The following is a 121,411-nucleotide window of genomic DNA, read 5'->3' as shown; positions in this document are numbered from 1 at the left end:
TACTGATTAAAATGCTATACTGAAGCAATCAGTGCACCCTACAAATACCCCCACACAAGTTTTTTTTATTTTATAATCTAAAATTGGTGGAAAATAAGAGGATAGAGTAGTCAACATGCAGAAAGGAAAATAAAAAGGTTGAGAAAAGAGAATATGACGCCTTAGTGGCAATCCACTTGAGAGGGGTTGGAAACTGATCCTAACCAAAAAAATGCAGATTGCTTGTACTCTGATGCCACTATAGACACACACAAGTTAGAAGTAAAGTGACTCTATGCAAATAACAGTGGATCTAAGAAAACTGTGCAAAGAATCAGTATGTGGTGAGATGATACCGGCAAAGCAAGATTTACAGCACAAGACGTCACTCAAGTGCAACTTTAACAGGGCACAGTAAACCTATCTTCGACCAGTACTAGCAATAATGCCATCCGTTTGCACCCCCAGGCTGTGAAAGAGAGGAGGGAGGGACGAAGGCGGAAACTGATCTCAGGAGACACACAGACCTTGAGTCTTCACTGATATACAGAATAGACAAAGAAAACAGATCCAGTCCAAGCAAAGCAAGATAGCTTTTGTTTCTTCACCAATTAAGAACATAAAACGGTTTCAAGGAAGTGAATACATGCATGGATGTAACTGAAAACAGCCATGACTCTTGCATGAGTGTGATCAGTAGAGTGCACTGCTCAAACAGCCGTAATGAACAGGACTGGAAATATATACAACTTTGTGATTAAGGATTAAATGATGCCACATGTTGACTAGCACTGCTATGACCTACCACAGCTGAAAAGAAGCGTGTTCCATTCAAAACACTGTACAACATCCTCAATTTCAACAATTTAATACAAAAACCAAACATTTCTTTCTCTGGTTTAACATTTCATATACAGTATATATTTGTGTTTCTATGAGAAAAACAACCTGGATACAGAGCAACCAATAAAGACAACATTGTAACCAACATACCATCTTCTTGAAGATGGACAATTATCAACATTGGTTTACATTACATTATTTTTCATAAGTGTGCAACTGTTTCACACAATAAAGATCTGTAATAAAAAGGGTCAACTTTAAACTAATTCCACATATTAAAAATCTAAATATTTGAGAAACATTATCTTTCATACTACAACATTCCTCTACAATACAAACTTATCAAAAATGATTGTATAACACAGGTGGTTGGACCTTGTTGACAAAGACCTAAATGTTTGTCACAAACGAGGGGGCGCTCTTTTTTTGGGGCATTCTCGCTTGAAGATCATATTGTTTTAAGATCTGTTTATTCCATTTTAATCCTGAATACCCTGCTCTTACCATTAATTAAATACAGACTAGGGCAATGAAGAGCTCAGGAGATCATCAAAAGTTTCACAAATAATCAAATACTTGGGAAACCTTTCAATTAAATCAAACATTACTATCAAACCTCTCCATTTCAAAACAACATTAATCAAGGAAAACATTTATGACAACAAATAAAGAATGGCTTTAAAAAAGTACACAATTCCTGCTTGTTAATTATTGCTGTATGATATCTTTTACAAAAGGAGTACAAAAAGCCCATACTTGGTACAGGGTAATGCGGGCAGACAGAAAGAAGAATATCAAGCGAGTCAGAAACCCTACGACTGTGTAACAGCTGACAATGATACTGTATGCATCCATTTTACATACATACACACATGCATACTGTATATATGTTTATGTAGGCAAAGCAAAATAGATTGTATACATTTACAATGGGTACATAGACCAACACTATGTAGCCATTGTAACATTGTGCGTCTGTTGTTGCTAAAGGACATCATTCAATGAAGAAAAAACCTCAAATGATCCTTAAGAGGACACAACATAATTACATGTATAAGTGAAGCCATCAATGTACATAGAAAATTGTATTCAGTAAGTATAAATCTACACACTGTGAAAGCGATGCTGACATGCAGAGACATCCTGTGGATTTTAAACTGTGAGTGAGGTTAGCACAGACAGCGCTGGTTTGCTTGCAACAGCGGAGAATAAAAAATGAAATCATCAAAGCTGTATATCCCTGCAATTTCCTGAGAGTTTAAATCAACGACTGGAGTGATTAGTCTACATGCTAAAAGGGTAAACAGCAAAATACACTTTCCATTAAAGGCCATGGTGTGAATGTGAAAGAGTGTTTTTTTGACACACACACACACACACACACACACACACACACACACACACACACACACACACACACACACACACACACACACACACACCACACACACACACACACACACACACACACACACACACACACCACACACACACACACACACACACCACACACACACACACACACACACACACACACTTTGGGCAGGTCTAGTAGCAGAATTCTCTTACAATGGCTTGAATATTAAATAATTATCTTTTAGTCAGTAGCAAATCCTTGATTTTCCTCCCCTTTATATCTGCAGTCAGATATATCCCTCCAACTTTAACTGGCTTGTGGCAGTGCAATTTAAGCCATGCAAAGCAAGGGAAGAGTGCTACTCTCAGGAGCAGGAAGAAAAGAGGAGCAGAAGAGCTATATAAAATAAGAGAGTGAGGGCAAAAACACTCAAGACAAAGGGGTAGACCAGCTCAGAAGTATTGACCAGGTCACTGGTCAAACGAAGGGTAGATGGGAATCTCAAAGTCATTGCCGTTAAAGTTGGCAGGCTGGTCCAACATTGACAACACATCCTGAATAAAAATAAAAGAGACAACGAGATATATTTTAAGTGACAAAAAGAGGGATAATAAATTGTTTGAGAGATAAGGCTTGTGTCACTCACAGGAAACATGTCTTGCTGGTTGCCCTGAGTATGGGGATGCTGCTCTGCATTACTCTGCGAGTGCTGCTGGCCTTGCCACTGGGGCCACACTGCTTCCGCTGCTCGAGACGGGAACTGTGCCCCAGACTGAGAGCCATCTGAGAAAAAGTACAGAAGGATGAGAGGATGCACCAGTATAACACAGAGACACAGATTCACACAAATGCACATAACCTACCATAACCATTGGTGTTGAGGCTGGCACGTGCATTAATGGGTGGGTAGTTTGTGTTGTTGGTTGGGGTGGGAGCAGCACCTGTAGGCATCTGGCCAAAGGAGTTGGAAGAACCACCACCAAATCCTCCCATGGGAGCAAACTGTGGAGACATGGTCTTTGCCGCCTGGGGAGCCACCTGCTGGTTAGAATAGGAAGAGTGACTTTAGTCTGAATAGAAGGTAGGTGTGGTCGATGTTAAATAAGTAACGTGTGATTGATAACTAGGGCTGGGTATCGTTTGAAAATGTTCACTCCTTTACAAATAGGGTATGTGAAGCACACTGTAGTGCAGCCTCTCAAAATACACGACACATGTGAGGCCCGTCTTTGCAGCCTGGATGGCAGCCGAACTTACCCTCGCCCATGACATTTGAAATCTGGAAGTACGGTCCGGTCAATAGCACATTTAAAAACAACAACAGTTGACCAAAGTGCTGAACAGGGTCGATGTCAAATACATAAATAACAAGTATAAAAAAAATGACTACAACCAAAGTGAATCACAGGGAGACAAACAACACTTTAATCATCAGAATCCAGGTTAACGAGGGTTAAAAGCTACAGCAAAAAGGTGCGTCTTAAGCAGCGATTTCAACGTTTGTAGGGTCTGTGCAGCTTTAATATGCACGGGGAGATTGTTCCATATAGTGGGGGCGCCCTCTGCAAAGGCTCTATCGCCCTTATTTTTTAGCTTTCATCTAGGGACGTCCAAGAGCAGCTGATTGGTTGACCTCAGCGTTCTGACTGGAGAATGGTTGCATAAAAGATCGGCCAGATTAGGTGGCGCCAGACCATTTAAGGCCTTAAAAACAAGCAATAAAATCTTAAAATCTATCCTATAACGGACAGGTAGCCAGTGGGGGGAGGCAAAGACTGGCGTTATGTGTTCACGTTTTTTTGTTTTAGTCAAATGGGGAGCAGCTGCGTTTTGGACTAACTGGAAGCGATTTAAAGATTTCTGATGTAGACCCATGTATAAAGAATTACAATAATCCAGCCGAGCAGTGATAAAAGCATGGATGACTTTTTCAAGGTCTTTGGAAGAAAGATACAGTGAGGAAAATAAGTATTTGAAAACCCTGCTATTTTGCAAGTTCTCCCACTTAGAAATCATGGAGGGGTCTGAAATTGTCATCGTAGGTGCATGTCCACTGTGAGAGACATAATATAAAAAAAAATAAAAATATTCCAGAAATCACAATGTATAATTTTTTAACTATTTATTTGTATGATACAGCTGCAAATAAATATTTGAACACCTGTCTATCAGCTAAAATTGTGACCCTCAAAGACCTGTTAGTCTTCCTTCAAAATGTCCACCTCCACTCTATTTATTATCCTAAATTAGATGCACTTGTTTGAGGTCGTTAGCTGCATAAAGACACCTGTCCACCCCATACAATCAGTAAGAATCAAACTACTAACATGGCCAAGACCAAAGAGCTGTCCAAAGACACTAGAGACAAAATTGTACACCTCCACAAGGCTGGAAAGGGCTACGGAGAAATTGCCAAGCAGCTTGGTGAAAAAAACGTTCCACTATTGGAGCAATCATTAGAAAATGGAAGAAGCTAAACATAATTGTCAATCTCCCTTGGACTGGGGCTCCATGCAAGATCTCACCTCGTGGGGTCTCAATGATCCTAAGAAAGGTGAGAAATCAGCCCAGAACTACACAGGAGGAGCTGGTCAATGACCTGAAAAGAGCTGGGACCACCGTTTCCAAGGTTACTGTTGGTAATACACTAAAACGTCATGGTTTGAAATCATGCAAGGAAGGTTCCCCTGCTTAAACCAGCACATGTCAAGGCCCGTCCTAAGTTTTTTATTATTTGCGCAAATAATGTTTTATAATTTGTGCAATTATTTTAACTGCCATTTGTCTGATATAAAGACTTATTCTGTACAGAACACACGTTGTGTGGCTAATAGTGACGTTTAGAAGTCGGAGAGCCTAAATCCATTCAGATCACTGATCATCTACAGTTTGTTAATTAAAATCAGCAACAGATTGCATGTAGAACATTTGAGTTACTGTCATAATTAAAACAACTAGAGACTGTGTACCAGCTGATATGTGGGTCTGATTATATTTTATTAAATCCGAATCGCACTAAAAGTGTTTTTGTCACTTCCTGATCAGCATGAAGGCGGCTGAAATCGGCTAAAAACTGTCCGGCTTTACCGCAGCTTTTTGTCCCCGCTGCCGCCTGCTCTCGTCCACTTTACAGGCGAGGCGCAGTTCATCTCGAACGAGCCCATTTTCTTTCCTGGTTTGGTTGAAACGCCCCTTAATCACAGCCCAATGGAGCAGTATCAGACTCATATTCTGACTAGAATCGGAGTATGACGACGGCAGTCTACCGCCTCGGTGTAACGTAGTGTTTTCCTGCATGCCTCCACAAAGTGTATTGTACGACAACCAATCAAAAACATCATTAAGTCTTGGTAAAAGCATGCAGCTTTTTTTTTTTTTTCTCTTTTTTTTTTTTAAAGATTATGTTTGGGCTTTTTTGCCTTTATTTAATAGGACAGCTAGGAGAGAAAGGGGAAAGAGAAGGGGAAGACATGCAGGAAATCGGCACAGGTCAGATTGAAACCCTAGACCTCTGCATCGAGGAATAATCCTAAAAGTATGTGCGCCTGCTCTACCCACTGAGCCAACCCAGCTACAGAAGCTGCATGCTTATCTGCTCACTGATGCTCATGAGATATTCTCCTCAGGTATTGAAGATTGGTATTGAATGACCAGGCACTTTTTGATACTCAATATTAAGGAGGCGATTCAGTCTGTGCTTAAAAAGTATTGAATTCGGTACTCAGCCCTATTAATAACTGGGATAGACAGACAAAAGTATAATTTGTGAATGAAGATTGACTAAAACATACCAATAAAGACAAAACAAAGTCAGATAATAAATCTTGTTGTACTGGCTTACCTGGTTATTAAACTGTGGTCTAACTCCAGCTGCAGGCCATCCTCCTGCTGGTCCTCCATGGAGGGGGCTGCCAGTACTGGAGGGGGGAACTGACTGAGGGGCTCCATTCTGCCGAGACATTTGAGCAAGCATCTGCCCTGCCGAGTGGGCTGGCTGTGCCATCTGTGCAGTCATGTTGACTGACCTGCCGACAAAAGTTAAAGCAGTGATCATATATTGGGCAAAATGCAACATAAAAAAACTGTTCCCCCATATACCAATGTAAGGAAATGCCAAAAGCTATTGTGAATTCAAGTTTAGCAGCAAATAAAGAAAGATACTACTAATGTGTATAACTTTCCTTTTTTAAAGGAAAAGAAGAGTGTACGGTTTGTGTAGGGTGTGCAAAAATATTAATCAGGGGACGTATTAAAGTTAGCAGTATATACAACATATGAAATGGTCAGGGATAATGGTCCATGACGTGTGTTAATGTAATGTGTAGTGACTGTGGGTAGGGGGTTAAGAGTGTCAGTGGGGGGTCCAGGGCCAACAACTGCTGTTGGAAAGAAAACCTTTTATGGCGGGAGGATTTGATGGACAGAAGCCTCCTGCCAGAGGGGAGTGTTTCAACCAATCAGGTGTGCATGTACAGTCATTAGGCGTACATCTACACCTAATTACATGTCTCCCACCCACTCCATGGCTTACAGCTCAAACACAGGAGCCCTTTCAGTGCAAGACTTACTCCCCCAAAATTATAACTCCTCCCTCAAAGTGTCTGACACACAGACAATTAGTTAGTTTTAAACTGGACAATTTTATCTGTTTTGTGCAATAACACAGGCTTAAATTGTCACGTACAATACTTTGCTGCTACTACTTATTCATAATTGCTGTTCACCATTACATTCCTTAATTGTGTAAATACTGTATCATAACATTCCTTTAACTAGGTAAATACCGTACATATCCACACTCGTCATATTTCTATTATTTACTCTGATATTTATATACTACTTGCAACTTTAACACAAAATTTCCCTTCGGGAATCAACAAAGTATTTCTGATTCTGAAGTAAACACATGAACAGACATGTATACATAAAGAAGACTTCCTACCTGTATGCATCATTTGAACGACCAGCAGGGAAGTTATTGGCTGGAGGGTAGATCTGTGTGGTGGCAATGGAGGTGGAGGGCAGGCCCTTGGTCTGATCTGGGCCTTGGAAAAGAGAGGGGTAGAGCTCTTGCTTCTCAAGGCTCTTGCTGTGGTCTGACACTGCCGCCGTCACTGGCTGCACCGACATCTGGGGACCACCAATCTGTGCGGAGTTTAGCAACACCCACGACAATTCTGATTGGTTTAAAGAAATGCCAATAAACCAGAGCATGTTTCCCTCCCATCCCTGAATTCTATGTGGAGTAGCCAGACCCTCCTTCAGCGCACTTTGGAGAAGGGTCTGGTAAAGCGAGACTAGTTTCAGCTTAGAGCCCAAAAGGACGCAGAGTTGGTTAATTTCCTCCTGAACAGGTAAGAATTAGCTTCAGGCTTATTTACCGAGCAATGGAAAGGCACGTTATGTCATTTCAACATTTGTGTACTCACTTTTAATTATATAGCTAGAGTACCCGAGTTGGTTACTTGCAAAAACAATTGAGACACCGCCAGTAAAGTGATCCCGAGACCTGGCTAATGCCGCCATGGTATCCCTGCTAACTGCTAATGTTACCGGAGGACCAGACAAGCGGGCCACGTCTGTTTACAACGTGTATTCTGTTTAGCGTCAATATGGTTATTTTTAGCGGTTCCTACTGTAACTCTAAGCAGAAAAAGTGTGTCTGTCAGTTGGGTCTGCATAAGCACAGGCTTTTATGACTGTCTACATAGCCTGCATCTAATGTTAGCAACTCCGCTGTGCTGTAAAGCAATGTCTGGCTATGTTAGACTCTTCAGTATTTTGAATGTTTACTGCAGTAACTATTTTAAACACTAGCTGTCTAACTAGCAGTATTTCATATTGCACCTTTAAGCATGAACAGCAGCCAGTTGAGTTGTGATAATGGGTCCCTCCCAACATCCGGTTCTTTTTTCTTGCTTAGCAATAAAAATAAAATAAAAAAATCAACATCCTGACACTTTTTCCATAAAATAGGCCTGGCCAATTATTACAGCAAGGGACCCAGGAGAAACAAAAATTAATCTATGCTTCAATCAAACATATAAGTCTGTCTTGAGAATGAGACCCTGTGTCACAATGAAATTACCTATAAAATTTTTTTTTTTTTTAATGTTTCCCATACATGCATGTTCTAACCTGTGAGTGGGTGATTGGTCCTGCCTCATATAGACCATCTCTGGCTCCACTTCCCTCAAGCTCGGCCTGCTGCTGCTGTAACTGCCTGCAAATGGAAACAGAAAAAGAGAGTGTGTCTAAAAAAAGTCTCATTCCCATTTCAATGCCCATTCACTGTTGAGTGAAAAAGCCCAAACACCTGCTGACAAAACAGCACTTAACCCGTCACCGGTCACTATGGCAACATAAAAGAGAAATAAAGATAAAGGAGGAAGACAGTGACAAAAGGTCATTTGTACAAACACATACCGCTAACATGCTACTCCAACTGTGGTAAAAGTCCATATTCACTACTAACTACTAGACATGCTTCGTATTAGAAAACAGCACTATTTTTCTAATGCTACAGGAGAACAGAGACAAATACATTGGAGAGAAGAATCACCCAGAGTAGGAAATATCAAAACAAAAACAGAAGGACTGTAGTTTGCTAGAAACAGCAGTAGTGTCTCCCATGAAGAAGCAGCCCCTGTTCTCCCATGCAGGGGGAGGATAGTCAGGCCAGGCCTTGTCTCACCTGGCGGCCACCTGTCCAGGGCTGAGCATTACAGCAGGGCAGTTTGGGCTGCTCTGACCCAGGGAGGGGGGCAGCGAACCCCCTGGGGAGGAGATGGGAGTGAGGGGGTCCTGAGTCGAGTTTCTACTGCCCCACAATCAGAGATGGGTTCAGAGGAGAGGTGTAGGGAGAGATTGATCAGTGTGTGGATTATTAAAAGGAGGTTGTTGTAAGGGTGTAAGAGGAACTGGGGATTGTGGGCAATAGGTAAGCATTCAGACAGAGGGATCTTTCACAACAGTTTTCAAGAAATCAATAGTTTCATTATGTGCTGTGTTTGATTTTGTAATTATGTTACATAATCATGGGAATTGGTAAAGTCAGTGTATGACTCACTTAACATTGACATTGGTACAGATGATATACTCAATGTCCTCTGAGAATGGGTTCTGGAAGGTGAAGGAGCTGGTTCTCATCCAGATCCATTCTCTCGATTTGGAGCGAAACCGAAACATCACTGACAGAACCTGACCCTTCAGCTTCACCACCTGTGGAGAATAATCCAACATGCCAAAGTTAAAATGAGGTGTTTTCATAATCAATAAGCTGTAGGTTTACATGCACACAAGAAACACAGAGGTAGATATAAGCTAACTAGGGTTGTAACAATACACCAAAACCCATGATTCAGTTCGTAGCACAATTTTTGACCCACAATTTGATACAAACCTTGATTCTTTTTTCTTTTTTGGAGGGGGGGTGTTATACTCAGTAAACGTAGTACACCTTTTTTTCTGCTTTATGGCATCGTTTTGTCATTGATTACATGCCACGTTGCAACACAGTAATGCAACAGAGACCTTATTTATTGATACTGATTGATTACAATATCAATCAATCCAACGCCAAAGATTCTTTTGTACCTTAAAATGATGTTACCAAAATTGTTTCAGTGGTTCATTTACTTGTTTAAATGGAGACATAAGAATAATGGTAACAGTAACAGTAATGGACAATTCATCTTCCAACCTGTAGGGGGACCGAAGAGAAAAAGTGCTTTGGAGCCTACTGTAAATGTGCTGGTTGACAAGCAAGTAGCTGCTAATGCTGGGTCTATAACACTATCTTATTCTCCTTGGTGGGTAACATAAGATTACAACATTGTTCAACACGCTCAGTTATTTTTAGTATGATTGTTTTGACCACGGTTCACAACTCTGGGCTACCACTTTACCAATAGTTAACTTTTAATCTGTAGAAAGTGGCTGATTTAGACTTATAGGAGGTTACTTTCTGTCTGATTTATTCTGATTAAAAAGTTGCTACATGTAGTAATCTATTTTTTTATTCTTTTAAGTGCATGTTAACACATTCACATGGTTTTCAAACACAAGAAAAAAACAGAAATCTTTTTTGGACAATCCTACCTGTTGGAAGCTGTCTCTCAGTAAGCCCTGGTCTTCAGGGTGGGCAAACTCGAGAATATTTTTCCCCAATAATTCCTGCAACACAGCAGATAGTACTGTAAAAGCACTACCATTAGCTCAGAAGACATTAAGACCAACTTCTGACGCAAAGTTTTTTAGAGGATGCTGTCTGTCCCTGACATTTCCGCCACCTGGGAGTCTTACCTGGGGCTGGTAGTCGACAGCGGTCATGCAACGGTGGTCTACGAAGGTGAACATGCCCTGGCAGTTATGGCGTGAGATGAACTCCACTGGAACACTGATACTGTTAATGTCTGTGTCACCTGGGCAGCAAGTCACCTAAAGACAGAAGAAAACAAAAAACAAAAAAATGAAACACAATTTTAGCATAAGCATAATAAGCTACAATCATGATGTTTAATTGATGAAAACAAGTGAGATACTTTCAAAGTGAGTGGCTACTGCCACCCCATATGCTAACAGACAAAAATAATTTCAACTGTAACCATAATCCACTTCCGATAATACTGCAGATTGTGACCATGAAATACTGCCTTGAGATAGATATGCGTTTTCCAAATACATGTCTCCCCCAACAAAAGTAAAGGTGAGTTTATTCTTAGATTGTTAATATAAGGGTGAAATATCACTGCTGTTTGTTAGATCTAAATACAAATTTGTAGTTAAGAAAGACCCAAACAAAGGTTACATTTACACAATTACACAACTTTGTTTTCTTGTATCAAACATATACTACTCAATAATGAACTTAAATGATTAGTTAAAAATTGTCATTTCTCAACTAGCTTTCAGTGCATATCTCTACACACAAGGCATCCATCATACCTGTAATCTCCCAATTGCAACCAGACAGTAGCGATTCCCCAGAGTGTTTTCTGATTCATCGTCTGTTAAAGATACTCCTGAAAAAGACGTGCAAAAAAATGTGTTAACACAGGCCACAGAGTAACTCATGTAAAAGATTCAGCATCATTCACAGGTACTGGCCATATTATGACGCAAATTTAACAGATAGCTGTAAATGGCCAACCCTTGGAAAATGACTAGTTTTACCTGAAGGGGGCCAGGACTTGATGTATCCTGTACAGTGGACCACAACATACTGGGGTTCCCCTTCCTTGGCTGTACCCAAACCATTCCTAAGGTGAAGGAAAAAATGATAGCATATATTACAAAATCAGTCTATGCCAGAAATATTTTTGTAATTACGTGCATCTTATTGCTACTTGGTTACTCCAGGTATGCTTATCTTCTGCATAGTAATGAAAAAATTAAAAAGAAAATAAAAGCAAAGGGAAAAAAGTTTTGGTTTTGGTCACCTGTTTCTATTCCTAAGGAAGTTTAGTCTGTTCATTGACAACGGTTCCACGGGACAAGAACCACACCTGCAAATACACACAGACCACCACATGGAAAATGTATGCATTGAGACATACATCAATATAAATAATGAAGTAGATAATTAACTGTAGTAGGAGTCTCACCTCATTCTGCAAATGAATGACCGACGGGCTCCCATACTCATTCTGGCTGACGACTGCTGGCCTTCCTTTTTCACTGTTCCCGTCTTCAAGTCCAACATCCTCCCTTTAAATGTTAAGAGACACAATTGACTTATTAAATGTCTTTTGATGGGATCATTTGTCATAATTTTTTTATACAGACTGAAGAGACGCTTTTGAGATTAATAGTAATACCACTGTCAGCATATTTAGTATATGTGTTGCATTTTACCAGTGTTGTTATTCTCTGCAGTAGAGAGCTGCTCTCTTAGCTTTTCTGTGTCATCTGGGTGAAGCTGATCATAAAGGGAGGAGCCGAGCCATTCAGACTGCGCCTGATTGAGGACGGGTGTCAGGGAGTCAGAGACGTAAACAATGCGGCCAGTCTCACATGACACCACAAACAGGAAGCCGTCAGCTGCTTCCAGGATGAGGTGCTTCAGTTCCTATAGACAGATGGCAGTAAGGACAAATAATCTATCATTAAGCAGTCTAAAAGTCTGTTTTTAAATCTTTTAAAAAACAAATATGTATATTTTTTAAAACCTTCAGGTGCTTGTTCTGTATGTTATTAGGGGTGTCCCGATTTTTATTTTATGATCTTTTGATTTTGACTTTTAAAATCAAAAGCAGAATTGGTGATTCCCCAAGTATTTTCTTCTCCCTCCACCCCCACCTACTTGCACTGCATGTCTGTAGAAAACAACAACTGACAGAGTAGTTTACCGTCTGGTAGCATGAGAGTTGACTGAGAAACAACAGAACCCAGAAAGTCATCCTGATTTCTTGAAGTCAACGGTGGGACACCATTTTGCCTTCCCCCGTGAGTAAGTTATGTAAACAAACAAAGCATGTGGGCCCCAACAGGATACAATGGTGCCATCAGGTGAACCTCCTTAAACTATGGTACTTTCAATTGCACCTTGTAAACTCTGAGAAACTCAAACTGTTGTTCCAAAGCACTAGGGCTGCACAATTATGGCAAAAATGATAATCCCAATTATTTTGATCAATATTGAGATCACGATTAATTATCACGATTATTTGTTGAATTTAACCAAAACAAATTTTAAAGTCACATAGGCTATTTATACTCGCTTTCACATCCATATTGTGCTACATTGCTATTATGTTGAAATTGTATGTTGTACATACATACAGCTGCAACACATGTAAATGAAAATTATCTGAAATAAATAGCCTAGGATAAATTTATATTTAAAAAAAAAAAAACGCCTTCACTTGTTTTCAACAATAACTGATGAAAAGAGCTAGGGAAAGAGCAATGGACTGAAGCGTATGCGCTACTCACAGAGTGACGGTTGACTCATTATGAATGGGTCCAGCACGGGTCGAATGGCGGGTCAGCAGAGTTATACACGTCGTGGGTATGAAATGTCTGTATTGTCACTGCGCTGCATTTTTATGAACTATAATATTCTGGCCATGGGTCACATCTCTCTTCCAGGTCCAGCAGGCTCCGTCGCACACGCTATTACTCAACAACCTGAAGTTAGTTGCATTCAATAACTTCTTCTGTGTTTTATTTGCCATGGCCGCCGCAATAGCAGAAATGTAGACCAGCGCTGTCGCCACTGTGTCTCTCCATGTTATGCAATGTTGCGTTTACTAGTAAACTGGTAAACCTTGTGACCGACGTATAACTGACTGCTACCTGTTGTGGAATTTTCCTCACGTTACTCTGTCCTCTGTGGCTGTCTACATCTAGAAACTAAGATGTGCGGTGCAGGGAACAACTCTGACTGGCATCTGATCAGACAGTGGTTTACGGCGCGGTAGATTGGCTTTGCAAAAACCTGGAGCGTTCTATGAATGGAATGACACATTTAAAATATTGCTCAATCACGCAAATTCGTGATTGTGATTAAAATTGTATTAATTGTGCAGCCCTACAAAGCACCCTTCAACCATCTAGTAGCAGTTTTTGTGGCATTGCCACCCTGTTAAAAAAACACCCACAATTTTTATCAAAAATTTAACAGGATCGTGTCCTTAAAATCACAAGTCAAATTGAATTGTTGATTTGGAGAATCTTGAAAGCCCTAATGTCTGCTGTCAGCATTACTTACTAAAATATTGTTGTATACTGCCATGTTCAAAGTTGCTGCCTACTTTGAACATGCCTTCAGCAAGTTCTAAGATTTCTCCAGAATTAAGTAGAAAAAAAATGTATATTACACATCTCATTTCTCAACTTCTCAGTTGCTCATACCTGGTCAGTGAGAAAGGAAGGTTTGTACGACCCATCTGAGTTGGTATTGCCACTTCCTCTCAGAGACTTCATATGGGACACGGCCATTCGCAGAATGGTTAGTTTGTCTGGTTTCCGTGCTAGTGCACTGCAGGTGGGCACCATGTCTGACAATTCTGTTATGTAGGCAGTCATCTTGTTCCGTCTCCGCCTTTCAATCTCACTGTGGTTCTCCCTGAAGCAAGGAAAACGAGGGAGGGAGGGTGGCAGAGGTGGACAGAATAGGAGGGATCGAGATGGGGGAAACAGACGGGCAGGTGGACAACATGGAGTAGAGTTTAGAGTTAATGCTGCAATGTAAGTATGCCAACCAGGATGAAGAGGTGGGAATGAGAGAAGGTGAGAGAAATAATAGACACACAAAACTATAAATCAATTATCTATGAAAAATGATAGTGAGAAAGAAAGAGTCTGGTCTTTCGAGGCCAGTTGGTGTGACAAAAGAGAGCAAATGCAGAAAGAGAAAGATCACTCAGATGTCCTGAGTGGGGGGAGAGAAACGAGAGAGGACAGTTGCTCAAAAGGAAAGGATTACCAGAGTGTAAAAAGTCCCTGAGTCACACACAGCGTAGCAGTTAGTTAAACATAAACAGTGGTGGGCTGAGAAATACAACCAGCTGACTTGGGCAAAGAAGCATAACATTCTGACAGGCACCAAAACAGATGCATACAGCTGCGAAATATACCAGTAATTGTGTGCTGGCAAAATGACAATGAGCTGGGGTCCTAGCAGGACAAGATAGTATTTGATCACTGCATTCAATATTAATATGGATACAAGCAGGAGAGGGAGCCTTCCACAGTGGTACAGGCCATACCTGGCTTGTTTTTCCTTATCTGCACAACTCTGATCTTCTTCCAAAAACCTGGAAATGAAACCAACCCACTAAAACACAGGCCCAAAATCACAACCAAATAAAAAACGTGTAAGAGGAAAAACAAAACTTTGAAAGGAAAGGGAGAGCAGCATTGGGGGGAAACCGGTGTATCAAAAGTGTTGCTCCCCAACACCCCCTCCACACACATCTATTTCTCATAATTCGTCCTCCCACCTGGCAAAGCGCTCTTTGTCATTCCCGCCTCCTGTTTCATCGTCACACCTGAGAAAAAAACAGAAAACATTGCTACAACATTGTATACCACCTCATCTTGCTTTATGACATAACAGACAGACAAATGTACCTGAACAACTTGTTTCCTTCATCATCATCATCATCATCATCATCAAAGTCCGGCCTGTAATAAGGAGAAGAGAGACACATCAGTAGTTTCACACAAATGTTCTCATAAGAATTTTGACCACAAGTTTCAAAAACAAATCCAGTCAGCAAATTTGCACAACACAAGACTGACATATCAGCACAAAGGTGACCACCACACACTTACGCAGCTCTTTTATTGGTCCGTTTTGGTACAACAGCACTGCCACTTCCTTGGGTCCCACTTGCACCCATACCCAGATTTGGGTCTGGTAACTCTATTAATAACAGAGGCATAGAGAGACAAAATGTATCAGGGATGGCAGGAGATTTCCTATTGAGCCTGAAGCACTCAAAATAAAACTAAACCAAATCAGGCCATAAAACTAGGCCAAAAAGCTTTAACGCACACAACTGACATTGGTTTTATTTCACAATCTGTGTATTCAACATCTTCAAAATGTTGTTTCTGTTATAGTGTGTATATATTGTTTGTTTTTGTTGTTTGTTTTGTATGAGTAAGCACACTGTGAGCAATGTATAATCCAAAGCAGTATGTGTATCGTATGTGTCCTCATACCTGGCAAATAAAACTGATTCTGAAATATTCTTAATTCGTGTTTGATACTAAAAGAACCACGGCACTAAGCTACTGTTACACACAGATATCAATCTTGTGAGCCACATTACCTAAAAACAAATAAAGCGAGCTAGCCAACCGCAGCATGGTAACGTAACTGTTAAGTTAGCTAGCTAATTTAGATGTGGTTACCCTATTTGACCATGCACAAATATCACAATTTAACAGTGAGTTATCCGCTAATGTAGCTGGCTAGCATTTTGACAAGCTAACACTACGCTAAATTATGCAATAACCAGCTAGCCATGCTGTGGCATTTGCTTGGCTACTAAGCTAACTTAGCTGATGCTGTCACGCTATCTTTAGGAAATTGTCCGCTTTCGCTCTGCGTGAGAAAATGCCCAAAACCGATGAACAGTTGCGCAGTAACGTACTATGTGACTAGCTAAATTGTCACTTGTGACTTTTATTGAAATTTACCTGGGTTTGAAGAGGACATGTCCGTTTGGAATAACATAAACAACTTCGGCTACGGAAAAAATAAGCCTCAAGTCCCCTGTCCTCCCCTTGCTAGCTGGGTAGAGGCTAACAAGTGCCTTGCTGATTTCCTCACGTATGCGCCTTTATTTTTTTATAAACGCCCAAAGACATAACTAGAACTGTTCAAGAGAAACCCGGGAGGATTTAGACACAGACAAAAATAACAGTTTATCTCAGCCAATGCCCCCTTTTTAGGTTATCTCCTGGTTTAAACCCCCTTTATATTCAAGATGGCGTTTCGTTTCAGTGTAGAGCAAGCATAGACAGTTAAAGAAAGGAAGCTGTCTGGTCTACAGGTCTAACGTTGGCTGTCTCCTCTTTCTATTGGACCTCACAGGCCAGATACAAATGACGTGAAATGTTCATAGGAAATGTTTGGAAATCGTGGGAAATCTTTTTTTTTTATGCTCCGCCCCGCTGGCAGCGGGCAATCTCAAAGCTCAAAATACACCGAAGTCGAAAGAACGATCTTTCAACTCTGGGACCTGAGTTGGGAGCATGCAGCATTAATACACCCTTGGTGGTTCAATGATTAAAGTTAACAATTTAAAATAGTCTAACAAGGTGGTCTGAAAACATGTCATAAGGTTAAGACATACAATATTTGGCATTACATGCTTCTAACAGATGTTGTATTTCTGCACTTTGTTTGTATTGGTAGTTTTAATAACATAGTAAAGTATTTGAGAACTTCTTCCAAACAGATGGCATTGTTATTATATCGCAGCACCTTTGGAAGAAGTATTAAGATCTTTATCTTTAAGTTAAACTAGCAATGTATCAACGTAAAAACACTGTATTTTCAGATAAAAGCCCTGCATTCACAACTTCACCTAAGTGCGGTGGTAAATAAGTGTTGTTTCTTTACTGAAGTTTAAGTAACACCACACTATAAAAACACTTGTAACAGTAGTAAAAGTATTCATTTATTAAGTTTCTACTGAAGTAACTAGGTACATACGTATGTATTATCAGGAAAAATCAAAGTATCAAATGATTTTTTTGTGCAAAAAATAGTAAAAAGGTCAATATTTCTAGCTGAAATGTAGTAGAAAGTTGAAGGAAAAGCACAACTACCTCAACATTGTACTTAAGAACAGTAATTGAGTATTTACTCAATTACTGTTTTTGGAGTTCTGGGTTTCCATTTCAAGTAGAAGTAGGTAAGTAATTACAATAAAATGTGAGGTGGGATTTTATGTGGTAATCTTCTTAAATGATTCAACAGTATGACCTATTTTCTGCTAAAGGACCGAGTTCATGCTACTGTATTTAACATTATGCCAGATAGTTTCAAGGACAAAATGTTTTATGGTCTCATGTCTTTTTTACTGGAATTTATAAAGTTAAAGATGTACTGTGTGAGAATGTTGCAGACATGATGTACAAAAAAGGAAAACAAAAATGCTTTTATTGTGATTCATGATCTTTGTTTTTATTATTAATAATACTTAGGCATCATTGAACAAAAAAATACAAAATGAGAAAAAAAATTAACACTGTAATTAGGACACAGCTGTTTCTTCTGTATCACCGGGGAAAAGAGGTTGCCGGTTGGTCTGGATTAGTAAAAAAGAATGTGGTGGTGGAATGAGGGTGAGTTTGAAAGGAAGGTAATTTATAAAGAGGAGCAGTGATGGATGAGACAGTGAAGGTAGGATATACTAGTCTTAGGATTAGATCTGTGATGTGGAGACAGGAAAGAAAACAAGTGGACATTATGACAGGACAGAGCTTCCAATACATTACTTATAAGGCACTTGACGTACAAACAACTCTAAAGCATAACAACAAAACTGTAACACTTATTTCTTGAATTCCTCATAAGTCTCAAGCACTAAACTGCTAAAAATTGATTTCAATATTTTTACGTCCTTAACATCAAAACCTGTTTCATACACGCAATCATACCTAAAATCATTCACGTCGATCAACACATAAAATTCTAACCCAGGTTAACAAACATAACCCAGGCTACAAGGCAGTGAATTGAAGAAATCTGGCCCATGTTTGCAAAATCCGGAATTGGTAAATCTGTCCCATTCCATTAGAAATAGTAAAACTACTGTATTTCAACAAAGCAACCCAACTTCGCAATGATTTTGTTGAGTCACTGGTTTTCAGCGGGTGGCAACATCAGCGTGATTCAAGACTCAACTGTATCAAACAGCTTTAGCCAAACCAGAAAGGAAAAACATTCAGCTTTGTCAAAACTAGCAGGAAGCAGTGATTTATATTGCAGTGTTTGTGCTAAGCACTTGGGTATTTCTGCCTGCTCAAACAGCAAAGAACTGATTATGTTGACCTTGGCAGGTCAGACATCTCTTTTGGAACAATGAATTGTACAATACTGAATTAAGAATTGAACCAAAATTAAAACAAGAAAAGCAAGATTTACTCTTTAAACTTTAAATAAGGCAAGTGTATAAATAGCATGGGCTGCGTTGGAGAGCAGAGGCCATAGTCCTACTGCAAGTTATTACAGTATATAAGAGACACTGTATGTTTGTGCAAAGACATTGCAATATCTGAACACTTACATACTTGCATAGACAAGGAAAACATTAGGGCATGAAATGCCCTATTGTCTCACTTTCACTCTCTTTTGTTCTTTTATGAGAAAACAAAAAGGTGCAACCAAATAAAGCAACACAAGATTAAAACAGAAAGCTTTTTAAAAATGGCATTTTACCAGCCTTTAGCTGGCTCTAAGGCACAAAGAACAAGGAAAGCTAAAGTAGAAGCAGCATCACCCCCATACTCCATTCATTTTCTTCCCTGTCTTATTGAAATTCTGGGACTGACAAATTGCCAATGATACATTTTTCTCTAATGACAAAGCAAAAAAGCCATGCCACCTAATGTAGTGTACAGTTTATTATCTGCTAGATCTGTGTCCAATGAACATGTATGAGTGTTTGTGGTGTGCAAAAGTAACTGTCAAATTTCCTCAGGATACCTGCTCTTCTTGGTTTAAATGGGATGACTTGCCGCTTCCCTAAACCACAATCCCCTTTTCCTTCTCTCTTTTCATCCCTCCCTCCAGCTCCCCTACAGAGGGATATGAGTCCTTCACACAATCTTTTCTCCTGACGCTTGTTTGCTTTTACTCTGTCTTGCTGTGGTTGTTGTTGTGGACTGTGTGACCGTTCTGCACTGGTCCATTTTTTGTCATGTCCTTTTTATCGTCCTCCTCTTCTGATTCATCTGTTTCATCTTTGTCACTCCTTTCATCGTCAACTTTTTCCTAAAAAGAAAAATGAAATAAAATAAAAATTGTACTGGAGCTCTAGCCAGTGTGAGAACAAACCATCTAGTTCCATGCATGAAAATGTGTGTGTGGTGACGGCGCAGTGGATATGACAAATGCCGTTACACACACACGCCAAAATTTTGGAACCACCTTCTCATTCAATGCGTTTTTATTTTCATGACTATTTACATTGTAGAATATCACTGAAGGCATCAAAACTATGAATGAACACGTGGAATTATTTACTTAACAAAAAAGTGTGAAATAACTGAAAACATGTCTTATATTCTAGTTACTTCAAAGTAGCCACCCTTTGCTTTTTTGATAGCGCTGCAAACCCTTGGTGTTCTCTCAATGAGTGTCATGAGGTAGTCACCAGAAATGGTTTTCACTTCACAGGTGGGCCTTGTCAGGGTTAATTAGTGGAATTTCTTGCCTTATTAATGGGGTTGGGACCATCAGTTGTGGTGTGCAGAAATCAGGTTGATACACAGCCAACAGCCCTATTGGACAACTGTTAGAATTCATACTATGGCAAGAACCAATCAGCTAAGTAAAGAGAAACAAGTGGCCATCATTACTTTAAGAAATGAAGGTCAGTCAGTCCAGAAAATTGCGAAAACTTTGAATGTGTCCCCAAGCGCAGTCACAAAAACCATCAAGCGCTGCAACGAAACTGGCTCAGATGAGGACCGCCCCAGGAAAGGAAAACCAAGAGTCACCTCTGCTGCTGAGGAGAGAGACCAGATGAATACCACACAGAGTTCTAGCAGCAGACACATCTCTAGAACAACTGTTAAGAGGAGACTGCGCAAATCAGGCCTTCATGGTCCAATAGCAGCTAGGAAACCACTGCTAAGGAGAGGCAACAAGCAGAAGAGATTTGTTTGGGCCAAGAAACACAAGGAATGGACATTAGACCAGTGGACATCTGGGCTTTGGTCTGATGAGTCCAAGTTTGAGATCTTTGGTTCCAACCACCGTGTCTTTGCACGACGGAGAAAAGGTGACCGGATGGATTCTAAATGCCTGGTTCCCACTGTGAAGCATGGAGGAGGAGGTGTGATGGTGTGGGGGTGCTTTACTGGTGACACTGTTGGGGATTTATTAAAAATTGAAGGCATACTGAACCAGCATGGCTACCACAGCATCCTGCAGTGGCATCACATCCGGTTTGCATTTAGTTGGACCATCATTATTTATTTTTCAACAAGACAATGACCCCAAACACACCTCCAGGCTGTGTAAAAGGGCTATTCGACCAAGAAGGAGAGTGATGGAGTGTTGCACCTCCACAGTCACCGGACCTGAACCCAATCGAGATGGTTTGGGGAGAGCTTGACTGCAGAGTGAAGGCAAAAGGGCCAACAAGTGCTAAGCATAACTGGGAACTCCTTCAAGACTGTTGGGAAACCATTTGAGGTGACTACCTCTTGAAGCTCATCAAGAGAATGCTAAGAGTGTGCAAAGCAGTAATCAGAGCAAAGCGTGGCTAGTTTGAAGAAACTAGAATATAAGACATGTTTTCAGTTATTTCACACTTTTTTGTTAAGTACATAATTCCACATGTGTTCATTCATAGTTTTGATGCCTTCAACCAGTCAGCACTTTCACTTCAACTTTACACTGGAACTTTAATTTCTTTGAGGTCCTTCATTTTAACTTTAACTTCTCAATGTCTCAACTGCAGATTTTCAGTGTCAAATTTCAAATGTTTATTTCTTTTGCATTTTCTAGTATTTTATCTTGTTTATCTTTATTTATTGCTATTTGTCTAATGTTAATCAGTGCTGGATGATGAAGATGTGAGCGGAGATGTTTCCATGATTTAATTTGAATTTTAAATTAGATTTCTTTCTTTACGTTGTTTACGTTACTTACGTTGTTTGTAAGGAACCGGATTGCTATGCGTATGATGAGGACAGCCCAGAAGATATGTAGACACTGCAAAGTCATCAAAAGTCCGTTGAAAAAGTAGTAGCCAAAGAAGGGTTCATAGATGGTCACTGGGTAAACCCACGTACAGTAAATAATCCTGGAATAGAGATAGTGAGGATGAAGGACATTGTCATTTAACATAGAGGTGTATATTGCGATAAGACATTAAAACAATTGCTTAAAACGTGTGCGTGTGTGTGTGTGTGTGTGTGTGTGTGTGTGCGTGTGCGTGTGTGTGTGTGCGTGTGTCTCTGTGTGTGTACCAGAAGGGGAAGATGACCAGCCGAGTGATAATGAAGATTGCAGCAAATACAATGAAGATGTAGTTACAGGCATTTCGCCACCCTGCATAGTTGAACATCTTTGCAGACTGTCAGAGGGACAAAGAAAGAATAAAGGAAGAAACAATAAAGTAAAAAGTATTTGTTTTAATAATAATAAAAATGGTAGCCCGTTTGCCTCTATTCAACTAAAGATGTTTAGTTAGTTTAGTTTTATCCACAAGGTGGCAGTGTGTCAGAATTTGTGGGTGTTAGAAGTTTCATTGTAAACAGTGAATCACGTGTGAACAAAACTTAAAACTCAGTAGGTATACAGCATGTTAACACCATTTATTTATACTGACCCCATCTATATGTTTGCTTGTCAGAGTGCACTAATCACAATAACTGTATGAATGACATTTACCTCAAGGAAGTAATCAGATGAGTCGTGAACCAGCATGATGAGAGTTCCGGCACGGATGTAATTAACACACCAGGAGAAGCTGATCAGGAGGATGGTCGCTACATGGTGAACGATCTGTTCCTTGAAGTCCTAAAGAGAAGGCGGAAAGAAGACTTAAAAGTTAAGCTGAAAAAATTAAACTGTTTGGAATATATACAGTGGGGCTCGAATGTTTGGGCACCCTAGGTAAAAACTTGTATTAATGTTAATAAAGAAGCCAAAAAAAGATGGAAAAATCTCCAAAAGGCATCAAATGACAGATTAGACATTTGTATAATATGTCACACAAAGTTGGATTTTATTTCCATCACTTACACTTTCAAAATAACAGAAAACAAAAAAATGACGTCCGCAAAAGTTTGGGCACCCTGCAGAGTTAATACCTTGTACTGCCCCCTTTGGCAAGTATCACAGCGTGGAAAAGCTTCTTGTAGCCAGCCAAGAGTCTTTCAATTCTTGTTAAAGGTATCTTCGCCCATTCTTCCTTACAAAAGTCTTCCACTTCTTTGAGATTTCTGAGCTGTCTGTCATGCACTGCTCTTTTAAGGTCTATCCATAGATTTTCAATTATGTTGAGGTCAGGAAATTGTGAAGGCCATGGCAAAACCTTCAGTTTACGCCTCTTGATGTAATCCACCGTGGATTTTGAGGTGTGTTTAGGATCATTATCCTTTTGTAGAAGCCATCCTCTCTTTAACTTCAGCTTTTTCACAGATGGAAATTTTATTAAATCCATTTTTCCTTCTACTCATGAAATGTTTCCTGTGCCACTGGCTACAATACAACCCCAAAGCATCATTGATTCCCCCCCCCATGCTTAACAATTGGACAGAGGTTCTTTTCATTAAATTCTGTGCCCTGTCTTCTCCAAATGTACCTTTGCTCATTTCAAAAAAATTCTATTTTAACCTCATCAGTCCACAGAACTTGTTTCCACGATGGATCAGGGTTGTCTATATGTTTATTTGCAAACTTCAAACGCTAATTTTTGTGGGGAGGACGTAGAAGAGGTTTTCTTCTGACGACTCTTCCATGAAGACCATATTTGTACAAGTATCTCTTTACAGTGGAATGGTGTACCACAACTCCAGTGTCTGCCAGGTCTTTCTGGATGGGTCGTGCAGCCAAACGTGGGTTTTGACTTGCTTTTCTCACAATCCTGCGAGCTGTTTTGTCGGCTAATTTTCTTGGTCTTTCTTAATTACATTCCAAACAGAGGATATTGGCATCTGAAAACGCTTTGCTATCTTCTTATAGTGTCAACTTTTTTTCAGTTTCAGTTTTCTAGACAACTGCTTAGAAGAAGCCATGGTGCTGATTGTTGGGGCGAGGTCAGATGAGTCTGGGCATTTAAAACCTTAAGATTGACATCACCTGGTCTTTCCAGACGAAGATTGAGAACGTTCCATGACACTGTCAGGTCTCAGCTTTCCAAATGCTATAAACTCTGCAGGGTAAACAAACTTTTGCAGATGGGATTTTTTTCTTTTCTGTTATTTTGAAAGTGTAAATGATGGAAATAAAATCTAACTTTTTGTGACATATTAGACATATGTCATTTGAGGCCTTTTGAGATTTTTTCATCTTTTCTTGCCTTCTTTATGCACATCAATACAAATTTTTACCTGGGGTGCCCAAACTTTCGAGCCCCACTGTATTTGTTTGTAGCATGTTTTTGTGTGTGTGTGTGTGAAATAAATCCCGCTTAAGAGACATCTAGGTTAGAATAACTTGTTGGAGGAACACATTATGCCCCTTTGGCAAGATTTTCCCCCACTGTGCTTAGCTTTTCCCGGCTGAGCAAAGTCCACACACACACGCGCGCGCGCGCACACACACACGTGTAACAACAGTCTAATGTCCAGCCCATAGTCAATTCTAGATGTCAAACTGATTAGTCAGTAACAGTAAACAGACTTTGTCTTACTTGTGCATACAGTTAATCATCATATATTAATCATAAAAGTGGTAAACCAAATAATGTTTGTATAAATGATATGTGTTTTCCATTAACATCAATTGTTGGGTATATTTTAATTCTGTTCCCGTGAGTCTTGTTGTTTACACAATACCACCTGAACAAAGGAGGTGAAGAGATGAATTCACTCACTTTGCGTTTGACGTCAGATGCCACACTGAAGAGCAGAGCGCTGTAGAAACCTAGCTCAATCATGTAGTACCAATACTGAGATGGCAGGAGAGTCTGAAGCAGAGGAAACAGCTTTACTTTCAAAATCCATACACCAATGTGAGCAAATCTATATTCTGAGCTAGGGCTGCAACTCACCATTTTCATCACTACATACAGAGTTAATCGTATTATACTTTACTTTTACTTTTGATTAATTGATTAATTGTTTGGTATGAAAATGTCAGAAAATAGTGAAGAATGTCCATTACAAGCCCATGCTGAGTCCAAAAACCTACAGATATTTTGTTGATTATTACACAAGACATAGACCAACCAGTTAATTTTTACTTAAAAACGTACTTAAACGACAAACTGATTATCTAAATTAATGACATAACTACTAATTTCAGCTCTATTTGGAACTCTGTATAAGGAGGGTGTCATGTGATGTGTGTATCGGATTTTCTGGAGTGTTCACCAAATTAAATTTAAGACCTTTTAAATACAACAAAAAATGCAATTTAATACCCTTTTTACGGCCATAACGGTCAAACAATGACAATAAGGCCTATTTATATTTATTAAGTACTTCTTGTACATCTTGACAGAACTTCCTGGCTGTATAGAACAAGTAATATATAATCAATAACATGGCCTGGAACCAGAGACGGGGCAGAAAACTGAGGGATGGATTAACAAACTAGGTTTTTGCTAAAACTGACACTAGCAGTAGTAACAGTGTTTGCAACAAAAGCCTACATTCAAAAAAACGTTTGGTAGGCAAGAGAAAATATTCATTGAAGAAGACTTTTAAATAGCTTTGAAGGCATTTATGTGATTGAACGAATTAAATGGTTTTAAAGACTTTTATGCAGATACCATGGTGTGTTTAGTGTACCTAGCCATCCCAGAGACTTACCAGCACAGGGAAGCCTTGCCACATCTCTTTCAGGTCATACAGCCAAGGTTTCTGTAAGGAGAAATGCATTGTGAATGAGACAGCAGAGCTTGACAGAAGTATTTCTATCAACGGACTCAGCATGGCAATGAGTCAACGCTGCACCTCGGACAGTGCGATAGGTGAAGTCATTCACAGCAAATAAGACAGACAACTGTGAAAACTGCCATGTTATGATGGCAGGGCAGGTGATGAATGAGCATGTAAACATAAAGAGACGAGAGGAGGAGGAGTCGAGGTTAACATGGCAGTACTCACATCGATGAGGGCGGCCAGGCCAGCAATGAAAGCAAGAAGGTAAAATGTAAATCTCCAACTGAAAGAGAACACACACACACACATTCTCCTCAGTTAATGAGGCATGAGACAAGAGACACATTTTATACCAGCAAGCAAACACACACACACACATACTCCCTCTTAATATCTTGTGACAGAGCCAGTGAGAGCCTCTCTTACAGGTGTAAAGAGGGGATTTCACAGCAGCAGAGAGACATGGACACACACACAAGAACACAACAGTGAACACAGAGAAAGAAGAGAGAGATATACCAATGGGAAAAATAAGGGAGAGTAACAGAAGTCTGCTGTGTGCACACAAACAACAGATTAATTCAGAACACACACAGTGAAAGACACCATAACCAGGGAACAACAAACATGCAGTCACATGTACGTCTGCTCACATCCACACTAGCATCATATGCAGAACATCAATCTGATTACATGTAATTATCATCTTTCACACATATACCGCAGACACAGATTAGGAAGGCTCAGTTGACCAAAATTACAAAAAGGTTTTATTTTGGTCATGCAGATAGTTTTGAGTTATTCTCTAAGATGCCTGTGTCCTTCACAACACAATGAAAGCAGGTAAAACTTCATTTGTTGTCCTCATGTCGTTTAAAAATGTTTACAATATTCCATAGCAAGAGTGTCACCATTAATGTGGATAATACAGAACAAACTGTTTAAAAAAAATAATTTCAGCTGATGGAGTTGTTAGTGTTTCAGAGCACTTTAAGGTTGCATTTCTCCAAAAATTGAATTGGTCTCAACTTTTTGCTGCAGGCCGTTGAAAGGCCGTTGGTTGAAATGGGTTTGAAATTCATGATGTCTCTCTCTCATGGGTGAGGCAAATGCTCTGGGCGGGCAATGCAGAGAAAGGGGAGGTAACCTTGCCCTTTAGGACCTCATAAGAAGCAGATTGGCCCATCTGAGCTTTCATTCTTTCAAAGACAGAGCAGGAAACCCAGGGCTCAGTTTACAACTATCGCCATTTCTAGCCGTTGGGGGACCATAGGCAGGCTGGGGGAACTCATATTAATGTTAAAAAACATCATAAAGTGAAATTTTCATGCCATGGGACATTTAAGAAAACATGCAAAAAGACAACACACAAGCAAATTAAGAAAACAACTTCATTAATTTGACAACACATGCGCAGCATTCAGCAAACACGCTGCAAATACACACAACTCAACCAAATACATAAACGCGCTGCAAATATAGTAACAATGCAAAAAGAAAAGCACACAATCACTGAAAAAAGAAGCATTGCAAAAAAAAAGCGGATACAAACAGAAAGCGCTGCATCCAGATTACACAACGGAATCTCTCCAGGCCTCTAGAGGGAGCGTTAAGTGGAACAGCTTGATTTTCAAGGAGCCTTTTTGTTAGAGTTGGGTATGGCTGCAGCCATGCAGAACCTCCCATCTCATGCCTCCCGTCCATAGACTGTATATTAAATTATTATTATTATTATTATTATTACTATACAGTCTATGCTCCTCTCTCATGCCCTCCCTCAAATCAGAGCCATGAGGTGTAGAAGTCTAGTTTTCTCTCAGACCACTTGAAATGCAATATGCAGAAAGGTTATTATATATTTTTTTGCCCAACGACCTCAAAAATATACTGCATACCCAAGCTTTAATGTCCAATAATAACAGAAGAAATTATTACAGCAAGCTTATGGGCCTTTAAGGGCACATGACTATTTTATTAAAACAGACTGGAGGAAACTTATCCTTTAAAATGTTTAGGTGCTCAGAAAAACATTTACAAGCAAATGAGTAATCTGCTCCAGAACAGCAACTGGGTAGACCTTGCGATAAGATTATTTTTTGTCAACTTCTGTTTCCAAAGTCTATAAAGTTTTTTATAGGGACTATTTCATTAGTCCCAGCTCACAATTAGGTTGGTGTCTTCTCGTAATTTGGGTGAACTGACCCTTCCAGTCACGTAATAAAAAGCCTTTATGGATCTGTCAACACACATGTACAGTGACTACGACAATGAAGCTAATGGTACCGTCCCTACACAGAAGTTATACATTGAACACAACACATGGTGTGGAATAATCCATTAACAGATCATCTAAGAAAATATTTGTCTACATGAATACGACTGAGCATGTGTCAGTGCTAGTGATGCCAGCAGTGGTGCTGCTGTTTATGACACTCTTATAGATATGGTTATCTGTAGTACTGTACATTGAGTCATCTGCCAGCTGACACTAGCTAGCTTCAGTAGCCTTGTATTATAAGGTGATCATGCTATTGGTTTGACTCAGTTAATGCTCGCACATAAAAATAGCCAACAGTGGTGAGAAAACCCCTGTTGCTGAGTCCCTGTGCTAATGAGTGTGGATGGTTAAATCCAACCATCCACACTCATTAGCACAGGGACTCAGCAACAGTCCGTGCATGTGTAAGAAGAGTCAGGGCAACGCTACAGGCATGCTAGCAGCAGAGTGGCATTATAATAAGTGCATGTTAAAAATAGAGGGCTACTTTTGCCCTTAGAAATGTGCTCATATAGCCGAGGGAACGCAAAGTTAGGCAGCTGTTCCAACCTGCTCCATAGCTCCATAGACATGTGTGCATATGTGTGTGTGTGTGTGTGTGTGTGCGCGCATGTGTGTGTATGTGTGTGCGTACCTGGCCTCTTGAAACTTTTTGAGCAAACTGGGTCTGTCCTGGTTCCTTCGTCTCCTGAACCATCGCTGCACTTGTCTTTCTGAATAGCCAGTCTGCTTGCAAAGACTTGCTATTGAAGTCTGAGAACAGCACAAAAGTCAGATTTAAGTTTTTAAATTTCTGGCAACACACACAAGTTTAAGTGTGTATGGGTGTGTGCAGACATGTACCTGTGTGGGACTTTTGGTAATGTTACAGTAGTAGGACTCCAGTGTAGGGTTGTGAGGGACTTTGAGCCGTACTGTTTCTTTCACCCCGAGCAGAGAAGCCAGGGGTGTAGCCACCGTCCTGCAATCACAAAAACATTGTCGAGATTAAAAAGAGATGAAATGTAAGGAAGTTAAAGACAGCAAAGGGTGCAATCAAGGAAATTCTTTTAATGTGTTTGAAATAGTCTACTCAAGTGTAAGATAAACAAAATTAATAAACATAAAGTAAATAAAAATCATTAGAGGTTAATTTAATGACGAGAAAGCCTCAGCTATTTGTAGAGCAACAATTAACCTTCATGTTGTAAATATGTGTTTGTCTTATCATATTCATAACGTTTTCAGCTAGCCCACTAGAATTTATAACTCTATGATTCAAATGGGATTTAGGAATAAAAAATAAATTCTGTCTTATTTCCAAAAGACTAGCAACTACAAACAGGAACACTGTACTTGTGTGATAAACAATGTGAATCCCTTAAAAGAACTGGTCTGTACTTATTATAAACTAGGGCACAGCATAGTGAACATTAAATCATTGCCGGAATAAAAACTGCTTTCTGGAGAAAAATGTAATTAGAGGTCAGAGTATGAGATAACTGATGGCCAGACAAGAGGAGAAAGAAAAGGAACAGAGGGAAGCTATCAAGGGAAAAACAAGTTAGACTGGGCAGAAGGACAGAAAAGAAGAGTAAATATAGAGGAAGCAAATGATTGAATTAATAATCAAAGACATACAGCGGGGGAAATAAGTATTGAACGCGTCAACATTTTTCTCAGTAAAGATATTTCTGATGGGGCTATTGGCATGACATTTTCACCAGATGTCAGTAAAGAATAACAGTAAAGATATCACAACAAGTCAGTCCATCAATAAAGTTGTGTGTGATGACCGACGGAAAAAGTATTGAACCCACTAGCTGAAATGTATTTAATACTTTGTAGAAAAGCCTTTGTTGGTAATGACAGCTTCAAGACCCCTCCTGTATGAAGGAATTTTTTGCACCCATTGCCCCGCTGTGATTTTTGCCTTCTTCCCCCCAAAAATGGTTTTGGGGCATTCTATGAACCGCTCCGTTTGTCAGAGGTTTTCAAGGGATTCAACGGGGATAACTGGCCCTTTTTAACAGCTTTATTTTTTTTTCTGAAACCCAAAATTGAGAGTTCCTTGAGTGTGTTTGGGACACTTTCTTGTGAAAAGCCACCCCCGTTTAACTTTACTCCCGGGGGAAGGCAGCAGATTTTTTGCCAAAAGGACAAACACACCTTTAAAAAAAAAAGGGCCCCGGCCCAAAACGAAAAAAAAGCCCAAAAAACCCGAGCCCACCCAAACCCCGTTGGGAAGGGAGGGTTTCCCAAACAGGGAGAAAACAAAAAGAGGAGGCCAAGACCCAAAAAAATTTAAAAAAACCCCAATGCAGGGGGCCCGCAAACAAAAGCCGCGGCCAAGCAGGGGCGGGGAAAGAGGCAGGGGGGGAAGGGGGAACAAAGCAAGAACAAAACCGCCGGAAAGACCCCGAGGGGGCCGGCTTTAAAAAACCCAAGAAAATAGGGACCCCGGAGAAATCAAGCAAGGAAAGCAGGAGGGCGGGAAGGGGAAGGAGTTTGGGGACCTATCACGGTACATTTTTCTTTCATCCTTAAAAAATTATAAAAAGTTGCCAGTGCCAAAGCTGAAAAAAACCCCAACCATGAGTCCCACCTCCAAACTTCACTGTTGGATGTGCTTTTAGGTTTTCTCCAAACGGTGTAGTTTATCAATCAAAGGTTTGATTTTGGTCTCATTGACCAGATAATTTTATTATTTTAATTTTTCTCCCATTATGTCTTTGGCTGGCACAAACTTTGGGGAAAGGGTTTTCCCTTTTGCCTTTTTTTTAAGCAGTGGTGTCTTGGTAAAAGGGGCATGGGGGGGGGGGGCATTACTAAAGTTTTCTTAAGAAAAATTTACCTGCTTTTTCGGTTTTTTAAATTTTTCCACGAGTGGCCTGGTTTAAAACAACTCTTTAATTTAAAATAGGGATCCCGTGAGAAACCCCATGCAAGGAGCACCGGTCATGGGCGGTTAAGGGTAAAGGGTTCGTAAATGGATTAAAAAGGCCCCCCCCCCCAAAGGGTTTCTGAAGTTTAGACATTTGTCGTAACCAAAGCCATCGTATGTTTTTTTTTTTCAATAAGATTTCAAAGGTTTTGGGGGGCGCCCTTTTCTTTACCCCTATGAAAGCTTTTTGGTGAACCTTTGGTTTGGAGAAAAAATTTTATGGCCATCAAAAAAAAGGACAATCCAGCTTATTATTTGCGTAAAGGGGTAGTATTTCTTCCTAAATCTGGATTTTTGCTGGTTTATTGGTTCCATGCCCTTTTTCCCCCCTTTCCCTTTATGGGTTTTAATTTTATTCCCCTTTTGATTCTACTTATTCACGAACTTTTGTCCTGGGAAAAATGTGGGGTTATTTGGGGTTTTTATGAATTGGGGAAAATTTTTTTCTAATAGCCCCACGGAAAAAATATTTTTTCTGGGAAAAAAAAAAGGGCGCGTTAAACTTATTTTTTGGTGAGTGGCACAGATACCCGTTGACAGCATAAAAATGAACTGACCTTTTAAAGACTACGGACAATGAGGAATACAAGGGGGCAAGGGCAGCGCCACCCAAGTCCTGGGTTTGGCATAAATCGTCCAAACCCCCATCCTCCCGGTAGCCCCGCCCCCGGCCCTCTGGAAACCACAGCCGTTCCCCCAGAACCCCCTCGCTCAGCCCCGTCAGCACCGCAACAGGGAACAAAGGAGTCACACCAACCAGGGTTATTTCCATGTTTGAGGAGAAATTACACCCTAAAAAACATGGTTCCACCAAAAATCTGAACGCACAAACAGTCTAAAGGGGCTTGCTTTAGGGGCTTTAAATACAAGCCTGGCTATGTATAAGGGAATACATCTGTTAATGGGAATATTTTCTACCATGTAATTAAAAGGATTAAAGGACGGCACCAACGTTTCCCTCTCATTGGAACAGAGCACTAGTAGCATGCTGGGAGCTCAGCTCAGGAGGCCCACGTGAGGGAGGAAAAATCAGACCAACAACTGAGCGTTGTGCTTTCAACACCAGCTCTTTCCTAAACAGTTGACAGTCACTGCGAACTAACTATGTTTTTTATTCAGAGTGCAGAGATGAAAATTTCTGCTTCTAGGTTCAGGGAGTGGCAGAGAAAGAGAGTAAAAAGGAGAACTAGCGGCTGAGGGATGTGAGTCATGATTCATCCATATGTGCAGAGCAGCGGGGGCGCTCCCACACACTCATCTCTGGAGTCCCCTTGCAGATCTACAGTAACCCCCCTTACACTCACTGTAGCTGTAAATGCCAAAGCCCTGTAACCACTTCTCCTCCACTCCCATCCCCACCCTCCCTGCCAGTAATCAAGAAGGATTCTCTCCTTGGCCCAGAGAGCTAAGCCATGTGTATGTAATCTGCTCCCTCCCTTGACTATCTTTAAAATATGCAGCTGGAATTAGACTTGAATGTAAAGAACTGAGGTTTGCCTGAAGAGACGCAGTGTGGTAAAACAACTTTGACAAGGACTTTTCAACAAAGTAACAGTGTACTTCATGTATAAGATCCGCAAAAAGAATACACTTTTAAAGAAAGTTAGAATGTTCGCCAATGGCCTTATCTTTGTAAATTCTTGGTGTTTGACTCCGGTACACTTCGCTTCATTAATTCAATCTCAAGATAAAATGATATTGCTTGTTTTAGCCTCTGACACCCTCCATGAGACAGTGTCACGTTGAGTATGTTGGTTATTTTCCACATCATGTCATGTTAGTCATGGCCCTAATTTCCTGTTGCAACAGAACGGTTGGCGAGCACCGGGCTTTCCTTTCTCTCTCTCTCTCTCCCCTGAGCACAGTGGATAGGAAATGTGACATATTTTTCCCAGTTATTTTGCCAACTCTTCCACTTCAGTAGCAGTAAATCTCACTTCTCCTTTAGTGTCCTGCCAGATTTTGTAAGCTCTTCCGAACAGCTTGTTTGTGTGCATGCATGGTTCAAAATTAGCACAATTTACCTGCCAAATGATGATTAAATATGCAAGTAGATTTGCTTCACTTACAAGTAAAAAAACAACAATGGTAATCTATTGAGTGGCTAGTAAAATTTGAACTTTCAGTAGCCATTTGGCTGGTGGAATAAAAGTTCATTTTGAACCCTGCGGGCAGCTCTGGCTCCATTAAAAGCAGTGTAATCTAACTCAAAACAGATTACTAAATGAGCTTCTGGGCACAATCAAAGGGCAGACTGATTGAGGAATGCAGACAGACTGTGTTGACTTCTCTGCATATTAAATTAATTCCCTTAATAACAACAAATACAAACTGCTAATACATATATTAGCTGTAATAAGGCTCAACATACAAGCATGCACAGATACCTAAATTTAACAATCAAGTGGAAATGCTTGCAACTAAACAAGGACAAATTCTTCATATTTTGCATGGCTGCCGCATGGAGATGATATAGGATTCGAGTGGATATTTTTAGGGTTTCTAGTTGAGATCATCCGGTGAATTCAGCATGTTTAAGCTCGTTTCCCCCCACAGCTTTCCTAACAACACATTCCATTGGCCCACAGGATCATATGACCAGACTCTGACCATTTCAAAGGTCCAATAAAAATAAAGCATGTCTTTGGCAGGGGAGGGAGAAAGGAAGTTATCTCATTGTCTCCTCTCTCTTCCTCACTATGACTATCCATTACAAGGATGTAGTGATTGTAAACACAGACCCAACATCAGACTGGAAGAGTATAGCTCCAGATGTTACTGATGTTTCATCTCAGCTCTATCTGAATCCTACGTTTACAAACCCATAATGCAGTTTCTCAAAAATGGATAAAATTAAGGGAAGAGGCCGTAGAGGAAAACCTAAATAGACCAGACTGGAACCTGGTACAGAGTCCAGGAATATTTAGAGAATGTAAACACATTGCCACCATACCAGGGGGTGCTCCAGTTTTCCCATTCACTCTCCACGGATGAATAACATCTTATGAAGTTTAACAGACACCCAATACTTTGTTTATCTGAATGATAGGAGGCTGAGTTGTCAAAAGGAACATAAGTCACAGGACTGTAGCAGTGAGTCATTCATAACATACCATCTATGAGTGCATAACTATTTATTTCCTCATATCCATCCATACTTAAGCTGTTCACTGACAGCTGACTCTTTAAAACATCAACTTTTAAATAATAACTAGGACACAGACAGCTTAGACAGCATACACAATAAGAGGTCAAAGCTTAGTTTTCAGTATCTCAAGTTTGGAGGTTTGATAAGTCAGAGACAGAACAGCACATCGACTACATGCCGATATCACAAAGACAAAAGAGTCAAAATGAGGTTGAGTCAATCAGATAAGTTGAATTATTTCATGGCCTTGAACATTATTTTAGCTCATATTACATTACAGTACAGTATTGTATGGACAGAATAAGGTCAAGATTTTTTGAGTACTATATATATACAGTATATACACTGAAATATGCCAGTAGCCCCAAGTAAAGATCTGTCAGGTACTAAAAGTTGGCATTGAACACTTGTTCAGATTCTTGATTACTTATTCATTGATTAGATATTTCCAGAATTTGTTGATGTCTTGCTGATTTTAGACTTGATTTCATGTTGTGTTTCTATGTAGATGCTTTAAATTAAGAGGACAATAAACGCTGTGTTTCTGACGGAAAAACATTTTATATTCCTCATTGTGAGGTTATGAAAAAAGTACAATGAGGTATCAGTGCCAAAATTCCGGTATTATATTAGCACCAGAATAACAACATCTGGAATGATACCCAGCTCTGAGCCTGACATATTGGGCCCATGGTGGCACAGGAGGAATTCTCTGAGAACAGCAACAATAAAACAAACCTTCATTGCCATAATGCACATTGCAATGATAAAGCTGACTGTTTTACAAATTGATTCCAACATTGTACTAAACTGATGTAATGGGTAACCTTTCTTAACAGGCCTGATAATCTTTAATTTAATTAGTATAATATTTAGTGTAGCATTAAGGTTTATAGTAGAGCTGAGACTATTAGTCAATCAATTGAAAGAAACTAAACAATTCATCATTTCAGTCATTTTTCAAGCATGAAACATAAACATTCACTGCTCCAGCTTCTCAAATGTGAATATTTAAAAATGATCAGTCATTTGATGGTAACTGAAGATATTTGGATATGGACTGCTGGTTGAATACATCTACCTATTTCAATATGTCACGTTGACCTGAAGAGGCGGCTGGCATGCTCTCTGCAAATCAGCTGTAACTCAAGTCATGCCTTAGACATTTTTGAAGGGTTTCTGAGGGTGAGTCAGACACATCCTTCACATTTTAAACATTCTTCTGGATCTTGGTTTGACTGAAAACAGTGTTATTTTTGATAGTATATACAGTGGTTATGCAAACAGAGATTGTAGAAAATGGTATACTGCAAAAGGGAAAAAATGTAAAATCATCAGAGGGGCAGATAGCCTGTTTGCGGTGATCTGTTTCATCACTCTCATCCAATCGTCTGTGTTATAGATAAGAGATCCCAAGAAAGTAAACTACAATGCCTCTGACACTAACCTGTGACCCCCATGAATTATTAATGGAACGATTCTCTCAGTCAGCAGTGATTTGAATAGGCCTGTTCAGGAGGTGTAAGGGTAATATTGTCATGTTGATTCCCACTGGATTCAGGCCCATGTATGTCCTTTGTGTTAAGGACAGTTACCCTGCCCAGAGCAATTAGATGTCCCCTTAGTATATGTGAGGCTTTTCTTTCTGTTGCTTTGACGCTTTAAATGGTAATGATTCATGTCTTTAACTGAACTACTGATTAGTCAGAAAACCGAGCTAAATTAGTAGAAGTTGTAAATATTGAGTTAGTTATGTTCTGTTCAGGTTAGGGAATGATAGAAGTCATATTCTGTATTTCTCCTCTAGACTGTCAGGGTTTTGTGGGGCTAACATAATGTTTGACCTGGACGCACAGCTTTCATCAATAAGAGGTTTCCCCTTCCTAATGAATTATTTAGTTAGTCTTTTAAATTGACAATCACAGATAGTAGGACGTATCTTGTGGTCTGGGGAACAATAACTTAACTCATATGGCTTAAAGATCCTCTTTTAGATTAATTGTTCTGTCTATAAAATTTTGCCCAACCATAACCCCAAAATACACAATTTACCTTGATATATAACAGAGACAAGCCTAAAATCATCCCATTTGAGAAGCTAAAACCATTACTCAATAATTAACTTAATAAACGTAAACAATTATCCAAATTTGTTGGTGATACATTTTCTCTTAATCAACTATTTAATTATTGAATTAACTGTTTCATGATATTGGTCTTTCATGAGACTTCACCCAATGATTAACATAATGTTTGACCTGCATGGATGCAAAGCTTGAAAACACATGCACACATATTTGCATATATATCATTATGTCATAGATTGACACACATGTGAGTATGAATGAGTGCTCATAGTGCTATAACAAATCTGGTTACAAACAAAACAACACCATTCCCATAACACTCATCAGGGCTTCCGGTGGCTGGAGTATCCACCCTATCTCAATTCATAAGATTCTTATTCAGTTAAAATACGAGGGTGTTTTTCTATCACCGTGGTGTTCATACTAGCTTAAATGTAGCTATTCAAAAAGGGAGACAGTGGAGAAGCTAAGTGAAGAACACAATGGTGGCAACAGGAAGGGGTCCCACACTGAAAAAAATCACTGATTTTAAATAACAGGCATCAAGTAAAAGGGTCTAAACGTGCTATCACCCTGGACATTTCTGTCTGTACATCATGGTGTGTATCCGCGGCCTGTAGTCGTGTAGTTACAGTGATAATGTGACATAATCTGCTGTTGGTTAGCAAACTTTAGAAACCGACCCACCACTGGGCCACGCGCCAGGCTGCCCCGTATTTTCAATATTACACAAATTTTAACGGTTATTAACGTACTTTCAAATAGTTGAAACATTACAAAGACATGCATGCGTTTTCTGATAAAAACACAAATAAGAAGAAGCCTGTTAGTTACATTTAATTAACCGATTCCTATGATTGCGTAATGACGTCTGAGAGAAGCGAGGATGCGGAGCGTGCGCCCCCCACTCACGCGCACATAAACGAATACTCCCCGACATGAAAGTGTAACAGTACTTACTTTGGTGTTTTCCCCCGTAGTGAAAAGTGATATCCGGCTTGCAATTTATTAAAAAAAAACGTTCTTTTCCACAAGCCGTCCCGGTCCCACCTAGCTAGCTAGCAATAACCTAACGGTCCCGTTGAGTGTCTAACTAGCCCGCTGGTTCGTGCTCAGAAGGCGCAGTTTGTGTCCAAGTTTAGTATCCGGAATGGTTTTTACATACAAAGTTTGTTTTTCCTCTTAAGAAAAACATTAAGTGGGGTGAAAACAAAAAGTGTCTACAGTTTGGAAAATATGTGAGGTGCTGAGATGCGACCCGTTATTTATCTTCTATCTCGTCGTGTCCGAGCTAAACACAATTCCTCAGTGTGTCCCGGACAGTCGGCGGGGTCTGTGGCCGGGCAGAGGCGGAGGAAGGGCCGGCACGAGAGCAGAGAGAGAGGAGCAGACAGAGGGAGGAGTGAGGGAATAACGGAGAGGGAGGAACGCAGATGACGTCCTAGCACATGAGAGCATTTGGCTGACACGTACACACACACACGTTTCTGTTATTTCACATTAATTTACATGGATGATGAAACTACATTTTCTCGGGTCACAGCTTGACTGCAGCTGACCTTTGATCTCCTTGTTATTTGCAAACGTAGCAAAGGCATACTGTTGGACTCATTTACTGTGAATATTTAGCTAAAGGTAAAATATATTTATTGATTTTTATAAATCATACTATTTCAATGGCACAATGTTTATAGGAGCTGTTTAACAACCTTATTGTTTTTTGCAGAAAGACAACTTCATTTTCTTTCATTTCAACTTCATTATTTTTCAGAGTCACTGGCCATCACATTGTGATGAAACATCACCTCGAATGAACTCCTGCCTGAGAACAGTTGTGGTCAGTAAATTATCAGCAAGTCGCTTGGTTATTACACAGTTGTTAGCTTATTTTTACAAAAACGCCTGCTACGGAGCCATAAAGTGAAGTATAAGGTAATATAGCCTTTTATACATTGTTGTGTTTCTTTAGAAATAAACAATGGACAACAAAAGTTTTTAAACGCTTCAGATGTAAAGTCATTCACTGTCAAAGTGGCCCCAAAATGAATGTCAGTCAACGGAATGCTAACGGCAGGAGAGTCCTTGGTAGCATAAAAATGGCGCCGAATGAGCTACGCTTCATGGGCGCTCGCTTACCTCCTTGGTTGAACCTGGAGGTTCTGCAACCTGGAGTAGGACAAAACCAAATATTACACAATAGGACATTTCCTAGCAGTAAAGGGACTGGAATTTGAAGATTGGCATTGGCCAAGATTACAGCTATGCCGCGTTAGCATGTCGCTACTTATGAGTTCAGTTAAAGACTTCTCAACCAAAACACTACCCAATCAGACATGTTTCAGCAGTAATGCGACCCGGAATAAGAGAGAATTAACCGACATTGGCAGTCAAGATGACATATTTTCACTGCTGTTAGCATGTGCATGCGAATATTAACGCTGCAGTGGCGAAACAAAACAAAAAACACTCCAGTCCTGTCTACTTGGAGCAGATGACTAATCATAGAAGGCCCGGCTTAGAGTTGCGTAAGACTTAGCCTAGAGTATACAAAACTGTTGAAAGTGGAGCGTTCAGTACAGTTGGAAATCTGAATGTTTTAGCTCACAGGGATTAGTCTAAAATATGTTTACCTCAAGTTTTGGCCACGTTTAACAGTTGTAGATAAGACAGAAAACACAGTAAAGAATAGCATGTCCCCTTTAAAAAAAACAAAAAAATCAAACAAAAACAATTCCAAGTGTTTGCTTTTGCAGGGCAATGTAGTTTTTTTGTAATGTCTGCACTGCATTTTAACAAAGGGGATAGAGGAAGGTTATCCTGCTATCCTTGTGACCCATGAACTTTAAGAAAAAAAAAAAAGCATGTGAGAGGTTACAGACTAACATGCAGGAATGACTTTAAGTACGGCTAACCCCAGGCCTGTTAAAGAGCTCGCCCCAAATACTGACATTTTGCACGTGTGAGACGAGGTCACATTGGCAAGGTCAGTGAGTTTGCCACTGCTCCTCCAGAGGGACGTTTTGTGACCTATAGGCCATATCAGTGACATTCAAAGTCTGGGTTGCAACTTATCAGTGGGTCATGGTAGATTTTGAATGGGTCAGGAAGTCAAGGGGTCAAGAATAAAAAAAACATTAACCAACTTTACAATTAAACAGTTTATCATTAAAGTATGGTCTTTGGAACCGCCCTATGAAATCTTTATGAAATCCAAAAATGTTTTGGAATTAAACTTAAAAAAAAGATCAATGAAGATGCTTTACATTGAGTCTAATCGCCAAAGCTTTTGCCTGTTACTAACCTCAATTCATATACAACTCCAATTGATTTCTCCTTATAGAAATATGTACCTGTATATGGAACTCTGTACTTGAAATTACAATCACATCAGTAGACAAACAATATGTTTTCTTTCTTCCTAAAGAGAGCCTGGGAAAATTAGAACATTTGAAAACCACAGGGCTGAAATATTGTATTGTGTAGTCATCAAGTTCAGTAATAATCTTATCTCTACTCATAATTTTGCCTGAGCACAGCTTCGTTCTTTTTTGGTAAATTGAGATCAGCTTAAAAAGCAAAAAAAAAACTGTAATATCTCCGTCCCACAGGGAGGAGATTTTGCTGGAACTGGGTTTACAAAGATAAAAACAAACAGCATTTAATTTTTGCTGATAAGTTAGTAGCCTATTCCCATAAATGAATTGAGGAGATAACAAACTTGGAGCATCAGTTTATTGTGGGTGAAACCAGTCTATGGTGAGAACTCTGGCTTTCATTCTCTGGTTACATGCTCGGTACTTACGCCCCCTTCTGGTCAGAAGATAGATGTTAGCTCTCACTTCTGTGGCAAAACAAAACATCGCAATCACACATCACACACACCAACACATACACACTTAACAAATCACATTAGGACATTTAGTATGATACTTTTTATTTTAACTTAAAAAGAGAGTGGATCAAAAACAGGATTCAATAAATTAGAAATAAATATAATTGCTGTAATAATCAATACATACATTATAATTACTCGATTGCAAGAGTCTGACAGAAACAGGCCCTTAAAAGGTTTTCTCTAGAAAATTCTAAAATCAAAATATTGCAACCCACTCCAACCCCTTCACCCAATAAACAAAATAATTGATAAATTAGTAAATAAATAAAAAATAGCTCAAATATTAAAACCTCCCGAATAAAAGTGCAACCCCCCCCCCCCCTCCCCAGAGTTTCACCTAAAATCTAAGTAGAAATTTAAAATAGGTTAGTGATTTCCCATTTTACAATTTGGAATGTAATATCCCTTTATGAGGATGATGATGTTACTAGTGATAATAATAATAATAATAATCATAATGTCACTGTGTCCTGTTTAGTGTTTATCTAAAGTAGTATTCTTTTTGCATTTTTTCATGTTTTTTTTAAATGCTGCTCTTTGTAAACTAAATTATTTACAGGTCATTAAGATTTTCTCCAAAGTCTCTCTAACCTACTCATTTAGACATCTTTTTGTATTTTCTTTCTTTTTTTATTATGAAACATCGACCCCTCTATATTTGTCATGGAATAGACATGGTACAGACATTTTAAAGTCTATTGAAGTGATATATCAGCATTTTTCATCAGTACCCTCCATACATGCTCGGTCTGAGTTATCTTACAGTAACTCTACTAAACACCCTGTTGGCAAACTCCACATAGACCATGGTCAAACCAAGCCCTTGGCTGTATGGGTATGATTACTGACGTGTGTGAACCGTGTGTGTTTTGTGTGAGTTTCTGCAGGCGTGTGTGTTTGTGCACTTTATGTACATTTGTATATCAGCCTTGTACCTTTCGAGGTTCAGTGTTGAGAGCGCATGTGTATTTGTGTCAGTGTGTGTGGCTGCACTCCCCGGACACTCAAAGGTAGCAGACAGTCTGAAAGCACTATGAACCCTGGCATTCCACATCGGCTGGACTCTGAAACCTGTGAAGGGAGGGAGAGTTGGGGGGTAGAGGGAATGATACATAAACAAGGAGGGAGGGACAGAGAAGGAGGGATGAGATGTTAGAGAGCAAAGTTATAAATACACTGGAGCTCCATGTTTCTGTCTGATCTTTACGTCTTGTCAAACATGCTCCTCCCGTCAAACAAAAATCTTGTAGGCATGACTTGAAATGCTTTTATATGTCTGGAAGCAAATGGCACCGTAGAATGCTCCTAGCTTGGCTTTATTTCATTTTCATCTTGGTGAGTTAAAATAAGAAGGCGTCATTCACAGTTATAAAGCTCTGTAATTCAACAGCAATAATCATGGTGCTTTAACACATACACACACAGTGTCTGGATCATGCAACTCAATACAGTGAAAACCCTTTATTTGTGTCCTTGTGTGACTGAGTGTCTGGAGGTATGTATGTGTCCATGTTTTTTTAAAGTTGATATGTGTTTATGTATGCATGTGTTGCACTCATGTGCCTTGGGGTCATGGCAAGCAAACACTACTACCAACATGCATCACTCTCTGGCATTTGCAGTATAGAAATTCTGGGTGATAATTTTAATCTGACTGATGTAGGGGCATAGTGGTGGTTATGAGATGGGTCCATTGGATATAAAAGACCTTGTTATTATCCACAAGGATTTGTTATGTAAAGGTTGGTCTAGAAATAGAAACAGAATCCTTTATTTATAATGTGTGCTGCCATGTGACGCTGCATCCACACACTGGTCTGACAGCAGCTACACATGTTTGCCTCTTTGGTAAAGGTTAGTGTTTGTGGAGAATTTACCTCAAACTTAAGATATCCTCTATTTCTCCCAGAATTCCTATAGTTGAAGGCTGTTCTCCAATAAGCAAGAGGCACTTGTTTTTCCACCATAACAACCACATACCCTTTACCTCAAAACACGAGCTAGAAGGATAGAAAGAGAAGGCTGGGATGAAGAGAAGCGAAGAAAGAATTTTACAGACAAAAGGGGGAACAAGTAGGAAGAGAAAAGGGGACCGGAAGAAGAGGGGAGTAGTGATGGAGAGAGGGAGGAAACACCACAAAAGCACTGATAGAAGATGTAAAAGAAACCAAGAAAGAGAAACAAAGGAGCAAAAAACTAAAGTTCCACATTAAACAGTGTAACAAATCAGAATCCAGGAATATAAAACTCAGCCTATCAGAGTACAGATCAACAAAATGCATGCTCACCTTAAAATAGTGTGCTTTTGCCATAAAACTCGTATTTCAGCTCTTTTCTTAACTACCTGTATTGCCATTTTGCCGTTTGTAGCGGTACTTAAACTTCTCTGTACTGTACTGCATAATCATTTCATGGCCAACATGGCCTTCCATTGTTGTATGTTGCATAATATCATACTAGCATGTTACTTTCTCCATCAATATAATTTGCATATTTTGATGTAAACTGTACTGCAGTTCTACATTTCTCCACCAGTCCACTATGGAGACCTCTGGAAAACCTCTCTTTACAGACACCAGTACAACAAGCATTTTGCACTCTTGCATTACACACTAACAGTGTAACACAGACATATATGTACACATAGATGCCCAGGCTCACTACTTTACCCAAACAATTTGTTCAAATAATAATCACACCAAACAGAACACTACAGAAACTGATCAAAAACAAAGCTGCAAAAAAAATAACGAGCGTTGCTGCAGAATTTATCAAATGACTATACAATATTTAAGTGTATCAAATATCCAATTAAATCAATTGATTCTGAGTACAGTCCTGGCTATTGAAAGTTATTGATCAGTATGTGCACAGGTCAATACAAAATAAAGTCACAATGCACCAAACACAGTCTGTGGTCACTACAGCAACAGGACATGCAGGTCAACGCATGGCTGGTTGCTCGAGGTGACAGAACAAAAATTGCCAAGGGCAACCAACACAGGCAATCAATCGCCACAGCAACCCAAACACAGGCCAACCAATTAACTTACAACAATGCGAGAGGAAGGGGGGGTCAGGGCTTTATCGGTCACTAGGCAACCATTGCCATAGCGATGGGGTCCTCGTGAATTATGATTGGACGGAAGGATCTTGGGTGAGGTAAGTTGCCGTTTCAGGAAAAGATCGAAACAGCAGGAAAGAAAATAAATAAGATTGTGAAAGAAAATTAAAAAGAAAACAATATTTAGTATTTTCACTTTTCCTGAGTTGATTAGTTGTTTTCATATGAGTAACCCACTGTTACTATTCACTGAAATGTCATGTTAAGCTTTTTTCTTTTTAACTTTGTACCATCAATTCATCATCATCATTTCTCTCTAAACTAATTTTCTCCTCCTGCTCCCCAGACAAACAACACCTCAATTCTCTTCATGTCGTGTCCCTCATCACCTCACCTCTCTTTATTTCTTCTTCCTCCGCAGTGGTCACTCAGTATGGGCGGTTGGCATCTTTGGGCCTTTTGAGCTGCACTTTCAGTCTTTTCATGCCGATCTGGAAGCCATTCATGGCCTGGATTGCAGCCTGAGCACTGGCTGGGTTGTCAAAACTCACAAATCCTGAAAGACAAAGTTATTTTAATCAAACCTTTCTTCTACACCGTTCCTTTGCCTCAACCTAACTAACACACACAATATTTAAGACAACGTCTTTTGTCACACAAAGTCACCCTGTCTTTTTCACTCGTCCTTTCCTTTCTCTGCTCTCCCCTTTCCCTCCTCCCTCTTTCTGTGTCTCACCGAAGCATTTGCTCTGATTGGTGGCACGGTCAACAAACACCTTAGCCGAAATGACATTGCCAAAGGGCAGGAACATCTGCAGCATCTCAGAGTCACTGAACTCTTGAGGCAGGTGGTAGATGAAGATGTTACAGCCCTCTGGACCTGAACAACACCACACACACACACACACACCACACACAACACACACACACACACACACACACACACACAACATTAGACATTAGAGTGTGATAAATTATCTCAGGCTGTAAAAACCTTGGGATAAACAACTTTAAATAAGATCACTGGAGAGAGGGGTGTGGCCCCAGACAGACAGGAAGTCACATCACCTTCTCTCTGCTGCTGTTGCTGGGGCTGCTGGTGTTGCTGGGCAACTAGTGTTGGCTGCTGGGGGAATGGCTGCCCGACTAATCCGTAGGCAGCAGGGTACGCCGCTGTTGGGAGAGACAGTAACAAGATCTGATTGGATAAAAACAACAGGTGGCAACATAGCAGTATCCAATAGAATCATTTTGTTTGAACTGAAACGTCTCCTGCTGAAGGTGAAAACTATAAAATGTAACACTTGAATAGAGCAAGACAAAACAACAATGACATTGTTGGTCTGAGTCTGGTATGCACACAGTACAGACAGTCCTCATTTACTTCAGAAGTATGAATCATTCATACAAATGAGGTAAAGGTATCATTAGCTGTATCACGTAGTACCAGCCATGGACGTGTGTCTTGAAATGAAATCAGATAAATCAAAATTTTAAATGTATTCAACCAATAGCCCTTGAAACACTTCCGTCCTTCAAACGATAGCAGTCGAACTTGTTCCTTATTTACATGTATCCTGATTCAACCTATTGCATGACCAATTATTTGTGATTACACAATTGACTGTGGATTTGATATTTAGTGACATTTGACATAACTGTGGCCAAATGTGTCTCATTACTGAGTCTAAAGTGATTGTGAAAGCAATATGTGTGCATTTACATTTGTTTTTTTTATACATTTGACATATATCCATACATATGCCATTCCAACCCACAGCGAGAAGACGTCGCTCAATGCGCCTTATCTAAACATTCTTGTCACCTGTCTGTCCACTTACACCAACCTGTGTAGTGTTGCATGCCTGCATACGCCTGCTGTAGGGGGTCCAGGGCTGCTGCTGGGCTCTGGGCTGAAAATACAGAGACAGAAAATAGAAAAATAGTGAGAATAGAAAAAATACAAACAACGTGATAATAAATCTTGGATTTTCCTTAGTTTAATTTCTCAATTGCAATTGTTTATCCATCTGTATGCTTCTTAGATTTTATTAAAATACCTCAACACACCTATTGACCCCAACACTAAGTTTGAATATGTCCACCACAACACAGCATGTCAACACATTAATTATTCTGTTAGCCCGACTCTTCTTACATGACAGAAGGATACAGGAAATATTTCTTTTCACTCTTTTCTTTATTGTCTTTATTTTCTTCTTCCATTCTTTCTTTATTCATTTAGTTATTCAATTCAATTCAATTTCAATTTTATTTATAGTTATTTGTTTCTTTTTGTTTTTTTGGGGGATGGATGGAGAGGTGAGGGTAGGGGGGAACTGGGATGTTATACTACAGACACATAAACCCACTTAAAATGTGTAATAATAAAACAAAAATAAAAACCTTGATATGGGTGAACGCCATTGGTATATAGTGCTTCTGTTGCTTGTTGTCCATTGGTGGGGGCTGGCAGACTGCTGTAACCATTCACTCCTAGTGGCGGAGGGAGAGATGGCACAGGCGTTGCCGCCATAGTTGGTGGAGTGTTTGTACCTACAGACGCAGATTACAGTCCATGTAACGAGTCTGTCATTGCAGCTCTTTTACTCTAGCTCCTGACTAAACCTGTATCTTCACCTTCAAAATCCTTTTAGTTATTTATGCAATTATCTTGTTATATAAATGCAAAATGCTGTAAAATCATGAATAACTAAGGCCTTTAAACTTCGATTTCTATTTTGATGAAGCAAAGCTAAGGGAAGACTGCTGACCATTATGTTTTGTGTTACTATATACTGCTGATAACTTTATCTACAAACCACTATGTTCTTTACAATGCAGCTCCAGTGCATGTGTTTGACTATATATGAGTCCAAGAATGTTTTTGAGTATGCATGGCATGTGATTGTGCTTGTGTGTGTGTGTGTGTGTCTTTGTGTGTGTGTGAGAGCCTACCCGAGGACGGCGTGATGGATGTAATGGGTGTGGCAATGATTCCATTGGCATTGAGCGCTGCCATCTGCTGCATCTGTACGGCGGCAACTGTTGCCACAGGAGACAAGTACGCTGACTGGGCAACCAAGGCCTGCTGTTGGACAAGCTGTAGACAGGGAAGGAAACAGAGAGCAAGGAAGGGGACGGAGAAAAACAGAGAAAGGGAGGGAGGGAGGGAGGGAGAGAGAGAGAGAGAGGAAAAAAAGACAGTTAAATGTATATGGGAAAAAGACAGAGAGAGAGACAAAGAGAAGGGGAAAAGGAGAAAAAGGGTTAGGGAGAGGGAATGATGGAGGAACAGATGAATAGAGATCTAATTACAAGGCCATTATGTCCTGAGTCAGTGGGTTAATGGTTGTGTGTTGCGGGAAAGCTAATGCCAAATGACGTATGTTCTGTTGTCTAGGTAATAACATTAGAACCAATTAGACCACTGATAGCCTCTTCAAACTTATTACATCCTTTCATAAGCACAGCACTCCCCTTACAAACTTGGTGTGTATGTTTTTAGTGCAGTGAGTGTTTGTGCATTTGTATACTGCTTGCCTGTGAGTTGACCGCCTGTGTGTAGGCATTGTAGGCGGGAAAGTTGAGGGTCATGGGGCTAAATATGCCGAGCTGGGAGGCCACCTGCTGCATCCTCCTCAGCCCCCGCTCCTTCTCTGTGTCGGCAAACTTCACCACCAGACTGGATGACGCTCCCTGCCCGGCAAAAGAAGGAGACATAGAGTAAGTTTCAACTGCAATTACAAGTAATGTTACATGCTATCTTTTTTATGTGTTTATGGGACTGGGCACCATGCTTACTAATTTATTCCTTTTCTCCATACAAATAATCCATTTACAAATCATATGGGGCTCAGGCCTATACCAGCATGTAGATGATGCCCAGGACAGCACCAAAGAAGAGAGATAATTACATTACTTACATTATTACCTACAAAAAAATGTAAACTGTCCCACATGACTTATGCACATGTCTTTGGAACACTATGTGTGTGCAGGCCTTGTGTTTGTGTGTGTGTGTGTGTGTTCAATCATTTTACAATTTCATGCATGCAACTTACAGGCATTGTGCGGCTTCCATGCAAGCTGTTGATGGCAGCCTGGGCTTCAGGGTGTCCTTGGAATTTTACAAAAGCACACCCTACAACAAGACAGAGTCAGTTACAGCACACAGAATGTATCACAAAGTACAACTAAATTAAAGAATGTAGTATGTATGTGTTTTACCTTTGCTGGTGCCGTCGGGTCCTCTCAACACAGTACACTCATCTATGCTGCCAAAGGGCTCAAAAAGTCTTCTGACGTCCTCATCACTCTGTTGCTTTCCCAGCATGCCAACAAACAATTTCCTGTCCTCTGAGAGACCAATAATATGGAAGAAAGGAAAAGAAATGATAAGAAATCAACTTTATTTCCCCTTAAACTGATCACACCTCTATTGATCAGACTATATAAATTGCGTTATCAAAAAGGGAAGCTAACATTTATGTCCACCAGGGAGCAGTATTGGCTATAGAGATGGGTAATGGGAGAGGGGAGTGGAAAGAACGTGATTTGACTGTCTGTGTATACATGTGTGTGTATTTAGCACCCAGTTGACTACTTTCCATCTCTATCTGATCCAACTTGACACCTACCCTTCTCTCTGTGGCTGTCACACTAAAATCTGTGTGTGTGTGTGTGTGTGTGTGTGCGTGTGCATGTGTTACTATGTTTAGGTACTTGTCTCACCTCCTCTACCCTCGCTGTCAGCTGGTTTAACCTGGATTGGCCGGTTCATCTGCGGAACAAACAAGAAGGAACATCAACACAGATGTTTGAAAAAAACAAGTCTCTCTTCATTTGTCTTATCATAGGACACATCTTTAGTATTGACTGCTCCTACAGTAAACACTCTCATAGCATTTCTTCCATGGTTATTTCATTATGTATTTAATATATTAATTTATATAAAGACTACAAGCATTAATCAACATTTCTGTAAATGTGCCAGGGTTAGCCAGCCTACAATTCTGAAACTCAATCCTGAAAGTGGCAAGTGAAATGAGAAACTAGTGGAAGATATTAATACCACTTTCAGAGTATGGTATAATAATTAAAATTATATCAATTTCAGTCACCAACCTGCATTGAATAGCTTTTAAATCAATAAAATAGTCATAACAAAGAAAGTCATGATCTATTATTTTGTTACAGAAGCTGTTGAAAAAAAGTTTAAACTTTAATTAAACTGTGTGTGTGTGTGTGTGTGCGTTTGTGTGTGTGTGTGTGTGTGTGTGTGCCTGTCCATGTTTTTTAAGTCACTGATAAATCAAGTTTAGCAGGTGACAGGTGTGTCTGAACTGTATCCCAAGCTGCTCTCTTTTTGTGTCAAAGCACACACAACCTTGTCATCTCTGATTTATCTCTCTCTCTCGCACGCATACACACACACACACACACACAGAATGGAGGGGGGATTGAGAAGTGACGAGATTAAGAATGCAGGCTAGCTGATCTGGATTACACAAGAACTAAGGATTAGATGAGGGACAAGAGTAGATTGAGATAGAGAGAAGGGGGAGGCAGGAGAGCAATGAGATGAGATGACAAGTGTGTGAAGCGAACAGGCGCAGTCAGCTAAAAATAAAAGGATGGAGAACGAGAGTCAGGCCTGGGGGACCCCGACTGACTTCGACTGAAAGGGCAGGTGGAAGGCCAAAAGGAACCCAGGGAGTGAATGGAAATGCTGCAAAAAGAAGCAATACATGAGGACTGAGACAGAGAGACGGAGAGTGGGAGGATAAAAGCAAAGCTGCCCCTGAGAGGATGATTCAAAAAGAAGAGAAAGAAAAAGAGGGGGAGGAGTGCGGCGTGATTCAGTCATGACTAGCTCCGTCTAAAAATGTCACGACGACAAAGATTTGATCTCAGAGTGCTAATGCATGTATGCACACACATGTTCTGAAAAGCTCTTCAATGCATATACTATCTAAAGACACACAAGTTTGCCACAAACACAGAAAGGCAAACACAAACATACTATACACACTTAGTGCTTGGTCATAGCACTGAGGCAATGAGACAGAGTGTTAATGCCAGAGGGATGGGGAGGGGGAGGAGAAGAGCTGCAGAATGATGGTGATGAAAAGAGGGAAGAAGCGCAAGGAAGGGAGAACGAAAGATAAAAATTGATGGATCCAGAGGAGGGATTGAGCGAGGAAGGTTTGAAGAAGGGAGTGACATTGATATACAAAGTAAAGCCAAAAAGAGAAGAAGAAAACAGTGTGCTTGTGGGGTAGACACTCCTATTTAATTCAAGCTCTGAAATGTTGCAAAAACAAATCCAAACAACCATGTTAGATTTTTCAATATAACATCCTTATCAGTTAGGCTCAAATTTCTCAATCAGCTGAGACAAAGTGTAAAATGTACTAATTAATGCCTTGTCTCACAGCCAGTCAAAAAGTGATTTGTAGCTATAGGGGAATTAGATGCGTTTTATATCTATGACAGAGAAGAGTAAAACTCAGAGCAAAGAAAAGAAGATCAGAGGAGGTGGGTGGAGAAGGAATGGAAAAGGACGGGATGAGAAGGAAGAATGGAGAGAGGTCCCAGTGGGGTGTTAAAGCAATGTAATGAAGCTGGTAATTGAGGAGAGGGCAGAGCAGAGAGACAGATCCATACATTTGATTAATCAGCTCTTAGCTGTCACCACAAAGCTATTGATCTGAGACAAGGCCATCACACTGACACACAAACACACACACACACACACACACACACGCAAACACACACACACACACGCACACACACACACACACACACACACACCACACACACACACACACACACACACACACACACACAGAAGGTCTGCAGAGGAAGGAATGACGTACATTTTTAACCCTGCATCTTAACCCAGCAACAAACATAAACTTACAGATACACACACTCAAAGTTTTCAGTGACCTTGGATTCAAAAGTTCATCCATCCATCCATCCATCCATCCATCCATCCATTCATTTATCCAACCATCCACCCATCCATCCATCCATCCATCCATTCATCCATCATATCCCAGTCCTGGTGCTATTGCTATCCATCCACCCTGCCATCCATCTAGCACTATCAACTCATCGATCAGTCCAGTCTTGTTCATTGATTTCGGCCTGTGTTGTAGAGCAGGCTGATTGTTTCAAGATTTGTGCCCACTAACCCCTTCTCTATCCTTATATCCATCCATCTCCTCATCCATTATTTCCTTCATTAGCTCTATTCAAGCTTATGCTTGGGACTGTAAAACGGACTGGACAGAAGAACCACATTTTTCCAAACTACAACCTATTAATCAAGGCTTATTGATGATTGATTGAGTATGTTTGTGTATGTGTTTGCTTGAACAGCCCAGACCTTTTGATGATTGAAAGTAACCACATAACATAAAGTTCATATGATGCATTGAGAAAGATGAGAGGGAGACTCAGAAGAGATGGAGAAAAAGCCAGAGAGACTGAACACAAGACAGCAGGTGAGGAGTGCATACTGCTGATACGAAGACAACACTATGGCATCGGAAAATTGGCATGGCAACTAGCTCGTTGCCATGGCAATTATATGACGGCACACTGGGTAAGTAAACAAGGATGCTGGTTACCAAGGGCAACTGCTGTGCTCTTTGGGTAAACAAAGAATTTGTGCTGGAGAGTGCTTTGCTGGCTTTATACTATCCTCCTTATGATCTCCTTTATCTCTCTTTGACTTGACTTTGATGTGTGCAGTATCCAGAGGAAGAAGTAAGTATAATTTGGTTCTGAGCAAGAGATGGAGAAGGAGAAGGTGAGTGAACTGAATCTATATTGTAGTAGAGTAATTAAAATTCCCTAGAGCCTGAGATTAAAAAAAATGCAAATAAAGTACAGGCCATGCTAGTCAGTCACACTGTACTCCACTTTTTTCCCTCAATTTACTCCAACACACATAAACAGCCATACACTCCTTTCAAGTAAAATTAACCACTTATTACTTACGTTCCAATTAAGACTTAATTAACAGAAACCATCTGCAAACATGCGTCATACTGTAGCGAGGTCTGATCCGTCCTGCTAAATACTAAATACTTTTTCTGTATCTCTAAGAAAAGTGAATTTGTATGTGAGCAGCAACGCAGCGATGTATGAAGGTGAGATATGTGATATATGATTGTGCGTGAACTTGCATGACCACTCGCAGTGGAGGCACGTCCACTTACACATGCCTGACCAAACTTTGCATGCAAACACAGGTCCATTGGCATGCACGCACGCACGCACACACACACACACACACACACACTACACTTTTCCCCACACACAGAGCACCCGTCCTTTTGCCCACACAGAAACAAACACATACTACACACATGTAGTTAATCTTACTCCCTGCAGTAACGCAGAGAGGATTGTGCCAGGATTAGGGGATATTAAATCCTTGGATTATCCAATCAAATCGTATTCTACCTCCTCCCCCACCTACGCAAAATCAGTGGAACAAACCATTGCACCATATTATGAGGATAGGGGGTAGCATGTGTATTTAAATGTGTGTGTGTGTGTGCACATGCGCTATTTGGAACATGGATTAAAGCACAGTGTTGAATTAATGTTATAATTTTGGCAATTCCCCACAAATGTTGCTGCAAACAGAAATATAAAAGCACAGCATGGCAACAGACAATTTTGTGTGTGCTTGTGTGTGTGTGTGTGTGTGTGTGTGTGTGTGTGTGTGTGTGTGTGTGTGTGTGTACAGATCCACAAAAACCCTCTCCTCATACACAAACCCTTCCCCCTTCAATTTCCCTCTGGAACACGCCATCCATACAATTTCAGATGTCCGTTTTCCAGAGTGCACAAGAAAGGAAAACTATTTTTATCCCTTCTCAATGATCTAGCATTATTTCACCCTCTTCCTCTTCACCCATCCTTAATTCCCCTTTTTCCACTCCATAATCCCTCCATACTCTGCCTGATGACATGTGCATTTCTGCTTTTTTTTTTATCTCTTTCCATCCGTTCCCTGCTTTATCTCATTCACTTCCTCCTTTCGTGTAGCTCCTACTCTCCCTCTCATTTTTTCTTCATCATTGCTGTCACATGCCTTGCAGACCTACAGACTCTTTGTCATCAGTAAACCTTTACGTTGATTTGGCAAAACCAAAATTGAGCTAAATAGCAAAACTGTTGACCTCATATTTGTGTCTCATAAAAATCATTGTTTTTACATAAAACTACATAAATGTTTAACATAATTCTGCCTTGATTTTGAACTACACAATATACCATCTTGGGTACCAAAAAGTCCATTTCATGCTGATCAATGCCAAATCTTAAAGAAAAGATACTGAATCAAATAAAAGAAAGCTATTGTTTTTGCTCCAGTATCAGTGGAATGGCTAACACTGTACTTGCTGTTATGCTAGAGAGCTATATATAAAATATATTATATTTCTGATTGAATGTCTTGATGATGATGACTATCATTTGTATCATCTGTGTGTTTTTAGTGTGTTTGACTTTTTATTTCAGGAAAACTGGCTGGATATGGCAGCATGCAACACCCTGACTTCCTGATGACACTGAGTTTGTGGCTCTGATTCACAGCTGGATGAAAACACTGAGATGTGAGAAACAGAGCGAGTGAGCGGGAAGGTGGAGCAGCCCAGCAGCACAGCTCCACCCCACCTCTCTCTCATCTCTCTATCGCACCACGTTAGGCTTTGCATCCCCCAGGTTACCTAGCAACCTGGCATCTCGCTCAGCTCCGTTGCCTGGCAACGGGGGCCTGCAACTATAATACAAGCTCCTGATCGGCCCATCCCCCTGCTTTCATCCCTCCTTCCCCTGTCTCTCTCATTCCATTCTTCACACCTGAGAAGTCTGCCCTCCTTCCCATCCACTCAATACTTTATCTGGCTGTTAACCCTTCATCAGCCTCTCTACTGGAGCATGGATTACCAACATATTCTCCTTTCTCTCTCCCTCTTTCCTTCATTACTCTCCATAATAATGGTATCAAACCATGCATAACGCAGAACTAACTACCCTGTTGATCCCTATAATATTATGCTGTTTTTGTCAAACCCCAATGATAACATTCTGCATGCAGCAGTGGAGCACTCACTGAAATTTGATCCTTTGGATTTAGTCCAACATAATCCAACAGCACTATAGCGGATAACTATTAGACCTATGCACTTGGACCTTCTTTCTATTTTAGGGAGAATAAGTCCTTTGGGAAATGAGCTGGTGAATTAAAAGGGCAGCTCAAAGCCATACAAATTCATGATTGCTAAAAACCTTATATTCATTGAGATTACATTCAATACAACGCCAGTAACACATTTCTGGATGCTCCAGCGTTCCAGCATTAGGCAAGATCCCATAAAATTTAGACAAGTCAAATATCCAAATGACTGTATGTTCTTATAAAGGACAAAATAGCCCAATATTGACTATGACTGTTTTTGTGCACACCATAGAAATAAAATCTATTTCTAGTGCTGTTTTTTTATTTGAACACTTTTTACTAGCTTCTGATTCATTGGGGTACAACACATAAGGCATACTTAAAATTTCTAAAACTTACTTACAACATGATAAATAATTGGCTGATCAGTTCCAAGATCACTCTAACACCAAATCTATCAAAGAAATGTTGAGTTTGCTTTGTTAATTTTGTTAAATTGTTGTGCAGTTGTTTTCTACTAACTCTCTACATTTTACATAATTGTACATTAATCAACACAAGTATTCAGATTGGAGTCCTAGGCATATGGGTGTATATACCTAAAGATTAAATGTCTGGTTTATAAATTAGACTAAATCTTATTTAATTGTGATCAACCCCCCCTTTAAACCTTAACATGTAATAAACCACACACAGAAAGTAATTGAGTATACACAACCCTACATTCAATAACTACAAATTTGCTTTAATATCCAAATGTACCTGAACTGAACAAGATCTGCGTGTGCATTATTAAAACAAGGCTGTTTCTGTTTAGAGTATGTATATATTGTGTATATATTAGTGTGTATATTTCTGTTTTGGTTGATATGTATGTGTAAGCACAGTGTGAGTAACGATGCTCCAAAGACAAATTCCTCGTATGTGTCCTCATACCTGGTGAATAAAGCTGATTCTGATTCTGATTCTGATTCTGATTAACTCCTATAAACAAATACCACTGAGCTACACAAGCCCTGTTGGCCTATTCTCTTATCTTCTGTTGTTGGAGGGAGCATTGTGAATTGTGTCAATCTACAATAGAGTAATTTCGTCTATGAAGCTCCAGCTTTGCCCTTAGGTCAATGTGAAAAGGCCATTATTGAGACAGCAGGTTGAAGTGTGGTTAAAGAGGAGACCTCAGAGTGGAGGTTCCACCCCAGGTGCAACTAAAGTCCCGTCAACCCTTTTGCTTGTCTTATCACACACACACACACACACACACACACACACACACACTCACGCACACACACACACACATGCATGCGCACGCGCGCACACACACACACACACACCCACACACACACACATACGCACACACACGCACACCAGTAACCCCCTCTGACAGATGTCTCTGTTTAAACTGACAGAAGTGCACCCTGACACCCTCCCACTCCACCACCCAGAAAACCCTTTTCTTCCACACACCACCCGCCTGCCCCTTCCTCTACGCTCATTATGGCAAACGTTTGTCTTGCTTCCTCCTTCCCTCTAACTCAACCTCCTCAGCTCCTCCCCTGTCTCACCCTACCCCCTTCCCTGTCTATACACTCCTATTCATGCCAAACCTCCTCATGGCCCTCCTCCACTGCTCTTTACCCCCCTTTTCATTGAGACAAATTCACACTCATTCACCACCATTGTATGTGCCCTGCTCCATACGTCCAGCTTAGTGCAGACATACGTATACATATTACATGCTCAGAGGATTTTCTTTAGACTTCAGACTCTGGGAGTTCAGTACATGCATGCAACTGATGTAAAAAGTAAGCAATGCTTGCAATATGATCTGCCACTGGAAATCAGTGACACTGCTCAGTGATCAAAGCCATACACAATACATCCGGGCAATTCATCCACTTAAGTGTGCATCTTGTGATTAGCCAAACTTGAATCCCAGATTTAAATGGACACACTGAAACTGCCCATGCTGTGCTTCACTCCAGGTTTAAAGCCAGCTATAAGTTGCGAGAACAAAGCACATCCAGCATCAGATGCAATAATGATGACAAATAATTGCAACTAAACAGTTCTTTTTAATATATGAATGCAGAAACTAGGCCCTGCAGATTTTTGTAGCTGGCTGGATTTCCAAAACAGATGGTGTGTGATATGGACTCAACTCAACTTTGGGCTACTTTAGGGTTCAGTATCTGAGAGAAACAGAATTGGCAGTGAACAATCACATAACATAGTATTCATGTTTCCACACAAACATAATCAAACTGGCCAAGACACAAATGTTCCTCTGTTGTGTGTGTGTGTGTGTGTGTGTGGTGTGTGTGTGTGTGTGTGTGTGTGTGTGTGTGTGTGTGTGTGTGTGTGTGTGTGTGTGTGTGTGTGTGTGTGAATGGGTGGGTGGGGTGGGTGTGGGGCCATAGAGAGGCAGGTGCTCTCCAGGGTCAGGCTTTTATGAGGCTATGATTAGATTCTGCCTCAATTTTTTGGTGAAATATGAGGCAGGCTGTCTTTCTATGTCCATGTTTCATGCATATATGCACACGCACACACACACACACACACACACACACACACACACACACACACACACACACAACACACACACACACACACACACACACACACACACACACACACACACACACACACACACACACACACACCACACACAGTTAAGACTTTTGTTTAAATCCAGCTAAATCACAAGCTAAATCCCCCCTTGGTTTTAGTTGTACACAATCCACACCCTTCTATTCTATACCCTTCTGTATCACTCTCTCTGGCTCCTCTTCTTTCTCTCTATTTCTTGCACACACAAATACACACTTTTTTTCTACACCTGTCCCTCTTCTCCCTTCCCATCCCACACACAGCGAGGATAAAAATAGAGAGCACCATGAGGGAGGAGGGAGCGATACACATCACAAACCCCATCAGGTGGTGAGAGATAGAGGCAGGGGGACGGCAGAGAGGGAAGAGATGGAGAGAAAATGAAAGAGAGAGAGAAAGAGAGAGGGAACTGGGGTCTGTTCTGAATTGAAAGTGCAGCAGTAAGCAGTGAAGGGGAATAGTAAACAGTGCTGCTGACCACATAAATATGCTAAATTAGCCTACAAAGTCGCCCTAGTGGATAATTGCTCATCATAGCTTTGCCCCATAGGGAGGCTGCCTGCCAGGCATCTTAGATTACACATGGAAAAACACAGAACATACACAACATGCACATATTACACGTCCTGAGTGAATCTAATGAACATCAACTACAAGGACTAGATGATGGACGCAAGAAAAGATTCTGTCTAACTTCCCAGTCATTCTCATTTTAAAACTACAACCATATTAAAAGAACAAATGTTTTTTTTACACTGATATTTTTGTCTTTAAGAATTAAGTTATAGTGCTGGAAGTAGCACTGGCATCACTACTGAGCTGCTGCACCTTGAAAGTACCCCGCTGAGTCTATGGGAATCCATACTGTGCATGCAAATAAATATAGCCTTTTCAGCCCCAGGACATAAATAACAAATTCTCTCTCTCTCTCTCTCTCTCTCTCTCTCTCTCTCTCTCTCTCTCTCTCTCTCTCTCTCTCTCTCTCTCTCTCCTCTCTCTCATTCTCTCTCTCTCTCTCTTTGTTTTCAGTCCAGGCTCAATAAAATACATCACAGCTCCCATAATGTTTGCATGATTGAGCAGTAACAATGGAACAATTCAAATTTATTTTTCAAAAGTGTATCGATCTGCGTATCAGTTATTGTTAACTACTAACCTGTGGCACTTCTTCTGCCTTTTGATTAATTCATTAGGCCCGCACGCGTGCGTGTGTAGGCTTCGGTAAGGCTCTATTCAAAGAACAAGGAGCAGAGTGCTGCCTTGAGAGCAGTGAAGCATGACAACACACACCTGGTAAGCTGCTTATCACACTTTAATTTCACCTAAACTGAGATCTGCGGATGCCAGCGTGACCAAACAGATGTGAGTGTGTTTGTTTGTGTGTGTGTGTGTGTGTGTGTGTGATTGTGTACATGTATGTGTGTATGTATGGACACTTGTGTTTGAAGTAGAACAAAGATGAAGGGAGAGATAAACGCAGAGAGAAGAGAGTGCAGATTAAATGGAGAGAGAGATATCAACGACAGAGAACAAAAGAAAAAGATAAGGGGAAAGATAAAGGAGGAAATACAGCGGCAGTAGGCATTGGAGAGATGGAGCGATAGAGAGGGGGAGGGAGATGTGAGGTTAAAGTCTAAATTGGCCAGGAGTAAAGTGTGGCCCGAGACAGAGCAAGGAAAGATGGAGATTAGGATGAAGCAGGATGGTTTTGTGTGAATGATTGCTGTAAATGTTGTGTTATCATGAGTACAAAATATACCACTTCCTTTTACTAAAATATAGACAAACTGTCAACGACATTCAAGTCTGGGATGTGGACAACAATCCTTTTAAAGTGGCCAACGTAACACCATAACAATTCACAAGTTTACTACAGTATTGTTAAGTTATTGAAACACCAGCATGTCAAACAAATTATACTGTAATTATGTTTTATCCAAAAGTATAATAAATTACAAAGACAAGAAAAAAAAATTATGAATAAATATTCCCTATCCAAACTTTCACTTCACCATCCCCCTTCTGTCACCCTGTTTTTACAGCTCTGAGATCATCCACCCTGTATTTGTTGACAAGAGGCTGAGCCCTGACCTCTGACCTTGGACACACTGCCACCAACCCTCTGTACTAACAAGACAATGGTACAACATATGTTCCTGTGTTTCCAAAAAATCAATGTCATGCATGTAGATGTGATGAAAGAAATATTAAATACATTGACTGCTTATTGGCTGTTGATGGAGATTCTTATGTGTATCATTTACCATACTCGCTTATTTTTCCTGTCCTGTTCACCCACTTAGCAATATTAGTCATGCTTTTAGTTAAGTATCAATGAGGTAAAATAAGACTGTATGTTTTATAGGAGCATATTTATAAATTGCTAAATATTTTCCTCATTATTCCCATTTGGTGCGACCTCTGCATACAAATGACAAATTCAATTTTCAAGTGCAAATTGGGACTGATATGTTACAGCTAAACATGAGATTTTTTGTTGTGGATGCATCTCAGGGGGAATATCTGTACCGCTTCTAATACACCAAAACATCTGTGTGCTACAGTGGGACTTGCTAGTCGTTCCACTTGTAATTTTCTGCCACTGTGACTAATATAATACAACTCTCTCCTGTTCTTCATCTTGTGCTCCCTCTGTGCGTCTCTCTCCCTCTCTGTGTCCAAATTAAACACAAGGCGCAGGATACTCTGATAAGGCCATCTGTTCATCTCTTACTTTCTCTCACAATCCCTCTATCCTTTTCCTCATTTTCCAATCTGACAGTCGACTGCCCCTGCTGAAGCTAGGAGGGGACAATTGAGGTATAGTTTCTCTGCAGCTCTCTCTGTGTTTGTCTTCTTCATTTCCTTCCTCTACTGGCTGGTTGGAACCGTTAAATCAGCGTTAAATCCCATCAGTGAGTGACAGACAGAGCACTCTGTAGCATTGGACTTGTCCCCAAACCTTTAATTGCTTGGCCATGGTGTAAGAGAAACACATCTGTATGAGTGTGTGATGCTACAGCTCTATTAAAGTTGTATGAGGTGCCTGACGTTCCAGCAGTACCCGCAATTAGAAGCAATTCCAGGATTCAAGACTGCCATGTTCACACTCTCTCACACACTCTCTCACACACACACACACACACACACACACACACACACACACACACACACACACACACACACACACACACACACACACACACACACATACAAGCACGCACAATCACACCTCATCCCCCTTGCCCCCCGGTGAGCTTAGGATTTGACTATGAAAATGAGTTTATAAGAAACTGATCATGCAGCTTAACAACTGTAGCTGGGAAAGAAGGGGGGGGGGGGGAGGAGACGGGTGTGAAACGGTCAAAAGGGTCAACTAATCAAGAGGAGGGGAAATGAGAAGAGGGGGAGAGGAACTGTGAGGGGGGTGGAGGGAGAAAGAGGGATAGGGACTGACGTTGAGAGGAGGACTTAGAAGAAGGGTTACCATAAATGACTGTGAAATGAGAATCCTAGGAGGAAGCTTGAGTGTGCAGTGAGGGGGAAAAATGAGTAAAAGACAAGAAGGGAAAAGCGGGGATAAAAGAGGGATACCATGAAGAGATTTTAGAGAGGAAAAGGAGTATGCAATGAAAGGTTTGGGGTAGTGAAGAGAAAATTCTGTAATATTCTACTGGTGCAGAGAAACTGAGGGACGTGAGGGGAGGAGTTGAACAGAGGACAGAAGGGATTTGAGGGGGAAAAAGAGATCAAATAGAAAGCATGGAGGGAAAATAAAAGGAGGAATAAGGAAGAGATGAAAAAGCAATTTTTAGGTAAAGAAAAGAATGGGACAATCGGATGATGTATGAAAGGGAGAGAGAAATTGTCTGAAGTCATTTCTAAATCTTGTCAAAGAAGGCAATGGACAGGCAAAGGGAGGAACACACACAGGACAGAGAAAGGATATAGCCAGGTAGTGGAAAGTGATAGCAGTGCTAAACCTAGAAGATACAGGGAGGGGAGGCCTTCAAATTCAAATATAACCACCAAAACAATCCCTTGGGATTATTTACCAACGAGGATGTTAGTTAATGAGCCAGAAACATTTGTGAGTGCTTTGAATAAAGGAAAGTGTTTTTGAAAAACTGTGTACATTCTAGCTTCTATTTACTGATTTTCATCAACCACTTGGATAAACATGCTGAAATAAGGTCTTCATCAAATCACTTTTCATATTCCTAAGAGTACTTTACTCTGAAGAATTTTGCTTCAAACTGGACAGAATAAGAGACAATATGGTTTTCATATAAACCTCTAAGGGGAAGCAAATTGAGGAAAGCCACATGCGGAAACAGTAATATTGCTCATTGGAAGTCCAGGCTACTTGAAAACACAGCACACCACAGCCACACCCTCGATTCAGTACTAGTCCTTCACAGTGGTGCTTCTGATTGTTTATTTCTGGCTGATAAATCTGGGCCGCTAATAAGTATCCTCCCTGCAAATGTTTCCTCCTTGTGTCCAGAATATTCATCACAATTTATCTGGAAATTCACTGCTCCTGCAACGAGCTGGTTATCATCAACAGGAAAGGATAAAAGTAAAACCCAGGTGAGAGGGTTAGAGGGATAAGTCAAAGGACAAAGGGCAAGACAAGGGGAGAAACAAAACACAGCAGACAGTGGAAATGTGATTTTCGCAGAAAGGTCAGACTTCTTAGCAGGCCCTAATTGGATTAATGTATTTTTAACATGCTGTGTTCGTACGTGTGACTGTGTGAGTACAAGTGCAGAGGCATTTTTCAGCTGCATGGAAAAGCATGCATGATTGCAATATGTATTAGGGATTTGTGTTTGTCAGAACATTTCCCCTCCCCCAAAGCCTTTTTCTTCAGGCTCTCCTCCAACCATTTTCTAACAACGATCTTATCAACACCCCAGCTTGCAGAGAAGGTGCAGGAATTGAAACTCTGATCAGTGGCAGGGCGGCACAGAGAGAGTGAGATAGAAAAAGGCTCATAGATGGGGAAGGTACATTCACTATTCTGTTATAACTGCTGCAAATCAGAGTATAGATAATGCCATCTCTACAAAATTATATAATATATATATATATATTATATATATTATATACATATTATACTTCAACAGCAGTCTCTTGGCTAGGTAGTAGTGCACCCTACTTTCAGTGTAAAAATGCAAAATGTTCAAAAACAGCCATTGTAAAATCTGTTTACAACTGTAGAGAAAACCAGGTCAGATAGAAAAAAAGAGAGGGAGCTACAGAGAGGTACAGCCTACGAGACAGACACAGATCTCGCCCAGTGCCCCATCCATAATGAACAGTGTCCTACCCCTGCCCATCCGCAGCACACAATCCCTCACAAGAGAGACTGAGGGAGACTGGGATGAGACAAAGGGGAATGGCCACATTAATTACACAGACTCTCTAGGCGGGAGCTATCACCAGAGGCTAACGGAGAGAGAGACAGAGAGATGGAGGGACAGAGAAAAATAGAGAAATGGAGATGATTTAGCTCAAGGACTACCCAACGTGTCTCTGTGAGAGGGAGTTTGTCCTTAGCAGACGCCTGCTTGCTGCTGAGTTATGTCACAGTGTTAGTAATGGGAGCTAAATCTTGAATAGCACAGACACACACTGATCTGAGACCACTTGTGTGTTTGTGTATACAAGGTAGCGTCTGTGCATGTAGGTGGGGAGAGGGGGCTTCTGTGATGAGTGTGCAAGCTTGTGTGAATTGTTGCATATGTGTGAACTGTTTGGGATGTGTGTGTGTGTGTCTGTTTGCGATGCACTTACCCCTGGTAGTGTTTTCTGCTCGTGTAGAGCGCTCTGGGCTTTCAGTGCAGACTCTCTCGCACAGTACGTCAGAAACGCACATCCTGTCAGAGAGAGAGAGACGGGAAAAATAAAAATTGAAGGGAAAGGAGTACCGCTAATAAAGGTCAGTAAGTAGCTCTAATACTTGTCATTCTCTATCACTGTTTCTGTATCCGTATCACCTCCTAAAAAAACACACACACCTAGACCATTTAAATGTCTCCTTTTCGGGTGCCTTCCCTGAATAAATGTCACCTATTCTGATTTATCACTAGACTAACTGTGCGAGAGGGTTAAAAAAAATATATATATATATATTCATGCACTGTAACTAAACTTGACAACACCATAATGATGCACTCTAGGGCAGAGAAGGACACTCCACGGCACGGCACATTTCAGAACGGCACGGCACGAGTCAGCACACATGACAGCACCACAGACGTGTGCGTGGGGCTAACAAGGCCTTACAGGCTGGGCACAGTCAGGATTCTGCCCTAAACCAACCACTATGCATGCCTCACGATCACTCCAAATACACTCCCTCTGTTTTCCTATGTGCTGTACCTGTGTATGTGTGTGTGAGGGAGGGGTAGGTAGCAGAACTGGCTGGCCAGAGCTGTTTACTACACCTGTCACCAGCACTAAGACAACAAGATTAGCAGCAGGTTAGCATTCCGGTGACATCTCAGACAGACGAATGTAGATTCAGAGTAAAGAAGAGAAGATTTGACGATTAGGATGGAGACATTCACACAGAGTGTACATCTGAAGAACTGAGAATGACTCACATAATGACACACACACAGACACACTTGCATCTTATGGTCCATCTCAATGCTTTTAAGAGGGGCTTACTGTGGCCATGGGGATTCTCAAAACAACGGATTCTTTCCCCTGTGTCACCCAGGATTAAAGGCCCATTACACTGATTGGAGCATACAGCCTAATCTGGTTCATAACACACAGGACCCCAGGTCATTGTGTGTGTGTGTGTGTGTGTGTGTGTGTGTGTGTGTGTGTGTGTGTGTGTGTGTGTGTGTGTGTGTGTGTGTTGTGTGTGTGTGTGTGTGTGTGTGTGTGTGTGTGTGTGTGTGTGAGTGTGTGTGTGTGTTTCTATAGTTTATCACCGATCTATTGTTAGAAAGGGCCATTAGTTAAAGCCTCCTAATCATTAACACCATTAGAAGTCTCCCAACTCTATACACCAAATGTTATACGACACTTTGATATATAATATTCTACTTAGTAAATTTTGGCACAAGCATACTCATACATACACACAGAACATTTTTGATTCACATTGAAATTTTAGTGACCGACTTTGTTTGCCTGTCTTCATAATCTCTCGTTGCAGTGTTAACAGGAGATGGAGACGAGATAAGGTGTGACAGTTTCCATGGTGACATGTGCCTCTCAGCACAGGAAAACCCACCCATCTATCTGCCTTACTGCCACACGTCTATCTATCTAGTATCTACGTATATGTCAGTCTATCTAGCTATCTATCTATCTATCTAGAATCTACGTATATGTCTGCCTATCTATCTATCTATCTATCTTTATCTATGTTTAGGCTGTGTTATAATGGCGACACCTACCTTTGTGCATGCCAGTGTATTTGTCCTTTATCACAGTTAGCTCATAGATCTTGCCAAACTGCTCGAAGATAGGCTTGAGGTCCTTCTCTTCCAGATTCCGAGGAATCTGCCCAACGAACAGCTTGATGGCGTCTGCCTCCTTCATCAGGACACAGTGGAAAGTAGGACTGGATACTGCAGGGGCTGAGGGGCAAACAGATCAGGAGCAGGTAACCCTGGAGAGGATCAACCGATGCTGGATGAGTCTTTGGGTCACAGCCAGAGATGTGGACAATGACACAATAATATTCACGATATTAACCCTAAAATATTTTACGTTTTTATATTCATGTAGTGACTTATAATATATTGGTATCTAATAATAATTTCACAATTAAAACATTTTATAGACTTTAAAACTCTATGACATCCCAATAATATTTATAGTATTACCTCAGAGGTTTATGTTTATAATATGTAATTTGTGTACTTTTTTATAATGTTAGGATATTTGTAGTTGTAAGATTAAAAAAAAAATTAACATAAATTCGAAATACAATTTTCTATTTGACTGCTTTCAGGCCATAAAACGTGTGCCCCATTAAGTAAATAAATGTAAAAATGATTTGCGTGATAATTTTTAGTATTTATCGCCCAGCCTGATGACAAAGGGCTTCATAGCTTCTGGTAAAACAATTATGCAAATGTTAATTAGCCAATCAAAAAACAATAATGGGACTTTACCCCCTACCCAATTATATATATTTAAATATAAATGAAAAATATTTGTATTTGTATATAAGCATTCATTACCTTTTGGTGGATAAACAGCGTTCAGGAACCCTACACATAAAAAAGAGAGGAAACAGCGTTATTGGGGGTGAAATCATTGCAATAGAGCAGTTTCTTTGTTTAGGCAGCTGTAGGTTACAGCATACACACGGATGTCATGGGGCTCCCTTGCTCTTTGTCCGATCCCCCTTAATGCACACACACACACACACCACACACACACACACACACACACACACACACACACACACACACACACACACACACACACACGCACACACACACACACGCACACGAACAAAACAACACAAGGAAATATACAGGCTACATATATCAAAGCTCTTACCGTTTATTGCTTATGGCCAGTGTTGCCTGTGCAGATCAGAAATTAAAGAGGGATGCTCTCTGTTGGGTCCCCGTTGTTGTCCTCACCGCGCTCTCTCTCTCTGTCCCGTCCTCCAAGTTCCTCCCCTCTCTCTGGATGCTCTTCGCTCTTTGTGCCTTCCCTCCTCCTCGTTCTATAGATACTAGAGGCTCGGATGTGTTTTTCCAAAAAATCCGGTGTTCCCGGTCTGGAGGTGGCAAAGTAAAGTCCTGGTAACGTTTACAGGGGAGTCCAAATCACAGCTTGTCACCGGTCCCACTGAAATATAGCCTAGTCAACCTCTTGAATCTCAAAATCCAATGTGAACGTAGCTAGCTAACGTTAGTTAGTTTTTACTTTCATCAAAGCCCACTCTAATTCCTATTTCATAACAAAGTGATAACAGACCATAAAGCTGCTTAAATTCGGGTAACATACAGTTTAAACTTGCTTGGTCTCTCGAGACTTTTTCAGCCTTGCCGTTATTGTTCCAGCCGTTAATTGAGACTATTCCTACTTAACGTTACTATTCTTTCTATTTTCTTGTTGCTTCTCCCCCGTCCAACGGCTGGATGGTTTTCACGTCCAATGCCGGTATCTTCTCTACTCTTTCTCTCCCTCCCCCTCCTATCACCAAAGCGGTTGCTAGCCTGTGACGTAACTCCTAGGGACCGTCCATAAATATGTTCGTCTCACTCACACGAAGAAAAACAAAACCTGTTTCCTACTCACTCAATCACCTTTAAAGCGCCATTCATCGAACTCAATGACATATGTACTATTTTATAGTATATTTACATCAGTTTCAGAGGAATTTGAAGTGTTTTAAGCTCTTTGCCTGAGCGACGGTTTGCGGGTGAAACTTTTTTACACGTTGCCTAGGCGACACCGTACGCAGAGCCGCCTATTGTTCTAGCCGCGAGCCCTGGCCTTGGTGCTGAAACGATGCCTCTTGACGTGAAGCCGAAGCGCGCCGCCGCTGTCGTGCACGCAGTCACGACTACTACAGCTGTTCACGCCCGAGCCCGGAATCACGCTCACACCCACTCAGAGTAAAATGTGTGACAGTAAAGGAGAGATAGCTCGGGGTTGGAGTTGGCCTACTTTGCAGTCTGTACTTTGGAAAACCGGCCGACATTGGGCTATTTCACTTAGATAGGCCTATGTAAAGACAAACAGCGTCCAATGTTAATGCTAAACAAACTCAGCCAGATGACACCATTTTAAATCATTATCTTTGATGAATGCATGCGTGCAGAGAGTCTTGGAAGAAGAGAGATTGAGTGAAAAGAGAGTCATCAGGTTCATGGTAATTTACTCCAAAGGTCACCATCTGCCTGCTTTGCCTCGTGCCCTCTGTGAGCCAGCATCCCCCGCCACATTCATCCACTATATTGTAGGTCTAGGCTACACCCCTCCCACACAACACACACACTTGCATGTTTAGGCTATGTCTCCGCTCTAGGGGCTTAAGAACAGCACCGGCAGAGGAGGCACGCAGCACCCGGAGGTTGTGAACGGTGTGCAGGCAAAGGGCAGCACGCCACCGGAGCTGTAGCCTTCCTGCACGTTGGAGAAGAAACAGTTATAACACACGCAAGTGCAAAAGCAGGGATGCTGAGGTGGAAAACCACAAACTTTTTGTTACTACTTTTTGCTTTTTTTGTAACCAAAGCCATATGCCATTGCCTATAACAGTAGTTTTTTAGGTTGTTTTTGGTCCATAATGTGCTGTATGTAACTTGATTGGGCCTATGTATGAAAATAATCCCATTGTTTAAAATATATAAATACCCTATGTCCAGAAACACCCCAGAAATCATAGCAGGGCCTTTGGCTACCGTACAGAGGGCACTGTTCTGTTATTTATTACCTCAGGAGAGTTTTGATTATTCTACTGATAAATGATTTTATGATGCCATTTTGGTCAGGTAACAGATAATGTATTTCAAGAGATTTTTTGGTCAATAAAAAAAATATATATATATATTAACAATGCACACATGACACCAAGAAGATACATTTCCCTATAGACCACTTCATTCTCAGGAAAACTATGCCTGTTAATTTCTGTATTAGACTCAACAGCGCCATCGTCTGGAGGAAACTAGGCTAAGGTAACTGGGCAAAGTAAACATGACACACCACTTCATTTCTGTGTTGTTTTTATTTAAAATGAAGCTTTGAGATAATATTTGTTTGTATGATAAAAAAAGTCTGTGTATCAACAATAACAATTTTATAAACTCTGGTGGTAACAAAGAAAATTTGATACAGCTTCATAAAAAGAAAATAAATTACATGTTCTTTAGCTAATAGATAAATTACTATCCTTTTTGTTTTTATATAAAAAGTAATTTTTACTACGAGGGATTGGAGACAAGAATGACAGTCACGATCGCAAAGCACACGGACACACACACACATGCAGACACACGCAGAGACAGATAGACAGACAGTCACACACACACACACACACACACACACACACACACACACACACACACACACACACACACACACACACACACACACACACACACACACACACACACACAGGGCAATAAAGTCACAGATTCTCTTGTCAAATCAAAAAAAGTTATATGAGAGCTAGTTGTGAATAAATGCAGTCTACAACAACACTTCTGATAAATCTACTGAGTAATAAAACATAAGCGGCTACTATGTTCAAAAGAATTATAGACATAAAAACATATCTGACAAATATACAGACTCCTCACCTTAGAGTGGGCAGGGTGTAATGTAATGTGTTTGTCCTCAAGAGGAGGTGCGGGAGGAGAAAAACAGCTAAGTAAAAACAGTTGATGGAAGAGAAAGAGAGAAAAAGCATAACAAGTACTTACACACATATATAGAGGTTTACTTCCAGGTCAAAGCAGAATTGTTGCATTTGATCCATATCATAAGATAACTTATTAATAGACTTTTGTAAGAAAGCAGCTTTCTCAGTCCACATGAGGTTTCATAATGATGGCTTCACCTACTCTCATTGGACAGTTTCATCATTGCCTCCCAAAAAGGAGACAACAGATGCAAAAACAAAGGATTTTGAGATGAGGAGGGGAAACAGGGAAGACAATCATCATAGAGCCCTGATCACGAATATGCTAAATTAGGTCAGTGAGGAGTGAGTTTTACATCTCCAAACCTGTGCATCACTAAGTTCGAGCTTAAGGGTGTTATTCTATTTATTGACAATGAAAAAATAAAAAAATGAAAAATATATATATATATTTATATTATTTTTTATTGCCAATAAATCCCAGTAAGGTTTGTGGGTTTATGTAATTATTTGTATAACACCTATGGCAAAACTTAATAAAAAAAATCGCAGTAATTCCTGTGACATAGAACTTCATTGTTTAAAGTAAAACTTTTAAAGTGCTCATATTATGCTTTTTGTCTTTTCCCCTTTCCTTTATTGTGTTTTATATATTTTTGTGCATGTCATAGGTTTACAAAGTGAAAAAGCCCAAAGTCCACCCCAAATGGACTTACCATCTCAACAGAAAACACTGTTCACAAACTGTGCAAACACTCGTTATAATGCTCGACTAGCTGCTAGCGTGGCACGCCCTCATACTCTATAGATAAAACAGAGAGCTCAACACACAGGGTGAAAAGAGGAGCTACAGCAATTTGCAGTACAACAAAAATATGGTGTTTTTTGAAAATGAAACCATGTAAACCTATTCTGATCCAACCTCTAAATACAATTATGAACCTGAAAATGAGCATAATATGAGTACTTCAAAAACATTTAAATTAGCCACACCAATGCAAAGGATGACGTGTTCCTTCATTAATATGAACATGGACACTGTAGTTTATTTGGAGTCAATCCCTCACACACCATCCTGGTCTTATAAATACTAAGGTGTGGTAATCCGCATCTGAAAATAGTCCCCTAACAAATGCACTATTTTCATTTGTTTGATTGACATTTGCTAAAATCTACAGTGCCAAGCTATTTTAGAAAATGAGTGAGGTTTAAAAAAAACTATGTATTTGTGATTTGTTTTTATTTTTTTTTCATCATCAAACGAACACATGGTTGGTTTGGTCTTTTATGTGATTTGTTGACAAGTAGAAAAGTATAGAATCATCTTATTGCAGTTTAATTATTTTGTCTGTTATTCAGTAAGCAGCATTGTCTTTAGTTTTGTAAGAACATAACTGCAACTATGGGTTTTGACACCTTAGCTGTGGATTTAAACACAACTCAAACAGCTCTCTTTAAAAAGACCTACATGTACAGTATGTAACTGACATGAATAGGACCGTACTGACTGTGCTGCTTGTTAAACATCGACGTCTAATAATCCTTGTTTAGGAAGAATCTCACTTCTTCACACTCCAATATATTTGGTCACTAACTGCCATGGTCACCCCACTCCTTTGGTTCATCTGTCCAAATACTGAATTGAACAACAAGAGGACGCTTGAAGAAATATTTTTGGCAAACAGAAAAAGATGAACGATATGTTAATTAATTCCTTCTAGCTTAGTTAGGGGGTCTGCAGTGTACAGAAACACAGTAGATCTATTCCAGTAGATCTTCAGTACAAGTAGTACTACAGTATACACAGTTTATCTAGCACACATGGTAATTATTTGTTCAGCACGTTTCTTTGCATAATTAGTGGTATGCATGTCTGATTACATCTGTTTTAAGATCCTGTAGATTAAGGAGAATCTTCAAAAAAAAGCCTACATTTGCTGTTGAAACACAGCTGTGTCCTCAGTGAGCACCTTCCATTATAATCTCTCAGCCTTAGAAATCAGCTTCTAAGAGCTGAAATCAAAGAAAATGCATCACTCAGCCCTTCGTAACACATTATGAACCTGTTAAAGCTAACGCACAAAGAAAACAGATGCAATCTCAGTGGAATATGAGGTTCTAAAATCGTATACAGAGAACCGGAAAAAGGAACTGGCTGCTTTCACAGTTATTTACCGTAAGAATCAAGAGAAAATTGCTAAATGTTATCTGATGGCCAACACAAGGATTATGTCTACTCTGGTCTGTCCATTTCTACAGACTTCTCATTACAGCCCTTTTGACTATCGCACGCCTGTACTGTTTGCGCGATTGGGTGGTCAGTGCCTCTTGGCACGCTGAGCACTTTGGGTACACGAGGCACAACAGGCAGTCTTGTAGTAGGAGTAGACGCACAGCCTGGCCTGAACCACCATCACACAGTTGTGACGTCTGTCCCGACAGTTTTCATCTGTGAACAGAGAGGAGGTGAGAGAGGTTGGTGGCAAGGGAGAAAAAAAACACACACACACACACACACACACACACACACACACACACACACACACCACACACACACACACAAACACACACACACACACACACACACACACACACACACACACACACACAAACCTGTGACTTGTTGACTGCAGGGTATTGTGTTGCAGATTTGCTCCTGTTCAGGTTTGGTGTTGAAATCACATTCATGGTTGTGTTTTTTGTCTGCTTTTAGACAGCGTACCTCCCGCATTTGTAAACCTTTTCCACAAGAACGTGAGCACTGAGAACAAAGAGAGTGTACAAAATAGAGTTTTGAATTCAAATACATCAGAGTTGTCCTGACCAATTTTGTCTCTTCCGTCACATTATTTCTCTTTCCAACATTTTATTCTGAGATCCCCCTCCCTCTTTCCTCATCTCTCACCGCGCTCCACTCTGTTGTGAACCACTGTGGCTCACACTCTTCCATCTCACACTCTTGAACCGCGGCAGGTTTGTCCAGACGAGCGCACTCACTGGCTGGTGCGAAAGTAAAATCATTCCCCATCTTCTGGACACAAATTATGTCTCGTCGCTGAGTTCCATTCCCACAGGGGACATTACACTGGAAAAAGAACAAAAATCTCTAAACCAGGAATACAGTAGCAATTACTGCAACATTAATTCCCTTTTACTCCAAAACAATCATTCAAAACCTTTAAATGCAAAAAAAAAAGAAAAAAAGAAATAAATAAGATGTGAGATAACACAAAATACTAATTAAAGTTAATGGAATTGTAGAAACTAAAAGGAACAGTTGAATTTAAGCAAACTCAATTTATTGTAAAATGCAACGTTTTGGTCATGGACTTCTGTCAGGCATCAAACAAAATGTGAAACAACAATGTTTTTATTCTAGAAACTAAGAATAAGAAGTGGAAAAAAGAGAGGGAAAAATACATTGACATTTTAAAATTACGTGCAGTAAGAAAAAATATGGACACAATTTTCCTTTCAGATCTAGTTTTCCTCACCTCGTCTCTGCATTTCATTCATTCCCTATTCACCCTACCTGTGTCCAGGGGCTGCTGTACCACATGGTTATTGGCACACAGGGACCCCCGTTGCAGGCCTTCATCTCTGCCGGTTTTTCCCCAACACAGTCTCCTCCTCCTCCACCCTCTCTGACCCCTCCTTGAGTCAGACACAACACCTCCCTCCTCTGCACCCCGGGGCCACACTGTGCCGAACACTGAGGGACAAAGTGGAAGATCATGTTGAGGATTACTGTTAAGTGTTGTGGACGTTTGCTTCCTTTGCTTCTACGTATGTGTTTTACTCACAGTGTTGGACCAGGCAGTGAAGTACCAGTTGGTTACACAGGGACCCATGTTGCACTCCTCACTTCCTTGTGGGCGAGCCCTGGAGTTGCACTCCTTTTCGTTCACCACGCTGCCTTGATCGCTGATGCAGCGCACACTCCTCGTCCTCCTCCCAACTCCACAGTCCACTGAGCACTGTGACAAATGGAGAGGAGAAAAACAAGAATGAGTATAAACTGATGAAAAAACTGAACACAAGAACTATAGCTTATTTTAACCCAACTCCACCCACTCTCTCTGTCTGTGATATGTTAGCAGATTCTGAGATACCAAAACTTTACTTGGCCTCTTTTTACCTTGTACGCAGACCCATTAGCTGATACATTTTCCAGTCGCACACTGGTATAGTTGACCTACCGTGCTCCAGTCTGAGCCGACTTCCCATTGGGAGCAGAGGCCGAGCTGACACTTCTGTGTGGATTCTAGCGGCGTAAGGTTGGCACAGCGCTGCGGGTGAACCATGGTGGAACGGTTCCCAAAGCTCTGCCTGCACTGGAGCTGCCTCTGCTGCACCCCAGGGCCACAGGACACACTGCACTCTGACCATGAACTGGCCTCCCAACTGAGAGAAACAGTGAGGGAGAGACAGAGAGAGAGAGAGAGAGAGAGAGAGAGAGACATGTTTAAGCTACATTTTACAGGAGCATAACACCAACATGCATTCAGATGCACAACTACTTCAATGATATCTACTGCTGTGTCTCAGTATTATATGCTTTTATCAGGTCACCACAAATCATGTATCCACTGACAATGACATCAATCATTATGCAAAAAATATGTGTTTTTAGATTTCTGTCAGTATGATTTGTTACCTTCCTGGCTTTTCATCAAGTCATCACACCACACTCAGTTTTAACATGGCACAAACCAAAGGCAATACAAATATTTTCTCTAGTATTCATGCTTTTTACTTGAGAAAATACTGTATTTACATCTTCCTTTTATCATGTCCTTTCTCTTTGTAATTAAAACATATCATCAGAAATCTGCCGTTGCAGTGACATAATACCAGTTCACAGTAGAAATCTACTTTTTTTTCAAGAACCAGAAATATATATTCTGTATAGTCTATATCTTTAGACGAGATAGAATAAGGCAGGTTTGCTACACTTGAATAAACATTTTTTTTTTTAGAAAATACCTGATAACAAGGTGATTTGCATTGGATTCATACCACATTGACAAATATTTTATTTTTTGCCTAAAAAAATGAGACTCAAAGTACAGAAAAATCATTGTGCAGTAAATAATCAGCTTAATAAAATGCTCTGGCTTCTGAAGTGCATTTTTTTTAAAGGCAATTGTGTGTTTTCTCACAACGGTGGGCAGGGATTTATGTTACACGGCTCGTCCTCAGGACCCGGCTTGGCTGCAGAGTCACACTTCCTCTCTGGGACTTTTTCGTCTGTATAGCGGTTTATACACAGAATTATTCTGTTCTGATAACCTACACAGAGAGATAGACACATGGAAAGATGCACAAAGTGAGAAAGCTGAGTTGTATGTTTTTGTAACTGCAACTATGAACCACAAGGGGGAGACATCACTTTATCCAATGTACGTAAGTAGGAACATTTTCAGTAATTAATTCAAACATGACATGTTTATTAGGTTCTAACAGGCATTTATGGACTACTGACCTTTGCCACAGGAAGCAGAACACTCTGTGAATCCTCCTCTGCTCCACACAAATGGTGACTGTGTGTCTGGTGGCAGGTCAGTGCGAGGGGGGATCCGAGCATTCCTATTGGGTGCAGAGCCTCGAGGACGTGACCTTTCAGGTATCCGTCGGTCCGAGGAGGGGGGAGAGAAAACAGAAGAGGAGGAGGGGAAAGAAGGGACCGAAATAGGAGGAGGAGCAGGAGGAGGGTCTTCTACTGACACTGTGAAAGGACCTGGGAGGGAAGAATAAAAAAAGTCTGACATAAAGATAAATTCAAAAGGATAGGAAAGGTGGGGGAAAGAGGTAAATTGGGAAACAGATACAAGGAGGAGAAAAGAACAATAAAGAAGTAGGAAAAGGGCAAAACAGGAATGTTGAAATATTGAGACTAGGAGGAAGGCAGTGAGTCAGACGCTTATGATGTCATGATGAGGTCAGGGTCTCGTGACAGCGAACATGTGGACCAGATAGCCTCCCATCTAGGTCATACACCAACACACAAACACACAAACACACTTGCGCAAAAAAGCCCTCACTTGGCCCACAACCACACCCATTGTGTTTCATTAAGTCATTTGGAAAGAATGAATGTTGAGATGTTTGATTTAGGGTTCAATCCTGCCACCGACCAGATTCAACTATGTGCTAAACATGACTGTCTAGAACCCTGTGTCTCTGTGCTTCTGTATAAAACATGCAGAAAAAGTTAGCCAAACATAAGAAGTAAAATCAGAGAGTTAATGTGCAATGGACGTACTGCGGAGAGGTGACCTCCCTGGTTCTCGATCCCTTGGCCTCTCTCTGGCTGTCTCCTTCTCTCTCTCTGTCGGTTTCTCCCTCTCTACCTCCCTCTCCACGGGGACGTAAAACTCATAGTTGATGCCCGGGTTCTCCTTGTGGAAAATGATCTGGAGAGCAAAACAGGGTGAGAGAACAGACAGCGCTATAGGTGAAAAGTAGCCAATGACAGCAAACACCCCAAAAAGCTGCTTTATGGATCCCCATAGAGAAATGTACATCAGGATCAGAATGAGCTACAGCCACCAAGGCCTTGGCAGGCAATTAGTGTAATGCCCCAGGATGCCTCAGGTGGTATGCTTGTAACCATGTGTCCCCCCTCTTTTTAAGAAACCCTGAAGACAATCTTATAAGACTTAAAGGTTATTTAAACTTAATCAGATGAAGTCCCATGGCAACAACATTTGGATTGGCTATTTTTTGCCAGAGATGGCAATGTAATTTATGCAGTTGCTCAACACTCCTATGAACTTTGGTGAAACTTTGTCACCTCAGTTCATGACAATGACATGAAGAGATTAAAGTGATACACAAAATCTATGTTGAGCAACAACATATCATTTTTACATTTGGGTTTTTGCACAGATTAATCAAACAAGTTGCAATGTGTTAATCAGTAACCTTTAGAGGTGTTGGTAGGCAGAGTTTGTTACCCTTGGACAGAGTTAGACTAGCTATTTCCAGTCTTTATGCTAAACTAAGCTAAGGGGCTGCTAGTGGTTAAGATGCTGATCATGACCATCTCTGTTTCAAGTAAGTGTTTAGATTTACCTGACCTCTCTCCTTTGCCACACTGATGTGATAGTAAGAAAAGTAAAGTGGTTGATGGCGGGAGCAACCAAACCTAAGTTCTGATTTAACAATGGGTGTAGCTAGTGGCGTATCTTGTGCAACACGCTCTATAAGATCTGGTCATCACATGCTGAGAGGGACAACCTGAGATGTTCTAAAACAGCGAGTGTACAATCAATAAACACTTTTAATTGGGCTATTTTATATTTTGTTTATGGCCAAACTTATTATTGTCCCACCGGTGGCAAGGCTCTGCAGATAGCAGACTTGTCTTTCTATTTTTCATCCAACAATTTCTTTTCCAGCGTTTAATGAGCAGTAAAGCCTCACAGTGCCACTGGCGTGGTTGTAAAGGTTTAGTCTTTTTATGTCTTATTTAAAAATCCCATAAATCCCCAAAAATGCAGGTGATCTCAGTGGAGATTAAACTTTAGCTTGGGTGGATGCTTGCTATATTTGAACCCCCCTCCTTTCCTGTAGCTACTGGATGCAAAGCTGCAGATGACTTCTGTTCTTTAATAAGATCTTAGCCTGAGGTTAAAATTGTTATTATTAAGCCCCGGATAGCCTGATGTGGCTTAGGCTAAGCTTTAATATAGCTTTCTTCATCCTGCCATAACGCTAAAATAACGACGCCTATCTGGAATATCTTGACACAGAGCAAGAGAGCATAGCCTCGGGCTTACGACAATGTTATAGAGATGTGAAATACACTGTCTATGTGCATGTGTGTGATTCTTATCATGAACTTGTTTTTTCTATGGCCGTGCTCATGTTTTCTTACAGTGTTAAAATAAACACTGTACTTACATATAGCTGTAACTGTGTGGTGGTGGGTCCTGGAGCACTGAGGGACTCGCCTTTCTCTTCTTCCCCCTCCATCTGTGCTCTAGGTCGGGTGTAAGTGAAGGTTGTCCCTCCTGCCTTGTACTCGCCAGGAGGGTCCACAGCCCAACGCCCGTTCACCACTGACGCCCCTGTGCCACTCCTCATGGCTAGAGAGATGGGTGTGGAGTGTCAGCAAGGAGGAGACAAGGGGAATTGAGCAAGATGTTTTTTCTTATTTTAACCTTGTTTAGTCTACATAGTGGTAAATTCTTAGGAAACCCCTATAAGCTCAAACACACTCTCTGTCAGACAAACACAGACTTTGGAGTGCTGTCTCATTACCAAACAGGAGGAAAAATACTCTCACATACACACTTCACTGGTTCCTTATGAGCTCTAACAATACACACTTTATCTGCTTGGAGTCTGTGAGGCCACAAAATTTACAGTCTTAGTCCAAGCCAGTGCACACATACTTGTGGGCCAAATCTTATTCCAAAATCTGCAATTGCCTTGCCAATGTCTCACTTCTACTAGAGCTGCAACCAGTATTATGTATGAAGTTCTAAACTGGGATTTTGTCTATCAGATCTTACCCAGGTAATTAGGGCTTGCTTGTCTCTCTGTGATGTTAATGAATGTAGCTCCCGGCGGGATGTCCAGGATCTTGTGGTAACCAAGGGGAACCGTGATATTTTGGAAGCTTCCCGTCACCTTTCGACAGGAGTTTTCCCGCCCACCACACACTCCACACTTGTCAATCACAGAGCCAGAGCCCAGTACCCCATCGCAACCCTCGGTCTGGCAGGAGAGGAAGGTGAAAAGATGTGAGTGATGGGTCATACAATGGAGGGCGGGGGAATGGTGGCAGGGAAACAAGAGAGATGTTGGAGGAGGGGTGGGGACAGAGCGGAAAGCTATATCAATGTGGTTGACATTTCACATCCACCGCCAGTGTTTACTTTACCATTGTTTGTGTAAATTGGTAACTGTTGCTGGCCAGATTAATGCCAGAAACAGAAGTGTGGAATAAGGGCAAAATCAGAGAGTGAGAGTGCAAATGAGAGAAAGTGGGAAAGATACAGAAAACAGAGGCCCAGAGCAGGGTAATAAAAAAAAAGGTTGGAGACACTCTGAATCTGAATGCCAGGCTTAAATCAGACTTCAGACGTTAGACTAGGTTCTGAATTTTGTTAACCCTGGCTAGACAGGATAGACTTGGGCTCAGACAACCTGAAACTAAAATCGCACATTCTTATTTAAATGTGCTCACCAGACATTGTCCCTCTACACACACGTCGTTTGAGCTGAAGTTGAAGCAGGGGGTCCCGTCTCTGACGCGTTCGGCCTGGCGGACATAGAAGCGATAGCCGGCAGGTCTGCAGGTCAGCTCGCACTGTTTCTCCACACCAACTGCAACACATTGACAGAGGAAAGGAGGATTAGTGCACAATGCATTGTTAGAAGTGTGTGTGATCTGTTTAGCTCATTTCGGCGCCTGCCTGGTGTGGAGAAGACCCAGCTAGGAGATGAATGTCTTTCCATGTTGCTCCCCAGACTGTCAGACAGCACCAGAGTGATTAGCTATTTCCCCTGTTGCTCACTTGTGCGAGTGCATTAACTGCTGCACCTTACCATGAGATAGATACCCAGAGGAGAAGTTTTAACATAAGCCAGAGGAAGGTTCTGATTTATGAGAGGAACCCAACGGGCGCACGCCGCAGGGAGAGATATATACTTGGAGAAAAAGTGAACAGAAGGGAAGAATAAAAAAAAGAGAAGACAGCTTCAAGGTGAAAGAGGAAATTGAAGTCCTTCAGTGCTGAGAGAATAGTCAGACAAATACACGAGTGGAGAATACAGAGGATCTCATAACAGAATTAGGGGTGGGGTACAAGGAAATATGTGGAGAAGTAAGAAGAGTATTTATGTGGTGAAATACAATAAGCAGGTTTAAAGGAATATTTTAACAACTTGGGAAATATGCTTGTGCTTTCTTTCCTAGTATGAAATGTGAAGACATCAATCTGACTTAACTCCCTATAAAACCACAAATTTGTCATTTTTACATACTTGTTCCTGTAAGCCTAGCACACATGGACAAAGCCAGGCTAGCTGTTTTCCTCTCTTTACAGTGTCATTGATAAGCTAGGCTAACCACTGTTTACAGGTATGAATGTATTTTGCAGTTTTGATATAAATAGAATAATGTGTGGAGTAAAAAACAACAACATTGCTCTGATTGTGCTGCAGCAATTTTAACACTTTTTCAAAAATAACGTTTATTTTGAGTCCGACCATGTTACAGAGGAGCATTTCTAAAATGGTCCATTTTAACACAGACATGGAATGATCTTCTTGTCTTGAAAAGAAAGTGAATAAGTGTATTTCACAAACATTTTGAACAATTCTTTTAGAGAAGAGAGAAAGAGACAGATGAATGGGCAAAAAAAAACAGGAAGGGACAATGAGTGGCTCCAATGTTCAGCCTCCTCTTTCGGTTTGAGATTGGGGGTCTAGTAGTGGTTAAAAGCATAGGGAAGAGCTGGTGTGTGTTTGTGTACAGGGCTGCGTTTATGTATGTAAAATAGAGCTATAAACATGAGCTCATAGCATAGGTAAGGGGACGTAGATTTAGTTGCAGATGGGAGGGAGGAGTTTCTGTCATTGGGAGTTCAGGGGTTAAAAGGACAAATTCTGTGCTTCTGAAATTGACTTCTCACTTTGGTGTCACATTTCCAAATTACAACAAAAATGTATTGAATTCTACATAAATATGTAGAACATGACACCTTGTGGTCAAATGTTTTGCACAGTTATATTATTATGTCCTTAAATCAGTTTGAAAAATAGGGTATAGCCCATCTTTTATGAAGTTGTTTTGAGATTTTTAAAGTGTTACTCTTGCCAAAATGCAACTTAGGGTCTTTTTGTGAATGTAACTGAGTCAAACTTTCGTTTGAAAGCATATATAGGACGGAAGTGCCACCTTTAAGATTTACTGTAGTGTCGTTTTACGGTCAAATGGCCTTTTGAATGGGAGTGCTAGGGTCTATAAATACATTAAAATAGCTATTTTCAAAACACTAAGAAGGCTCGACACAACATGAAACTTTGTATCACCAACTTTGATACACATGAACGCAAGCATTGAGAACATTGCTTGTGTACACAGAGTATACTAAAAAGAAAGGTTTTGAACCCACTGTAGCTGTTCTTGTTTCCGCTCGAAGCCATCTTTGCCAGTCAAAAAGTGTCAATCTCCAAATGTGAATGAACGGACTCAATAGGAGGAAACATCATTCTTATATGAGCCTCCTTTTTCAACTACAAGGTCAATATTGTTTTTCACTAACAAAAAACAACAACAAATTATCTGTGCATTTATATGGAAGCTTTAGGAGCTTTCCATCTTTGCTCTCCTCCCTTGACTATTTTTGACTTGCAAGATGGACGCGACTGGAAAAACCAAACAGCTACAGTGAGTTGTTTCTTTTTAGTAAACTCTGTGTACACAAACAATGTTCTCAATGCTTGCATTAATGTAAAGTTTTATGTTGTGTTGAGCCTTCTTAGTGTTTTAAAAGTAGTAATTTTGATGCTATCATAGAAGTGCCCCTATCTCTCCTATTTAAAAGGCCATTTGATTGAAAAACAAGAATACGGGAAATCTTAAAAGTGGCGCTTTGGTCCTCATTATGCTTTTAAACACTCGGGTACATTCACAAAAAGACCCTTGCTTGCATTTTGGCGAGAGTTCCACTTTAAGTAATCAAAGTTTGGTTCTGATATTACACTAATGCCATCTAGTTTTCTTATAATAACACCAAAGATTGTTTCACCATTCGAGGACCTTCTCTCCCATTTCAATAAGCCATCATCACCAAGCAACCTAAAGCCCCTCCAATCTTCAAAGTCAAGATGTTCATAGGAAATAGCCGAGAACAAAGACTGAAGGTCAAATACCTGACCCCTGATTTCACCTTATGTGTCTAAGAGACAATGCAGAAAGTGTGTAGTGAACTTAAATTAACTCCATATGTCTCATGGAATTTGATTCTTAAATTACTCTATTGAAGTGCAGCAGTGCTATGGCAGGTATAACATATTTAGTACAAAAGTCATCATAAATGGAAACCTCAAGATAGAAGAGAAGGATTAGTAAAACTGAACAGTTAGAATGCCATTTCATTGTTTTGTTAGTTTCCATTTCCGCAAATAAAAGCATAAGTTGTATCCTATTTTGAGTGAGCCTAGTATCATCTTAATGACAAAAAAACAGGCCAATACATGAATATGCATCTGGCATGAGCCATGTTGTGAGTCTCAACAAAAACATTTTACTTTGGACCGAGACACCATGTATAGTTTTGAGACTTTGTGAGTTAGACATCCTGATCTGGAGACATTAAGGAGTGAATTTTTCTCACTAAGTGGCTAGAAGTGGTCAGGAAGTCATACATGGGAAGCAATTGAAAACAGAAGGCTGGATGCACTAGGTACATTGATTTACTTGTAAATATACTCCGGAAATGTAGTAGTGGCTCATCAGCATAGGTAAACATTGACTTTATGATACTCAAAGGAGCAGAGACAATTTCAGTGGTACAGCAAAGACATTCGAGTTTACTTTGTTGCAGGAAAAATGTATGAATTCTGACAAATGGTTCTAAAATATGGTGAGAGAGAATATAAAACATCTGAAAAGAAAGTGCTTCATACACAACATGGTGTCATCGGCATATGTGAAAACAATCAAGTGCCAGTGAGAGAAAGAGGAGTGGAGGAGTGTCTCAAAAACTGCTTTCATTTAGAAAAAGACCATCAGTGAGCATTTAATGAAGATGATTTTATATTCAAACTTATAACTGTTTTTTTTGTCAGATCAGATGATCTTCAGCAGTGTCCTGTTCTCTGCTTTGCAGAAAAGGAATTTGTTCTTATAAACTACCTGATATAACAATGTGGAATGAAACAATATTTTTTTATTGATTTAACTGATTTTGATTAACACATGAACGTCCGTCTTTTTAGCTGCATATAACTACTGTAAATAATTGACATGTCCATGATTGCCATCCAAAAGAGCCAAACGTCTATCTCCACTTATTTGCCACCATTTACTTGTCTTACAATTGCAGCAACAGGGATATACTGTACAGTACATATTTAGAAAGAATTAGGAAGGGAGGCAGTGTTCCCACCCTTTCTCTCTTTCTACCCTTGTTCTCTCTTTCTGTCTGTCATAGTTATCTTTGAGAGATTAGACTGGAGACAGTGACAGAAAAGAGACGGGGAGACATGTTGCCACTCATGTACTCTCTGCCTTTCTCTCTGTATGCTTCCAACTCATCTCCCTTATTCTCCATCTCCTCTTCATCCTGCCCTCAAATCATGTTTGAGTGCCCTCCAACTCCTAATCATCTTTCTCTCTGTTTTAGCATCTTTGAATTTAATTTGTCTCTAGCTACTGCACTCTGCTTCTCTGTTCCCCTCTTCGCCTCAATCTCGGGCCTCTCCCTCTCTCCCTCTCTGAGCTTAGTGTTCAGACAGTGGAATATATGTTGTCTAAATATACTTCCCCACTATCTCTCCGTCTAAACAAACTCCAACACAGAGAGAGAAAGAGTGAGGCAGTGGGACAGGAAGAGGGGAGGATGGGTGCGTAGAGAGGGGATGAGGCCTTAAAAAAAGGGAATATTCAAGTAAAACAACACCTGCACGTGCAGCACTTACAAAACTAGAGCGGTACTGTAATTGAGCGCCAAGCTTGGGAGTGGAAACATTACCACTAAAATAAATAACTTCTGTGGTTTATAACCATAATGGCAGCTTTACAGTTTAAGCTATGAATTTCAAACCATAGGCCACCACACTTTGCAGTACATACAGAACAGGGCTGTCACCTTGGAGGCAAAAAATAACACACTAAGTAGCAAGAGCTGACTGCACGGTTCAATCTAAATACTTATGGGAATTATATGCAGTGCTGTACAAAGTCCTAAACAGATGAGTGCAGCTGGAGAGAAATGACTAATACACCATTCGATGTTGAAACACACAGACTCCTCACAGCCTCCAGTGTGTTGATGGGAAGCTAGATATGAATGTTTGGGTTGTAGCCAATAGGACCGGACTGAAGTAAACAGTGCAATACAGTTTACTTAGTAGAGTGGAAAAGGATCATATCCAGTGCAGATCGAGCGTGGCTGACCCAGCTGACGTCATCTGCAAATACCTTTGACACATACTGAACATTGTATACCCCCATCAAAGTCATCACTACCATTAAATGTGGCATATGCCATTTAGAAGCTTCTTTTATCCAAAAAAACATCCTCACAGTGATGTGACTTTGCTGTTTCTTTATCAGGATTCTACCAGGATTTAACCATGTGCCACCCACCCCCCACTATAAGCATTTGTCTCTGTTTTTCTTCCTGTCCTTTCACTCTGTCCTGTCCTCTCCTCTTCTCAGCGGATCTCAAGGACAAGTTGGTTTTAAAATGAGCTGAGTGGAGCAGAAGGCAAAGACACAGCAGATAGAGAGAATTTTGGAACAGCTCATTTCAGGATAAATACAGTAATCTCACTCTTTCCCCTCACATACACACAGAGACGGGAGTTGGTGGGTGAAAGGAAAGCCTCTGTGTGTTTATGCAGACAGTTGATACCCCTACAATTACTCCCCATGCAGATGTAGTTCGTCTAGATACATCTGCATCCTCAAAAAGTGGCCTAAGGCTCCTTGGATAAGGCCAAAACATGTCAAAACAGCCTTTAAGGTGTACTCCCTTTGTTGACCTTTTACACAAGTAATGCAACAGTTGTTAAATAGTTGCCTGTTTACACATCCACCTGTGACATAACAACATTAGCCTTAATTTGCAGTTGTGTTTCTGGCTCCCTGAATATTCATTCTCCTTTCAACTCTATTTTACTCAACACTAATAAATATCTCCGTCTTTCACTGCTTAGTTACTTTCACCTTTCAGCTTTCTTCAATAGCTACTCACTGCCTGTCTGTGCTGATCAAGTAGTGTAGCGTGGGTTAAGTTGAGCTTTTGCACTTAAACAGCTGCCTGCTGCATCTGGAAATGAGATTAATGAGACAGGAGACAGTGAAAATAGTAAAGCTGCAGGACGTAAAACCAAAACAATTAGCTGAAAGATGCTAAAATTCTCCAAGGGGAAAGTCGGGTCAGATTTCTCTGTGGGTCCGTTGATCATGCCTTTTTGCGTTTTTATCCTGTCATTCTTCATGACATCTTATTTGTGTTACATGCTCTTCCAGGTTTGTGTAATTTTAGTGTGTGTTATAACACAGAATGTATGTGGTTGGTGTTTCTGATCTAGTATGACTGGCTCTACTCTCTCACAGTGTGTGTGTTGAGGAATGTCAGCCAACTGATAAAGTAATCACAAGTGAACAGACAGATACAAAAACATATATGCACAAACATTTTTTTCCACATACTATCTCAGATCCATTAAGCCATTCATCTCCAGTATAAGCAGCCTTTTCAATACATTTATACTGTAAATACACAGAGGTTTGTACACAAGTGTAATGACAAATACTGTTGATATCATCTCACAGCTGTGTTTCTTTCTACTCTCTTTCTCTTCCCCTCCTCCATCTCTCACTCCCAAATCCCCCCATGTTTTGAAATATTCTCTCCATCCACTCTTCTTTTTCTTTTGAATTCCTCATATATCTGTTTAGCGTTTTATCTCTCTTTCTCTTCCTCCAGCAGTGGAAAACAAAGATAAATAGCCACAATCTTCATTAAGCTGAACTATGATACACTTAACACAAAAGTAAACAAACACGCAGACACACTCACATATACACTACGGAGAAACAAAGACACACACACACACACACACACACACACACACACACACACACACACACACACACACACACACACACACACACACATTTACATTTGCATCCCTTCACCTCTCACCTCCCCTTCTCTCTCTTTTTCTTTCTTTCTCTATCTCACTCAGTTGGAATCTGTGTGCTTAGTCGGGGCTGGGAGGAGAAGCTGGCAGCAGAGACAGGGAGATGTTGAACAAATGAGAGGAAACAGAGAGGAGGTAGAGTGTTTTGTGCAAAGAATAAAAAGCGGATAAAGTTCCAGTCATTGTCTTTTTCTCTTGACTCTCACCCCCCTTGTCACTGCATGTACTGCAAGCCAATAAGAGAAGGGAATGTGGTGGGTTGAACATGCAGTGAAAGGCCTGCCAACACAGTAATACCAGAGCAACATTTAATGACACATTTTACTGATGCTTTTTCACCCCTCCCCCTCCTTTTCCTCTCCTAGCATTTCATTCTCACAATAAGCCTATTACCACATTGAAAAACTGTGTAGCTAAACCCTAAACTACCGTGTGTGTTAACTCAATACTCACCCTCAGTGAAAGGTTCCCAGTTGTAGAGGCGACCCATGAACTCCTGGGTGTTAAAGGCAGCACACTGCTCTGCTCTGGAGTCCAACGCACCTCCTCCACAAACCTGGAGAACAGAAACACAAGAGGAGACAGAGAGTTTAAAATGCATTGCCACAAATACAACTATTATGAAATAGCCCAGCTATTAAACCTGTGGTCATTTCTCTCCCAATCCCTGGAGGAGTAAGGGTGGTGTGGACTGTTGTGAGGAAAAACAGCTAATAAATAAGGGGAGAATTAATTTAAGATTATAGAGGTAAGAGCAAACACGTCATACCCATACACACAAACACGCACATCGGCCCTTATTTATCAACCTAACGTAGAAACCAGCGCAGATATGAACACAGAAATCCTCTTACAAAAGACTTCCCGTGGAATTCATGAAACATTTGAATCACACCAATAAGAGCAGAACAATGGTCGTAGGCCTACATTAATAAATGCCGCGTCTGGAAACAATCATAATTTCAATATCATGTCCCAATATATTCTCGGTTTTGAGGCCTCGCCCCTACTATTTACAACATGGCCAGACGTAATCTGGCTAAGAAGCGTCACTTTGCAGAGGTGGAGATTGAAACCCTAACATCTCAGTTTAATTTGCAGTAACATGTGTCCTATTTGGCAGTCTAAAAACTGGTATTAAAGGCTGTAGGAAGAATGCGGAATAGAAAGAGATCACTGATGCGGTCAACAGTTTTGTTATATTTGCCTAAGCCGTTGTCTAGAAAACTGAAACTGAAAATAGCTGACACTCACAAAGCAGGAGAAGGCTCTAAGAAGATAGCAAAGCATTTTCAGATGCCAATATCCTCTCTTTGGAATGTAATTAAGAAATGGCAGTCATCAGGAACAGTAGAAGTTAAAGCAAAATCTGGAAGACCAAGAAAAATATCAGACAGAACCACTTGCAGGATTGTGAGAAAAGCAAGTCAAATCCCACGTTTGGCTGCACGACCCATCCAGAAAGACCTGGAGACACTGGAGTTGTGGTACACCATTCCACTATAAAGAGATACTTGTACAGATATGGTCTTCATGGAAGAGTCATCAGAAGAAAACCTCTTCTACGTCCTCACCACAAAAATCAGCATTTGAAGTTTGCAAATGAACATATAGACAAGCCTGATGCATTGTGGAAACAAGTTCTGTGGACCGATGAGGTTAAAATAGAAATCTTTGGCCGCAATGGGCAAAGGTACATTTGGAGAAGAAAGGGCACAGAATTCAATGAAAAAAATAACCTCTGTCCAACTGTTAAGCATGGGGGAGGATCAATCATGCTTTGGGGTTGTATTGCAGCACAGGGAACATTTCACAAGTAGAAGGAAAAATGGATTCAATAAAATTTCAGCAAATTTTGGACGCTAACCTGATGCCATCTGTGAAAAAGCTGAAGTTAAAGAGAGGATGGCTTCTACAAATGGATAATGATCCTAAACACACCTCAAAATCCACAGTGGATTACATCAAAAGGCATAAACTGAAGATTTTACCATGGCCTTCACAATCTCTTGACCTCAACATAATTGAAAATCTATGGATAGACCTTAAAAGAGCAGTGCATGACAGACAGCCCAGAAATCTCAAAGAACTGGAAGACTTTTGTAAGGAAGAATGGGCGAAGATACCTCAAACAAGAATTGAAAGACTCTTGGCTGGCTACAAGAAGCTTTTCCACGCTGTGATACTTGCCAAAGGGGGCAGTACAAGGTATTAACTCTGCAGGGTATCCAAACTTTTGCAGATGCCATTTTTTTTGTTTTCTGTTATTTTGAAAGTGTAACTGATGGAAATACAATCTAACTTTATGTGAAATGTTATATGAATGTCTAATCTGTCATTTGATGCCTTTTGGAGATTTTTCTATCTTTTCTTGGCTTCTTTATGCACATTAATGCAAATTTCTACCTGGGGTGCCCATACTTTCGAGCCCCACTGTATGATATACTCCTAATAATAGGCTATGCTTATATTGCAATCTCTTAGGCCTACATGTAGGTTTACCTGTATTTAAATAAACACACAGTAGCGGGGTTCATGCAGTGTTTCTTTTTTAATTTTACTCGTGAAAATAACGTTTTTTTCGTGAGTCAAATCCAGGCAACCGTAAGCTGTGAGGGAGAGCGTGTGTCTGGCGTGTATAGTATTACGACAGGCTTCACATGTGATTCATGAAACGTTCATATCACACCAATCAGAGCATAAGGTTGAGTAAGGTAGTACACTGATAAATGCAGCGCATGGAAACGATCATAACTTAAATATCACGCCCCAATATATTCTCCGTTTAGAGAAATCGGCCCTAAAATTCACGACATGGTGAGACGTAATCCAGCTAAGAATGGCACTTTTCAAAGGGGGAGATTGAAACCCTGATTTTTCCGGTTCATTTGCATTGAAGTGTGTAATATTTGGCAGGCTGAAACTGGTATTGAAGGTTGTAGAACTTGTAAGACTTTAATAAAGTTAAAAATGTGTCGTCAATGGCAGATAGATCCAATAGAGCGCTTCGCCATGGCCTGTGTGTGTTGGCTACATGTAACATGACAACATTAGCCTTAATTTGCAGTTGCGTTTCTGGCTCACTGAATATTCATTTTCCTTTCAACTCTATTTTACTCAACACTAAGAAATATCTCCGTCTTTCACTGCTAAATTTCTTTCACCTTTCTTCACTAGCTACTCACTGCCTGTCTGTGCTGATCAAGTAGTGTAGAGTGGGTTAAGTTGAGCTTTTGCACTTAAACAGCTGCCTGCTGCATCTAGAAATGAGGTTGATGAGATAGGTGACAGGTAAAATAGTAAAGCTTCAGGACGTAAAACCAAAACAATTAGTTGAAAGATGCTAAAATTCTCCAAGGGGAAAGTTGGCTCAGATTTCTCTGTGGGTCCGTTGATCACGCCTTTTTGCGTTTTTATCCTGTCATTCTTCATGACATCTTATTTGTGTTACATGCTCTTCCAGGTTTGTGTAATTTTAGTGTGTGTTATAACACAGAATGTATGTGGTTGGTGTTTCTGATCTAGTATGACTGGCTCTACTCTCTCACAGTGTGTGTGTTGAGGAATGTCAGCCAACTGATAAAGTAATCACAAGTGAACAGACAGACAGATACAAAAACATATACACAAACATTTTTTTCCACATACTATCTCAGATCCATTAAGCCATTCATCTACAGTACAAGCACCCTTTTCAGTACGTTCATACTGTAAATACACAGAGGCCTGTCCTATGCCTGTTTTAGGTCATACATTCGTTTCATAAATGGGGGCCACTGTCTCCATTCTGCTTCTAGCAGTGAGCGAGTGTAGGCCTATTAACCATATGGAAATAATAGATTTTTGGGAAGCGGCTGCTCACATAAATCCACCATGGCTTTCAGTGCATGACCAGAGAATGTGGTGTGTGTGTGTGTGTGTGTGTGTGTGTGTGTGTGTGTGTGTGTGTGTGTGTGTGTGTAAGTAAGTAAGTAAACTTTATTTATATAGCACCTTTCACAGACAAGAAGGGTCACAAAGTGCTTTACAGTAAAAAAAACAAAATAAACAGCAGCACATAGTATACTAAGCCATATTGCTAGTTAAAAGCTTGTCTAAAAAGATGTGTCTTGAGGTGTTTTTTAAAAGATTCCACAGAATCCAAGGCTCTCAAGGCTAAGGGAAGAGAGTTCCAGAGCCTTGGAGCCGCCACAGAAAAGGCTCGGTCGCCCCTGGTTTTAAAACGTGTTCTGGGGACAGTTAAAAGGTCTTGGTCTGAAGACCTTAGAGAACGACCAGAAGTGTAAGCGTGCAGTAGATCCTGGATGTAAGCAGGGGCTTGTCCATGCAAGGCTCTATAAGTAGTGATTAAAATTTTAAAATGCACTCTAAAACCGATTGGTAGCCAATGAAGAGCCTTAAGCACCGGAGTAATATGTGATCTCCTGCTGGTCTTAGACAGAAGTCTTGCTGCTGCATTCTGAACAACTTGCAATTTATCCATTGATGATTTGTTTAAGCAAGTGTACAGTACATTACAATAATCCAAACGGGAAGAAATAAAAGCATGGACAAGCATCTCCAGCTCTTTTTGAGAGACCACAGAACGGATCTTAGAAATGTTCCTGAGATGGAAAAAACAGGAACGAACCACGGATTTCACATGACTGTTAAAACACATAGATTTGTCAAAAATGACACCCAGATTTCGCACAACATTACAATCAGAGAGTGATAATGCCCCAATGGCCTGCCTAATCTTAGGGGTAATGCTGTCTGGAGCAAAGATCATCACCTCAGTTTTTTCTGAGTTTAATTGCAGGAAATTGTCCGCCATCCATTTTTTAAGGAGGCTAAACAAGTGGCAAATTGTCAGTTGTCGACCAGGCTGAAAGAAATACAGTGGTTACAGAAACAATGGTAAATTTTTCGTCAAAAACCCCCCAAAATTTAAAGAGGAAGAAGTACAGGACTAAAAACGGGGGGCCCAAAGAACAGACCTTTGGGGGCACCCCCCAAGAAGGGAGCAGAGCCCGCTTTATTTTCCCTAGGGGAACAGCAAGGTCCTGTTGAAAGTAGGAAAAAAAACCAATCCGGGGCTGACCCCGGGATGCTAAGCACTTTTCAGATCAATCAGAGGTATGGTAAACAGTATCAAAGGCAGAGATTAGTAGGCCCGGACAGAACATTCCCCCATCAGCTGCCATAAAAAGTCTTGGAACTTAAGAAGGGGAGTCTCATAGAAGATTTTTACGAAACCAGATATAACAAAAATTTTATAGCAACCAAAAATTTTATTTGGGTTTGAAAACCCCCTTTTTTAAAATTTTTGAAATAAAAAGGAATTCGAGATAGGCCTGTAGTTTTTAACAAAGGCATCAAAGTTTTATTTTTAAAAAAAAATAGGGCCAAGAGAGCTTAAAAACAGCCAGGGACCGGCCCCAGCTGAAGGAAAATTTAAATTAAAACCAAAAACTGGGCCAAAAAGAGTAAGGTTTTAAAACAAAGAGGGGAACAATATCAACGGGCTTTGGGGGGTTCACGAGCCAAAAAGTTAAGTTTCTTTCAGGGAAAGGGGGAGCGAAGGGCCCAGAAGAGGGTCTCTGATGAGAGCTATAGGGGAGGTGGGGGGACAAGCGCCCGGCCAGCCTGCCCGTCCACAAAATAAGAAAAAAAAGGGTTGCAGTAACATTTGAAAAAAAGGGGAAAAACATTCAGGGGGGAAACAATATTATTAGGTTTTTAAAAACAGAGTTTAGGATTTTTTTCGGGTTTAGATTCGATTAGAAAATAGCAGGTTCTAGACCTGACGTTTCATTCAGTTTAAAAGAGCCCTTTTAAGGCAGAGATGGACTTGGGATTGAGCGCTTCATAAACGCTATTTCCCCGACAAAACCCGCCCGGGACGAATGGCGTCATCAACCTGGGGGAATTAAATGAGGGAATTTTCAAAGTTAAAGGGTGCAATTTTGTCCAACGCAGGGGGAAAATGATCATAAAAGCTGAAACCATGCGTCCACGCAACAAAAAATAGAAACGGTTTAAGCAAAAGCGGCTAAAAATTTTTAAACAGAACTGGTTAAACAACGTGAAAGGACGCCCCTTAAAAGGAAGGGATCCCCATTGAGAAAATCAAATGGATGATTTGTGATCATAACAAAAACATCTTAATGAGAATTTTTAAGTTCATATCATGAGAAAAAAAAAGGGCAAGCGTAGCCCCTTTCTGGGTGGACCCGAGAATGTGATTAAAAAAAAAAAGATTCAGGAATTACAATCAGAAAGGTTTGGCAAGGGGCATCTCACAGAATTTAAAATCCCAAAAATAATCCTTGTCCGCTTAATAATGGATGTAAAAATCAGAAAAAAACAGTAAAAAGGGGGCCACCGGGCCCCGGGGCCCGGTAAATTAAAGCAATTAAAATTTTTTAAAAGACCAATTTGAATCGTAGTTCGAAGGAAGGGGAGTGCCCCGCGCTCATGATTGAAGATAAAATTTTTTAAAACCACAGCAAGACCACCACCACGGCCCGTGAGTCTTGGTGTGCTGATAAAAGTACAATCCACAGGGCAGAGCTCATTCAGGGAACGTACTCAAGTTCCCGTTGCCATGTCTCCGTGAGCAGCATGAAGTCCATGTTTTTGGAAAAGAAAATAAATCACCGAGCAAAAGAGATTTGTTAGAAATAGAACGGGCATTATGAGACCATCCTGAGCGGTGCAGGAGCAGCTGATGAAGGGAAAAAAAGGCTCGCGACAGCGACCTCAGATGCGAACAACACACACCGGACCAGCGGTAGGTTTTCTCCAGGGAACTGGGACCAGAGCACCGGGAACAGCGGGAAGGACGGAACGAAGACAGGATGGTCTGGAGTCACAGTCAAAGACCCCCAGCTTCAGGAGTTTTTTCCGATGAACTTGCCAACCTGCCCTTTTCCCCCGCTTTCTCTGCGTTTCTTCTTAGGTCGTATCAGGCCCTCTCCATGGTCGCATACCAGTTGCAGGCGGACACACGAACGGGGCTGCAAACTCACCTGTACCACACCAGGTACATCCGTCACCGCACTCTCCCATGGAGGATCGGATCAGCAGCAAAGTTTGGCGATCATACACCCACGCCGTTGACACAATATTAGTAGCTTATATACTTAGTAGCAATATAGCGCAGGAAACAAACAAAACGAGTCGGGACGAGCAACCAGCCGCAGCGGCCAAGCCAAACACAGGCGCCATTGCAGTGACGTCGTATATATAAGTGCTCCTCTCTGGAGAAGAGCAAGCAGAGCCTGTGTGTGTGTGAGTGCATGCGTGAGTGCGTGCATGCATGCGTAAGCACATGTCCAGCATGTGCTCGTTCAAGCAGTGTCGTCATGGAGCAGTATAGGGGAAAGAGTTTTAGCATACCTGCACTTAAACGGTCCTAAAACATCAGGCAGATGCAACTGTGCTAGTTTATACTGTACTGACCATAACTCACATTACCCTCAGAAAGTTAGCTTAGCTTAGCATCAAGAATGCAAACTGGACCAAAGGGAACAAAATCCACCTAAAGTACCTATAAACCTTCTTATTAAAGGAGAATTATTGTCGGCTGCAGGAAGAGGGGACGAAGGCTGCCTGCCCAGCTAAGGAATCTACCACACAGATCAACAATACCAGCCTCCTTCTCACCAACAACAGATAGATCCATCACACACAAAATGGATGAGCTACAAATACACACAGAACTGCTGCGTTATGATTTTCACAAAAGCCTGACTGAACACACTTCACCAGCTAACAGCTAGCTAGCTCTAGCTGCTAACCAAGCTACCCACCGGCAAGAACAAGACAGAGTAGGTGAATTAAAACACTGTCTGACTTGAAAACGTTAGGGTCCTGTTCATATTGTACTGACATATTAATTGTAATTGTCTGTTGAGAGGCACAAAGGGACTCTAAAACTTGCCCCTTTAACTGTCTTTGTTTCTCAGTGGAAGCTTGTACATGTAGCTGCAGCTGCTCTGTGTTGTCTGCACCAATTCAGTTTGGGGTTTTTTCAGTCAAAAGTACTCGCACATTTATAGCGATCAAGATTAACACTGAAAATTGGCCTGAATTGTCCTTTAACACCTTAGAGACATTGTTTGGGATCATGCAGTCTTTGTGCTAAGCTAAGCTAACTGGCTGCTAGCGGTAGCTTCACACAGTATAACGGACAGATTTGAAAGGGGCGACTGAGCTTACTGTAAGTACATTATGCTGATTTTACTATTGTATTTTTACTTAAGTAACATTTTGAATGCAGGATCTTTACTTATAATAGAGTATTTTTACATTGATGTACTTTTACTTAACTATAGAATCTATATACTTGTTTCACCACTGCACGTGCACACACACACACACACACACACACACACACACACACACACACACACACACACACACACACACACACACACACACACTCTTTCATGCCGCACACAGAGCTCTCAGATTTCTTTGCAACTCTAATCTCTGTCAGCTTCACAATCATCTTGTCTTTTGCTCCACTTTCTTTGATTCGTTCCTCTTGTCTTTTGTTTTAATGTCAATCCCTCTCCACTCACACAGCTGTCTGAAACAGCTGGAAAGGTCCTAGTCACTCATCTGGGGAGACAAGTGCAGGGGAGGAGGTTGAATTTCACACACACACACACACACACACACACACGCACACACGCATGCACGCAGTTCCCATGTGAACCAGCCTCTGCGACAAAGTGGAACTAAAAGTCTCTCATGTACAAACAGTCAAAGCATGCACTCATTGACATTGGCTTTGCTGAATTTCACACTTACACTGTGTTGTGTTTGTATGAGTAAAGGAATGTATGTCACCGTCTTGTTACGATGCACTCATAAGGATCATCTGTTTTTTCTAGTGGAGTGTGAACCCAGCTCATGAAACTTTCTACCACAGTTTCACACTGCTGAAATAGACTTATTTTTCTATTATTAATGGGCAATATTGTATAGTCTTATATTAGAGTGTAAGAGGTTTAGGCTATATCCACTGAATAAATTTGTGTGTGTGTGTGTGTGTGTGTGTGTGTGTGTGTGTGTGTGTGTGTGTGTGTGTGTGTGTGTGTAGGGGGGGGTCAGTATACATATGTGATCTGATGTTTTCAAATAACCGTGTAAATCTGAGTGGGAAATGCAGTTGGTAATGGTTGTAAATATTTCTGCAGGACATAAACATGTTAGGCCCCATTTAAAACGGGACAGTTCCTGTGTGTGTGTGTGTGTGTGTGTGTGTGTGTGTGTGTGTGTGTGTGTGTGTGTGTGTGTGTGTGTGTGCCTGTATGAATGGGGAAAAAAAACCTAAACACACACAAACAAGGATGGTGTGTGTGCTACAGTAAAGTAAAATGAAAGAATGAAAGAGCTTCCATAAAAGACAAAAAGAGGCATGTAAACTGAAAAGAGAGAATGCAAGTAAAAATCATGTGTTTTCATTCATGCGTTAGTGATTGTATGAACGCTACAGGGCAAGTAGATTCTCCTCCCAAAAGAGAGTTTAGGGTGTGTAAAAACATTGGGAGGCTAATGAACTGAATGGAGGGAGGGAGGGAGGGTAAAGTTAGAGTAAAACTGGTGGTTCATAGTTCTGGAGGAGAATGTGTGTCGCATTGTAAGGAAACACATAATTATGGTGTTCCCTCAGTTACTAGTGCAGGGGTCTCCCCATAACTATGAACAGGAGTGGTGACGGGGGGGGTTTATTATTGAAAAGTCCAAGGAGGGGAGAAAAAAGACAGCAATGGCTTTTACAGAAGTAAAATACTTAAAGAGTGGGGTGATGAAAGAAGAGAAAGATGGTGTATGGTGAGGAAAAGGCAGCAAGGATGAGTCTGGGCCTGTAGATGAAATCAAAACACTCAAACTACAAGACCACTCCAAACAAAGTCAGTCAAATTTAATTATGTAGCAACATTCAATGTTTTGTTTTAAAAGAGTTTGTTACTCTCCTCATGTCAGTTTGTGTAACTAACATCATGGAAAGTGGGCCTAGATAACTGGACAATTTCTAAGAATTTGAAGTATCTCGTTGGACTCTGGCTTGTTTGGTGCATATTTTTCCATGTAGCTCTCAGTCTCGACAGAGTCGGGAATGGCTGCAGCCTGAAGACCTCCCGTCTCATGTCCTCCCGGCTGGTTCCGTCCCGCCCCTTATGAGGTCATAATTCCCCCTCAAAAGCTACAGACTCAGAAATGGCGCATACTAAGGAAAGCTCATTGTGGGACAGCCTCTAGTGCCTGTAGTTCTGCACCAAGGCTAACATTTTGGAAAGAGACTTCAGATATGGTAGTAGGGGACCACTAAGGTCTATATAAAAGCACGAAAAGAGCACTATGACATGGGACCTTTTTAGTATTATGTGGGTGGCTTCATTTTTTAACTATTGTTGTTGAAAAATGTATTGCTGGGGAAGGGAGGGTCAAGTCTATTTTGACTAAAGATTCCAAAACTCCTCCAGTAGCCTCTCAAATAGAAAACAAACAGTCCCTTAGGTCTGAAAACACGGCGACTGCATCACTACAGTGAAGTCAGCTGGGAAACACGAGTCGTCAGACAATCAGACAGGATAAATACAAGCCAAGAGTTGAGTGAGATGAAACTAAACTACTTAAGTACCTGAAACTATAAGCCACTGTAAGACTTCTTGTTCGGTAAGTAAACAAAGAAGTATGAAGTGAAAGATACAAAAACGGGATGCTACAAACAGACAGAGTGAACAAGTGAAAGATGGATAACAACAGAGAGCAGGTGAAAGAAAAGTGAATACAGCTGAAGAGACACAGTCAAGTTTTTTGTACGGGAGCTGTGAAAGTTACAGATGTGTTTTACAACCAGGGAGGGGGCGAGAAAAGGTCTGTGTGCAATATATAGGAGCATGTAAAGGAGGAGAGGAGGTTCCCGCCTGAGGGCTAAAAGCTTTGTTCTGTGTGTGCACACACACACACACACACACACACACACACACACACACACACACACACACACACACACACACACACACACAAAATGCCACACACATATAAAAGCACAGAAGCCAATCCTGGTCACACATAATACAAACATGAAACACAAACACCAACTCTGGAAAGACTAATTAGTTTTAAGGAAGAACACATTATTAGCCAAGCAGGAACCTTGCACCACATGTGTCTTTCTGTAGAGAAAGCCATGTTGACACATCATTCTCCATGCAAGTCTCTGCCTGCACAGCTGGCCATATCGCCTTAATACCACATACAGGTTAAGGCTGGCCGGTCATTCCTCAAGCATTACATGACAGACAAAACAACAGACTGCTGGCCCCTGCAGCCATAAATCAACACACACCACACGCAAGGACTAATCACAGTATGCATGCACACAAATCTTTTGTGTATACTGTGTGTGTTTGTTCTTAGCAATAACATTCTCTGGCTAATCTTGAGACTGAGGCCGTGTGTCGCAGGACACCACCCAGCTCCTAGCCTTGACCTTGAGAGGGGGGAGTCAGAAGTCCTCCAGAGGAAACACTGCTCATTGATCAACAAGTGAAGGAGGCCCGTGCTCAGACAAACAGCAAAAAATGCAGATGTTATTCTCAGGAGAAATTTGAGTTTGAGCCACAAAAAAAATGTACGGTTCAACACAAAGAAAAGAGAAGAAAACACTAGATAATCACTGTAACCACAAGATCAATAAATGAAACCAGAACTTTGCTCGAAGGTAATGAAAATGGCAATATTTCCATGTTCCACTTTCCATGTAGCAGCTCCAAAAACCTACATCTTATTTCTACAAACCAGCACAGTGATAACTCTTATTATGACACATATTTTCAGTAACAAATGGGTGTGTGAGAAGGTGTGCTTTGTTTCCAGGGCTCATTTTTAATAACAGTTCCCAAAGTCTGTGCTGAACTATGTAAAAGTGCTTTTACTGAAGACAGTAATGCTGCATCCTCTGCTGTGAACCTTCTGGAATTGGATCTAAAATTGCAAAAGTTACACTTTCATTTTCAAAAAGCCGGCACATTAATGCACGGCGGCTGAAACTAGACAAGAATATCTAAGTTTTGATGTATGAATTGTCCAAGACAAGTTAGAATTGCTGGCGTGGGAGCAAGTTATAGAGAGAGAACGAAGATGATTTTTTTGAATCTCTCCACTCTAGTGACATCACTCCACCCTCTACTTCACGCAATACACACTCATTATAAATGCAGAAAAATCCTAAAATGTACACTATGCTTAAACTGCTATTTCACAAAAACTGTAAAATATATCAAAACACTGAGCACACCCCGAATACCTGAATATTATTTGTGAATAGTTTAAAGTTTGAATCACGTCTGTAGGTGAAAAAATGTAGGAGGAGATACATTTTGAAGCAGAAGAAGATTTGAAGGATTTGAAGCATGCTCTCATTGACTTTAATGTTAAAATAAAACTGTTTAAAAGCTTAATATTTGAAAAAGTATAAATAGCAGAAAAAAAGCTGAAACGTACGGAATAATAATAATAAAGAAAGAACCGAATAACAACAGTTGAAATGCTGTGCAACAGCATTCCTACAATGACAGATGGGGTGGAAAGTGAGTGAGAGGAAAGTCAGGAAGGGATAACTAAAAAAAAAAAACATAAAAGACGGAAACAGAGCACACAGGGGCTATAACAACAGACTTTGACGAGCAGAGGTCCCTGGTTTTTGTAGAGAAGCAAGTACTTCTGCTTGTTAAAGTAATGAAGCAAAGAAAGTACAGATCAGTCTAAATGAAGCAATGTGTTTGAGTGTTTGTGTGTGATTTGATTCCCGAAAACAAAAACATCTGTGCCTCTTGAAAACAACAGCAAGTGTGACAAGGTCTGCGTATAGTTATTAGAGCTGACGAGTGTGGCTCCGCGCTGAAAGTCGTAAACATATATTTCCCGTTGAATGACAGACTGCGATCAGATCATCTGACTCAATGCAGCAGCCTGAAGCCACGTCAGTGTGTAGAGTAGGCACAACACAAACTCCCAAGGGTTTCAGCCACAGGAGTGAGACCGATTTTATTTTTGTGTGTTTCAAGTATTACGTGTTATTTCAGGTACTATGTCTACTCAAGGGTATAGGTTTTGTGTCAGAAGTGGTAAGATGCTTACAATGAAGTCAGAGTCAGATTTCTGCATTTATGTTTAAATCCAAATGACAATGGAATCAGTTATTTTGCATTGACCCAATTTAAAATTGTGTCTAGTTTCTTGATAGAGACCCGATACTTCAGGTTTACTAAAGAAGTCAGGGAAGTGCTTTTTCAGTCTTGAGGCAGGAATCTCCACCAAAAGGCTGAAACAATTGGTCAAGCAATCAATTAGATTAGAAGTAGTTCTAATTTTGATAATCACTTAATCATTGCAACTTGTACGATTTATCATAAAGCACAATGTGTGTGTGTGTGTGTGTGTGTGTGTGTGTGTGTGTGTGTGTGTGTGTGTGTGTGTGTGTGTGTGCATGGGGGGTCCTAGTTAGTGTCCTCATTTAGGATCGTAGTTGCCTGAGGGCCTGAGCCTCTCAGTGTTGGTTTGGTGTATTGGTGTATTGGTGGTGGTGTATTGGTGTTATGATTTGATACTATAAGTAAATTGAATTGTGTATCCGGTACATTCTACCTGACCTCAACAAGGAGAACAGGCTGTTTCCCGGGTGGTTTAGACCTTTAATGATCTGCTAGCCTTTTCCTTGCAGCGTCTGGTGTAAATATGCTGAGGAGGTGCGCTCTGTAAGTAATACTTGCCAAATATTTACTCTGAAGTGGAGGACAGAAAGGCGAGAGGGAATCTTCGAGAATCAATTTAACCAAAGACGTGAAAAAAGGAAAGGAAAGTAAGAGGAGTGTGTCTTTCTGTGAAAAGTCTGCTTCGTGCTGGTTCGTCTCTTGTTTTTTTTTCAGTCAGCTTCTTTTCGTATTCCACCTTTTCCTCCCCTCTCCCTCTGACAGAATAACTTCTCCTCTTGTTACACTCTGCGCTTACACATGCACACGCACGCACGCACACACACATACATACACACACACACACACACACACACACACACACACACACTTTTCCATGCATCCCTCTCTTCCTCTGACACAAACTTCCTCTTGTCTTCCTGCAGAATCTTTTTCTCTCATCACGCTATATTTGTTGCTGCCTCCCTTTACTCCTCTGTACAGGACTGCCTATGTTCTTTTCACACACACCTAAACTCTACATTCATCCTCAGTCAACAGCCTTCATGTCTTTTTCTTCTTTGCCTCACGCCCTCCTCACCTTTTCTCTGCCCTTGCCCTTTAGCTCAACCTACCACTACTGTGTGTAGATTTTCTAAAAACAGTACTCTCTTTCACTACTACTTAACTGCGTCACTTCCTTTACTGTAACACACACACACGCACGTACACGCAAACGCCCACACACACACGCACGTGAACGCAAAGGCACACGCGCACGTGCACACACACACACACACACACACACACACACACAACTCTTCCCCTTTTGGCTTTCTCATTTCCTCTGTCCCTCTCTTGGTTCTCCACTTGCTTCCACGCAACAGTAAAAACACACGCATACACACAGCCAACCACACTTTCGATGGGCCTTAGGTGCGGTGTGTTATGACCAACACACCTAAGAGATAATAGGATGTGTCACCCTCTGACTGGCTCACTCCCTCAATCACGCACACACAAACACACATATATATAAAGTACATACACGCCTGGGCAAAGTCCTGCATTCATCATCACTTAAACCTATCTTTAAATAATGAAAAGACATGAAAATGTGGAACCTGAAGGAGCAAACAAGGCTGAAGCAGAGGCTAATGTTGGGTAAATATGTAACCCAATGAGTCAGGCTGAGCCGTCACAGGACTGCTATTAGTGCTGCTGGCACATACAGGGCAACTACTCTGCCAGCTACTGAATCTGTTTTAACATGGGGACTATCACACACTGCCGGGCTGAGACACAAAGGAAGAAAGAGAGGGAGATGAAAGAGGGCAAGAGAGGCTGCCAAATTATCTAAAGAGACAAAAATCAAAGGGCCCACAAGTGCCAACCTGAGCCCTAATTCAAGTGACTACTTCCCCTCGATAAGAGCCAGTTGTGAAAATAACTTGAGAGGGTGAAAATGCATAAGTGTGTGTGTGCGTACGTACGTGCGTGCGTGTGTGTGTGTGTGTGTGTGTTTGTGTTGTATATATATTAAATCTTATCATCTCCTCCTGCACTCTCACTTAAGTCAGACCTGCTAGTGATCTGCTGGAATAAATAACCCCGTCACATGTACTCAAGTATTTCTGTCCCTGTGATGCAATCTTAAAAAAAAAGAGACGATGGATCCGTCCCTTCTGTTTATTTCATTCTGTCCCTTTATCCATTACAAGAATCCCACACATGGTTGATCAATTTTCACAAAACTTGAACATGAATGATACTTTCTCAACACTGCATTTTTAAATAGCACTCTGGTAAGATATTTCATGTCATATTGTTTTGATTGAATTACCAATGTGAGTTTTTGGTCCTGACACAAAAACAATACTTTTTTAGTATAATAACAAAAACAGGGTAAACACAGCTGTACAAGGACTATGCCTACATTAAATACATTTGCATATTTATAAATTGAATGAGAAACTGTCTGAGCTAGGGAATGATCTATCTATCAAATACACTCTGCTGACCTTCAACTCCTCAGTTTACACCCGCCTAACTGTTCCCTTCAACACACGGCATGCATACAAATCAAGCATGACTGCAGGCTGAATAAAGCAGAGGTGAGCAGGGGACGTGCACACTGAGGAGCTGCTATGAAAGTAAACTAGTGAGATTTTTAAAAGGGTGTGAAGCCAGTGAATTAAGTGGAATATTTCTGTGGTTTCTGGGGGAAGATCTTACCTGCGAGAAGCACCTACGGTACTCCTTCTCCGGCCCAGAGCATCTGTGGACCTGAGGAACTCCTCTTCCTCCATCCCTGCCTGATTCCACACCCAGGTGCGGGACGGTGGGGTGCTGTTGTGGGTAGATGTCGCTGGATGGTGGGGCGTGTGGGATGAGCTCCCTGTCTCTGTGCATGGGGCTAGAGCGGTGGAGAGGTGAGGAAAAAGGTGAAGTGAGGGCAGGGGAGTTTGGGCGGGAGAGAGGATGGATGGGAGGAGATGGGGCAGTGAGGGAGTGCCAGTCAAACCGGTGGCGGTTGGGCTGAGATGAGGAGCGTGAGAAGGAGTGTGAGGATTGGACTTGCTCTCTTGCCCTCCCGTGCTCAGTATCAGTTTGTGGGGGTCGAGCAATGTGGCGGGGTGTATTGCCAGTTGCGGTGGCTGTCGTGGGAAACTCCTCAGCAGCAGGCGTCTCAGTGGTCTCCTTTTCTTCACGCCTCCCTGCCTCTATGTCTTCTCCATCACTTCCCGTCCTCTCTTCCTCTTTCCTTTCATTCTCTGCTTCGTCTTCATCGAGTCCAGGTGATGTTTCAGCATCAGTGCCGTTAACAGTGTGCCGAGCCTGCCGGTTGGGACGATGCAGAGGCAGAGAGAACGGGACCCTGCCATACCCAAACTGACCTGGACGAATGGCGGAAGACCTGTGAGTCAAAAAGAAACACACACAAAGAGGACAAAGAAACATGAACTATTTATAGAGAAAGATTTACAGATGGACAGGAAAAGCAAGAGGCAGCGACAGAGATAAAGAAAACTGAAAGACAGGATACGTTTTAGATGGAGTTCATGTCTTATCTGCACTTTAATCGTAACTGACAATAAGCCAACAGGCTGTAGTGAGCAGGCAAAGCAATGCAGTGCCTGTGGGTATGACAAAAGCCAGAAGTAATGATGTAATAACACAGCAAATACCAGTTATGGGCATAACTCCAACTCCCAACACTCAAGACATCATAACAAACCTCTCTAATGCTGAAACAATGTCAGCACTTTAACTAATGGCACCTAAATGAATCCTGAGCATGCACATCAAATGGTACTCTGAGAAATCTTTTATTTGGGTGGCGTCTTTGTTGAGAAGTCATCGCTGAGTTCCTAGAGATTACTGAGGTAATTGGAACTTTTTTTCACCAGCGAGAAAAAACTGAGGCACTGAAAAGCTACTGAAAAAGACCAACTCGGGGTGCTCGCTCAAGAAACTAACTGGAAATTGATTGAATCAGTGTTTCTGTTTTGTGCTTTGACCTTTGAAAAAAAGCTTTTTGAAAATATAAGAAAATGTTGAAAATTGTTGTTTTTCAAGTGTGACTGGATTTTAAAGCTGATTCCAATATTAAAAACATCTGTTTATGATATATTGGCCAGTAAATTTAATGAATCAAGACTTGTGACCACAATATACTGAGTTTTGAGATTTTACAGTTATTTTACTTATATCTGTGAGAAGCTCGGCTCTAATTAATTAGTTTGCTTGTCATGTCTCACTTACCTCCTCGCAGGCAAACCCTCCCGACTGGGGGAGATCGACCTTCTGCTCCCGCCTCCTGCAGCCCTTGCTGCTAATGGATTGGTCGGCCTCCTGATCGTGCGTGCTGGCTGGTTGTAGCTGTGTGAAGGAGCGCTGTAGGGCGATCGGTAAATGGACACATGTTCTTGATTGTTTGGGGAGAGTCCTGGCTGGTAAAAAGGAGGGATTGGATTTGCCTGTCCCGGGACAGGAGCTCCTCCTCCACCTTCTCCCCCTGTGTTGGTATTCCGATACAGAGACAAACCTTGGTTGTGATTGGTGGAAATCGACGGGGACTGTTGATAAGGCTGGTGTTGCCCGGCGTGACGAGGAGGGTAGTAGGGGCGTACAGGTGAGATGACAGGACCTCCGATGCCCCCGGGCAAATAACCTGCCCAGTTAGGTGGAGAGTGGGAGAGGGGAGGGGTTTGGGGAGGTGGAGGAGGAGGAGGTAAACACTTCCTGGTCCTTTGTGAGACGCCCACGCCGCAGGTCTGAGAGCAGTCGGACCACTCCTCCCAGACAGACCAACCCCCTCCACAGGCTCCGCCTCAAACACCTGTCTGGACTGTCTGCCTGCCACCTGGCACACACCACACACACACACACACACACACACACACACACACACACACACACACACACACACACACACACACACACACACACACTGATTACACATTTATTACAACTTTGCCCTTTTAATCCAGAGGTTCCCAACCATTGAGCTTCCAACAGTATCAGGCCAAAAGGATAATATATGACTCAAAACAAGCATAATACGTTTTGTTTTGTTTAACCAGATATTTGATATACGACTGATGTATAACAAAGAACAGCAGGAGAATCTCATTTCAGAAGTTTTTTACTTGAAAATGACTAATGATTAATTGATTACCAAATTAGTTGCTTGATTACTTTTCTGTCACTTGACTAATCAATGCAATAAAAAAATTACACTTATGAAACTGGAACTAGGGATTTTTTGTCGTTTTTAAGATATTACTTATATGATTTTCAAAATAGTCAATTATCATATAATAATTTCAGCTCTGTATAATAATTCTATAAGCTATTATAGGCTGTTTTGTGGTAATTGCCTTGAATCTTCCTCGGCTACATTTTTCCTCATCACTCCGTCACGCCCTGCAAGGACAATTTACTGATATTTAAGAAAAGCTCATCTGTTTGTGAGGTAACTGTGTGTAAATGTAAAGAGACCTGTACCTTTTTACATTTATCTTATTAAAAAAAAAATCTTTGTTCATTGCACTTCTTAGAGAAAATGTTCCTGGTGTTTTGAAAAATGTGATTCAAAAGCCAGTTTTCAGTATGTTTAGTACAATTTTAAAATGTTAGGGCTAAATGAATATGTCTATGAACTTCTATAAAAATATGGCAATGAATAGGTCAGTTGAAAAAAAGTTTCACTGGTTAAAAAAGAGGAAGTGACTATATACACTCACCGGCCACTTTATTAGGTACACCTGTCCAACTGCTCGTTAACACTTAATTTCTAAGCAGCCAATCACATGGCGGCAACTCAGTGCATTTAGGCATGTAGACATGGTCAAGAGAATCTCCTGCAGTTCAAACCGAGCATCAGTATGGGGAAGAAAGGGGATTTGAGTGACTTTGAACGTGGCATGATTGTTGGTGCCAGAAGGGCTGGTCTGAGTATTTCAGAAACTGCTAATCTACTGGGATTTTCACGCACAACCATCTCTAGGGTTTACAGAGAATGGTCCGAAAAAGAAAAAACATCCAGTGAGCGGCAGTTCTGTGGGCGGAAATGCCTTGTTGATGCCAGAGGTCAGAGGAAATGGCCAGACTGGTTCGAGCTGATAGAAGGGCAACAGTGACTCAAATAACCACCCGTTACAACCAAGGTGGGCAGAAGAGCATCTCTGAACGCACAGTACGTCCAACTTTGAGGCAGATGGGCTACAGCAGCAGAAGACCACATCGGGTGCCACTCCTTTCAGCTAAGAACAGGAAACTGAGACTACAATTTGCACAAGCTCATCGAAATTGGACAATAGAAGATTGGAAAAACGTTGCCTGGTCTGATGAGTCTCGATTTCTGCTGCGACAGTCGGATGGTAGGGTCAGAATTTGGCGTCTACAACATGAAAGCATGGATCCATCCTGCCTTGTATCAACGGTTCAGGCTGGTGGTGGTGGTGTCATGGTGTGGGGAATATTTTCTTGGCACTCTTTGGGCCCCTTGGTACCAATTGAGCATCGTTGCAACGCCACAGCCTACCTGAGTATTGTTGCTGACCATGTCCATCCCTTTATGACCATAATGTACCCAACTTCTGATGGCTACTTTCAGCAGGATAATGCGCCATGTCATAAAGCTGGAATCATCACAGACTGGTTTCTTGAACATGACAATGAGTTGGCTGTACTCAAATGGCCTCCACAGTCACCAGATCTCAATCCAATAGAGCATCTTTGGGATGTGGTGGAACGGGAGATTCGCATCATGGATGTGCAGCCGACAAATCTGCGGCAACTGTGTGATGCCATCATGTCAATATGGACCAAACTCCCTGAGGAATGCTTCCAGCACCTTGTTGAATCTATGCCACCAAGAATTGAGGCAGTTCTGAAGGCAAAAGGGGGTCCAACCCGTTACTAGCATGGGGTACCTAATAAAGTGGCCGGTGAGTGTATACTACAACTGACTGTAACCTTAACCCTTCTGTAAAAACTACAAGCCTTGGCAATATATTAGAGAAGTGCTTAACATAACAAAAATGCTGCCATTGCAAAATCAGAAATCTCTGGAGGGACTTATTTCTTCACTGATTCCACTGCAGAGCTGCAGTCTCGTGAGTTTCCTTCCTCTGTGGCCAAAATATAAATCCTGAGCTTTTGACTCAGTCACCTGCCAGCAGCTTATAAGCAGATGGATAAATGTATTGGAGTTGGTATCATGGTAATGCACTGCAGAAAAACATCAAGAATTGGGGCTGATCTGGCTGTGCATGTGTTTGTACGTGTGTGTGTGTGTGTGTGTGTGTGGCTGCCAGGTCAGGCTTTGATGTCCTCATCTGTGGCTACAGATACATGTTTCTCCTCTCATTTTATAACTGAAGCGTTGGCCTGGTTGGCAAAGCAGCAAACATGAGAGCTGTACAAAAGTTTCCATTCAGAAAGAACCAAAACATAAATCTGCGCTCAACTTCTCCTCTCTCTCTTTCTCTCAGTGAGTGTGTATATTTGTGTGAACATGCGCAGAAATATGCAAGTAAACACACTGTACAGTTTGTGGTTTTGCAGCGAGAGAGGACAGGTGTTAGAGGCATACTTGTGTGTTTGTGTTTCTTTGCATCTGTGCTCCAATGCTGTATTATCCAGATTTTAAGAGTTTCTGTCGCTGTCTGAAGTAAAATGGCAGGAGGGTGGGAGAAAAGGAAGGAGAAAGGGGTGAGAGATGAAGGGGGTTGGGGGGGTTGAGGCAGACAGGCCTAAAGAAGGTGGTTTGTGTGTGTGTGTGTGTGTGTGTGTGTGTGTGTGTGTGTGTGTGTGTGTGTGTGTGTGTGTGTATGTATGTTTTTGGAGGGGAGGTGTGTTCTGTTGTAATGAGTGACATCAAACACACAGCTGCCACATAACTGGGAACATTAATGAGCTCCGTGCAGTGACCCTGCAACAGCCACCGCTGACCTCTGCAGCTACTGGTTAAACTCCAGCGACACTGTACTGCCAGGCCTGGACCAGACAGGGGTGAAGCTGTGAGTTCAGCCTCTCATGTTATTACACTTTTTTTAACAAATGATCTTATTACTGTGGGCCCTCCTCGGCTGTGAGCCCATTTAAAAGGATCAGTTCACATATTTTAAATTCTTACTTACAACAATCCCGACATGCCCATATGTACATTGAACTCTGTCAATGTTGTAATTATTCCTCCTCTCAATTCAAGCAGGGAAGAAATCCAGTTCTTAACCTACATCCAGTGGAAGAGATGGTTGTTCTTGTTTCATTTAGTATTAAAAAGGTATGCTTTGGCTTCAAGAGGGTGAACATGCAACACTTTACTTAGTACAATTGCGTAAATAAGATGAATATGAAAACAGTAACGTAAGCAGAGTACAACGGAGAACAGAGCGTACAACAGATGCCAGCTAAATTGAAGCATTACGTTTTTGTTTATAGATTGAGGAACTTCTTAAACCTGCAGGAACAGATTTTTGCAACCAAAACCAAATCAAGTTTTGGCCAGAGAGCTGAACAATGAGCTGAAACTCACAACAAAGCTCTTTAAAGCCAGGGGGAGATGCAGAAGTCAAAAAAGCTTCTTCACTACGAGGAACTCTATTCACATTGTTTTCACATTGTCATTGATACATTGTTATTATAAAAATAGCAAATATAGCTGCTTGAAGCTAAATAAACTATTTAAAAACCTAACTAGATTATGAAAAGATGTTATCTACAAGACAAATTTGTCCCAGTTTAGTGGAAGCTGATACAAGGCTTCAGGAGTCTGAGTTAGTCTAGTCAAGTGACTACCTTCCAAAGTTAGAGACTTTTTAGTACGTGGAGTGATGCTAACATAAAGAGGGCATTTAATACTAAAAAGACTGACTTGATTTGACTGCCTCTGACTAGTGAAGCGTCACATTAGCTTTGGTTGAACATGCATTTCTACAAAGACTGAAAACTATGGATTTTCTCCCATCTCTTCCATTGGTGTTAGAAAGGGAGCACCTAAGACACCAAATGGTTACAGTGCATACCACATAACTGCAACGGTCGGCAGCCAGGAACTTTTGTTGCATGTCATATATCTATGTCTCTTCCCCATTTCTGCTTCTTCACTTTCTAATAAAAATGCCAAATGCCAGTACCAATGCCAATGTGAAAATGCCAAAAAAAAGTATCTTAAAAGAAAAAGAAAGGGAACTCTTTGCAGCCAATATGAACAATTGCAGTTATGTGCATATGGGCCAGTCGGGATTGTTTTAAGACTTGAAATAATGTGAAACAACCTTTTAATTGTAACCTTTCAACCCTCTATTGTGATGCTGTTGTCTGTGCATCTCACTCCTAATGAGCTAATGACTCACCTTCTTCTTGGCTGCCTTGGTCACGGAGGTCGAGACCACCACAAAGCCCCACAGCACATAGAACCTGGAGGGATGGCAGATGGCAAATATACAGGATTTTAAACATCAGCAGGTTGAATAAGGTCTTTTGTAAAGGACATTAATTGTTCCATGACCTAAACATGAAATTGGTAGATGCTGTGTGAACTCACAGAGACGTTATTGTTCTCTGCTCTCTTGAACATTTTCCACTAAATGTACATTTAGTTTAAAAACAGCATTAAACATGTTAAGTGAACACCCTATCATATGTTCCAGTGACCTAAGTGTACTTCAGCAACTAATTATGCCACTTTCGTTCCCACTACAGGTGGAGTGATGTCTCCGGCGGGGGTGAACAGAAGTTTCTTTTTCCCTTCAGGGTTCACAGGCAAACATCTCAATCAATCTGGGGAAGCCTGAGAGGCGCTAACAAACTAATGGGTTTAAACAGCAAGTATGTTTTCCCTCCACATGCCTCTCTCTGGGACTGTACACACCCTGAGGATGTGGCTTTAACACACACGCATGCACGCGCAGGCGCGCACACAAACACACACAAACTCACAGCTACCACACTCAATCAGTCACAACATCTAAAATCATCTTGTACTGTGAGGTACTTTTTAGTTAAGGTCTGATGTTCAAAGGAGGGGGTTTATGGTGTGGGATGGTGTTGAATGTGGCCTTTAATTGTGGGTTAGTGTCCTTAAATTTGTCATCAAAACTACTTTAGGAAGCATGAAATAGCTGGCCACCTAAGAAAGTATTTTTTTTTCTTCTATAGGCTATTTCTTCTAATATTGAGTCTTTGAAAACTTATTTTCTCTTTAGGTGAAAAGTATCAGATAAATGTAGTCTACTAAAGAAAAACAGAAGTTGATCTGCTCATACTTGTGGTTCGTCACAAGAAACTCCATAAAACTGTCGAGACAAGTGCATTGGAAACAAGTGGAATGCCATCTCTTTATCTGCCAAGAAAATAGGCCGAACATGATACTAAACGACTTGTTAAGATGGACCATTCAGCGCTCACCACGAGACCCATACCATCACCACAATCACCAGTCCGCAGGCCACATGTAGTCAGAGTAATTGGTCCCTTCTTCCCAGTGTGGTGCACCGCCGTGGTCTCTGGAAGCTTCCCCACACCAGGGCCAGGCTACATAACTACCCCGAAAAAAACACAGACAAAAGTCCCGCACAGTCCGACACAACAGAGCCGCTCAGGCCGAAGTAACGACCCCCTACCCGGGTCCACGTTTCCCTGGCCGCTACAGTGGCACATTGTAGAATAAACTCAGAGCTGCTGGGACACAGGGAAAGAAAGAGAGAGAGAGAGATAGAGAGAGACAGAGAGAGAGAGAGAGATGCAACAGGGGGGAAAACTCACAAATATTCGCCCTAAGGGGAAAGACTCTAACCTAAACCCAGATGTCTTTGCATATATTTCTGTCCTATATCCTGCACAGCGCCCAGTGCGCAACAAGAAGGCGTCGTGCGTAAAAGCCAAAACTTTGCCACAAAATAAAAAACACAGCCTTTTTAAATGTATTCCACGCTCAACATAAACACCATGCAAACCTCCACATGTGGTGATGTGTGTAAGCGGACTGAGGCAGCAGGTTACGTTTTACCTGAATAGTAAACCGAGCCGCATGCTCCTCTTAGAGTCTCCCACAACAGTTCTCACTCCGCGACTTAGCACCGCTATAGATTATCAGTCCAGGTTTTTTGATCGGATAGTGGTCCGTTCCGCTCCGTGCAGTCCTGAAAGAAATTCTGATCAAGTCCTGCGATGGGCTTCTTCAGCTCTCTCTCTCTCTCTCTCTCTCTCTCACACTCTCTCTCTCTGTCCCCTTCCTCCTGTCACAGTCACTCCCCGTGATTTTAGGAGTGGGAAGGATTCCGTTTTTTCTCTTTCAGTCCGTTCACTCGACAACTTTTTTTGGGTCCTTAAACTGGTGTGACGCCTGGCAGCCAGCGGGCCAGGGGGAGAGAGAATGGGGAGACAGGAGACACAAAATGGACAGATTACACAACTCCCTCTCTCCCTTTCACACGCATAAACCCTACACCCCCCCCCCCCCCCCCACTCACAAACACACACACACACACACACACACACACACACACACACACTTCTATGGGCCCTGACTAAGCTATAACAACTTTCAAAGCCGCTTTCTTAGTTGCACAATCCAACATAAGAATGCTACATTGTACTAGGTCTCAGTGATCAGTAGTAATGATCTACTCAATGTCGGAAACAGCCCTGAGCTGGCAGCATCTGCAGCAGGGACGCACAAAGCTATCAGGTCTACTATTGTGCCAAAACACACAACAATTGTTCTATACAAAGTGGAAAATGAATGTGAAAAAGTGGAAAATTAGTTTTATATTTTGTAGATGAAATATGGCTGTTGACTCACTGTCAGCATGTAGTTGATGTGCAAAAGATATTTTTAAATGAATTAAACATGGCTGTGTTGTCTCATAACTGTTAAATTACATGCACACTCGGAAACAGACATATTTCACCAGATAAGTGCACCCAAGAGACATGCCACTTCTGAACAGTAACTGATGATCATCTGGGGGGGGGGAGAGCTGTTCTTGGTTGTGGTCTGAAGCAGATGTGAAAACTGCCTGATGACATCTTGTTTATAACATATTTATTTGGTTTGGATTCATCTTCGGCCTGTCAGTCAGGACAGTTTTCTAAAAAAGACCATGCCAATTTATCAGCCATCAAGGGACAGTGGGGAGGGTGAAGAATGACCCAGAGGTAAATCTTCTGGTGTAAGTTTTTATCCCAATAAGTTGAGTGTCAAAACCAAATTTCTTGCATAAAGTTGTGTGGATAAGACCTGGTATTCTTCCTCTGAGGTTGGCAGATTCTAATTTACTGTTTTCAAGAGTACTGATCGTGTGAGCTGGGTGAGTTGAGAGAAGTGAAAAGGGAGTCCCATTGGAGTCCCAATGATGATTTAAGCATGTCAGACAATAAAGAAATGGAGTGGTTATTTAATATTGATGTGTTTGAGTTTGTTTTGTCTCAAAAGTTGGAAAAATCAGGCAAGATGGACTACTGATTTCTCTAGGAGGTTATAATCATAATCGGTAATTTATAAATTGGGTTGTAAACATGAAGGTCTAAAAATCTGATCTGGATCTGGTTTATATTAATCCGTGGTGACTTTTAAGACCATGAGGCTTGGGCACAGTTTTATGCGTGACAATTAATTAAAAAAAAAAAAACGTCATGTTCATCAGGCAGAAAACAGAGAGAAGAGAGCGCTATTATAATAGCTGTTAAGACAAGGGAGGGAATAGAAAGAAGGAGCACACAAAAAGCAATTCACGAGTAAGAGTCAGATGAAATATGGATAGATGGGTAAAATGAGAAAAAGTGTGCTACACAATGATTCTAATGCAATAGTGATACTAAAACATTGTTTACTATTGAGGAGACCTGCTGCAGCTGAGAAGAGAGGCCAAATGGTGGAAATGTAAGAGAGGCCGATGAGTGGAAGGGAGGGCGGGTATACAGTGAGTTATGGTTGAACACATATTAACACACCCAGGGGTTTGACATGTCCAAGGGCCAAGCTGCTGCTGCTTTTCTTGGACAGGCATCCTACAACATGGACGAAGCGATGGTGACGGAGATTAGCGACTTCAAAGCCAACAACTGAAGACTTAACCACATTGCAGAGTGGGTTTAAGATATGATCTGTCAAAATAAAAAAGTTAATGTTAAAGGCGTACCAAGAATGATTAGGGTAAATTCCAGAGGTCAATGCACATGCATAGACAAACATGCAGTTGGCTGTGTGTGTGTGTGTGTGTGTGTGTGTGTGTGTGTGTGTGTGTGTGTGTGTGTGTGTGTGTGTGTGTGTGTGTGTGTGTGTGATCAGTGAAATGGATATCTCTGTACTTCTAAGCAGCATGTCTATCAGTAACTACAATTAGCCAGAGGTCATTGCCATGGCCACCAGTGATCCGTGACCACTTATAGCCCTCTGTTCCCCTCCTCTCTCTCTCTTTCCTTATCTCTTTTTCTCTAGATCAGTGGGAAGCAAAAATTAACGTGTTGGCCGGACGACTCGCACCACCAACCACAGAATCCTGATTAGCAAAATGTCTGTATCAAGTAGTCACCACAACATACAGATGTTTGTTTGTGTCCGGGAAGGTCCGCATGTACTGTAGCAGCAGATCTGTTATGTGTCTCGGATGGCGGATTTGAGTAATAGCACTGCAGATCAGAGTAACTGGGCCCCGTGGGAGTGATACATCACTTGAAAAACTCCTTGCATGTACACACACCCCCTGTCTCCAGAAAACACACACACACCCCAGCCTTGGGCCCAGACACAGTAGGCCTGCAACCTTTGTACTATTGAAGTTAATGAGGCCTTCAGGCTTCTTCAGCCCAGCAGAGGGTCAAGGCACTTCTGCAGACTGTGAAGACGGCAGCAAACAGAGTGACTTGGGCAAACAGAGGGGACAAGTATAAAAAACCATCTGATGGTTATCATTAACTATTTTCTGACCACAGGCCCCAGTAATTCCTGTTGTGTTCATGTAACAGAAAAGCTCAGTTCACTTCAGTAACTCACTTACTTACTTACAGAGAGAAGAGTCAGGGCTGAAACATGCTTCAACAGAGATGTATGTAATCATCTTTGTGTGGGAGGAAGGAGAGCCTGCTGCCACATAGGTATGATGATTGTCTGTCGCTGCACCACTTTGGTCAAGACTCTTGGTTGGATTTTAGAGGATGAAGCTAACCTACTACTTTGGGGATCCCATGACCTTTTTTTTCTAACGCCACCACCAGGTTGATATTTCTTGACAACTATTTATGTATTTTCATGAAACTGGGTAAAGACATTAATGGTGCCTAATGAATCCTAATGACAATAGTAATTCCCTGAATTTTCCTCTGGCAGAGTTTGGCTGGAGAGCATTAGTTGTTCTGTTACTTTAATACTACTACTTGTAATTTTTTTTTTCTTCCAATGGGAATTGGATTACCAATTGAGCTTGCACAAACTCCTCTTTGAGCCTCTGCGACCTACGGTTACCCATAACACCCTTCTTTGCCCTAGGTTCACAGAAACATTTGCATGCATCTTTGCAGAAGCTTAAGTCCAGCTTTGGTCTTGTGGGGAAGTAAAGGAGGTTATGTATGTTTTTATATGAAACTTGGTGGAAGGGTGTAGCATGAGAACCTATTTAATTTTGGAGCGAATCCGAATCACATGGACATATGCACTAATTATTTTTCACTATCATTAGCAATGTGAAAATAGGACATGGCTTGGCGGAGGTCTGTGCTCTCTGAGTGTAGTAGTTCATATCGGCATGCCAAGGCAAAATAAGTGCATTGACTTTATTTATCATTTATCGTAGTAACATACAACACATGAAGGTGACACATATTACTTTGAATAGTGTGAAATCCAAACATTGAGATAGAGAAGAACGCCATGGATTGATATCTGTGTGGGCTGTTAACTCAGCTGAGAAGAGGAGAGCCCTGACCCAACAGCACAGACAGCCTGAGAACCTTGAGACGAGAGGAGAGAGAGACTGACTGACAGGGACACAAAAGGAGGGAAAAGAAAGGCAGCAGCAGAAAGGGGATAAAAGGGAATGTGAGAGAAAGAGGTAATGGCAGATTAGACGGGAACTCAGCAAGTGTAAAGGAGATGGAAGGAGAAAAAACACAGGAAGGGGGAGAGATTTGTCTGGCTCAGATGGAGTCAATATTTGCTCCATTCCCCCGATCTTGTGCCAGGGTCCGGATCAAAGCAGGGCGTGTGTGCTCTAAGGGTGCAGAGAGCCAGACGAGAAAACGGCTGGCATCTTTACAGTCTGATAGAGAACCAAGAGAGACAGTTTTCCACTAAAAGCATTCCAGCTTGTGGCCGGGTTAGCTCAGTTGGTAGAGTATAATATGTATATAGAGGTTGAATTCTCGACTCCGACCTGCAGCCCTTTGTTGCATGTCCTTTCTCTTCTCTCTCCCTTTTCATGTCTTCATCTGTCCTGTGGAATTAAAGGCCTAAAATGCCCCCGACCCGCCCCCCCCAAAAAAACATACCATTCCAGCTTGAAGTTGTGTGAAAATGTCAGCACAGGTCATTGATGGACCTCAGGTAGGAAGATCATCAGATGGATGAGAATAAAAACAGAACAGGGAAACTGAGGGTGCAAGATGAGAAAAAGAGGGCCATACGAGGATCTATCAGTGGAGCGTTCTAATGAGGAGTTAGTCATCACTGGCGAGACAAGGGGCAGAGAAAGAGCAAGGTCAGCTCAGTTGGACCCTAATTGGCTGACGAAACTGCTGAAATAACCATGTTCCAATTATTCACACAAAGAACTATTGTAACAACAGTTGTAAAAAAACAACAAACAACGGGATATATGTCTGTGTGAACGGGCATGTAAGGAACGGCTTGGCACAGTGCAGGCATGTTTGGCCCCGGACACACCGGCCCATAAAAGCAGAACAACGCAGCTGGATAATACAAAATTCGGTATGTTTATGGTTGATTGGTTAAAGACTACTGTGTGTTGTATCACAGCCTAAATTCCAATGAAGTGCTGCTGCCACTAGTGAATTCCTGTCACGTTTATTCAAGAAGATCTCGGTCGATGACAGACCTGACAATTATCAGTAATGTATTGTCATTACTTTTACATTACTGTGCTATGTTATATAGAAAAAAAGTTCTGTTTAACAAAAAAATGTCTGAAAAGGCAGAGAACAGCAGGCTTTGGCAGGTGCACAGTAACTAGAGAGGTTAAAAGCTATCCATGCTCTTAATAGCTCTACTACTATAAATAAAAAATAATCACAATAATCAGAATTATTTAAGATTTGGGAAAGCCATGCTGATTTGTGTAGACTACCATACAGCCATGCACAGGGCTCTGTGAGGCTGTACTTAGGGACAGCAATGCTTTGAGCCAAATGCTAACACCAGCATGCTAACATGCTCACATTGACAATGTTAACATGCTGATGTTTAGCAGGTATGATGTTGACCATGTTCATTTAATTTACAAACTGGTGCAAATACAAAAAGCTGAGGCTGATGGGAATGTAGTTAGTTTTGTAGGTATTTGGTCACAAACACAGTTAAAAATTTGATGACGGTGCCAGAGAAAAAAGTGATGTAATTTTTGTGAAGACACCCAGCTCAATTGAAAAGTTATTCAAATTCATCATGAGAGGGATATGCATTTCTGTGCTATATGACATAGCAATTTATAATCGGTTCAAAAAGACAAACTACCAAAGCTTCAAAAAATAAATCAGCAGCACTCTTTTCTACCAATTTATTTATGCATATAAACCCCATCCTGATTAACCTGCTGTGGCAGCCGCAAGCCAGAAATGCACCATGAGCCCCAAGCAACTGTTATGTGAAGGGGCCCGGATCTCTACACAACAGAGACGCAAGACTGGATAATAATGTAGGACTCTGAGAGAGGCCCCCATCAGTTGTGTTGATACTATGTCTGAATAATGAATATTCTCACACAAATTTGCATTTAATCAAATAACACAATAACAAATGAAACAGGGTGAATTTGGGGAGTACAGGGTGCCTCGGCATTTGGGGCCCTGCTGCAGTCCACTGGACTGCCTTGCTTGAACTGGAATCCAAGCTCAATAGAAACAATTCTACCCAAATACTATCCCACTTTTGAACACTATGTGAAACATAGACAGTCTGAAAGATTAAACAAAACAAATCTCAGAATTTACTGTCACATTGTGTGTCTACAGAAAAGAAAGCTTGTTTAAAGGAATGGTTAATTTTAGGAAACGATCATACGATCGTTTGTTTTATTGACAAAAGTCAGATGAGAAGATTGACACTTCTACAAGAGTTGCACTGTTCCTCTCTTCAAAATCTCAGCAAGAAAGCGAATATGTGATTTCCCAAAATGTTGGACTATTTCTTAACTTTACACAGCCATTAGACTTGAATGCTCTTTAAGCTAATCATCTTGTTTGTCTATCTGTTATGTATCAAATTAACTCTGTACCATGCATCAATTTTATTTTATTTTATTAAATAGTATACATCAATCATGACATAGAAAAAGGTATTAAATAGCGTAAATAGCTTTTTTTTATGTTAAACCCTGCAACATTTCAAACATGCCCTGAGTCACATCCATGTCAGGGATTTGGCAGTGTATTCCAGCACCTCCTCCCCTCCATTGGCCTTGTATGAACTGACCGGTCTGTCTCTCCTTCCCTCAGCCAGGTTTAAATTACACTAACCTCCACAAGCAGGAATCCTGAAAACAGCCTAAGGTCAAAGCCTGAGGTCAGCCTCCCCTCCTCTTGCTCCCCAAGCATACACAGCATACTGAGATGAGAAAAGGGGGTGAAAGTTTAGTCGACATGCTCTGGATGTACTCCATGCACACAGACCATGTAGCGCTGAATTTCTGAATAAAGACCTTCTACTGTGGCTTCAATTATTTATTATATTATGTGATGGGGGGGGAAACTGTCTGTTGTTTGTGCATATGCACCAAACAAGAGTTCTGAGTATTTGGCCTTCTTTGAGACCTTGAATAGAGTCCTGTGTGGGGCTCTAGTAGGGGACTCTATAGTTCTGCTGGGGGACTTTAACGCACACGTGGGCAATGATGGAGATACCTGGAGAGGCGTGATTGGGAGGAACGGCCTCCCTGATCTGAACCAGAGTGGTTGTCTGTGGTTGGACTTCTGTGCTAGTCATGGATTGTCTATAACAAACACCATGTTCAAACATATTGATGCTTCTAAGTGTACTTGGTACCAGAGCACCCTAGGCCAAAGGTCAATGATCAATTTTATAATCGTTTAATCTTATCTGAGGCCATATGTTATGGACACGGGGGTGGCGAGAGGGGCGGAGCTGTCAACTGATCCCCATCTGGTGGTGGGTTGGGTCAGGGGATGGGGGAAGACTTTGGACAGACCTGGTGAGCCCAAACGGGGGGTGCGGGTAAATTGGGAACATCTGGAGGAGGCTCCTGTCTGACAGACTTTCAACTCACACCTCCGGCGGAGCTTTTTGTGCATCCCTGTGGAGGCTGGGGGCATTGAATGTTCAAAGTTTTCATAGCTGAAGCTGTGGTCTTAGGTGCCTCGAGGGGCGGTAACCCACAAACATCCTGGTGAACACCGGTGGTTAGGGAAGCCGTCCGACTAAAGAAGGAGTCTTACTGGGATATGCTATCCCGGTTGAATCCAGAGGCAGTTGCAAGGTACCAAAGGGCCCAAAGGGTTGCAGCCTCTGCCGTGAAAGAGGCAAAGCAGCAGGCGTGGGAAAAGTTCGGAGAAGACATGGAGAAGGACTTTCGGTTGGCACCAAGGTGCTTCTGGAAAACCGTTTTCCACCTCAGGAGGGGGAAGTGGGAAACCATCCAAGCTGTGTGCAGTAAGGATGGGATCCTGTTGACCTCAACTGAGGAGGTAATAGGGCGGTAGAAGGAGCACTTTAAAGAACTCCTAAATCCAGCTAACACGCCCTCTATGGTAGAGGCAGATCTGGAGGATGATGGGGGATTGTTGTCAGTTTCCCGGGTGGAAGTCGCTGAGGTAGTCAAACAACTCCACAGTGGCAAAGCCCCAGGGATTGATGAGATCTGTCCAGAAGTGCTGAAAGCTCTGGGTGTGGAGGGGCTGTCTTTGTTGACACGCCTCTTCAACATTGCATGGAGGTCTGGGACGGTGCCTAGGGAGTGGCAGACCGGAGTGGTGGTTCCCCTCTTCAAAAAGGGAGACCAGAGGGTGTGTGCCAATTACAGTGGTGTCACACTTCTCAGCCTCCGGGTTGAAGAGGAACAATGCGGATTCCGTCCTGGTCATGGAACAACGGATCTGATCTTAACCTGGGAGTATGCCCGGGAGTATGCCCAAATGGCCTACATGTGTTTTGTTTATCTGAAGAAAGCGTGTGACCAGATCCCCTGGGAGATACTGTGGGAGGTGCTGCGGGAGTATGGGGTGAGGGGGTCTCTTCTCAGGGCCACCCAATCGCTGCATGACCAAAGCGAGAGCTGTGTCCGGGTTCTCGGCAGTAGGTCGGACTTGTTCCAGGTAAGGGTTGGCCTCCGCCAGGGCTGTGCTTTGTCACCAATCCTGTTTATAATATTTATGGACAGGATATCGAGGCGTAGTCGGGGTGGGGAGGGGTTGCAGTTCGGTGGGCTGGGGATCTCATCGCTGCTTTTTGCGGATGATGTGGTCCTGATGGCATCATCGGTCTGTGACCTTCAGCACTCACTGGATCGGTTCCCAGCCCAGTATGAAGCGGCTGGGATGAGGATCAGCACCTCTAAATCTGAGGCCATGGTTCTCAGCAGGAAACCAACGGAGTGCCTTCTTCAGGTAGGGAATGAGTCCTTACCCCATGAGAAGGAGTTTAAATACCTTGGGGTCTTGTTTGCGAGTGAGGGGACAACGGAGTGGGAGATCGGTTGGAGAATCGGTGCAGCGGGTGCGGTATTACATTCAATTTATCGCACCGTTGTGACAAAAAGAGAGATGAGCCAGAAGGCAAAGCTCTCGATCTACCGGGGAATTTTCGTTCCTACCCTCACCTATGGTCATGAAGGCTGGGTCATGACCAAAAAAACGAGATCCAGGGTACAAGCGGCAGAAAAAAGTTTCCTCAGGAGGGGCGTTTGCGTCTCCCTTAGAGATGGGGTGTGAAGCTCAGTCATCCGAGAGGAGCTCGGAGTAGAGCCGCTGCTCCTTCGTGTCAAAAGGAGCCAGTTGAGGTGGTTTGGGCATCTGGTAAGGATGCCTCCTGGACGCCTCCCTAGGGAGGTGTTCCAGGCACGTCCAGCTGGGAGGAGGTCCCGGTGAAGACCCAGGACTAGGTGGAGAGATTATATCTCCAACCTGGCCTGGGAACACCTCGGGATCCCCCAGTCGGAGCTAGTTATTGTGGCCTGGGAAAGGGAAGTTTGGGGACCCCTGCTGGAGCTGCTCCCCACGCAACCTGATACCGGATAAGCGGACGAAGATAGATTGAAGATGGATGGATGAACTTCTGCTTTGCAATGACTTCTTTTTTTTTTTAGATATTTTTTTCATTCTTTATTTTGACAGGACAGACGAAGACATGAAAGGGGAGAGAGAGTGGGAATGACATGCAGCAAAGGGCCACAGGTCGGAGTCAAACCCGCGCCCGCTGCGTTGAGGAGTAAGCCTTTATATATGGGCGCCTGCTCTACCAACTGAGCAATCTGGGCGCCCTTGCAATGACTTCTAATATTTATTCCAGCAGCAGTGTAGAATATCAGTGCATGGGCGTCTTCCACATGGGTTGGCACAAAGTCATGCAAGCAAATTCAAAACTGATGCTCGCCTCACGAGCCTTCCCTTCTTGTCCTCTTTATACAAAAAGTAAGAATTCACAGTGAGTTGCAACGGGAGCAGAATCGCAACTGTAAATATTTGTAAATTCACAGAGGGGTTGATTTATTCTCCTAGCGTACTAACCTGGCCTGAGAGCCAACATGACCTCTTACCTTCCCCTGAACCCATAAACTGCTTCCTCCTGAGAGCGATTCAACAGGTTGGCTAGAACAATAAACCAAATGGCTCTTGCGCACAGAGAGACTTTTCTTTCTCTGGCCTCTGTCTGCTCTTCTCTCTAGGCATCCCACTCTGATGAGAGCAGGGTAGGAAAACAGGTCAGCAGTGTGTTGTGCATAGCAGACATACCTGAGAACAGACTGAAGCCAGGCTGGGACTGTACAGTACTGTGCTGAGTTATGAGCTATCTGTGTGTCTTTGTGAGTCTTTCCCCGGCCTGCCACAGTCACAGTTACCAGCTCAGCATGAGTGCATACATGCAGGATCATCTATTCCCTTAAAATTAATCTAAAGCCAAGTGCAAGCACACGTCTAAATCAAAGGCCTGAACTGCACACCGGTGGATTAAAGTGGAGACCGTCTGACGGGTTGAGAGAGCAGCCAGATCAAATAAGGAGCAAAATAAGCCAACAACTTTTTGTATAAGCTGAGAGTTGGGACAGAGCTGAGCAGTTACTGGACCCAGAAAAGTAAAGGGAGAGGAAAGGAGAGACAGAAAGGAAGTTGGCAAGAAGGAATGAGAGTCAAGCCTGTTTGACCGCGCAGCGTGGGTGGGCTGAGGTTTTGGGCTGAAGAAGAAAAAAGCTTTCTGGCAACTTTATTCCACAGTTCTACATTTAAAAGAAATAATATATCCTGATTGTTGCCCTGCAAACAAGAAAATGCGTCCCCGCCCAGCTGCATAGTTAGGTGTTTTTATGTGCGCTAGTCTCATATATTTGCATGAAAAACATTTACCCCCGGGACACCTGTTGAACTGAGTAAACAGTCCAAATGATCTAGTGAAATTCCCTCAGGTGGTAATTTATAAACCCATTTACAAACATTACCGACTTAAACACACACACAGAGGCTGAATATTGGAGTGAGGAGGAGGGTTCTATTAGTCCAAATGAGTGTGTGTGTTTGTGTGTTGAGAAAAGGTCAGCGGAGGGTCTTGACAGCTGGGTACCTGTCACAGTTTGGCTCTGAGCCTCACAGACCTCCTGTTATTGTTTTCAGTGGCTTCACTTTCTAAGGCTGCCTTGGCAGTGATCACATTTCTGTCTCTCTGCTCACACACTCTTTCTTTCTTGCCCCTACTATAACACGCACGCACGCACACACACACACACACACACACACACACACACACACACACACACACACACACACACACACACACACACACACACACACACACACACACACACACACACACACACACACACACACACACACACAGAAGTTATTTATAACGGGGTGGAAAGGAAAGGCTGCCTCACAGGACCTATTTGGAAGGTTCAGCCCTCAATCAGTCAGGCTGACAGTTCCTCAGTGATACCAGGAGAACAATACAGAGCAGCCTGTTTATCTTCCTCCGGCCGGCCTGTCAAGCTCTGCCTCCCTGCCTGGGTCACCGTCACCGTGACTCCCTCCAGGAAGTCACGGTGAAGACTTTAGTCCTGGAAGTCCAGGTCCCTTTTGGGCAAAAGTAATCTTGAAACAACTGCTGTTGGGCTCCAAACATGCTTCTTTAATAGGAAACACGTTCTATCATTTTAGTGAACTGCTGAACACTTGGCTTCAAATCTAAAGTACTCTAAAACACAGATATTCATGACTATATAAGCAAAAAAAACAGATTCAGATGATTTATAAAGAGATTGACACTCAATGATTAGTCAATTAATTGATTAGTTGAGCGGCAGAAAATTATTCAGCTATTTTAAAAATCAAGTCATCGTTTTAAGCACAAATGCCAAACATGCTGGTTGAAATGTGACAATTTGATGCTTTTATTTGGTAATAGTAAACTGATTATATTTGTGGGGTTGTTGATATTTTTCTCTAATTTCACAATAATAACAACAATAATAGTATAATAGTGAGTATAATACTACTACTACTACTACTACTACTACTACTAATGATAATAATAACAACAGTCTTTAGCTGCAGCCCTGACTGACAGTGACCCAACAAACCCCCAACTGCATCAGACTTGTTCAAATGTTGCTTAATCCTAATTGGTGCACAAAGTATGTGACATCAACTTTTCCCAGTAAAAATAGTACAGAGACAACAAGGAAATAGAGACTTTTTTCATGTGAAATCACCCAAACTGTTTTTTTCATTTACTCATGTAGAATTCCATCACTCATAGTAAGAAGCTGATTGAAAAAAACATTTCAGGGCTTCATCTTTAAAGAGATGGACAGTTCTTTATGGTTTTCCCATTAGGACTTCTGTTATATTACACTGCTGTATATATCCATCCATGCCTCCCTGAATGAATTCTCTTTATTGTCTCACTATATACTAAAAAGGTTTTTTTTCTACGCTGCCACACAGCAGCTTTCTTTTTTGGTAAACCCCTTTAGCTAAAAATAATTTCCTATTAACTTTCTGCGACTCTGAATGAAGGAATGCTTTGTGTGGGGGTAGGGTAGAGGGTGGGAGCAATGGGAAAGTGAGGAGGGCGAGGGGGAGTCTGATATTGTTATCTATTAAGTAAAGATTTCAGTGTTTACTGGAGCTAATGGTTTGTGTCATCACTACGCAACTACTGTGCAATGCTGGCTGGAAGCTGTGCCACATTTAGCACAAAGCAGAAAGTTTGCAGCAGAGAGTACTATAAATAATAACATAGTATGATATTAACAATGAGAAATATTATCAGTGAGAAAGAACTTGTGTGTATTCTGCTTCATGTGCTTGTGTAATAAAATGTTTAAATGAAATATCTCAATGGATAAACTTTGATACAGACATTTGAGTCCCATTCCAGATGAACAGTAACAAATTCCTCTTATTTTTCATCTAATGCCACCATCAAAATTTCAATATGTCCAATACTAATTGGCTTAGAACCAAATACCTGCAAAACTTATGATATTTCCATCAGCCTCAGCTGTACTTTGTGTTTAGCGCTATTTAGCAAATGTAAGCATGCTAACATGCTAAACTAAGATCGTAAAAATGATGAACATTATTTGAATGATGAACATTATAGCTCCTGTTAGCATTGAGCTCAAAGCACTGCTGTCTCCCAGTGCTGCCAGCACTGCTGTACGCTTAGTCTTGTTTAATTGCTGTTTTTCAACTCTGTGAGCAACACAATTTAAGTTTCATTTACTTCAATTATATTACGATGCCAGCAGAAATCTCAGATGTATGTCAAAACCTGAGACGTAAAACCAACTAGAATTACCACCATGTGGTCGTTATGCCTCTGCTATGTTACAGTAAACTGTACATCCTTGTCTGTCCAGACTCATATAATAGTCGAAGTGAAGAATTTGAAGCAATTTAATAAAAGATATGGAGTCAATTTTTTTGTCAGTACTTCAGTAAATGTGAAATAATGTCACAATGCCCACTTTTATTCCTAAATTATAGCATTAAATATTGGGTAGAAAAGGGTTTTTGCAGACCATTATGTTACACTGAAATTAACCTTTGGGATAGAAAATGTCATCGCTTAATTTCTTATCTTATAAGAAATTTGTGTAAAAGTGTCACTTCATCCTTAACCCTTGTATGGTATTAGGGTCAAATTGATCCATTTCAACTTTTTACAAGAAGAAAAATGGTACATTTTTTATACCTGAAAATAAATGGCCTTACCTTATTTTCTGTGATAAACATGTATTCCTGACTCAATTCAGAAAGTTATTCTGGATATGACAACTTGTGCTTTTTCCAATGTAAGAATTATCACATAGTTGATTTTTAACATGAATAATAACCTTATGACAAAAAACGAATCACAGTTCTAGAAGAGCCTGATTGCATTCCCTAAACATATATGTTATCTCAATTATTGGAAATATTTGTCAATAGATTATGAAGTAAAATTTTATTTCAGAATTGTTTTTAAAACCCCAAATAAGTCACGGGTCAGTTTGACCCGAATGACACGAGAAGATCCTGAAATTGAAGACAATACAAGGGTTAAGTCCCAGTGGACGTTTGTGCCAAATTTGAACAAATTCCCTTCTGGTGTTGCTGACATAATAAGTTCCACAAATGGGACGGACGGACAAGCCAAAAACACAAGGCACCTGGCCGCGGCTGACGCCGGTGCAGAGGCATGGAATTACCTGCATGACTCAATAAGCTAAACAAGAATTTCCTTAAACGGTGTACTGACCCTTTAACACCATACTGTTGGGCCTCAGGTCTTTTGATGGCCTTTTGTGATTCCCCCATGTAGCATTACCCCCTGTTAAGAAATAGAGAGGGATTTAGAGGCATTTCTTGCATGTTCTATTACATCTGTGCACTTGAAACATGGACGCCATTGACTTCG

The 121,411-nt window shown here is 41.3% G+C and overlaps 4 protein-coding genes across 21 annotated transcripts; all 4 read right to left on the bottom strand.

The window, feature by feature from the left end:
• Positions 1-1,241: 1,241 nt before the first annotated feature.
• arnt (aryl hydrocarbon receptor nuclear translocator) lies at positions 1,242-16,666 on the bottom strand. 10 transcript variants are annotated; one of them, XM_032518896.1, is made up of 21 exons: positions 16,334-16,666; positions 15,461-15,551; positions 15,257-15,310; positions 15,127-15,174; positions 14,893-14,940; positions 14,036-14,249; positions 12,035-12,248; positions 11,785-11,887; positions 11,620-11,685; positions 11,354-11,439; positions 11,126-11,202; positions 10,484-10,618; positions 10,280-10,354; positions 9,249-9,400; positions 8,874-8,999; positions 8,318-8,402; positions 7,122-7,324; positions 6,021-6,204; positions 3,043-3,220; positions 2,826-2,962; positions 1,242-2,733 (listed from the first exon to the last, which is right to left on the bottom strand). In XM_032518896.1, the coding sequence occupies exons 1-21, from the start codon at positions 16,368-16,370 to the stop codon at positions 2,650-2,652; spliced, it is 2,397 nt and encodes a 798-aa protein (XP_032374787.1). In that variant the 5' UTR covers positions 16,371-16,666; the 3' UTR covers positions 1,242-2,649. The 10 variants fall into 10 exon arrangements, with proteins under 10 accessions (XP_032374787.1, XP_032374789.1, XP_032374790.1 ...); XM_032518898.1 differs by having other exon boundaries at positions 3,043-3,217; XM_032518899.1 differs by having other exon boundaries at positions 7,122-7,309.
• Positions 16,667-18,268: 1,602 nt separating this feature from the next.
• On the bottom strand, positions 18,269-38,203 carry LOC116690807 (ceramide synthase 2). Its single transcript, XM_032517973.1, has 13 exons — positions 38,192-38,203; positions 38,005-38,034; positions 36,829-36,926; positions 31,191-31,361; positions 28,554-28,671; positions 28,345-28,463; positions 25,658-25,715; positions 25,361-25,411; positions 24,421-24,513; positions 22,272-22,400; positions 21,848-21,954; positions 21,528-21,681; positions 18,269-19,640 (listed from the first exon to the last, which is right to left on the bottom strand). Exons 1-13 carry the CDS (start codon positions 38,201-38,203, stop codon positions 19,500-19,502), a joined length of 1,281 nt encoding a protein of 426 aa, XP_032373864.1. The 3' UTR covers positions 18,269-19,499.
• Positions 38,204-39,785: 1,582 nt separating this feature from the next.
• Positions 39,786-64,830, bottom strand: LOC116690590 (CUGBP Elav-like family member 3). Of its 9 annotated transcripts, none has more exons than XR_004332301.1 (16): positions 64,186-64,830; positions 63,861-63,890; positions 63,069-63,283; positions 61,447-61,529; positions 47,562-47,610; positions 47,058-47,198; positions 46,892-46,971; positions 46,371-46,526; positions 45,786-45,930; positions 45,234-45,383; positions 44,669-44,740; positions 43,896-44,000; positions 43,564-43,707; positions 43,222-43,383; positions 42,813-42,915; positions 39,786-40,834 (listed from the first exon to the last, which is right to left on the bottom strand). XR_004332301.1 is itself a non-coding variant. In XM_032517660.1 (15 exons), the coding sequence occupies exons 3-14, from the start codon at positions 63,211-63,213 to the stop codon at positions 43,256-43,258; spliced, it is 1,338 nt and encodes a 445-aa protein (XP_032373551.1). In that variant the 5' UTR covers positions 63,214-63,283; positions 63,861-63,890; positions 64,186-64,830; the 3' UTR covers positions 39,786-40,834; positions 43,217-43,255. The 9 variants fall into 9 exon arrangements, 7 of the variants coding, with proteins under 7 accessions (XP_032373551.1, XP_032373552.1, XP_032373546.1 ...); XR_004332302.1 differs by having other exon boundaries at positions 42,817-42,915; XM_032517660.1 differs by lacking the exon at positions 42,813-42,915 and having other exon boundaries at positions 43,217-43,383; positions 45,234-45,323.
• Positions 64,831-68,201: 3,371 nt separating this feature from the next.
• On the bottom strand, positions 68,202-107,543 carry adamtsl4 (ADAMTS-like 4). The gene is given in 18 exon segments (XM_032517654.1): positions 68,202-69,455; positions 69,620-69,767; positions 69,912-70,091; positions 70,539-70,718; positions 70,810-70,983; positions 71,206-71,410; positions 72,169-72,298; positions 72,492-72,746; positions 73,272-73,422; positions 74,915-75,099; positions 75,529-75,733; positions 76,206-76,345; positions 83,357-83,459; positions 98,833-99,514; positions 100,363-100,912; positions 100,915-100,963; positions 105,465-105,528; positions 107,120-107,543. Coding segments are annotated over 18 exon segments (3,555 nt in total). The 5' UTR covers positions 107,143-107,543; the 3' UTR covers positions 68,202-69,324.
• Between the last annotated feature and the right edge of the window lie 13,868 nt (positions 107,544-121,411).

The sequence above is a fragment of the Etheostoma spectabile genome, chromosome 6 (assembly GCF_008692095.1).
Source record: "Etheostoma spectabile isolate EspeVRDwgs_2016 chromosome 6, UIUC_Espe_1.0, whole genome shotgun sequence".
Lineage (NCBI taxonomy): Eukaryota > Metazoa > Chordata > Actinopteri > Perciformes > Percidae > Etheostoma > Etheostoma spectabile.
Note: the sequence above shows the minus strand (reverse complement) of the source record. Positions and strands in the feature narration are given on the sequence as shown.

What these genes read in the sequence shown, in the direction of transcription:
- arnt (XM_032518896.1), bottom strand. Translation starts at nt 16,370, where the DNA reads ATGTTATTCCAAACGGACATGTCCTCTTCAAACCCAG. An exon ending in TTCCTTAGGAATAGAAACAG is followed by an intron (nt 11,440 to 11,619) that starts GTGACCAAAACC and finishes CCTTCACCTTAG; the next exon opens with GAATGGTTTGGGTACAGCCA. An exon ending in CGTTCAAATGATGCATACAG is followed by an intron (nt 6,205 to 7,121) that starts GTAGGAAGTCTT and finishes TTTTGTCGGCAG; the next exon opens with GTCAGTCAACATGACTGCAC.
- LOC116690807 (XM_032517973.1), bottom strand. An exon ending in CTCCAGGTTCAACCAAGGAG is followed by an intron (nt 36,927 to 38,004) that starts GTAAGCGAGCGC and finishes GGTTATTGCTAG; the next exon opens with CTAGCTAGGTGGGACCGGGA. An exon ending in GGCAAGGCTTCCCTGTGCTG is followed by an intron (nt 24,514 to 25,360) that starts GTAAGTCTCTGG and finishes CCTCTGCTTCAG; the next exon opens with ACTCTCCTGCCATCTCAGTA.
- LOC116690590 (XM_032517655.1), bottom strand. Translation starts at nt 63,213, where the DNA reads ATGAAGGAGGCAGACGCCATCAAGCTGTTCGTTGGGCAGATTCCTCGG. An exon ending in TGACAGCGAGGGTAGAGGAG is followed by an intron (nt 47,199 to 47,561) that starts GTGAGACAAGTA and finishes TCTTCCATATTA; the next exon opens with TTGGTCTCTCAGAGGACAGG. An exon ending in GCAACACTACACAGGTTGGT is followed by an intron (nt 44,001 to 44,668) that starts GTAAGTGGACAG and finishes CTCTCCCAACAG; the next exon opens with CGGCGTACCCTGCTGCCTAC.